The sequence below is a fragment of the Vipera ursinii genome (assembly GCF_947247035.1).
Source record: "Vipera ursinii genome assembly, chromosome: 4".
Classification (NCBI taxonomy): domain Eukaryota; kingdom Metazoa; phylum Chordata; class Lepidosauria; order Squamata; family Viperidae; genus Vipera; species Vipera ursinii.
The window spans coordinates 106,562,066-106,670,701 of NC_139514.1; the positions used below are offsets into that span (position 1 = coordinate 106,562,066).

Here is a 108,636-nt window from a genome sequence, read left to right on the forward strand (position 1 = left end):
TACTGCATCTTAGGGACCCCAGCCGTCCTTTTTATTCTGTGATTCAATGAAGAAAAAAATGCCCTCCTTTCCATTATTCAAAAGATTCAAATGTAAATGTCTAGGCTAGAGAGATTCTTAGCTATCCAGGTCATGGTTGTCCCCAAAGCTGCTTTTTCAGGAGGCAACTGGATTTTCTTGTTGTTGTTTTTTCTTTGAAGATGTTTCGCTTCTTATCCAAAAAGCTTCTTCAGTTCTGACTGAGGGGGAAATGGTGGGGAATGGAAGGATTTATATTCCTTGCAGACAGCTGGCCATTTGCATTCTTTTATGGCCTCAGTGACTCTAAAAGAAGACAAATGACCAGCTGTCTGCAAGGAATATAAATCCTCCCATTCCCCACTATCCAGTCAGAGCTGAAGAAGCTTCTAGGATGAGAAGCGAAACGTCTTCAAGGAAAAAACAAGAAAGTGCAGTTGCCTCCTAAAAAAAAGCACTCTTTGGGATAAGGAGTTTGAATGCAGCCCTAAATTGCTCTTCATGTGGAGCAGTGAGTGGTCCTTTGGTGCTCTCTGAATTTGGCTGTCCTCTTGCAGACGTTAGCCAAACTAGGTAACACCCTCAAGGCTAGTAAGGAGTGGGGTTTGAGCCCTGTTTATATTCAGGTGGCTTTTCTTTATTTGTTTGCCTGTTTGTTAAATTCATTTGCTGTCCATCTCATCACAAGGTAACTCTGGGATGGTTACAACCTAAATGGCCATCACATAAATTGCATGGGCGCTTGGGAAAGTCCCTTTGTTCAGCTCCTGTGTAATTTCTAATGGTCGCTGATTGAATGGTCATTATCTGAGGTCTACCTATAATGACGATCAATTGTAGGAGTAATCTCTGAATACATTGTTCCTAAATATCCTTGATTTTTTATATAGTCAAATAATAGTGCTCCATTAATGGTCACTTTTATTTGAATTGTAATATTTATGCTCTCTGATTTCCCCGTAGTCAATCTTCAGAATCCTCCCTTTTATTTATTTTCAATCAATAAAGGTTTCTCATCAATTTCTTTCTTTCTATCTATCTATCTATCTATCTATATCCATATCTATCAATCTATATATCTATATATCTACATCTATATATCTATACTATACCTATATATATCTATATATATCTATATATCTATATCTTGAAATTAATTGTAAAAAATCATCCCATGAGAAAATTTTATTGATTGAAAATGAATATAAGGGAGGATTCTGAAGATTGACTAGGGGAAAATCAGAGAGCATAAAGATTATAATTCAAGTAAAGATTATAAATCAAGTAAAAGTGACCTTTATTACCATTATTACATATAATAAAATTCTAAACAATCCACAAGATGCATTTCAAGTCCATCTGGCCCCTTATCTTTCTAGAGTCAACATTCTAGTCCCCCTTTTGCTATTTTCCAAAAGTATTTTTTTCCCCTTTATAATCCTTAAATTTACACGAAACTTCTTTCATAAAGAGTAGAAGAAAACTCTCCCGGCACAGTAAACCTTGCCCTTCAGAAGGTTATTAACATCCCAAAAAATCAATTAACCAGCAATTTCCTGAGGTGGTTAAGAGAGGAGGTGGGCAAACCCAGTGCCCAACTGGGTTTATCTTATCTCAGTGGCTTCCAAAGTTCTAAAACTCACCGGATATTGCTATTTTACAGTCTCTTTTGGGGAGGCTTTATATGGAGCAAATTTATGAGTCAACCTTGCCTTCTTGATCTAGAGCGGGTGTCTGATGAACTTATGTCCCCTTCACCAGTTCCTCTTTTTACTGGGGCTGTTGCCATAAAGCTCTCTTCATTCTGCCATTATTTGCCCAGAGGTCCAAAGATTAGTTATTCTTAATGCTGCTATTGTGCTGTGCTGTGAATAATTGTTTATATCATCCTCACACACACCCCCTGTCATATCTGTGAGTCTAATGGAACTGATCTGCTTCTCCATCTAATTTCAGAAATCCTTATTTACACTTAGCAACACCCTGTTTACCATAGTTTCAAAGGCCTATACTCATTACTTTACAGTAACTACTTGAGGTAGGAGGTGATAATTAGGTCACCTGGCAGAGAAAATGGGTTTTTTGCCACCCACTCCACTATCCTACACATTTGCTTTGTTCAAAGCCACAAAGCATATTTAGTTCTTTCTTTGCAATGGCCATTACCGCTACTTGTTTGTGACATTTGAATCACAAGATCTGAGATGTTAAAAAAAAATATCCATATTGCTAGAAGGAACTGATTAAAAGTTTGTTATTGTAGGAAACAACATCACTCCTTTTAATTAGTTAAGCAGATAATGGTGTTCAAAGCTGAAAAAGAGGGGAGGGCTATTTTTACTAGATAGCTCTATGGGGTTATCAATTATGTTTCTAGTTCCTTCACAGTACAAATGAAATTTTCAACCATATACAGGTAGTCCTCGATTTACAATCATTTGTTTTGTGACTATGCAAAGTTAGAACGGCACTGGAAAAAGTTACTTAGGACCATTTTTCACATGTGCGACCGTTACCACATCCCCCTGGTCACTTGATCAAAATTCAGATGCTTGGCAACTGGCATGTATTGTCCCAGGGTCATATGATCACCTTTTGAGACCTCCTGATAAGCCAAGTCAATGGACTTAACAACTGTGTTTCTAACTTAACTCTAGTGATTCACTTTAACAACTGTGGCAAGTAAAGTTGTAAACTGGGTCCAAATTCCTTAACAACTGTCTAGATAAGCAACAAAAATTTGGGGTTCAGTTGTGGTTGTCTAGCTTTATAAAGGACACAGAATATTATAAAACTAATTCAGATATTAACAGTCTGCCATGGTAATCTTTGCATAAAGACTACCGATTACTAATTTAAGTTTATGACTTCCATCGGAAGGCACAAGGTTTACACCCTGACATTTCCAAACAGGACTGAATAAGTTTTTAGTTGAGAACAGTTTTCCTCCTTTTACAAGCGGAGACCTGTTCACGTAATATATTATGTCATGATGAGTGGAACAGAGTGCAATCTGGTCATAGAGCATAGGTTAAGTTATTCAACTTTGTACGGGTGATTGTTTTAAGTTAATTATTATCCAGCAATGCTATCTGAATCTGTACTAATGGCTCTAATTAACAGGGAGAAAGAGGGGAAACAAAAATGGGATTGCAAAGCATTCGTTTCTATAGCTGCATCTCTCTTACCTCCATTGACCTGTGATAAGAAAAAAACAAAAACAAAACAGGTAGTGCTGACCAACTCACCAAAAAATAGAGAAGCGAAGATATGGCTTGGCATGCAAACACATTCTGTAATTAGATGGATGCATCATACTAACCTGTCATTTGGTAATTGGTAAATTGGTAATTATTAGTGACCACGTGCTAAGCCAAAACTAAACACATGTTCCTCACCTTTCCCCAGAGTCATTTGACATGCAGCTAGTCCTCATCTTAATGACCACAACTGAGCCCCAAATTTCTGTTGCTAAGCAAAACAATTGTTGAGTGAGCTTGGGCCCGATTTTATGATCTTTCTTTCTTTCTTTCTTTCTTTCTTTCTTTCTTTCTTTCTTTCTTTCTTTATTCGGTTTATATACCGCCCTATTCCCAAAGGACTCAGGGTGGTTTACAAGGCAAAATTTAAAAACAATCCAATATAAAATTAAAATAAAATTAAATTAAGTCTAGCCGCAAAAAATAAATCACAATTTAAAAACATTAAACCCCTCAGTCCAGACCAGATAGCTCAAAGAGCCAGGTTTTTAGGTCCCAGCGAAATGAACGAAGGTCGGGGGCAGTCCGGAGTTCCGTTGGCAGTTTATTCCATAGGGCAGGCCCGCCCACAGAGAACGCCCTCCCCCTGTGGATCGCCCGTCGGCAATCCTTGACCGGCGGTACCCTGAGGAGGCCCTCCCTGTGGGAGCGCACAGGACGATGGGAAATTGACGCTGGCAGCAGGTGTTCCCTTAGATAATCCGGGCCCATGCCATTTAGGGCTTTATAGGTCATCACCAGCACCTTGAATCTCACCCGGAGGGCAACCGGAAGCCAATGCAGCTCGCGGAGAAGAGGTGTTACATGGGAGTATCAGGAGACTCCCATCACAACTCGCGCGGCTGCATTCTGCACCAGCTGAAGCCTCCGAGTGGTCCTCAGGGGCAGCCCCATGTAGAGAGCATTGCAGTAGTCTAGCCGGGAGGTCACGAGCGCATGGGTGACTGTGCGTAGCGCATCTCGGTCCAGATAGGGCTGTAACTGGCGCACCAGGCGAACCTGGGCAAAAGCCACAGCTTTTCTTGCCACAGCTGTTAAGCGAATCACTGCAGTTTTTAAGTTAGTAATGTAGTTGTTAAGTAAATCTGGCTTCCCCATTGACTTTGCATGTCAGAAGGTTACAAAGGTTACAAAGACACTGCAACTGTCATAAATATGAGTCAGTTGCCGAGCATCTGAATTTTGACCCCATGACCATGGGGCTGCAGATTCTGATCAAATGGGCAGAATTGCACTTCAACAAGGCCACTTACTTGATGCACCTGAATTCAAAAAAATGACCATACCTTTTGTTCATTACCCTACAACATCTTTTACTGATGTCCTCTCCGTGTCAGAAACCAACACAAATGACCAAAGCAATAGAGGCTTTGATGTGGTGCCTCTAGGATTGCATAGCTTGGCCTTATTGCATAGTTACTCTTTCTCAATCTTAATGACCTACTAGAAGTTGAACAAAAAGGGGTTAGGTGAACCAGTCAGTCCTCACAGCCACGAAGTAAGCCAGATGGATGCGTCTCTGACTCAAAAGTATAGAAATATCTAGAAGAAATGGCAACGGCTTTACTGCCCACTTCCTGCCCCACCCTCAAGCCTGAGAAGTTCTCTTTCTCTGTCTTTCTGTCTCTCTCTTTCTCTCTCTCTCACACACACACACATACTCCCACGTGTGTGTGTGTGTGTGTGTGTGTGTGTGTGTGTGTGTGTTCCATTGGTTATGGAAGGATCTCTTCTGAACCACATTGATGCCAAAATAGTGAAATCTACATTGTTACACATGCATGTAATGACTCACGCACAATTCAAGCTCCGGTCTTTCGTTGTGCATGTATCATCGACACATGAGGTAAAACTTGCATTGTGAGAGACTTTTCTCACTCCAAACCCTTCCCCCACAGGAAAGCAACACTGTGGCATTAAGTAATGGGTAAAATATCCTTGAACAACAGAAAAAAGGGGTGGCTGACACTTGTATTAATCTGAATTTGTTTTCTGAGCTTCCATTAACTGATAAAAGGTGCTTTATTAGGGTTGCTGTAGTTTGTGTCTGTATTTAAGAGAAGACATTTTTTGATAGATGAGGTAAAGGTAGCTAAAACCAAAGCATATTCTGAAATGTAATGAGAAACATCATAATGCTCAGATAGGGAAGGAAGCTTTCAGATTTGGCTTCCTACAGTTCCTATTTTTCTAGATAACGAACTAGACAACCGGTGACATGTTGGGTCATCGTTTCAGAGGGATTTCCTTGCCAGATTCCTCCAAATCCTGCTAGCTTCCCACAGGACTGAATACAATTAGACATGTAAGAAAAACTAAAGCAAAGCTTCTCAAGTACCAGGTTCACTGAAAAAGTTCTTAAAAATTCAGGGAGATATCCAGAGATGTAGCTACACTGAAAGTAGGCCATGTTGAAAGGAGCAGTCAAATACCAGGAACTGATCACAGGAAATGTCTTATGATTTTGTATTATGTCGTAATATGTAATGAAAAGGTTGCCTTATGAGTTACCAGGTTAAGTTTGCCCAGCTTGGGATCCAATTTTGCATCCAAGTGCATCCAATTTCGATCGCCACAATATAAAAAAAAAGATGTTGAGACTCTGGAAAGAGTGCAGAGAAGACCAACAAGAATGATTAGGGGGCTGAAGGCTAAAACATACGAAGAACATTTGCAGGAATTGGGTCTAATGAAAAGAAGGACGTGTGTGTGTGTGTGTGTGTGTGTGTGTGTGTGTGTGTGTGATAATAGCAGTCTTCCAATATTTGAGGGACTGCCATAAAGAAGAGAGGGCCAACCTATTTTCCAAAGCACCAGAAGGCAAGACAAGAAGTAATGGATGGAAACTAAACAAAGAGAGAAGCAACCCAGAACTAAGGAGAAACTTCCCTCACTGTAAGAATAATCATCCAGTGGAACAACTTGCTTTCAGAAGTTGTGGGTGCTCCAACACTGGAGGCTTTTAAGAAGGGACTGGACAACCATTTGTTGAAATGGTATACGGTCTCCTGCTTGAGCAAGGGGTTGGACTAGAAGACCTCCAAGGTGTCTTCCAACTCTGTTATTTTGGTATTCAGTTCGAGGCTACAAAACAAATGATTTTGGTAGTATATAGGTAAGCATACTAGTAAACATGTTCTTAAAAGGGACGTGGTGGCTCAGTGGGTTAGGACGCTGAGCTTGTCGATCAGAAGGTCGGCAGTTTGGCGGGTCAAATCCCGAGTGCCGCGTGACAGAGTGAGCGCCTGTTACTCGTCCCAGCTTCTGCCAACCTAGCAGTTCGAAAGCACATAAAAATGCAAGTAGAAAAATAGGGACCACTCCGGTGGGAAGGTAACAGCGTTCTGTGCGCCTTTGGCGTCTAGTCATGCCGGCCACATGACCACAGAGACGTCCTCGGACAAGCGCCGGCTCTTCGGCTTTGAAATGGAGATGAGCACCGGCCCCTAGAGTCGAAACGACTAGCATGCATGTGCGGGGGAACCTTTACCTTTAAACATGTTCTTATTTTAAAAAAATTTTTTTAAAATGTAAATACTTATGAGTGAGTCCATCTTATATTTTGACTACATCACGTCTTTCTGCCTCAGATAATAGCACTAACCTATTCTGCTGGTTGAAACTTTTACTTCCTTTGCTGCCAATACCCAAACTACTAAAGATGTTACCCAAGTAAGGATACGTTATGTTGATGATACTATATATGAACAGGTATATTACACTGGTTTAAATGAGAATCTCTTGCTGCATGTTTATATTGCTTCTGCAATTTGCGTATTCATTGCGATTTTTAAAACAATGAAATCAGATTTTAAAAAATGGATTTCACAGAGGCTCTTTGATATAGTACTTGAACCAAACACTTAAGAATATTTGTTTTGAAGTACCGGTATATGCACAGTAGGATCATGTGATAGGACAAATCAGACACCCTTGGATATAGCAAAACCTTATGGTTGACAGCGGACAGCTGGGTAGGCATCTTATTACCAAGCAGCTCCGTCCTTGAAGCCTGTACATCTGTTTGCATATAAACAGAAAGGTCTTCAGAGCACTACTGAAAATAATTTATGTGGACTTTCCCCCCCCCTAGGATGCAGTTCTCTTGCAAACATTCATATTTTGTCTGTTAATGCTCAACTCCTTCCCCAAGAAGATTAAATATTTGTTCTGAATTGTGCCTTGTTTACAGTACGTTCAAGGTTCTTTCTCTTGAAAATACTGAAGGCAGTCTAATTTTGTTTCTGAAACAAACTTCATCACATCAGTATCACTGTTAATGGAGAAAGCACCAGAAATTTACATATATTCGGGGACGGGGGGGGAAATAAATGCATTGAAATATTAAACTACAGAAAAATGCAACAGTCTTCTGAAAATTTTAGAATTCATGCATACCTAAAAATATGAGGGGTTTTTTTTAAAAAAAGAAGGGATGAAACTGCCATTGAGATAGAAATTTTGAAATCTAACTCTCCTTTCTTGTAATTAAAAAAAATGCTAGTCTTTTTGTGGGATATATTTTGCACATTGCAAAAGAAAAAGATGATATTAAACTGTCAGTTATGGTAGACATTCTATTACATCAGAGGTCCCAAACTTTTTGGGCACCAGGGACCAGTTCCGTGGAGAGAGGTTTTCCGTGGACCGGAGGGGGGGGGGCATGGTTTCATGTACTGTCTGCATCTGGTGGATGGGTCTTTGTTTGCATGGACCGGTTTCTGGCATGCCACGGCCCAGTGCCGGTCCACGGACCGGGGGTTGGGGACCACCGTATTAGATAGTAAATCAACTGACTAACTGAAGAGTGGCATCTTTGTAACAGCATGTGTTTTACATGGAGTTCACATTTCCAAAATCAAGTTCAATTTCTGATGCCTCCAAGGGCAGCTGGGAAATCTCTTTCCTATAATTCTGGGAACTGCATGCAAACAACACTTATGAAATCAAACAAGCCAGTACAGGTATAAGGTGGATTCCTACTTCTCTTTCTGATTCCAAAGTTATAAGACGTTCCCCCAAAAATCAAAGGGCTATTTTGCGAGTTGTTTAAAGTTTCTTGGGATATTGCAGATCAGGTTCTCCTGCTAAAATTTTTCTCAAATCAATGCTGGACTGAATTCTCTCACCTATGAAGAAAACAGGTGACGTTCACTTCCAAAATCTTAAAATATAAAGGACAGTTGAGAGAGGATTTGTCTATAAAGAGCGCAACTAGCCTTCAACATGCTCTTTTGTGTGTGTGTGTGTGTGTGTGTGTGTGTATGCTGTTCCAATTACAAAAGCACTGAATATATCAATTCTTATTGCATTGTTGCATTTTTCTTCCTTTGTTTTGGTCTTCTCTGACATAGAAATCAGTTTATATTTTGAGAATCCTGATATATTGTAAAACTGAGTAAATCAGGTCTGAGTAAATTGGGGCTGTTATGATTGTTATTGTCTTGGTAACTAACATCTGCTGTAAAAAAAGTATTTATTGAAAATGACATGGACATGTCAAAAATGATATTGAGAATTGCTGTTAAGTTACTGGTGAATTCTACTTGATAAATATTAATGAAAGACATCGGAGAAAATGGTGTATCACTAGGAAACACTGAAACACTGAGCCATTGTGATCTACTGTAATGCTCTCTACATGGGGCTGCCCTTGAGGACCACTCGGAGGCTTCAACTGGTGCAGAATGCAGCTGCGCGAGTTGTGATGGGGGCTCCCCGATACTCCCATGTAACACCTCTGCTCCGCGAGCTGCATTGGCTTCCGGTTGCCCTCCGGGTGAGATTCAAGGTGCTGGTGATGACCTATAAAGCCCTACATGGCTTGGGTCCGGGATATCTGAGGGAACACCTGCTGCCGGCATCAAGTTCCCTTCATCCTGTGCGCTCCCACAGGGAGGGCCTTCTCAGGGTGCCGCCGACAAAGGATTGCCGGCGGGCGACACCCAGGTGGAGGGCCTTCTCTATGGGCGCGCCTGCCCTTTGGAACCAGTTACCCGTAGAGCTCAGGACTGCCCGTGATTTTCGTTCATTCCGCCGGGACCTGAAGACCTGGCTCTTTGAGCTTTCTGGCCAGGACTGAGAACTTTTAATTTTTAACCTATTGTAATTGGGTTTTTTAATTAGACTTAAGGGTTTTAGATTTCAATTAAGGATAATTTATTTTATTTTAATTTGTTATTAACTTTTGTATTGTAATACTGTTTTAATCGCCTTGTGAACCGCCCTGGGTCCTACGGGAGAAGGGCGGTATATAAGTTTAATAAATAAATAAATAAATAAATAAATAAATAAATAAATAAATGCAATAAAATAAAAATAAATAAATATTGAACCAACAAGATCTTGAGTAGCAGTAGGCCCCAACTCTAGAAGGATCTTGATTTTGAAGAATTTCAGTGTAGCTTCAAAAATGGAATAATCTTGGGAGCCAGAAGAAATAGGAGGAAGAAAGACTGTGCACATTGGGTGACATTTTATAGGTTTGAGAAATCTTAACTGCTAGAGAAAGAAATTGTAAGCGAAATAAGCTCTAACCAAGAACGTATGCTGTATGTCCCATGGGCCTTTCACAAAGAATTGATGATTTGGCTGGTCCATTGGTCCTTAGGATGGCCAGGTGAGCCCATCATTAGGGGCTTTTATATTATTTTGCATATTTATATGCAAATGGCCTTGGATGACTGATGTGTTTTGTACATTTTTGTTTTAATATTTTTGTGTGTTGTTTTTAATTGATTTTAGCCATCCAAGTTTGCATTTGTAAGTTTGTAGCTATATAAATGGACTGAATTAATAAATCAGTAAATTATTCCAAGTTCTGTTGGAAAACTAATGCATTATCTCCAAAATGCAATTTTAAGTATCTAATTCTGTTCATTTAGAAAAGGTTAAAGAAGTTTGTGAGCAAAGCCGCATGTGAAGATTTTTTTTTTCTTCAGGATTAAAATCAGTACAACAAGAATTTTCATAAATCTTAACCTTTAGCATTTAAACAAAACCCAGGAACCTCGAGCTGGTATAAGCAGAAGAATAAATTATAGTGGACAGATAAGACATTGCTTAAAAAGCATACTTATCTATATATTCCCAAAGATGTCAGCAGCTCCTCACACTGTACAATGCAGTATCTGTATAAAGCTATATTATTATTCTCTAGTGAACTGATTTACTGGGATTTCAAGCGTTTATTCTCTAAGCTATGACTTTTTCTATTTTCTATTTTGTTGAGGGCTTTTCTTAAACCAAAGGAGGAAGACCAATAAAAGAGTACGACATGAAAATACAAGGATGAGGGAAGGAGTTGAAGGCCATTCACATTCTAGTTCTCCCCCCCCCCTCACCACCACCACCACCACCACCACCCCCGCTCCAAAAAACCGCACACAACTTTTGGTCAAGGATTCACTAAGATCATAATTAGGAGAAGGAAAGTTTTGTTAGACTTTCGTTTTCTTTTGCCATTCAGTTCTAAAAACCTTCAAAACATGAATACTTTTTGTTGTTAGCTGCGAAGTCGTGTCCGACCCATCGCGACCCCATGGACAACGTTCCTCCAGGCCTTCCTGTCCTCTACCATCTTCTGGAGTCCATTTAGGCTCATGCCTACTGCTTCAGTGACTCCATCCAGCCACCTCATTCTCTGTCATCCCTTTCTTCTCTTGCCCTCCATCTTTCCCAGCATTAAGCTCTTCTCCAGTGAGTCCTTCCTTCTCATTAGGTGGCCAAAGTATTGGAGTTTCAACTTCTGGATCTGGCCTTCTAAAGAGCAGTCAGGGTTGATCTCCTCTAGGACTGACCGGTTTGATCGCCTTGCAGTCCAAGGGACTCGCAGGAGTCTTCTCCAGCACCATAGTTCAAAGGCTTCAATTCTTTGGCGCTCAGCCTTTCTTGTGGTCCAACTTTCACAGCCATACATTGCAACTGGGAAGACCATAGCCTTGACTATACACACTTTTGTTGGCAGGGTGATGTCTCTGCTTTTTAGTGTGCTGTCTAGATTTGCTATGGCTTTCCTCCCCAGGAGCAAGCGTCTTTTAATTTCTTGGCTGCAGTCCCCATCTGCGGTGATCTTGGAGCTCAGGAAAATAAAATCTGTCACTACCTCCATTTCTTCCCCAGTGAATAATTAACTATGCCCTTTACTTTAAACTGGATTAACAGGTAAAGGAAGTAGCAATGATCTTTGCTGAAGAAGTAACTTTGGACAATTTTGGCTTCCTTATTTAAAATCTTGTGTTTATGATACATACAAAGAAGCCAATGCAAGCAATAATTGGGTAGAGCTGTAGCTTAATAAACAGAAGGGGAACTGCCAGCTCTATCTACATATTACAGCTGGGTAATGCCTTTTTCTGTTAAAAGTGTACATATACCAACATGAGACATAACTTTCAAGATATTTTGAGAGCTAAAAAAGTCTGTAAATTTATACATAAATTCATTATTATTTTCAGCTAGCAAAGAAATATTAAATTCACTTTATCTAAAAAGTAGCAGTTTGATTTGGCTAGCTACTTTGTGACATTTTTTGATAGGTTTACTTGTGTTGGAACCATGGAGTACCTCTAAATGTAATATTATTGCCTCATAGAAACTAAATGCAGTTCTATAATTAGCTGAACTTCATATTTAGTTCACTGTAATCCCAGAGTTCTTATTTCAGATGTGCAGCGCATAAAATTTTTCAATAAGCATTAACTGTTGAGACTGACAATATTGGCTTCTTATGATAATTAAACACACCCTGTCTTCATGCTTGTGTCATCTAAATATATACACAGGATACAACCAGAGGAAAGCGATGCTAACAGATACAGGTTATCCTTGAATTGTGCAGAGACTGAAACAATGTTTAGTTTGCAAATCAAAAAGGTTATTGAAGAACTGAATATTACAGAATATCCAGAGACTTTAAAAGTGGTAGTCAGAAAGGAAAGTGGTAGGATAGCTATTGGGGTTGGGGGGGGGACAGATAAATCAGAATCTGATAAATTCTGAATGAAAATTAAAATCTCCTAAGCAACAGAATTGGGATTCTTTTTTCATAAATATCAATGCAACATTTCCACCTAATCTTTAATCAAATGGTTGCCTAATGAAAAACTAGGCAGATCTGAATACGAAACAAAGGATTGATATCAGAAGTGTGCTGGCAAATGTTTAAGAAAGAACCAGCTCTGTTTCTATATCAGTGCACTGGGTGTAGTGGCTCAATTCTCTCAACCAGCTTGTAAACAAATTCCAGAATATCAAACAATTGCCTCTCACAAGTTCCTGCATACCATTGATTGAGATGAACAAACAAACACAAACAAACAAGGCCAGAAGACCTGAAATTAGAATTCACTGTTCATAATGAAGACCAAAAGCAAAGTACCTATTGTTGCCCCAGTTGTGACAGAGACATATATTCTGATCTTTGTATTGTATATTTGAATTATTCAAACATTTTATGGTGAAATCCTTAGAGCTTAGTCTCCAATGCATCACCCTACAGATACCAATATATCTCCCAACAGTTCTTTCGACACTGTTCTGTACCAGCCTGCTGCCGGCCCTGCAGAAAAGGCAGGGACAACCCCTTTACAAACGGCAAGAGGCTGGAATTACGCCTGCCAAATTTATAGCTACAAAAACAAACAAGACACGAACCAAGAAACAGGAGCTTTAAGAAACATGAACTATCCAAGCAGTTGCCTTCAGCAAACCAGCCCTCCCCACACATTCCCCTTATATAGAGTTCAGGGCGTGGCTTCTCTCTGCCTCCTTCCAAGAAGCCCCATTGCCTTCCTCTATTTACTCCTAATTGACTGCCTCCTGCGTCGGGCGTCCTTGAACAGGGCCAGCTGTGGGTCATCTTCATCCATGCTGTCAGGCTCACACAGCTGGGTCTCTGTGGTGACCAAGTGGGAGGGGCCTGGCTGAGGGCTCTCATCAGCAAGATCTTCAACCCCCTCAGCAAGGTCTTCAACACCCCCCTCCTCCTCCTCTGAGTCGTCCGACCCATCTGCCGAACCCACAGGCTGACCCTGAATCACAACAGACACAAGAAAATCAATTCCCTGCTTGATTAAAAAAAAATTGATGAAAAACAATGTGATAACAGGCTGTACAGCAAAGTTCCAGTCCTGAATCTTTATTTCCAAAAAAGAAAAGAAAAGAAAAGGTGAAATACTCCACCCCCCCAAAAAAGATACAACATTTTGATTTGTTATTGCTTTACAACCATCATCCTAATGGTAAGATTTCAGAATTGGTATTTCTTCACAGATTCTTGAATTAAGATGAACTGGCTTTGGTACATTTTTCATATAGAAGTCATTAGTCATGCACGACACGTACAATTTTCCTTATTTTAAAATAAAGAAGCCTTAATTTTCTGAAACACCCTTTGGCTCCTCCTCTTTACCTCTCTTCCTGTAACCCGGTGTTCATTACGTTCATGTAAAGACAGGGGACGATTTACCTACATATCCAGCCTGGGCCTATTTCTTCCTTATGTTTAATGACTAAGGCAAGTATAATATTACCGCATCTCCTGAGAAGTTGCGCTATTTCCTTGTTGGCTCAGTCATTTTAAACTACATTATTATGAACCTATCGAAAATGTAGGCCAATCATAGTTAAGGCTTACCTTAAACTATGCAAGAAATAATATTTGAGCTCCCTCTTGTGGGACTGACTATAAGAATATAAGGTAAAAAGCACCTCACTTTCTACAGACTATATCTAAACGAGTTTTTGTTTAGATTTTTTTTCATTCTTCTAGACAGCAAACACGCATATATAATATTAAACACCAGTGCTTTTTTTGTAAAAGAAAAAAGTGCCGGAACTCACACATGTCATACAACCTGCTTTGCCTACCCTACGAGGTTCCATCCAAAAAAGGTGCCGGAACTCCGTTCTGAGCGTTCTATGAGAAAAAATGCCCTGTTTAACACACTTTCACCTCCTATTTTCCCTATAACGACCACTCTGAAATGGGTTGGGCTGAACTCACTCTCTCCTGGTTTCTAGGCTAGTGCCTTAACTGGTTAAATCCAAGAGCAAATTTATATACATTTCTAGATTTGTTTCCAATAATAATAATAATAATAATAATAATAATAATAATAATAATAATAATAAATAATAATAATAATAAATAATGATGAAGAAGAAGAAGAAGAAGAAGAAGAAGAAGAAGAAGAAGAAGAAGAAGAAGAAGAAGAAGAAGAAGAAGAAGAAGAAGAAGAAGAAAAAGTTGGAAGGGACCTTGGAGGTCATCTAGTCCAACTCCCCTGCTCAGGCAGGAAACCCTTTACCATTTCAGGCAAATGGCTGTCCAGTCTCCTCTTAAAAACTTCCAATCAAAATGTAATTCAGTCATTAACATTAAAAATTATCACTCTACGCAAACAATGCAACTGAGGATGGTTGAAGGTTATAAATCCTGAGGAGGCCCTCAGAAGCTTACCATGTACAGGTAGTCCTCAGCTTATGACCACAACATTTCTGTTGTTAAGTGAGACATTTGTTCAGTGACATTTTACGACCTTTCTTGCCACAGTTGTTAAGTGAGTCACTGCAACTGTTTACTAACACGGTTGTTAAGTGAATCTGGCTCTCCCCATTGATTTTGCTTGTCAGAAAGTGAACACATGACCTGGAGACACAGCAATGGTCATAAGTATGAACCAGTTGCCAAGCTTCTGAATTTTGAGCACACAATCATGGGGATGCTACAAACGTTGTAAGTGTGAAAAATGATCATAATTCACTTTTTTCAGTGTCATTGTAACTTTGAACAGTTACTAAATCAACTGTTGTAAGTTGAGAACTATCAGTAATCAACAAAATAAATTTATTTATTTATTTATTTGATTTATATACCGCCTTTCTCCTGAAGGACTCAGGGTGGTGTACAGGGCAATAAAATAAGAATACATTAGTTAAATAATTTTAAAACCCAAATTACCTTGCATTCCCCAATAAAATTAGCTTGCTAAAGATATATATTACCAATGAGAATTAAAATCACCTGCCCTCCTGCCAATCAGAGCCTATGTTACCTGTTCAAAGGTAAGAGATAAGTTTACACATTGCATAATAATAATAAAAAAGCCAAGTTAGAATATTTTGCAAACTCAGCCATTGCTGTCTGTAAATCACATTTATGGCTTAGCAAGTTGCACAATATTGAACATATTAATTAGGAAAAGAATCAAATATAAAACTACCAATATCTTGTTAGATTTGTGTAAGCTCATAATAGCATCATACTAGAAATATTATGTAAATTTCGTATCTACCAAACTTTCCCCATAAAATGAAAAAGATGCCAGAGCTTCTCTATTCTATCTACCTATTTCCTGAATTCAGAAAACATAAAAACTATTTTCTTGTCTGACCAAGAATCAATAGCTTTAATTAGTTTACTTCTGGCTACCTATTATAAAATTTAATTAAGGTGCTACTTAAGATTGATTCTGCCTAGCAATTCCTTGTTTCCTCAAAATGTTTTTGGGCAAGCAAACTATTCATTTACATTTAAAGCAAATTCTTTTAAGTTTCACCTGAAGTAACACAATGCAAGTAGAAGATGAAATTCTAAAAATGTCATAAAAAGCAGCATGATAAAATACCAAACCAAGTAAAAAGGAAATAAAAAACATTTGATGCAAAGTCAACCTGATAAAATACTAGTACTTAGAAAAACAAACTAGAACACACTTAGAATAGATCAGACCCAATACATTAGAGACATACATTTTCACTTTTGTCTCTTTTATTTTGAAGTGCTTATTTTGATTGTCCTGTGTAATGTTATTTTATAAATATTAAGCTTTCCATTTGATTCTGAATGTTTAAAGTTAATTTTGGAGAACTCTCTACCTGCCCAGAAATTCAATTATAGTCATGGGGTTAAATGACAGGATGAGCCTTAAGTAGTGATTCAGTTTGGTACCTCCTTACTTTGGAATAAATGTGCAATACATAGTAAAATGTACTTGCTCCTGATTCAGGTAGGAGTAAATAGCAACAGTTGTAAAATTAAAATAAAAAAGTGCCATTAGGCTTACTTGAAAGAGATGATGTTGCCTGGTGTGGTAAGTCAGCCCCCAGAGAAGGAAATATTAAAAGAGCAGAATATATTTCCCTAAAGGATTTTAAAAGCAGAAACCAACCCTGCCCCCAAGTGTCCATTCCCCAAACAGAAACCAAGTCTGAAGAATTGCAGATAATAATCTTGCCAGAATCAGGAATCAGGAAACTGGGATTAGGAAGAAAGTTCCCTACAATCAACACCAAAAATCTAAAGAGTCATCAGCCCCAGCACCAGGGAAGCAGGATATGATCTTTGGGACATAATAGGATTAACCCACAGATAATAAAGGGCACACTCAGACTCAGGTCAAAGTTCATGCCACAGGAACAACTCCAAACAAAAGGCTTCAGAGGGTACAAAAACCCACTCCCTACATGTGCTCGCTCTTTTTTCTTCCAGAGCCATCTTCCTGTCTGGCTCTCCTCTTCAATAAACTGCAACCTTCTTCCTAAAGCAGTCGCCATGTTGTTTATTCCTGGCTTGGACTGAACCATGAAGAAGACCTTTCCTTCAACACTGGCTACTACTCTTGGCTCTGGAATTTGAAAAGGGGGGATTCAACAGGCAGGTCAAGAGCATGTTATGGGTACTCTTAATGAAAAGAATGCCATGAGCTATGGGCTGTGTTAAAATGTTTGTGAGAAAGCCAACAGATGAGGTTGCTACACATCTTTTTCTAGCTAAGATGATTCCTAGTATCTCAGCTTTTCTTTCCTAGTCAGGTAGACACAGTTCAAAAGTTCTGTAGTGCAACTTTCTATAATGTTTACTTCCTAAGAATGCTTCCTGGCTACGTGCAGGGCCCAAAAGCAATCTCTGAAATAAAGATTTGAAGTTTGCTAACTAGTCATTTTTAACTGAAAGTATCTTCAAAACAAACAAACAAACAAAAAAACCCAGATGAGGCATGGAGTTTGATAGGTGCTACTAAAGAGTGCAATGCAGACCATCAGTGATTATTAATCACAGTGATTCGGTTGCACTCGAAGAGAACTGAGTTCACCTATTAAACCAAGTTGTGGTTTAATACAAACTCCAATCCAGCCACTATATTATGGCTTAGCATGTTGTGTGAATCAGGATGGTATGGATATCACTCACAGGAAAACAAAAATGAGAAAGTGATTACTCTTAAGTATAGGGCTTTTTTATAAATTCAGGCACTCTCAAAAACAGGATACTGAATAAAATGTTAAGTTTCTCTCTGACATAGATTTCCTGATATTTTACACACTATACAGCAGTATTATCATTTTTTCCCTATTGTATAACAATTATAAGGTATTTTTTGTGAACCACAGATTTCTATCTAATGTTTAATGTATGATGATGTATTTAGACGTTCAGTATTTTTGTTTCTCCTATTAGTTTTGTGCGTTTACTGTTTATCTTTTGTAATTGTTTTTTTAAAATCTTGTTATACATTAAAATTAAAAAAGAAATTCTGAATTAGCACCCGACTACTGTTCTCATAGATTATGATCTACTGCAATATTTTGTTACAGGATGTTCTTGTACTGGATTATATTTAGTGTGTCTAAGTGTAAGTATTTAATTAAATAAATCAAGATTCAAATCCTCAAAGATATTTTTACTGCTGAAATTATACAACAGTATTGCATTGCGGATCACTGCAATTATCTTTCCAATACCTTCTTTGCTTATGTTAGCAGTGATTCACCAAATCATACCTCAAATTCACAGACCAAGTTAAGAATGTCATTGTGCTATAAGAAAGAAACAGAAGTGAATCAGAAGTAGCCTACAAAAATGCTAGGACAGAAGAAAGCCAGTTTACTCAAGCTCAAAATCTAAGAGAGAACTTTTACAAAATGTTTTATAGATGGCATTTAGATCCCAAAAAGCTTGCAAGTATGTATCCGAAATACCAGCCTAAATGTTGGAGGTGTGGCGATGAAGATGCAACATATTTTCATATATGGTGGACATGTAAAAAGGTTAAGGCTTTTTGGATAAAAGTCTGGTGGAATATGCAGAAGATTTTTAAACGGAGGATAAAGTTTTGTCCGCAATTTTTTTTGTTGGGAATAATTGTTGACGCTACAGTTGTGGACTCTAAGTTGATGTTGAACTTAGTTACGGCAGCAAGACTTTTGATAGGTCAATATTGGAAGAAAGAGGAACTGCCGACCATAGAAGAGTGGACTTTAAAGGTTTCCGACCTGGCAGAGATGGCGAAGATTTCAGCCTATTTGAAAGATCATTCGCAAGAACGTTATATTATGGAATGGAGAAAATGGATTGAGTTTATCCAGAACAAGTATAGGGTTAAGAAGTTTTATGTAGCATTCGAATGAGTCTTCTTTCGTTTCTCCTTCTTTTTTATTCTAGCTTTTTTATATATATTTATCATGGTTAAGGTGTGTTTTATCCTATATAAGCTAGAGAGTGATGGATTTTAGAATCTATAGTTTTTAGTATATGGTTGTTTATGCTTGCTTTTTTATATACATATACCTTGTATTTAGCTCTGGGAAGTCGGGGGGGGAGGGGGGGTGGAGGGAGGAGGGGAGGGAGGGAGGTTGGGGGGAGGTAGGGGGGGTATAGGGAGGGGGAAGGGGGGCTTTTTTTTGGAAAATTGTACTTTAAAACTTTTCAATAAAAAAAAAAAGAAGTAGCCTACAAAAATGCTAGGACAGAAGAAAGCCAGTTTACTCTCTATTTCTAAACAAACATTCAGTCTAGAAGTGCTGAAATAAAAGGAATTTTGTCAAAGGATAACTTGCTAAATTATAAAAACTTAAATTAACATTTAGTATTTGAAAATAAGCAATTTTGTGTTAATACATAAACTGCTATGAAGAGCTGTTTCCAATTTCTGGATTTCAAACATGTCGACCTGATTTCCAATTTAGAAAATCAAAATTAAGGATTTGAAATTTAAACACTGAAATACTTGTTTTACACTTCCCCCAAATTATTAAACTTTATTGAATAAATGTTATTAGATATATTCTTACATATTTCTACTAAAACATGTGGCAAAAGAGATCTTTTGACTAGCATTTTCTCCTAATACCTATAGTTTATACAAGATCTTTTCTGCCTTTTCTTACAATTTTGGGAGTAATGGGCTATGCCTTACCTGCCATCCACTCCGCCTGTATGTTATGCCAGATGTTAATGTTCCTATCTCCATTTCCATGCTTCATGAGCATAAAAAATATCTGGCTAATATAGTGTATTAAATCTTAGTCTTTAACCCCAGCCACCCCATCAGATCCATAGCTGGAGCCTGATGTCACCAAATTCTAAGTTCTGTCACAGTATTCTAAACAATTGTCTAGCAGTTCTTTGTTGTCAAGGATACTGATACATTCCAGAAACATGGAGAATTTCAGCCCGAGATCTTCAGCTCAGGTCCATTCCCGGTATGTCTTTAACTCTCCAAGGACTTGCTTCACCTGATTTTAGTCGCTTCACATACTACCCAACGGGATTCTTTTTATTCCACTTCACCAATTTATTATATTGATTATAGTAATAATGCCTCATAAATGTGTCTAGAAAGCCATGAAAAAGTTGGCATATAGGAAGCAGGCAGCCAAATTGCAAATGATCAAGCACCACCAACAGTTCTCTTCTTAAATACCTCCCTCCAGAGAGAGCTGTTGTTCTTTTTAATTAAGAAGAAAGATTTAATGACACACCAGACAAAGACTAACAAACTCAAGAACTCTCCGTATTATATATTTTGGAAAAAAACACAAATCACATCTTGTAAGCAGGTATACATGCAAAACCACTGAGAAGCAATATTTTTTGGTACTGTACCCATCATGAGTATTTATGCTAGTTTAGGTAAAAGCAAGTTACTTGCTAGAATGACAAATGCTTTACTTGCCTGACTTTAGTGTTACGATCAGGAAGTTAATAATTCCTTCTATAACTCTGATGAGTGTTATTTGGTAGAGATTATCAGAATATTCCTTACCACTTAACACAATTGCCTTTACTACTTTATTATCCCATTCATCAGGTTAAGAGACCTCCAAGCTGTTTATAAACCTATTTTCTAATTTACAACTTAAAATTGCATCACAAAAAAGGAAGTGGAGGGAAAGCAACAGAAAAGCCAACTCAGATACTAGTTCTTAATGTCACAATTGTTTTAGCACAGGCATGTCAAACTCACGACATCATGTGACATTGTGCGATGTATCGCGTCTTTTTCTCTGTTGCCGGCAATGGGGTGGGTGTGGTTTTGGCATGACGCATCCGGCCCGTGGGCCAGCAGTTTGACATGCCTGTTTTAACAGGTAAGAGAAGAAAATGTGGATAATTCAGTACAGCTAGTCCTCAATTTACCACAGTTCATTTTGTTTGAAGTTACAACGCACTGAAAAAGTGACTTATGACCATTTTTCACACTTACAACACTTGCAGCATCCCTGTGGTCATGTGATCCAAATTCAGATGCTTGGCAACTGACTCATATTTATTTATTTATTTTAATTCCATTTATATCCCGCCCTTCTCCGAAGACTCAGGGCGGCTTACAAGCTTAGCAGTAGCCTTCATTCTATGTATATGCCTGCTTATTAGGGCTTTCACACACACCCCAAGCGGCATTATTACAAAGTCAGCTTAATTGCCCCCAACAATCTGGGTCCTCATATTTATGATGGTTGCAGTGTCCCAGGAACATGGATCACCTTTTGCGACCTTCTGACAAGCAAAGACAAGGGGGAAGAGCCAGATTCATTTAACAACTGTGTTACTAACTTAACAACTGCAATGATTCACTTAACAATTGTGGCAATAAAGGTCATAAAAGCAAGCAAAATTCACTTAACAACTGTTTCACTTAGCAACACAAATTTTAGGCTCATTTCTGGTCCCAAGTTGAGGACCATGGTGCCTATAGAATGGATATGCCCTGTGACATGAGAATGGTGCAGTCAAAAGTAGCTGATCTCAATACAGTAGGAGCAATTGAATACACTTGTTTCATCTATGCCCCAGCTTGATAGCATTACTGCTACAAGATGATGATTAAAAAACAGTTAGAAATATTTTGTTGCTTATCAGAACTCCATTTTTCCCTGAAGCCTAACAGAATGACTATTATTATTATTAATAATTTATTGCATTTGTATGCTGCCCAACTCTCAACTGCTCTGGGCCGCTTGCAATCATTAAAATATTTTTAAAAAGAACAGATGAGTTATTGGACTCTTTACAATTTATTATACCTAGTTATAGGGTAGACAAAAATAGCATTTGAGTGGATTTTTCCATTATCTTGAAAGATGTTACATTTTTATATGATTTAAATACAAGATAAATTCAGAGAAGATATTAGTATTAGTATTCTAGAGAGAATCTCCAGACTAAAAAAATAATCTTTTAAATATTACATATAGGTAGTCCTCAATTTAAGACAATTAAGCTCAGAATTTCTATTGTTAAGTGAGACATTTGTTAAGTGAGTTTTGCTTCATTTATGACTTTTCTTGCCACAGTTGTAAAGTGAATCACTGCAGGTGATAAGTTAGTCACCTGGTTGTTAAGTGAATCTGCCTTCTCCATTTGATTTGCTTGTCAGAAGGTCACAAAAGGGGATCACATGATGCCGGGACACTGCAACCGCCATAAATACCTGTCAATTGCCAAGCATCTGAATTTTGATCACATGATAACGAGGATGGTGCAAAGTTCGTAACTGTGAAAAATGGTCATAAGTCACTTTTTTCAGTGCCGTTGTAAATGAAAATTGTCACTAAATGAACTGTTGTAAGTCAAGGACTACCTTTATACATTAGATGTATAAGAAAAGTGGAAGTGGTCAAAAATGGTGACTAGAGTCTTGGCCTGCTACAGTGTTATGTTCCTAAATTATAAAGCAATAATTTCAGTAATTAATTTTTCACTAATTAATAATTACTATCTATCATCTTTCTCTCTCAAATATAATATCATGTATCATATATACTATAATGAAATAAAGGCTGTGAAAATATCTGCAGACCCTTCACATCCTGGACATAAACTGGTTCAAAAAGATGCTATAAAGCATCCCACACAAAAACAACCAGAGTGTTTTTTCCCCCATGCCATCACTCTGTTAAATAACTAATTCCTGTAACTTGTTGTATCTCATGATTTATATTGATTGCTTTGGTTTAGTATCCTATTATAATTTATGTTGTTTTTGTTTAGTATCTTATGATTTGTTGATTGCTTTAGTATCCTATGACTATCACTGAATGTTGTATCTGTGATTTTCGATTGTATTTTACTATTATGATTATCACCTGTTGCATGTATGTACACAGAGAGCTTACGCCCTGGAGACAAATTCCTTGTGTGTCCAATAGCACTTTATTTTATTTTATTTTAATTCCATTTACACCCCGCCCTTCTCCGAAGACTCAGGGCGGCTTACAAGCTTAGCACTTGGGCAATCAATCAACCTTATATCGTAGTTGTGAGATGTCAAGCAATTGAAAGCCAGGAAACGGGACTCATTAGTGCTCGTTCCTGCAGATCCGTGAAGCCTGCGCGTATTTATTTATGCGTTAAGACAGGGGGTCTTCAAACTCGGCCCTTTTATGACTTGTGGACTTCAACTCCCAGAATTCCTCAGCCAGCGTGGCTGGCTGAGGAATTCTGGGAGTTGAAGTCCACAAGTCATAAAAGGGCCGAGTTTGAAGACTCCTGCGTTAAGAGTTACACACGGGGGCGGGGGGGGGAAAAGGTTTTAAAGCAAATGTAGGACTTTTCAGGCGTTCAGTTTCCCCATTCGCCCTTCTTAAGTTAGTCAAGAACAGTATGATTTCTAAAAGGCCACTGTTCGCTCTTCCGGAGCAGCCCGGTGGGGGGACCCTTTATGCGGCTGCACCCTCCCTACAAGAGCAGCCACCAGAAGGGACCGTCGCCCAGCAACGGCCCTCAGACGGCCCTCTCTCCCTTTAGCTCTCTCGCTCTCTCTCTCTCTCCCCCCGCCCGACGCGTCTTCCCCGCTTCCTCCTCCCGCCGGCCTCTCCTCCTCCTGCCCACCCTCCGCCTCTTTCTCGCGAGGTTTTCCCCCAACTCTCGCGACAGCCCCGCGTCGCCATCTTAAGTTATTCTGGCGCGGTGGTCTCCGTAGTCGCTGCCGGGGGAAAAAAGAAGAAGAAGAAGAAGCAAAAAAAAAAAAAAAAAAAAGAGCGCAAGCAGCGGCCTTGGCAAACCGCGTTGCGCGGGCCGAGCTGCGAGAGCGGAGGTTTCTCTCGCTGCCCCGGCCGGGTTGTTTGGGCAGGGGGGGGACGACGACCGAGCTACCCCGTCCCTTGCGGCCGGCCCCGCTTGCGGAGCGGAGTGTCGCGTCAACTGTCGTTGCTGGCCCCGCCCCCTCCCTCTGCTGGGGCCCCGGGCCCTCGCGGCCATTGCTGCTGCTGCTGCTGCTGCTGCTCGGGGAGGCGGGGCTGGGCCCTCTCTTGGATGGTGGTTAAAATGATCATAGAAAACTTCGAGGCGCTGAAATCCTGGCTCAGCAAAACCTTGGAGCCCATGTGAGTAACCGAGCCAGCCACTCCCCTTCAGCCCCTTAGGAGGGCTCGCGTGTGCGCACCCGGACACTGTGTGTGTGTCTGTGTGTGTGTGTGTGTGTGTGTGTGTGTGTGTCTGTGTGTGTGTTGGGGGGGGGTTTTCCATACACGCAGCGTGGCAATCTCTTGCCTCTGGAGAGCTGCCCCTACAGCCCTAAATGGTCCCTGCTTTCCAGTTGAGGAAGTTCCTCCCCCCCACTTTGTATTAAAACATTTATTTATTTATTTATTTATTATTTATTTGATTTATTTATTTGATTTATTTGATTTATTTATTTATTTATTTGATTTATATACCGCCCTTCTCCTGGAGGACTCAGGGCGGTGTACAGAGCAATAAAATAAGAATACATATAATGGAGCCTTCCAGTTGAGGAAGTTCCTCCCCCCCCCCACTTTGTATTAAAACATTTATTTATTTATTTTAATTTATTTATTTTAATTCCATTTATATCCCGCCCTTCTCCGAAGACTCAGGGCGGCTTACAAGCTTAGCAGTAGCCTTCATTCTATGTATATGCCTGCTTGTTAGGGCTTTCACACACACACCCCCAAGCGGCATTATTACAAAGTCAGCTTGTTTGTTTGTTTGTTTGTTTGTTTGTTTATTTATTTATTTATTTGATTTATATACCGCCCTTCTCCTGGAGGACTCAGGGCGGTGTACAGAGCAATAAAATAAGAATACATATAATGGAGCCTTGGTGGAGCAGTGGGCTAATGCCTCCTTAAGTAACACCAGCTGCCTGCAATTAGTGCAGGTTGGCGTCCCACCAGGCTCAACGTTGACTCAGCCTTCCATTCTTCCGAGGTAGGTAAAATGAGGACCCAGATTGTTGGGGGCAATAAGCTGACTTTATAATAATGCCGCTGGGGGGGGGGGCGAAAGCCCTAATAAGCAGGCATATACATAGAATGAAGGCTATTGCTAAGCACATTGATTTGTGCTTTAGATTGTAAGCCACCCTGAGTCTTTGGAGAAGGGTGGGATATAATAATAATAATAATAATAATAATAATAATAATAATAATAATAATAGCAGCCTTGGTGGAGCAGTGGGCTGATGCCTCCTTAAGTAACACCAGCTGCCTGCAATTAGCGCAGGTTCGCATCCCACCAGGCTCAAGGTTGACTCAGCCTTCCATCCTTCCGAGGTAGGTAAAATGAGGACCCAGATTGTTGGGGGCAATTAAGCTGACTTTGTAATAATGCCGCTTGGGGGTGTGTGAAAGCCCTAAGAAGCAGGCATATACATAGAATGAAGCCTACTGCTAAGCTTGTAAGCCGCCCTGAGTCTTCGGAGAAGAGCGGGATATAAATGGAATTAAAATAAAATAAATAAAATAAATACATGGCGATGTGTAACACTTTCCCCCCACCCACCCACCCACCCACCCCCATCTCTCCTTTGAGATCGTGTTTCGTGTGGACACCGCTATACGCGTGTAAAGAAGTGGGGAAGTGGGATGGTATGCAGGGAGGTTTTCGATAACCCACCCCCTCGGTCATCTGTGATAACAATCGTCCAGTTCATTCAAAGCTTGACCTGCCTAGGTCGAAATTCAACTCTTGCCAGATTTAATGCGTGGATTGGGAACCGGGCAAAAGAAATCTCGTAGCACTGCTCTACTTCAGTATGTTTGTCATTGAGTGATTTTTGATGAGGTTCTGAAGTCACCAGGGAGCCAGTAACTCTGCAGGATACACCAAAATGGAATAAAAGGAAGCCAGGTGAAATAAGCAAAACATGCAGATTGAGTTAGGTCACAGGTCTGCAACCCGCGGCTCCGGAGCCGCATGCGTCTCTTTAAGCCGTCTCCTGTGGCTCCCAGTCTTCTGCTACGTGTAGTCCCCCCAAAAAAAGTGGGACTAAAAAAGTTCAACCAATCAATGCAAATATGCAGGGTAGGTGCATATCTTGCCTTGGCTCCACTCTTCAGTCAAACCCTGCTCTGCGCATGTGCGCATGTACATGCATGCGCACACATTTTTTGCGGTTCCCAGTTTTTCCTTTTGTGAGGGAACCGGTTCTGAGTGGCTCTTTCACTGTTTCAGGTTGCTGACCCCTGAGTTAGGTTTTCTCTCAGACTCTTCCCCTATTACCACAGTGCCAGCAAAAAAAACCCAAAACTAATGCAGTTTCACAAATGAAAAGTGGCAAAAACCTAGTTGTAATAGAAATCAAGCAGGACCATGGAGTTAAAACTATAGAAAACATTGGGTAATCTCTTTGAAATAACAGTAAATTATATAATTCCTTTGACCAAGCCTGCTTCTGACGCTTAGATGATCCAGTTGCTTCACTCCTGGATCATCTAAGTCCCTGCTTGATTTCCATTACAACTAGGTTTTTGCTGCTTCTCAGTTGTGCAGCTGAGTTAGTTTGCAAAGATCCATGTTGCTATCAATACATAGAAATAATCTTCAAAATAGCAATAAATGACTTTTTGCCTGATATTTCTTTGATCAAGCCTGCTTCTGACATTTAGATGATCCAGGAGTGAAGCAACTGTCATCCTTTTGGGTTTTTGCTGGCATTGTAGTAATAAGGGAGAAGTTTGAGATAAAACATGAAGTCAATCTGCATGTTTTGCTTTTTCACCTGGTTTTACTAGTGTTTCTTATATTCTATTTTGGTATATCCTGCAGAATTACTGGTTCCCTGGTAACTTCAGATCCTCATAAAACAACTCAATGACAAACATACTGAAGTACCAGCTGTAGATATTTCTTTCTATATGACTAGGAAGTGTGTAAAACTGGTTCTTGTTAAAGTGGAATCTGGATTGATATATGGCTCCAGAGAGGATTTTTTTAAAGAACGATCAAATAGAGCTTAAGTAGGTAATTACCGGTAATTCAATTATTGACTTTCTTTGGTTCTTTAATAAAATTCAGAGCAAAATTTGATTTTGTACAATTATTTGGCATTGTTTTCAACAGCAGCGTTTAACTGACGTTACTATTATCTTGAATAATGCAGGGTCTTTTTGAACCTTGAAGACAATTACTCTATACAATTGTGAGATCAAAATCTAAAATTCATTTCGTCTAAAATATTTTCACAGCATTCAGAAACTCATGCAAGAATACAAGGTGTAATACGCAGTAAAGGATGCTGCAAACTTTTGTTAATGCTAATGGATATTTCTCCTATTTTAATTTAACTGCTGCACAAAAGCTGTGTGGAAAAAAAATGCTGGATTAATATTCTACTGTTTTGGGAAATTGAACTATAGATACTTTTTGATATGCTGTTGTACTTTGTATGGATACAGTTTATGCAAACTCATCAATGAAGTTTAGAAGACTTAATATTCTGCTCAACTTGTGAACTGATTTTTCCTCCATTGCCAAAAATCTTGTTTCAGCACCAGAGAGTAGCTTTCACAGATAAAACATAATACTAAGGATGGGTATTTTTGTTGAGAAAACCATAACTTTACATAAATAGAAGTTATATATGCCCTAGTTGAGCTTGTAAAGATGATATTGAAGTTGGAATCAATATTAGATTATGAGGGTACTAGAAAAACGCCTACCATTTTACCCATTATTGCAGTAGCAAGGTACTAGAATAGGAAAATGCATAAATTTTGGCAGGTGTACACACATGTACACACATTATTTTTCCTTTCAAGAGTCACAGGCCTTATGTGTAGTAGAATTCGCATATAATGGAACTTCAAGCAATGGAGTTGCACATGCAGAATGAGTTATAATCCAACCTATTTTTTATTTCATTGGAAATTTGCATTAGTGTAATGTTAGTATGTACTTTCTTGATAGAGAAACATTCAAAACATGACTTCTCCTCCTTCTCCCTGCATTAATATTGTGATATATATGTAATTTTCGTCTTCTGGCCACAATTGAGCCCAAAATTTCTGTTGCAAAGCCAGATAGTTGTTAAATGAGTTTTGCCTTGTTTTTACGACCTTTCTTGCCACAGTTGTTAAATGAATCACTGCAGTTGTTAAGATATTATTACAGTTGCTAAGTGAATCTTGGTTTCCCACTGACTTTGCTTGGCAGAAGCTCACAAACCCTGATCATTTAACCCTAGGACACTGCTAGATATATGCTGGTTGCCAAACGTACGAATTTGGATCTAATGACCATTGGGGTGCTGCAATGATCATAAGTGTAAAAAACAGTCATTTTTTTCAATGTTGTTGTAACTTCAGTCACTATTGGTTGTAAGTCATGGACTATCTGTACAGCAGTAGTGTCTTCAGAACCCACGTTAGTACATGACTTGATTAGACTTTGGGGGGGTGCATATATGAGAATTTAAGCTTTAATTTGCTTATTACATACTCTCTGTGCATGGGTGTATATGTATATTAAGGTGACTTTTATGTACCACACATGTTGAGATGACTTTTTTTTGTTACCAATCTTTCTTCACAACTCTTTGTGAAGAACAATGGCTGCCCTAATCCCATTTATCTTTCATTAGGCTGCACGATTTCTTCATACAGCAGTAAATCAGCTACACTTACTGCAAAAATAAGTTTTGATGTATCATTCTGAATAACCTTTCCTATTGTTTTCTATCTTTCTCCCAAGCTGGAAATGTCCCAGGAGATATTATCCATGCAGATTGGGCAAACAGTTTTAGTGTTGTTACAAGTGTTGATTTACTGCACTGCTCCTTTGGGGGTGTTTCATTTGTATCTGATTTGAACTTGTTGCTTTACCTTTTCTCAAATTATTTTTTTTTAGGATTTTAAAGTAACTACTTATTTTCGCATTGTGTTCTTTACACGTCATTTGTTAATACTGGATAATTGAACATTTTATCGTTTATTGACATTATGGAAACATAAGCTCATTAAAATACAGTGTTCTTTATGCTTGTTAAATACCCTGGGATTTTGTAAATCATTATAAAGGGAATATGAGTAAGGTGATACTTTAACTGTAACTCCTTGTATCTTCTTTGGCAAATAAGAATGGTACAGTATAAGTGAAATTATAACAAAGAAAGGAAAAGCCAGTAGCCTTGGAATCAAAATTTTGCTGAAAATATGAGAACAGTTAAGAAAAAACAGGGAAACATCAAAGATGAGAGTATGGCACACACAAAAAAGTACTTATGAATAATATCTAGAGGTCTCCCAAAAGATCAGTAACAGAATTGAAATTGAGAATGTGAGGCAAGATTTCAAAATGAAAATCCCATTTTTAGAAAACATTGTATATACTCCCAAGATTGCTGTTAAGATCAAATCCTTTTAGCTTTTAATTATTTGGAGGTTTTAGCAGTGGAGCCCAGCTATTGTTGACTGAAAATTGATATACTATTGCCTGGGATTGTCACCCTCGTACAGCTTCAGGAAAGATGCTCATGGAGCAGTGAGGGAAAAAAAATAGATCAACCAGATCAACTCTAGGGATCAGTGGGGCGACAGATGTTGCTGCCAGATAGTCTTATAACAGCTTTTACGTTTATTTATGAGGAGATTGTACGGTTGATCCATTCAGAAGAATTCTTGGATGCTTTGGGATCCGTGAAATAAGAAGAATAATCAGTCGTTACTAACTGGATTGATTTTTTGATATTGCCAAATTTATACTTACTATTATCAGAAATATAACAAGTGTGCAGGGCATAAAATTGAGTACAACTATGGCAATTACCGTAGAGCCAGGAATTGAAGTGTGCAGCAGCTCTTTATTCATTTTATTAAGATTAACAAGTTGTCAATGAAGAAGTGAGGAAACTTTTCATGTAAATGAATTTTTGCTGTGGATTTATTTTTTTTACCTTAGGAGTAAAGATATTTTCATACATCTCAATTCACAAACATCAGAACTTGTTTCATTTTAAAACATTTCATACAGGTTCATTCATACACATCAGTTCATAAACTTAATAGAGCAACATCCTGTGGTTGCTAAGCTCCAATTGGTTGCAGCTTAGGTGATGGACCTCCAGATCCTGTGAATTACAATGTCCAGTATATTCAAGTTTGGTGTGGTGCTTAAGGCAGTAATGGCAAACCTTTTAGAGACCGAGTGCCCAACTGCAACCCAAACCCCACTTATATATCGTCGGGTACTGGGTGGGCGTGACCCATTGGGTGGGCGTTGCTGTGGTGGTAATGGCAGACTGGGTGGGACTAAAAAGTTCAATCAATCCCAATTTTGCGAGATCTTTTTTTTTTCGTGAGAAGTTGAAATTGATTGGTGCCGGAGGCCTAAAGTGAAAAGGTTTTATAAAACCCAGCTGAAGGCCTAGGACTGGGGCCACGACACGTGTGGCCACAGAGGGGGCTCTGCATGCCACCTGTGGCACGCACGCCATAAGTTTGCCACCACAGGCTTAAGGCATGAAGTTAGAAATAGGGAGACTTGGGAGAGTGTGAGTTGTAGTTCCACTTTAGGCACAAAGCCAACTTGGAGACCTTGGGGTAGTGACTTTCTCGCAGACTTAAGAAAGAGGCAATGCAAGCCACTTCTGAAAACTGCAGGACTTGTCCAAGTAGTTTGTGAGAATTGGACATGATTGAATGAAAGGAGGGGGAAAAAGCCAGTGATACAAAACGTTGGAAGGACTATACGTTTATCAATAATGGTTAGTTAAAATTATATCTGTAACTAAATTTCAAGTTATTTTATGAGGCTTTTTCAAATAGTGTAAGAGTTTAGGTTTGAAAAAAGAAAATTGTCTTTCAAAATTATCCGTACAGTCTAATTACACATGTTGGAATTTATCAAGACACTAACTTTCTTACTTTTGACAGAGTTCATATTAGAAATGTAATAAACTGCAGGTATTAGTTTTAAGGAATAGGTAGTATGACGTCAGAAAATGAAGTCATTTATAAACAAAGTGAACCTTACCTGATATTTTCCTTTATTTTCAGCTGAAATCAGTCTTGTATTCATACACCATGCTATGTTAGCTGTACTTATAGCTTTGCCTGACTCATTTCATTTAAAATTCAATCTGAAAATAAAGAATGTATTAATAATTTATTTGCATTATAATGTGCAAAATATATATCACATAATTTGGACCCATACCAATAAAAGCTTTTACTTCCTTTTTAAAAAAATTAACATAAAAACTTAAAGATCTATAAGCTTCTGTTCTGTGGTTCTTAATTCAACTCCAAATTAAAGGAGAAAAAGCCCTGAAGCATATTTATATCACTTAGATATAGAAGGAATTTATACTAAAACCCTGTGTTAAATGTTTAACATAAATCTTGTGTTAAATATTGCTTCTTTGTTATAACTCTTTTTTGCTGAAAGGATATGCTTCAGGAGATATCACTAAAGTATTGTAAAGTTAATTTTTAATTTAGAAGAACATGCAGTCCTCCAGATCTCTCTGATATATTTGAAAATGCTTCCATTTTTTGGAAATCACCTTTGAAGTCTGCTTTCTCATGACGTTAATGTTAGTGGGTTGATGAAATCCTTGTGTGTAGATTGAGAACATTATGTTACTCAGTTGAAGCATTAATACAAAACAAGATTGTTGAACCTAAACTAAATATTATTGTAATCATTCCATCAACATTTGAAGAAATTTTTGATTAGGAAAAATATCGGAAGATACTATATTCTCAGAAGGCTAAACTTTTCATCGTGATTACAGAAGTTCTGTGCTGCCTTTCAGATTTACATAACTTGGATAAAAAAAAACCCTCTATAATTGAATTGTTCTTTGGTGTGTATTTCTGGGAGGGGCGCTTTTGATGAAATCTTTTACTTTTAGAACTAATGCTATTTTTCTTTCTGCTCCTTTAAATGTTTATTCACTGTAGCTACAGAAATAATTGCTAGATATATAATGATAATACATATTGGTAGAATACATTTTATAATAGTGCTCAATTGAAAGGAATTCATTATTTAAAAAGTGTTTTGCAATGTAAGGGATAGGAAAAAGTAACCTGTCTCTCTATATATTTGGAATAAAATTCAACACAAGTAGGGAAAGGCTAGGAATTATGACTATAAATTAAATCTGGTTTTGTTAGATATAGTATGCATAAAATAAAACATTACATGTGTGGGATATGTTGGACATAATCTATTACCTCAAAGCATGGTTTATACGGTAAATTCCTTTATGAATTAATTGTGTTCTTCATTTATAGATGTGATGCAGATCCATCAGCCCTTGCTAAGTATGTTCTTGCCTTGGTGAAAAAAGACAAAAGTGAGAAAGAACTTAAAGCACTATGTGTGGATCAACTGGATGTATTTCTTCAGAAGGGTAAGTTCTTGTAAATTTAAAGCTTCAGGACCTAATTTCAAATTCTAATCTCATTTAGATTTAATCCATTTGATTTTAATTATAATTTGGAAATGATTTTACCAGTGCCTCCATTCCCCATAAAAATATAAAATTATTGTATGACCTAGAACATAAACTTTGACTGACTGGTGTTTGAATGCTGCTCTTGCAAATAAGTTTACCATAAGGTTTTCTTTTGGATTCTCCAAATAATATGTTTTGAAAAGTTAGATAACTGCCTCAAAGAAAATAATCAAATAACTTTCAGGCAATTAGTATGTGTTCCTTCCTTCCCACTTTCTACCTCTGAGTATTCTAAAAGATAGCTTGGGCTTGAAAACATTGCCTAAGTAGCTGAATGTGTTGTTGTTGTTGTTGTTGTTGTTGTTGTTATTCTGTTATTACCACAAGCATCTAGTGTCTCATTGCAGAACCAACAAAAAATTATGTATGTATTTTTCCAAAGCTCGAAATCCTAGAATTGGTTCTATGGAAATAGAATTGTCCAAATAATGATAAACTACAAAAATGTTAATATTTCAATAATAATAGCCCTTTAGAATGTTTCTTAAGTTGCCAATTATGTACTATATACTGTTTGGGTTTCATTTCAGAGACACAGATATTTGTAGAAAAATTATTTGATGCCGTAAATACCAAGAGCTATCTACCTCCACCCGATCTGCCATCTTCAGGAAGCCTGAAATCAGACTTCTTTCAGCATCAAGAGAAAGAAGGAAAAAAAGAAGAGGTAATAATCAGCCGTATCTTGCCTTAAGCTTATGTCCTACAGGTAGTCCTCGACGTATGACCACAATCGAACCCAGAATTGCTGTTGCTAAGCAAGATAGATGTTAAGTGAGTTTTGCCCCATTTTATGACCTTTGTTGCCACAGTTGCTAAGCGAATCACTGCAGTTGTTAAGTTAGTGACACAGTTGTCAAGTGAATCTGCTCTGTCAGAAGGTTGCAAAAGGTTATCGCATGACCCCGGGACACTGCAACTCTCATAAATACATGCCAGTTGCCAGAGGTCCGAATTTTGATATAGCTAAGGGATGCTGCAATGGCCATTAATTATTTTTTTTCAGTGCCACTGTAACATCAAATGATCACTAAAGAATGGTTGTAAAAGGTCTGTCTTTATCTTGTAATCTGATCTACGTACATATTTCATTGCTGTTCTTTAGCACATATGAATGGCAGCTTGTTAAAACTACGATATTTCTGATGAATGTCTTCTAGACTTCAATCATAGTTTTGACAACTGGTAGCGATATAAAATTTAAAATATATCAGATTATGTAATACTATGAGAAACAGGTGGTAAGGGATTTCTAATAGAGCAGAGTAGCACAAAATATCACTCATACTTTATATATTTAAGTTACTGTTGTGATATGGTATTTTCTGTAGGATAAATAAGATAGGATGTGCAAAGTTTGTGGGCAGACCTTGGAGAACTTTGTAAAGTTCACTCATATTTATACTTTATTTACTTGGGCAAGTGTGGACAGACACACAAGGAATTTATCTCTGGTACTTTCATTTTAACTTTCATTTGGTTGCTAGAAAAACAAGCTATTTCATATTCTTTTTTATCAAGGTAATTAAGGAAGAAGAACGAGAGAAAAAATTCTCTAGAAGGCTTAATCATAGTCCTCCTCAGTCAAGTTCAAGATACCGAGACACCAGGTAACACCTATATTTTTTCATTTTTGAAGTTGATAAATGTTTCTGATTTTTATGACACTCGTACAAATGCTGAGACATATTACGAGGTTTACAGAGGTACAAATGAACAAGTGTCTATGCAGAATGTATTTTAAACAAAATTTAAAAATCAGAATGTTTTGTTTTGGAGTTACTTTCTTAATAGACATGCAAGCAAGTGCATTTCATGAAATATAACGTATTCACAATAGAATAATTGATTTTAGAAAACTGCCAATATCTGGATTTTCCTCTTTTTTGCTTTTGTATAGCTAACAAAATTGGCCAGTACTGTATATGTTAAAGAGCCATTCAAGCACTAAATTTGCACTAAATTTGCACAATAAGTAAAGAAAGTAACATTGTTGCTTTCATTATTTTGTCATAGACAATATATAGTGCTTTTGTCTGTCTGTCTGTCTGTCTATCTGCATTGGACTGGTAATGTGTTAGACTTGAGTGTTTATAACTCATCAACCCGAAAATGGAACTTTGTAAGCAACTTACATGTGGAAGACCTTGAATCACTACTCTTGGTTTGAAGGATTTACTTCCAGAAATTGCCGAATCCTCATTGCTATAGCACGTTCTAGAACTGGAATGAAATATTCTAGAGTTGTCTGGAAAATTCCATTCCCAAATTGATCAATTTTTGCGTTTCTCCCAGTTTTGGTGAAATATTTCTGCTATTGTTGATATAAATAGCCTTTTTATCTATATGAATTTTCCATTTGGAAAATAAAATTTGTCCTTACAAAGTTTTCTTCTCCGCAATATTTAGAAGCAGGGATGAAAGGAAGAAAGACGAGCGTTCTCGCAAGAGAGATTACGATCGGAATCCTCCACGAAGAGAGTCCTACAGAGACCGCTACAATAGAAGAAGGGGAAGGAGCCGAAGCTACAGTAGGAGCCGTAGTCGAAGCTGGAGTAAAGAAAGGTTGCGGGACAGAGATAGAGATAGAAGTAGGAGTCGGACTAGAAGTAGAACAAGAAGCAGAGGTAACCGATGACCCTAAATATTAATGTGCACAGTGTGTGCTTCATTTAAATAAATATAATTATAGAGGCAGCATGCAAGGAGGTTCATTCAGACATTCTTTGCCCTTTCTTTGAGAAATGGACCACATTTCTGATTTTTAGTTTTCCCTTACCTGCTTTTTCTGTATCCTGCAAATGACAAATAGAATGGAATTATCTGAAAGTCGAACATGTGTTTGGTTGCCCCGTCTTCTGGCTCCATTGCCCAGAGCACTGTGTTGGAATGTCGTCTGGATGCAGTCTGTCCCGGGAACCCAGACGAACATTCTGGATTGCAACAGTCGCTCCTTCCCAGAAAAGCAGATAACATTCCATCACAAGCATTCTGTTGCCGTCATTAAAAACATCTGTCTATCTCAGGAGAAAAACGTGTGGTTTTCAAATTAAATTCAAAGCTATGGATGCCCACGGAAAAGAATTTATGCAGATTTTAGAATTTATTATATTATTTGAAATGTTCACTGGCTTATTGTCTTTTTTGTTGTTGTTACACAAATTAGATTTTGAAGGATTTCTTTGGTGAGAATTGATTAGCCTGCATAAGTTATTGATGTCTTGCTTATGTTATCCTGTCACCTTCCACAGTTCTCAAATATTCTTTTATAGAAAGAGATCTGGTGAAGCCGAAGTATGACATGGATAGAACAGAGCCGTTAGAAAATAATTACACTCCAGTTCCTTCTGTAACAAACATTTCATCCGGCCACTATCCTGTCCCTACGCTAAGTAGCACTATAACTGTCATTGCTCCTGCTCATCATGGGAATAGTACCACTGAAAGTTGGTCAGAATTTCATGAAGAACAGTTGGACCACAATTCCTATGGAAGGCCTCCACTACCAAAGAAACGGTGCAGAGACTATGATGGTAAGGCCAGAACGTTTGACCCAAATATTAAAGATTAAGATGCATGTACAGATTGTAGTTCTCGACTTACCACCAGGATTGAGCCCAACATTTGTTAGGTGAGTTTTGTCCCATTTTACGACCTTGCTTGCCACACTTGTTAAGTGAGTCACTGCACTTGTTAAATTAGTAACACCGTTGTTAAAGGAATCTGACTTGACCATGGACTTTGCTTGTCAGAAGATTGCAAAAGGGGATCGCGTGACCCCGTGTCACAGCGACCGTCATAAATATGAGTCAATTAACAAGCATCAGAATTTTGATCACGTGACCACGGGGATGCTGCAACTGTCGTAAGTGTGAGAAAAAGGTCATAGGTCACTTTTTCCAGTGCTGCCGTGAATTCGAACGATCACTGAACTGCTTTAAGCTGAGGACTACCTGTATTACTTTTATATTTGTACATTTTGTTTGTAGTTGAACCCCACAGAAATTAAATGATCAAAGATCTTAAATATTCCCATTAGATGATTTTGTCTTTGGCATTTTATATACTATTGTCTAAACCACAGGTCTGCAACCCGCGGCTCCGGAGCTGCATGTGGCTCTTTCAGCCGTCTCCTGTGGCTCCCAGTCCTCTGCCATGTGCAGTCCAAAAAAAAAAAGTGGGACTAAAAAATTTCAACCAATTAATTCAAATATGCAGGGTAGGTGCATATCTTGCCTTGGCTCCACTCTTCAGTCAAACCCTGTTCTGCGCATGCGTACATGTACGCGCATGCGCACACATTTTTTGCGGCTCCCAGTTTTTCCTTTTGTGAGGGAACCAGTTCCGAGTGGCTCTTTCACTGTTTCAGGTTGCTGATCCCTGGTCTAAACGGTATCAAAGAATAAAAATTCATTTCATTGTAGCGTGTTCAGCTATTGCATGGCTACGTTCTTAATGCTTCTTAAGAACGCTACACAGTTTCAGAATGCTACACGCTTTCCTAATTTTGTTTTGCTTTGGCTTTTCAGAGAAAGGCTTTTGTATGAGAGGCGATATGTGTCCCTTTGATCATGGAAGTGACCCTGTAGTTGTAGAAGATGTGAACCTTCCAGGCATACTGCCTTTTCCAGCGCAGCCTCCAGTGGTTGAAGGACCTCCTCCTCCAGGCCTTCCGCCTCCACCGCCTATTCTTACTCCTCCTCCTGTAAATCTTAGACCACCTGTCCCACCACCAGGCCCTTTACCACCTAGTCTTCCACCTGTTACAGGTAGGTTCTCTGAATTGTAAATCGATGACTGGCTGCAAACATCAGACATTGTGTGTCCAGATAAAGAGTGTACCAGTCAAGGTTGGGTTTTGGTTGAAACGATTCCTAGTCAATTCCGAAAGGTGTGCAATGAGATCTGTTTTCTCTAAAATATGGTAGTGGAGAAGCATGGATCTCACTTGTCTTAACGGAGACTTGCCAAAGCTAGCGTAGCACTTCTGAAATTTACCCATCGGATTTCTGGATGCCCAGCTCTCCTAATGCCATGGTTAGAAAGGAAATATAATAGTTTTTTTTCCCCTTCCTGAGACCAGATGTGTTTGCACACGGATGGGTGAGAGGGTCTATATCTTACATTGTGTCTTAAGGAGAGGACGAGTGATCAGTTCATTTTCTGATTTATATGTTTTTCATTGGTGCTGGACTGCTGTAGAGGCAAGGGACTGATTAAGAACATCAATCCCAGGTACCAGTCTTTAAGCTTTACTTTTCAGGGAAGGTTGAAATAATATCGTTCTGCTGAATCGCCTTCATCAGGACCTGAATGAAGGTAGCATGTTTCTCCAGTCCTCTTAATATTGCAGGCCAACCTGGTTCAGGGAACCTTAACAGCAGCGAACCATCCCCGTGTCCCCTTGTGGTTAGATTTCTACAATAGATTTTTTTTTGTGTGGATCGTGTTTGAAGACAACTGGGAAATGCTTAGTTGGTCAAGAACAGCTAAATTCAGCCCTGTAACACCTGTGGTGCGGTTGTTCCCTGGGTTAATTTGTTACGAGCCCCATTCATAGTGTGTTACTGTCCTTCAAACCTTATGTAGCTTTCCTCTCAGCTGTTTTCTGGACTGTCTCTCCTGGCAAGATTTGTTCTACTCCATGCATTCTTGTAAGGAAGGCTTATGAGGGATCTTATACCACACGAAATGAAGTTGGTGGGGCATCCATAAAACATCTTAAGTTGACGCTTTGCTTCCTGAGTAATAGAATGCCTTGAATGTCCCAGGCTTTTGGAAATTTCTTTACCGGTCCCTGTTTATTATCCTTTTGGAACCTAACGATGTTTCAGCTACTTCACGGAAGATTATTTAAGTACTACTTGCTCCTAGTTTTATGAATGTATTTTTCTTAGGGGTTTTTTTTTGTCTAATTGCCTTATCTGTACAGAATTTGGCAGTCTACAAAGTGTGTGAAATAAATAGATAAATAAATACTCCTACTCTACATTATATAACCATTTTCTCCAAACCGCACACATTTTCATTATGATGATACATGGAGATATCTTTTTTAGATATCCAAGATCCAGACGAAGCTTTAAAGAATTAAAATTGGATTGATTGCAAAGCACACCTCAGCGGTGTTTCCTTTAGTTACAGTTCTAACACTTGTATTATGAGATAGTTGTACAGCTGGCAACAAGTTGGAATTTGCAATGAGAATAATTTGTAGTCAGAACTGCTGCAACTATTTTTTTTTTCCACATTTTACATTAGAAAGAAAATAATTGTTTTATGGCACACTAACATGATACAACAGGTTATTTCCCCTAGTGATTGCAGAGACGTTTTCTTGATAACTGATTTATACCTCTCTTGAAACTGTTGCCATCCCAAAGAAACAAAACATGTTAGCCATCACTTACTTCATACTGCTACCTCATATACTGCTAAAACCTCCATTTCTGATTGTTTGTCACCTTTAATTTGGCAATAGTCAGCATCGTAGGGCAACAATCAAGATACTTCAAATGAGCTAACTTACAAAATGCATCCAAAACCTAGAACCTACGACATTTGTGGAATTGAAATTTGTCAAACCTCTGGTTGCTTCACTGCCGTCATGCCCAGCTGTGTTTGGATAGTAGTTATTAACAATGCCTCCTTGTGAGCCAACAGGGAAGTTGACGGGGAATTCAGAAATTGTTCCCATTCCCACTGCTGTTGGGTCCATTCCTGGTTCATTTGGTTTCTTTGTGTAGGTAAGGAAATAGCCCTGAAATGAAGACCCAGCATGAGTTATCTTAGTCTATTTCTGAAGATGCAGAAAATTTTGAAAGACAAGATGTACAGATCTTTTATTCTGTGCGGTATGTGGTTGCTTTCTTTTTTTTCCATTTTTATAACTCCATTATTATTTTTTTCTTTTTGGTAGGACCACCACCTCCACTGCCACCTTTGCAGCCCTCTGGTATGGATGCCCCTCCAAATTCTGCTACCAGCTCTGTTCCTACAGTTGTAACAACGGGTATTCATCACCAACCACCACCTGCCCCGCCCTCTCTCTTCCCAGGTGTAGTACTGGATTTTTTTATTTTTAACCAACGAAAGGGGAAAAGTGATTTCTACACGTGATGTGTACTGGAGTATTAGAATATTGGAAGGAAAAAAAGTCATGTGAGGAGTATTCCACCCTCATTGGATGGGACTTCCTCAGTGGTCTCTCTCTTCCACAGTCTTCTTTTCCCTGTTGTTTGATCCCAAATTATCCCCAAGCTTTTAGAGATTTTCAATTTATGGAGGGAGGTAAAACATTTGGGACTGATTGCTGTACCTCTCATTGAATGCCATCAGATAGAGTTTACTTTAAAAAAGGCATTTATTAATTTTATTTATTTTTATTTTAATTCCATTTATATCCCGCCCTTCTCCGAAGACTCAGGGCGGCTTACAAGCTTAGCAGTAGCCTTCATTCTATGTATATGCCTGCTTATTAGGGCTTTCATACACCCCCCAAGCGGCATTATTACAAAGTCAGCTTAATTGCCCCCAACAATCTGGGTCCTCATTTTACCTACCTCGGAAGGATGGAAGGCTGAGTCAACCTTGAGCCTGGTGGGACTCGAACCTGCACTAATTTGTGAGTGGCAAAAAGGATAATTCTAGCTAACCAAAATAGTGCACACACTATGTTTTTAATAAGGCTGTGCGTGGGATGTAGTTTTATAGTCACACAATCAAAAGAATTCCAGACTTATTGGAGCATTAAATGTATTTTCCCTCAAAAGGTCAGAACCTTTTGAAATTAAGGAAGCTCCCAAATGAGTTTATTATATGTATTACAAAATTTAAAAAAAAGTGTTTTTTAAAACTTTAGGGGTTAAAAAAGTATGAAAAAAGTTATTTTGAGTTCTAATTCTGATTTGATTCTACATAAATTGTATTGAGCCTATGTCTCTGATTGAGGTTTGAAAAGTTGATTTGTGCACATACTTCTGTTTAGTAGGATAATAATTCACTCTTTCGAAATTAATTCAGTTTAATTCAAAATTATTCAGCTTAGAAATCCAGCTAGTTTTGCCTATGTGAGAAATAACCTTCCCCCCCCCAAATCACACTGGTGATATGAATCATTTAAAGGTTGATTTGCATTCCTGTAGTATATGGTTTAAATTTCTCTATACTTGTATAATTAGATAATATATATATTTTGCCAGAAACATACGACACAGATGGTTACAATCCTGAAGCACCAAGTATAACCAGTACTTCAAGACCCATGTATAGACACAGAGTCCATGCCCAAAGACCAAACTTGATAGGACTTACCTCAGGTGATATGGACCTGCCACCAAGAGGTAATATGAAAATTTTCTTGCTTTAAAATGTAAATGGGTAGTATCACATGATTCTAGAAGACCTTAAGTTTAGTCTGTTTACCAAGGCTTGTACCTCCTACCAAATGCTCACCTTTATGTTATTCCATTTTACTAATCGGGAGTCATGGTAGGAACAGAAACTGCAAGGATCATTTTCTAGTGCTGCCATCCTCCTCCGCGTAATTACGTTTTTCCCAGTCCAGTAAGCACATGCTTGCAAGGTGTAAAGAGTTAATGGAAAAATAATAATCCATTTAACCTGTACGCTCTATTGGAACCGTGCACCTTTTTAATCAGTTGGTGTTGGAAGCTCCTAATCAGTTGAACACTGGGGGGAAATGATGCAATGTACCACAGATTTGTAATTAGCTGTATGAGTGGTTAAAAAGTAATGCGTTTGCCTTAAGTTTAATTCAGGTCTTATTATTTAAACACCCCCACCCCATTTCTTGTCACTTTATCATAAAACATTTAAAATAATACACGTATTTTGCCTCGTTTAAAACAAACTCAGACTAACAGGCACAGTGGTTTCATGAATACCACCTACCTGCTAGGCATTTTTCTCTGTGTTACTTCAGTTCTTCTAAATTATTACAACTAACTATGCTACTCCCAAGAGTTTTCGAGCTGTCTAGAAAATGATTAAAATACCTGCAGTAAATCCAATTAAAAACACCTATTGTCCGATAGAAGAGAAAAGCAAATGCAATAGGTCAGGAACACATGCCAACATATTAAATCATGTATGTGCATGGATGACCACTTTTAAGTTAGAAATACTCTTATGAAGGAGCCTAGTTTTTCACACTTTCCTAATTGCAATCTGATTTTCACTGGATGGCTATTCCAAAAAGTTAATGTTGCTACTGATAAGTTAGAATTTTTTTAGCTGCAGTTCTTCCCAGAAGTGGGGAACTATTTGCCTTTTCTTGTTTGATGATCTTGTAACCAGGAATACATGGGGATTAGGATAGGTGTGAAAGAAAGATTAGCAGAAACTCGTTTCAATTTCTTTGGTGAGTCTAAATCAAGATTCAAAGTGGGGGGGGGGGGAAGGAAAGGAAATGCCCATGCAAATAATTCAGACAGAATGTATGCCCTGAGAGACTCTCCTGATCTTATATTAACTCTTCGCTACTTCCTTTTATGAGACGCAAAGAAACTCCTCTTGGGCTTCAGGTCGCAAGTCATCTGCTAAACGTCTGCAGTTGAAAAGAAATTATATTTTCTAAGCGGTGTAGTCTGTAGTTGTCCTTTGGGGTTACTTGCATTTCCCTTTGAAGCATGTGGTTTTAGTGTATCTTGGACCAACACTGAATCAAAGGGACCTGGATCTAAAGAAACCCTGCCTGCATTCAAATATACTGCGAAAATGTAGTAAGCCGGTTGATGGTAATCAGGAGAGCAAATTCTACTATAAAATGCACAAACACCCTTTAAAAATTAATCTTTCTTCCTCCAGAAAAACCTCCCAATAAAAGCAGTATGAGGATTGTAGTGGATTCGGAGTCCCGGAAGAGAACTATTGGTGCAGGTGATGGACTTGCAGCAAAGAAGAATTGGTTTGACAAGTAAGCTGTTGTTAGCTCTGTTGACAGCAAAGTCAACAGAGTAATGAAGAATCAACTGTCATGCCCTCTGCTGCTCAAAAGACCCTTCCTCTTAATCTCCCTCCCCCATAGTTTGATTTAAAAGTGGAATTTAGATAGTGTACAAAAATATTGTCTATGCCTGATTTAAGGTTTTGACGGGTCAAAAAATGTGAAAATAGCTGCAGCAACAACGTAATCAAAACCTACCCTTTTGTATGTGTTTCTAATATGTATTTGTGTAAAACAGCCAGGCTTTGCAACCATTATATTGCCTTTTTTTTTGATGGATACTGTGGACACTGTAGATTCAGATCAGATAAGCAACGCTTTGAATTATTTTTATATGGGCCCTGTGATAACACTTGTCTGTATACCTGTATTAAGAGATAACCACATTATCGTGTAAAGTATCACTTTTGAGTAATATAGGCATTTCCGTTGCATGAAAGCATGTAAAAATACTGCTTTCCGAATTAGGAACAGTTTTAACAATAACTGACTTGGAAGGGACTTGGAGGTCTTCTAGTCCAACCCCCTCCTCAAGCAGGACACCCTACACCGGTGATGGCGAACTTTTTAGATACTGAGTGCCCAAAAAACGCCATCCCACTCCTGTCCCTGTTCCGCCCTGCCCGGTGGGCCACCACCACCTCCACGGCCCGCCACAGATCACCCAAGCGGCCCAGCAGTGCCATGGCGGCCACGCCCTCCGCCCGTGCCCCGCAGCATCATCTGCATGCAACGGGGCACAAGGACAGAGTCTTGTCCCCGCTGCCTGGCTACCATGTCTTTGGCTTTGCTGCTTCACTTGGGCCGCGCCTGGGGGTGACTCCTCCGGGGGGCTGCTGGTGAGGGGGGCCACAGGTGGAGGCGGGGCTGGGGTGACGGCATGCATGCCCACAGAGAGGGCTCCAAGTGCCACCTCTGGCACACGTGCCATAGGTTTGCCACCACTGCCCTACACCATTTCAGACAAATGGTTGTCCAGTCTCTCCTTGAAAACCTCCAGTGTTGGAGCATCCACAAGTTTTAGAGGCAACTCGTTCCACTGACTACTTGTTCTCAGTGTCAGGAAATTTCTGCTTAGTTCTAGTTGCTTCTCTCCTTGATTAGTTTCTATCTAGTTTTAATATACATGTCAACAACTTCCTCATTCCACGTGGAATTAATATTAGTTATTCAATTTGCAATATACATTAATATACTACAAGGATATCTTTAACAAGATTTTTAAACAAGCACTGTACAGGTTTCTGTAGAGGAAAATTTGGGAATCTAGAGGAATGTTACTCATTTAAGATCATGAATATATTATTTATTTATTTAATTAATTTTATTTATATACCGCCCTTCTCCCGACATATAGACATATAGAGGTTGGCATGTAGTGATGAATTGATCTTTGGTTTTCCGTACTTGGGTAGCTGCGAATACTGATAATATTGAAGTTTTTCTTGTTCCACAATAGTGTTAAAAATAGATGCTGCCTGAAATTTAGATTTAGATTATCATTTAATTCAGGATTTTAATCGTTCTCTTGTGAATTGATTTCTGTTAGTAACTTTAAGCTTTTGATTCTTTTTTTTTCAGACAAAATTTTAATAGAACAAACAGTCCGGCTTTCCAGAAGAAGTTGCAATTTGGGAATGAAAACACAAAACTTGAACTGAGGAGAGTTCCTCCCGAACTTAATAATATTAGCAAACTAAACGAACACTTCAGCAAATTTGGAAATTTAGTGAATTTGCAGGTAGGCAATGTTGTAAACCTTTTACTGTATTATTAAACGAATATATTAGAAATTCTCTGCCAGTTGGAACATGGATCATGATGGTGCCCTGAAAATTTAGCATGAATGTATCAACTGTTTAAACGAGAGCTTTAATCACAAGTTAAATACTGGCATGGAGTTACCCTAAGGCAGGGGTCGGCAACCTTAAATATTCAAAGAGCCACTTGGACCTGTTTCCCAGAGAAAAAAAATACTGGGAGCCACAAAGGCTGCTGTGCATGAGTACTCTCTTTCTCTCTCCCTCTCTTCCCCCCTCTCTCCGATCTTCTGCTCATCTGGCAAGCTGGCTTCTCGCTGTTCTCGGACAAGCTGACATACATTCTTATTGGGCTGGCTCTCCTGCCCTTGAGAGTTGCTGCTTCCTGCGCAGACACAGCAAAGGCAGGAGCTCCACCCAATAAGCTTGTCAGCTTCTCGGAGAACAGCATGAGTTACAGAGAAAGAGAGGGAGAGAAGGGAAGCGCAAGTGCCTCTGTTTGTCTGTCTGTTTGTCTGTCTCTCTCTCTCTCTCTCTCTCTCTCTGCAAACTGGGAGCCGCAGGAGAAGGTTGAAAGAGCCGCATGTGGCTCCAGAGCTGCAGGTTGCTGACCCATGCCCTAAGGCAAGAATAAGCAACGTTGTTCCTTCCAGGTATTCCACATTCCACATTCCTTCCTACCTATTCCACATTTCTTTGCAATTGTCACTACAGTTGCACGCGATTAATGGGAATTTGAATTCCAAACATATGAAAGGCATTAGATTGCCTATCTCTATGTTTGTAAAATGGCAGAGATACTATTTCTCAAATAAAAACAACAACAACAACAATAATATAAGAAGTCGTCTGGATAGTGGATGTGGCAGTGCTTGGAGACAGCAGAATAGACAAGAAAGAACTGGAGAAGATAACAAAATACAAAGAGCTACAAATAGAAGTAGAAAGACTGTGGCAAAGGCAAGCAAGGGTAGTACCAATAGTAATAGGCGCCTTGGGTGCAATCCCAAAACAACTTGAGCACTACTTGGACACCATTGGCATTGACAAATTTGCCATTAGTCAGTTGCAAAAGGCGGCCTTACTAGGAACTGCTTCCATCCTGCTACAATATCTGTAATACCATCAAACATCGACATCTGCTGTCCCAGGTCCTTGACTCGATAGGTAGACAAAAATGCCAAATCCAGTCTGAACATCTGACTGACTGTGCGATGATCAATAATAATAATAAAAATAAATAAAAATAAGAATAAAAATAAATGATGTTGGAAGGGACCTTGGAGGTCATCTAGTCCAACCCCCAGGCAGGAAATTATACCATTTCAGGCAAATGACCGTCCAGTCTTTTCCTAAAAACCTCCAGTGTTGGAGCATTCACAGCTTCTGGAAGCAGGTTGTTCCACTGCTTAATTGTTCTAACTGTCAGGAAGTTTCTCCTTAGTTCTAGGTGGCTTCTCTCCTTGGTTAGTTTCCAGCTGTTGCTTCTTGTCCTGCCTTCAGGTGCTTTGACTCCCTCTTCTTTGTGGCAGCCCCTGAGATATTGTCACCCCTAGTCCTTCTCTTCATTAGCTATAAGGTATACAGGTAGTCCTCAACTTTACAACAATTCATTTCGTGACTGTTAAAACGGCACTGGAAAAACTGACTTAATGGCTGTTTTCACACATCTATTACAGCATCCCCATGGTGACATGATCAACAGTCAAATGCTTGGCAACTGGCATGTATTTATGACGGTTGCAATGTCCTGGGGTTGTCATCACCTTTTGTGACCTTCTGAAGAGCAAAGTCAACCAGATTCACTTAACAACCGTGTTACTAACTTAACAACTGCAGTGATTCACTTAATTGTGGCGAGAAAGGTTGTAAAATGGGGCAAAACTCACTTAACAACTGCCTCACTCATCAACAAAACTTTGGGCTCAATTGTGGTCGTAAGTCGAAGGACTACCTGTATTGCAATTTGCTGTACTGCAGTTCATTTTTTTTAAAAAAGGATCATTTTGCCAGGCCTTCTCCTAAATATTTGTATATTGGGATATTTGGATCAGTTTATAGCCAGTTAAAAGTCTACGATTTGCGGTTGGGTTTCTTTTTAGACTTAAAAAACGTGCAAGAAAATTTGGATTTGTTTATGCCAAAACATGATTAGCAAAATTCACAGAAGTATACATTCTGAATAACTATATTCCTCTGTATGCTTTTCCACTTTCCTGACTAGAAATTACAAATTAGATCAGGTTGTTTTAACAATTGTATTTTATGAGATTTCTAGTAAAATCTACTTGAACTCTGAGAAAAAAGAAAAAGAAAAAACACACAAAATTATAAAAGAAAAGTACTAAAAAAGAAACAAAAATATAAAGGGTGTCTATTCACGTAAATACACATATAATAAAGCATTACAATATTTCAGTGATTGGGAGCCAGATTCTTGAGATCTTTCATAACTCGTATATATTGATTTAACTCTGCAAATGAAGTCTCAATTATTTTGATAAAAAGGTCTTTTAGCAGATTTCAGGCTACTTCAGAACATTTAGAATAGTAGTAATTGTTGAATACAGTTTGTTCATGCAAATAATATTCATTAATTGTGCCAAGGACAGTGATGCTACTGAATGATAATTATAGGTTCACATCCTCTTGTTTCTAATGTGTAAAGGTAAAGGTAAAAGTTTCCCCGCACATGCATGCTAGTCATTTCCGACTCTAGGGGCCGGTGCTCATCTCCGTTTCAAAGCCGAAGAGCCAGCGCTCGTCCGAGGACGTCTCTGTGGTCATGTGGCCGGCATGACTAGATGCCAAAGGCACACGGAACGCTGTTACCTTCCCACCGTACTGGTCCCTATTTTTCTACTTGCATTTTTTACGTGCTTTCGAACTGCTAGATTGGCAGAAGCTGGGACAAGTAACAAGTGCTCACTCTGTTACGCGGCACTCGGGATTCAACCCACCAAACTGCCGATCTTCTGATCGACAAGCTCAGCGTCGTAACCCACTGACCCACCGCGTCCCTTACAGTGATGCTACTGAATGATAATCATAAGTTCACATCCTCTTGTTTCTAATGTGTAGGTTATCATTTTTCACAGATATGATTATAGTTCTATGTCAACCCTTTGAGATAGGCCTGGTCAGGAAATAGACGATGCAATGACTGCTGGAGCTCTCCCTTTATTGCTGTAGGATATAATAACAGAATTCCTTTTGCCACACCTTATTCCAAACAGAATCAAGGTGGGATATTCCTGAGTCTCTTTCTAATTTTCAGGACTGGGTTGTTGTTTATTTTTTTTTCTGAATGACGTTCCTAAAGAGTCTTACGCTCCTTTGAGAAGACACTGCATTTTTTTACATTTTTGTTTGCCTTTCCTTGAAAATCATAGGTTGCCTACCAGGGAGATCCAGAAGGTGCCCTCATCCAGTTTGCTACCCACGAGGAGGCTAAAAAAGCAATATCGAGTACAGAAGCAGTCTTAAATAATCGATTTATCAAAGTCTATTGGCATAGAGAAGGCAGTACTCCTCCAATTACAACTTCAGTGCAGAAGGTAATGAATAAAATTTGGTTAATTTGGATGGCTCTTTTAAGCTAAATTTAGCGGGGGTTTAAGGAAGAAGTTTGAATCTTGAATTTTCCAAATCAGTACTAAGAAATCAAGATTTTTTAATTTTAATTATTTTGCTTATATATCAATATAGAACAGTTAAATATTTCATTTTACATATTTGATTATTTTTTTTTTGCTGTAGGAAAATGAGTCAGTCAGAGCTGATAATACTTGATTGTTCTCTCTGTAAGATGTTCTTTATCTTCCTAGTTTCGTTTTGAAAAATAATACCGTGCACTTTTCAAAAATAATTCAGAGTTCTTCCAGTCTTATACCGAAAACATCTTTGTTATTCATTAAAGAATTCCCCACCCCACGGGCTTATGTATGAGCCTGAAACAGATGATGGGATTGCTTTTTTTTTTTAATGAACGCTAGAAAGATGTTTTCATGAGATTCACCTGCCTCTGTAGAATACGTTTTTTTTAGCATGCATGCCTCTAAAAATAGTATTTTTAAGCTTTGTGATAATCTGCGACACTCATCCCCTGATCCCTCTCTGAAGTATTACACAGAATTATAGAATTACTTATTGGAAAGATCATCTGAAGGATATTAATAAATTCACACAAACATTCTTAGCGTAAATAGGAAAGGTTAAAGAACATTTATTCTTAAACTGTTCAAGTAGCTTGTTTTTAGATGTAAATAATCTGGTAGTTTCGGGACTATGGCCTTATCAATCTTACTGAAACGTATCGTTAGGCCAAAATAATATTCAGATTGGAAAGCACCATGAAAAAAAAGGAATAATGGTAAAGTGTCTAGAAGCCAGGCATGCTCTGAATTGACATATTTATGAACTATTGTGAAGATTGTATTTCTTTTTAAGGTAATACAGCCTTTAGCCCAGCAGCCCATTTTGCCAGCTGTGAAGCAGTCAGTCAAGGAACGATTAGGGCCAGTTCCCGCCAGTAACGTTGAACCTGCTGAACCACAGGGTGCTGGCACAGAAGCCCTTCAGGTAAATGCGGCTCAGTAATTTTCCTGAACTTTCTTCGTCTGTGAAGCCAAGCCACGGTTTCTTCTTTGTCAGAGGCAGACGTTCAGTATATAAATGATGAACGGAACCTTTGGAAATGGTTTTTACATCCAATTGGCATGTTTTGTAAAATGGCACCTTTGAGTTTATAAGGCCACATTGCAGATTCACTACAGTTCTTTCCAATTAGCAGCCAAGGATGTTTCAAATTAAATTAATTCTTCTGCCTCTGAAGAATTAAAAGTGTTCTAATAGGTAACATTTTTAAAAAATTTATCTACTAAAAGGTATCGTCATACTGTTTCCCATTACAAAACAACAACAACAATGTAATGGCATTGTTACAAACTCAATGACAACATAATCAAAACTACTTCATTAGTAAAACAAATGTTACATGAATTTATGGCAGGAGAAGGCCAATGTTCCGTCCCAGCCTACGTATGTTTTTGTTACTTCACAAAGACAAAGCCCTCTTTTAATAAGTAGGGTGTAAAATCAACCCCTTTTATTTGAGTTACAAACCTGCTAATCGTCCCAAAAGCAAAAGCAACAGAACATGTTTTCCAACGGAGAATTGTTCAAAGCAAAATGGAGCATGAGTCAAACAGGAAATAGTTCACCGGCAAAGCAAACAAAACATGATCTCTTAAAACTGGAGTCCTTTGCAAACAGTTGCCTTCAGCAACCAGCCCTGCCCACACATTCCCTTTTTGTTATGCAGCCCAAGACGTGGCTTCTCAATGCTTTCTCCTCCCCTGGAGTCGCCCCATTGCCTCCCTCTGTCCTACTCATGTGGCCTGTCTGCATTTACAAGCATCAAGAATGTCCTCCAGCTGTGCGTCCTCACAGTCTGACTCAGCTTTCCAGCACATCTGAGTCTCATCCTGAGCACGAGTGGAGGGGCCAGGTTCTTCATCAGATTGTAAATCTGGGAGCTCACCAGAGCCTTCCTCCGCCTCTGATGGCTCCCCAGGCCCCTCCTCGTCCTCCTCCTCTGATTTCCCCGGACTCAGCTGCCGGGATCACAGGCTGGCACGGAATCACAACAGCCAATCTAGAAAGTTGGGAATGTAAAAGATTCTTAAAACATTTTAGTTTGGGATATGGCATATCATAAAAGAGAGCAGTCTACAAACTTTAGCACCTTAGCCAAAACAAGGTCTTTGGGTATATCGCATTTATTGACATTAAAAGGCACAAAATATGTTGCATTCAGTATTGCCAAAGCTCTTGTGAGATGATAGACTTCCAACACTGCTTTGAGCAGCAATCGTGAGACTTAATGAACCACTGCTTTTTGCTCGTCTCCTCTTTTCTACGTGGAAAAGGTATGTCTGAATAGGCCTTGTCCCATTATTTATTACGTAGTATGCTCATTAGTTTTTAAATCGGCTTGCAGCTGATTTTTTTCCCCAAGTTGGTCTTTGGGCCAACAGACATTTTGAAATTAAGCGCCCAAATTCTGTAGTTAAAGGGAATAGGTGCAGTTAGTCCTCGACCACAATTGAGCTCAAAATTTCTGTTGCTACTAAGCAAGACAGTTGTTAAATGGAGGTTGCCCAATTTTCTTGCACAGTGGTTAAGTGAATCATTGCAATTGTTAAGTTAGTAGCACAGTTGTTAAGTGAATCTGGTTTCCTCATTGACTCTGCTTGTAAGAAGGATTGCAGAAGGTGGTCACATGAACCTCAGGATACTGCAACCGTCATAAACATGAGTCAGTTGCCAAGCATCTGAATTTTGACCAAGTGACCATGAGGATGCTGAAACAGCCGTAAGTGTGAAAAATGGCCATAAGTTGCTTTTTTCAGTGCCATTGTAACTTCAAATGGTCACTAAATGAACTTCTGCAAGTCAAGGACTACCTGGATTTTACAAAACTCTTCTAAAGTCTTCTATTTATCTTGGCAGAATTGGTTGGGGTTTAGATAGCTACAATAATAATAATAATAATAATAATAATAATAATAATAATAATAATAATAATAATAATAATAATAATAATTTTATTTATATACCACCCTTCTCCCGAAGGACTCAGGGAGGTGAACAGGGCAAACATATAAAAATACAAAGGTACAAAAGTTAAAAAGAATTAAACACAATGCCCAGCTAAAACAATAAATAGATATATTAAAAACAACAGTAAAATCCCAACCCATCCCCCATCAGGCCAGGCCGGCTTGTTCGAATGAGTCTTCAGATCACCTCGGAAGGAGCGAAGGTCAGGCGCCATCCGGAGCTCGATCGGCAACCGATTCCATAAATCCGGGGCGCCCACAGAGAAGGACCTCCCCCTGGGGGCCACCAGACAACATTCTCTGACCGGTGGCACCCTGAGGAGGCCCTCTCTGTGGGAACGCACAGGGCGGAGGGAAGTTGATGCCGGCAGCAGGTGATCCCTGAGGTACGCCGGACCCATGCCATGTAGGGCCTTGAACACCATTACCAGTACCTTGAATCTCACCTGGAAGAGAACTGGGAGCCAATGCAGCTCACGGAGCAGAGGTGTAACATGGGAGTATCAGGAGACTCCCAACACAACTCTCGCGGCTGCATTCTGTACCAGTTGGAGCCTCCGAGTGGTCCTCAAGGGCAGCCCCATGTAGAGAGCATTGCAGTAGTCTAAATGAGAGGTCAGGAGCACATGAGTGACCGTACACAGGGCATCCCGGTCTAGATAGGGCTGCAACCTTAGAAGTGAGACAAAATTTATTTAGGAACACGCATATATAATAGATCCTTTTTCTCTTCACCTAGAATGTAACCAAACTATCTGTAAAGGATAGACTTGGGTTTGTGTCTAAACCCCCAACTCCAACTACAGAAAAGGTAAGAAAACTATAATGCTCAGCAAACTGTTACCTAATTAACCTGAGTCAGCTTCAAAGCAGATGCTCACATGTTATAACTGCAAAATAGCTGTCAGCTTCTATAAAACCATAACGGCTCTTGAAATGAAGGCAGTTGAAATGCTACTAACCATGCTTGTTTTCACATAGGCATCGTCAGTGAAGCCCAAATTGTTGCTGGTTGGGCATGGATTTGCATGGTTAACAGTACTGGATTTGGTGCAGCATCTGTTACTGCAGAGCAAAGAAAATTGCTTGACATTGGTGTGGTAATGCTAGTGGCAGGCAATTGCTATAGTGTGCTGTCACATTCCTAAAGCTCTTGGCAAGAGCAGCCCTTTTGGATTAACATTTTAATAAGCCTCTTGTCAGCATTGCTGGTAGGAAGACGTTATGGGAGTTCTAGCCCAAAGCACCCAGATGATGCCTGCTTGGCTATGCTGTATTTTGCTTTAATGGTTCCGGCTCGTTGCTTGGCTTCTGTGGTTATGTCACTTTCAGTATTGAGATGATACTCCTACTCGGCACAGTTTTATTTTACCTAGTGGAATTTGCATATTGGATAATAGAGGAGGTAGATACCGAACAGTGTGGGTGTATAGTTAGTTATAAATGACAAATTCAAAACTTGCTGCCTTTTATTTGTAAGTTTAGATTGTTTTTTTTCTTGGCGAGTCCAATATGCAAATAGTGATCCAGGATAATTTAAGTTGGATAAAGTGATTAGGGGACGCGGTGGCTCAGTGGGTTAGGACGCTGAGCTTGTCGATCAGAAGGTCGGCAGTTTGGCGGGTTGAATCCTGAGTGCCGCGTAACAGAGTGAGCGCCTGTTACTTGTCCCAGCTTCTGCCAACCTAGCAGTTCGAAAGCACATAAAAATGCAAGTAGAAAAATAGGGACCACTATGGTGGGAAGGTAACAGCATTCCGTGCGCCTTTGGCGTCTAGTCATGCCGGCCACATGACCACGGAGACATCCTCGGACAAGCGCTGGCTCTTCGGCTTTGAAATGGAGATGAGCACCAGCCCCTAGAGTCAGAAACGACTAGCACGCATGTGTGGGGGAACCTTTACCTTTACCTAAAGTGTTGATAAGCTTTTGGGGAAAAAAGAAGCAGGTCAGAGAGAATTAGCATAGGACAAATAAACTAAAGCCTAATCAAAGGAGGCATTTAGGGTCTGTCTTGAAAGTGTTACAGATTATTTTGAAAACTTCTTTTAACTCCCTTAACAAGCCGCAATTCATAATCTTAATATAGCTTTTAATGTACAAAATTCATTAGCTCTTTCTTATTTCTATATTATAATACAGAAGGAGCTGTAAGAAAAATTAGTGAGATGTCCATCTATGTACATTTGATTAATAAATAAATAAGACAACCCCTTTTTTTCTAAATTTCCATTTTTGTATGTTGAGGATACCAGAGGTTGTGAATCTATGAAGATCATATCTTGACTCCATAGCACTCTATAACTGCTGATTTTAGTTTTAAAATTATCCTAAAGACAGTTAAGCTGCCTTTAACTCCCAGTCTTACAATTTTTGAATTCAAAATAGTAATTATAGTAAACACCCATTGACTTCTCAATGTATATTGAGACCATGGAAATGGAATGGAATGGAATAGAATAGAACAGAACAAAACAGAATAGAATATAGAATGCAGAATTGAATTGATTTGAACTGAATTCTTTATTGGCCAAGTGTGGGTGGACATGCAAAGAATTTGTCTCCACTGCATAGGCTCTCACCGTACATACAAGCAATAGTGATAAATTATCATTCATATCATCATCAATCAATTATAAGAGGGAAGATCTAGTCTGTATTAAAATGGAAGACCACTAAGAAATTCCTGGACTGAAGAGTGATCCTAAATATCCTAGAAGGTAGTAGCAAGCTCTTTTATCTTATTGCTAAAAAAACACTTAAATGAGTCTATGTAACATGAGTTTTATTTGAGAATTTTTACTTCATTAGATGGTAATGAAATATTTTTCTACTACAGGTGTTGTCTACTTCTACTGGCTTGACAAAAACAGTATATAATCCAGCTGCTTTGAAGGCAGCTCAGAAAACTTTGCCTGTTGTTAATACTACTCTGATAGATTCCAGTGAAGCACAGAAGAAAAAACAGGTATACTTAATGTCATTGTGGGTAAAGGACACTTTTCTTGTTGGAGCATAATCTTTATGATCATCTAACTATGATTAGGAGATTGAGATCACTTGAAGATTTTCTTCCTATGACTTTCCTTTTATATAAATATATCCTTATTTGAAACATATTTATGTGAAACTTTATATATGTATGTATATTTATGTGGTCTAATGGTAGCATGCAATCATGGCTACAAATAATTTACAAACTGTGGTATCAGTTATCACATAGAATAAAAATCCTGGTGTTGCTTGCCATTTGTTTTTTCCTCGTGGGATACACACACACACACACACACACACACACACACAAACACACACACACACTGCTTTCTGTTTGTTTTTTTCCTCATGCTTTCTTCAGATATGGTGATTGTTAGATAATTATAATATGTATTAATGAAAATATAATAGGCTGGTTTGGGCCTTTTTCCACATATAATGATACTTTTAAATAAAATATATATATTTAATGAATTAAAATTTTAACTGTATTTGTGTGTGCATGTGTACCTATACACACGCACACATGCATACATGGGTGCATATTCACACACATATATACATAGTTGGAGGCATTTTAGTTTTTATAAGGTATTGAGATATTGGGATTTTTATATTTTTAGGAGGCATTAAAACTTCAGCAAGATGTGAGGAAGAAAAAACAAGAGATCCTGGAAAAACATATTGAAACACAAAAGGTAATAGAACGATAACAGTCAAAAAGGGTAGACTTACATCAGAAAAAAATCTATTATAAAAGCAGTTAAATGGGAAAATAAAGAACAAATAGAATCAGTCCCCGTTTAGCAACTGTAATTGGGATGGCAACTCAATCCTTAAGCAAAGAGTTACTAAGTGAAAAATCATGATTGCAACTGTGCTTACTATTTTACTTCAGCTTTCCTTTGCTTCAGAAGGATACAGCCCCAAACAATTGAATGAGCCCAAACAGTATGAAAGATTTCTGGAACTTGACTCACATGGAAGGAGGGTAAAAGGGCGAATCTTCTAGCCCTTTCCCCCCACTCTCTCGCCTTTTGGAATGCTTACCCCAACACTGCGGTTATTAGCAAAAAAAATTTGATCTTTATATTTACATTTATTGGAGAGGAAGGGATTACAAGAGAGGAAGCAGGCGTACAATGGGAAATGCAGATCTAAAGTAATGCGTTACTACCATCTCTTTGCCTAGCATGCTAGTAGCTACAATCCACCAACTGCCTAGAAGGCAAAAAAGCCTTCAGTATAAAATTGAGTCTTGTCAGTGTCAGGCAGCAGCCCAGCTGGATGATTCTAATAACTAACGTCCTAGAATTGAGTTTGTTAACTCGCACTTAGCACTTTTTAGGGACACACTGTGCTGAAGAGAAAAGCAGCTCAGGAAGAGCTAGCTTATTTAGGCAAATCTCTTCTGTCTGTGAATGGAAAAGAAAAATAGGTCAAATACAGGAGAACATTGGAGATTGTATTGACAAATACATGAGGGAAAGATGCCACAAGGATTGTAAATGTGGGCATTAGTTGCAAAGATATTTTTCATCTCTGCCGTAACTGCAAAGTATATTCAATACGGGTCAGGATTTAGCAAAGCTTTATAACTTTGGAAGAATTTTTGTTTCATTTTGTTTCTTGTGAATGAATTTTTCAAACAGTTTTTTTTTTGAGAAAGTTAACCGGTAAAATAGATCTTGGTAGTAAATGGATTTTTCTCTCTCTCTTTTTATTGTTGATCAGTGTGAATTTTACACATTTTTAAAAATTGAATCATGTAATTGGATACAGGATTTCAGTGTGAAAAAGTTAACAGCACATTGGTATTAGAATGAATATCTTCATATGTTTTATGTGTGGGAAAGTATTTGTGAAGAATTCCTGTTACTAAAATGATAATTCCACCAGATGCTGATTTCAAAACTGGAGAAAAATAAAAATATGAAGTTAGAAGACAAAGCTGAAATCATGAAAACTCTGGAGACGTTAACCAACAGCATCACCAAGTTAAAGGATGAATTAAAAGGAGTTTCCTCAACAAGCACCCCGGTAAAAAACTTGAAAACAAAGACGCAGGTATACAGATTTTTTAAAATTTATTTTTTAATTTAGTTATTTGTATCCAGCCTTTTATTATTTTTACAAATAACTCAAGGTGGTGAACATATCCAGCATACCTCCCTTCTTTGATTTTCCTCACAACAACAACCCAGCGAGGCCTGTTGGGCTAAGAGAGAGAGTGCCCAAAGTCACCCAGCCGGCTTTTACAACTAAGACAGGACTTGAACTCACAGTCTTTTGCTTTCTATCCTGGTGCTTTAACCACTAGACCAGGAGTAGGCAATCAAGGAGAAAACATACAACATGATGAATATAAAAGGGCTGGGAGAAAAACTGTCACCTGTAATGCTTTTCGATCTCCATCATAGTCAAGATGAAAGCAACCCAGAACTTGACCCATATAACCCTTTTCTACTATAAGTGTCTGAGTGCTTGAAAGATAAAAGTATTACTCTCTTGTTTACTTACAGCACAAACACTTAAGTACACATTATCTACTGCAGGGGTAGGCAACCTTGGCTCTTTTATGTCTCATGGACTTCAACTCCCAGAATTCCTGAGCCAGCTGGCTCAGGAATTCTGGGAGTTGAAGTCCATGAGACATAAGAGCCGAGGTTGCCTACCCCTGCACTAGACCAAACTGGCTCCCATTTTATTCTCTTCAGAACTCTTTTATCTCTTTTTGTTATTTAATTAGTTTTGTTTTTAACATCTATGATTGCGTGTATATATTTGTGAGTGTTTACAATTTCTTCTTGCCTTCAGAGAAACAATTGAAAAAATATCCCCTCTTTTTTCAATGCAAATAATTGAATGGGGGTTTTAGCCCACTAGTTTTTCCCATACTGGTCGAGGGCTTTATAACCTGATAGATTATTGAATAGCTCTGTACCATAAGATTGCCATAATTTGTTTTTTAACCAGTTTTAAATGAACTAATTTTATTTTTCCAGTTTCTGACTTACGATTTTATGCTGAAAATTAATCTGGAAGAATAAAAGTAGTTCATTCAAAACTGATTAAAAAGCAAATTATGGTTAGTGTTCTGCTAATGTGTGTAATCTCTGTTGGGGTCTTCCAATTCTATCTAGCATCCTTGTTACACGCCATGGGATCTAGTAGATCTGGTATTGCTACACGAGTTAGGAAATGCAAACTAAATTGCTTCCATAACTTTTTAGATGCAGAAAGAGCTACTGGATACAGAGTTGGACCTATATAAGAAAATGCAGGCTGGAGAAGAAGTTACTGAATTAAGGAGAAAGTATACAGAATTGCAGCTTGAAGTAAGTATATTTCACCACTGATGGTTAACAATGCAGATGTTTCACTTCTTGTCTGCGTAATGCAAAAAAAATGTTTTAAACGGAAATCATCTTAAAATTGTTTTTTAATGGTGCTCTTGAACTTAAATATTTCTGTTCACTTGCCTTTCACCAATTTTGTCTTTAACCTGAGTCCCTATCAACAGCAGGTATTTTTTACAGTGTACCCATAGATGGTGCTATTGGTGTTTGGAACTAAAAGTATTGAAACGCCTCTAACCTAATTCCCTTGCTTTTAGGACTCACCACCCCTTTTTCTTACTACTGACACATTAACAGAAATAGTTCCTTTGTTAAATGTAGCTTGATGTGATTTATAAAGGGAATCATTAATTTCGTAAACCATTGTGCAGCAGGCAAGTGTCTAAAAAAAAAAAAACCTAACACTCACACAGAGACTTACCTTTCAGTTGGTTCAGTTGAACTTTGGCTCAGCCTATGGCGTATATATATATATATATATATATATATATATATATATATATATATATATATATATATATATATATATACATATATATATATAAAATATACATATATGTGTGTGTGTGTGTGTGTGTGTATATATATATATATATATATACATATACACATACACACATACATATATATATATATATATATATATTTGTGTAAATTACTAACAAAGAATTAAGGGAGGCTGAGATGCATTTCTAACTCTTTAGTCTTCATCAGTCAGTCATACCCTTCTGAGATGACTGACTGATGAAGACTAAAGAGTTAGAAATGCATCTCAGCCTCCCTTAATTCTTTGTTAGTAATTTACACAAATATATGATCTGTCCGGTGTGACTACAGCCTGTTCGATGGCCTTTGAGATAAGGCTGAAAACAGGAAATAAAGATTTGCCCCATGTTTGGGGCCTAGCAAGGTAATCTAAATAGTTAACAATTCACACACACACACACACACACACACACACACACACACACACACACACACACACACACACACACATATATATATATATATATATATATATATATATATATATATATATATATATATATAAAGGAACAAAACTATTCATAACAAAGCGTAGATTTGAATCCTCTTTTTCCTCCAGGGTGGCATAATTAGCATTTAATTTTTCTCACATCAAGAAACCCCTGGGAAAGTTCAGCTGAGAGGGCACGCGTGACCTAAAGTCACCCAGTGAACGGAGTGACTTTAACTGCTTTAATTTCAAGACGCCAGCTTTGCGGCATCTTTCTGTAAGAACAATTCAAGTGCTATATGCGTCGTGACAAATTATGTTAATACAGAGCGTTGTTCTAAAGCTGAAAATGCAGATAGAGCACATGTCGCACTTGGGTCTCTATGAACCTTTATTATTATTATTATTATTATTATTATTATTATTATTATTATTATTATTATTATTATTATTATTATTATCGCCAGGCAGCCAAGCGAGGAATTCTTTCCACGGGCCGTGGGAGAGGGATGCACACACGAGGCCGAGGTGTATCTCGTGGGAGAGGGAGGGGAGTTCGAAGCCGGGGCCGTGGAAGAGGCCTTTCTGTTCACGCTGTGGTGGATCATCGTCCTCGGGCCCTTGAAATCTCAGCTTTTACGGAGAATGACAGGGAAGATCTCCTCCCTCATTTTGCGGTATGTACCTGTCTGATTGTTCTGATAATTTAAATTTGTCTGTGGGTTGGTTTGGGTGGGTGAGGAGGTGTCATCTTACCTCTCTTGACATTTTCATTCTGACTGATGAAATACTCAGGCCAAGTTAAAATCGGTTGAACTTCTTCAGGTGTTCCTTAGATTAGACAACTGTCGCAGTATTTTCCTGCAGGTGTGGAAAAAGCGCAGGACAGGATAGAAATTGGCAGGTTTGCACAGTGGTCAACAGTGAAGGAAGGGGTGAAAATAAGGAAACACCTGGGTTATTGATTTGTAGTAAAGGAGATTGGATTGGACCAGATTCATACTCCATGATATAAAAGTCTGTGGCTTTGATACATACATCATGACATCATAAATCTGAGAAGTGGACCTTGCATCATGCTTGTTTGATCATTCTGATAAAAGAGGGCATGTATACGTTAGGGTTGAACTTTTGGTGCTCTCTGAGCTTGGTAGCTTGCTTTCAGAAATTTCATTACACAAATAAGGTAGATAATGAACATCAGATAACGTTATCTTGTCAGGTTGGTTTTTTTAAAAAAAAACATGCTTAAACTCTGATATTCAGTTTTCCTTTCAGATCGTTTTAATACTTTTTTTAAAGCACAGTTCTACAGTTGTTTTATATTTGGAATCATTGTCAGCGCAAACTGTTAAACTGCATCTAAATGTTGCTTAAAGTTAGCAGGGAATAAATATGTTGCCTAGATGAGAATTTTTTTCCTCTTTAAAAGCAATATGGTGAAATTGAAGACTGCCAGATAGACGATTCTTCTCTCCATGCAGTGATTACTTTCAAGACACGAGCAGAAGCAGAAGCAGTAAGTATATACCCTTTCCCCCCCCTTATATTTATATTTGAAAGTAAAGTATTTTCAAATGTCCTGTCTTTGGAGCATTGCAATCTTATTAACTCCTATCCTTTTCAGTTTTAGGACAGTTATTAAAACTTTTCAAGAGATTTCTGCAAATATATCTGCTTTGTGTCAATTATCATGGAGGGAGGGAGGGAGGGATAAAATGAAGTAAAGTCTTCATTTCGGGCAGTTGTACTTGCAATATTAGTTCTAGTGAATATTATTCTAGCTGAAATTATTTAATTAAATGCAATAAATCAAATAACACAGTATTTCTGGGAAACAACCTCAGAGTTTGCATCACAATCTTGAGATACCAGCAAAGAGGTATAATGAATGTTGGCTAAGAATATTTTCTGAATATTCTAGCATTTCTAGCATTCATTTAGCTGTTTCCTGGAGCAGTGGCAGAGGGAAACAACCTCTCTGAAGAATACCGTTTCTTTTTCCTTTTCTTTTAATTGAAAATCAAGAATCAGGAGTGTTCAATATGAAACTTAATAATTCTAGGTCAACTTATGTCAGATAATCTTTGTTGCATTCTTCACCATTTGTGAATATTCTAAAATTAGAATGTATTAAAATGTTATTGATTTTAATTGTGTTTAATTACTTATCTTCCAAAAATTAAAGATACTTTGGGGGGAAAAATTCAACTTGGAAAGATTTGTGCCCTAAAGTTGGAGCTATAAAAGCACGGCATAAGTTCATATGAATTTAATAATTTTTTTACTAGTGCCAAATCACAGTTTGCTCAAATGTTGAACGTGTGCAAATTTATTATGCCACAGATATAATCCTGTAGACACGATTAAAAATGAAGGATAATATGTATAAATACAGTATATACAATTCTACTTGTCAGTATATACAGACTCTACTTGTCAATAAACTGAATACTGTACAGTATATTTTTTTGAAAATATAATTTGAAGGTAAAGTAAAATCTTGCACCTAGACACGAAAAACCAGATGAATAGGTATAAGATAGGCAGCACCTGGTGCAACAGTATTACCTATGAGAGATCTAGCTGCACTGGTGGACCATTGCTTAAATATGAATTAGCAGTGTGCTGCAACTGCCAACACAGTCCTGGGCTGCATCAGCAGAGCGATACTATCAAGATCAAGTGAAGTTGTAGTACCACACTATACCGCACTAGTGAGGCCAAGTTTGGAATACTCTCTCCATTTCCATGATGCCAAAAAGGTGCTGAGGCCCTAGAAAATGTGCAGAGAAGAGCAATGAAAATTGTAAGGAGTCTCTAGAGGGTAAATTGTACGATGAACAGCTAATGGAACCAAGTGTATTTAGCTTAAAGACTGAGAAGACAGTTGATATTACTCTTCCAATACTTAAAAGTGCTGTCACAGGGGAAAGGGTGTTGACTTATTCTCCATAGCACCTGAGGGTAGGACAAGAAGCAATGGGTAGATCCAGCTTGGAAATAAGGAATTTCCCGATATTGAGATAACTATTAAGCAGTGGAACTGCTTGTGTCTTGGAATTGTGGATGTTCCATCACTGGAGGTTTTCAAGAAAAGACTGGGCAACTATTTGTCTGGGATTGTGTGAGAATTCCTATCTTGGGAGGTTGGACTAGAAGATTTCCAGGGTTCCTTTCAACCTTATGATTCTAGATTTGAGTCTATGGAAAAACAGATGATAGAAATTCATTTCTCAATAGGTTTCAGCTTCATAAGATTTCTTTGAAGGAACGATAGCGAACATTTTACTGCCTTGAATGAAAAAAAGAGTTGAATTTTATGATCGCATACTTTAGGGATGATTCCCCTAGTCATGAAATGTTACATTTTTATGTTGCTGTAATTTTTTTTCAGAGATTACCATGTTTTTTTAAAAGCTCAAATGTCATATGTACTCAGTCTTTAAAATCCCACTTTGTGATGTTGTGACAAGACCATGTACAAAAAAGCCTCCCGAGTTGCATTTTAATAGGTTTGTGGTATCTTTTAAAATTTATCATAAATTTATATGTACAGATTTAAAATTTATGCCTAGGGACTTTAATATCACACAATTCATGTTCAGATGTCATTGGACATGTAATTGTTTCCACATTTCACATTATGCTGCACTTTCAGATTATGCCATAAATCGTTTTTTGACCATGGCAGTTATTATTTCAGAATGATGCTAACACTGATTTATGCTAGTTCATGTTACTTTAATTTGGAGATACTATTTCCAAAGCAAGCACTTAATGTATCTGATAGTTGAAGGCATGAATATCCCATAGGTTTATTTTTTTTTTAACAATTCAGTTACCAGACTTTTGCCGAAAATAGAATGTTTTACGGCAAGATAAATTAGATTCATGAAGCTTATTTTTTATTTATTTATCAACCCATTGTGTTATCAAGATGCCATGTTTTGGATTGCAGTCTTACTGATATTAATAAATATCGATATTTTGGAGAAAAACACAAATAAGGAAATTATTCAGTAACAGTTGGCAGTCTAATATTGTATGATGCAAGTTTGAGAACTTTGAAGTTCTTTTTTTTAAAAAAATAAATATAGCATTGCAGTATAAGGGAGGGTTGTAAAAATGAAAATACTTTCATATGCTTGATTATAAACGCTGAAATAATTTAATGGACCATTAAGCCAATGTTGCATTTAATGAATCTCTGCAATCAGAGACGGGCTTATTTTATTCTATTAAAAGCTCTAGAAATAGAAATCACAAAGTTAGTAGAAGTATGCCAAAGAATTGCATTTGCTCTCGGCTTTTTTTTATTTACTATTTTTCCTTGGAACAACATCACCCTGTGAGATATCATAGGGATCTTGATATTTCACTTTGTTTAAAATGCCTTGCTAAATGCAATCCTCTAGGCATATAGGGATATTTGTGAGCTGTTCCTGCTCACAGTTCATCTGGCCCTTGGTTCTCTTCCCTTTGTGAATTCTGCACTTGATTATAGCAGGCAGTTGATTATAGCAGGCATGTGTATTTTTTTTCCCCTAAAAATATTTTTGCCTCTAGGCCGCTATCCATGGATCTCGATTTAAAGGGCAAGACCTGAAGTTGGCATGGAACAAGCCAGTAACAAATATGTCAGCCGTGGAAACAGAAGAGACTGAGCCAGATGAAGAAGAAGTAAGTGTACAAGAAGATGAAGGAGAGTGAACTTTTATCACTTTCTTTGTCCTGGGACAGCCTACCTCTTTTCTCAATTATATATGTTTGGGGAAGGCATACCGCTGATTAAGAGACGCACTCACCATTTGACATTTCAGAATGCAGGATCTCTCAAAGGAAATACTATCTTGATAACAGATAGACTAACTAAACGATGAAAACATGGCGTTATACAGGTAGTGCTCGACATATAAGACCACAGTTTGGGCTGGAATTTCCATCACTAAGGGATGCTATCGTAAGGTGTGATGTCACGTGACCATATCACTTAGAGACCGCAATCCCAAGCAGTCTCCGGGGCCGTTGTAACTCCAGACACTTGTTTTCAGAAATGATTGATAACAGAACAAAAAGAAAGTCTCTGAAGTTCATGGTGTTTGTCTTTGTATAACGTGAACATACTTTTTAAAATTGTGGTACGACCTTGCTGCTAGAATTGTTCATGGTGGTGTGTGCATAGCATTAATAATTAAATCTCTGTCCTGCATATTCTTATGCTATGCATATATACATTGTTATACACTGTTGTTAAGTGGGACATTTGTTAAGTGAGTTTTGCCCCATTTTACGACCTTTCTCGCCACAGTTGTTAAGTGAATCCCTGCAGTTGATAAGTTAGTAACCTGGTTGTTAAGTGAATCTGGCTCTCCCATTGATTCTGCTTGTGAAGAAAGTCACAAAAGGTGATCACATGACTCCGGACATTGCAACGGTCATAAGTATGAAACAATTGACAAGCATCCAAATATTGATTGCATGACCACGGGTATGCTACAACTGTGAAAAATGGTCCTAAGTAACATTTTTCAGTACCGTTGTAACTTTGAACAGTCATTAAACAAACTGTCATAAGTCAAAGACTACCTGCCTTGGTTCCTTACAGTCTTGTTAACAAGTTGTGTGAAAATAGTATTTTTTCTTCTCTTCAATAAATTCACATAATAGATTTCCAATCAAAGTTTCTTCAAGCATTTAGCATGATTTTATTGCAAGCTTTTACAAAGGTAAAACATTCACCCCTACTGCTAATAAAGATACATATGAGCATTAAAATATATGTAAAGTCAGATCCTAGAAACATCAGTTGTAAGGTAAATTATGAGTGCAGAAATTAGACTGACTTCACCATAAATTTTATCAGAGTTGCTGTTCCATTGTCAGGTCATTTATTTTATTATTTATGGTCTTAATCTCTGGCCTGTGTATAAGCACCTTCTAAAAGATACATATTTCATCTCTGCGAAATTACTTTTGTAATTTTTTTTCTTTAAAATGAACAATTTCCGATCTAGAGTATTTAATATGAATTGCAGAAAATCTACATGTATTTATTTAAATATTTTTCTAAATTTTATTTTTTGTGGTACAGGACATTTTGATGCATTAATATACCATACAAAATGCAGTTTTCAGTCAATTTAGGTTTTTTTCTGCCTTACCTTTGCCATAGAGCAGGGCTTTTCAACCTTTTCACCCATTGTACCACTTTTAGGTTATGGCAACATCCGAGGACCACCAGTCGCCTAGCAAGGGGTCAAAAAGGGGGGGGGAGGGAAGTGATAAAAGTACAGGTAGTCCTTGACTTACAATAGTTCACTTAGTGACTGTTTGAAGTTACAACGGCACTGAATAATGTGCCCCCCAAGCCACAGCCGAGCAAGACACTGCCTGCCCACCCGGCGGCGCTCTTCCTTCTGTCCGAGGTTTTCATTGTAAGCATTTCTGTTGAGGATTGGCAGCGGGGTTGGGAGGTGTTTGGCTTTTATTCCCTCGTCTGCTGGGTGGTTGCAGCAGGTTTTGGTCACTTCACATGACCCTGGGACACTGTGAACATCATAAATATGAATCAGTTGCCAAGCATCTGAATGTAAATCACAAGACCCTGGAGATGCTACAACATTCTGGCTGATCGGTGCTTCTTCTGGGCTCAGAAGCGCCAGGATCAGTGCCAAGCTCCAGCTGGAGCCTGGTGCTGATCTTGGCACTTCCGCGGAGCCCTGACAGCCCTGCAGCTCCAGCCATCTTTCGCTCAAGCTTGTGCGGTGCTGCCACCGGTTCAGCTCATTCCCCTCCCCTGCTACCATTTTTCTAGGATGGTTGCATACCACTGGCCAGGTGCCAATGTACGACAGGTGGTACCCGCACCACTGGTTGAAAAGCCCTGCCATAGAGCAAGGGTGTCAAACTGCCGGCCCACGGGCCAATTGCATCAAGCTCCGGCAATGCAAAAAAAGTTGCTATACGTCGCGACATGTCGTGTGACACGGTGAGCTTGCCATCCATGCCATAGAATGTGAATTTATTTTCATAGATCAGTCTTTGTATCTCAAACGTATAGTAATGAAACAAAGAGATTGTTAGGCAGCATGACTTTCAAAGATACGCAGCAATGTGAATATGAGGATATAAATGTGGGGAATTGTTTTCCCACATTTCTCATTCATGTTTCCATATACCACACTTGGAAATGAATGAACCTTTATTGTCAAAGTACAACCATGTATACATTGAGATTGGCTGAGCCTCCCTTCGTGCCCCCACCTCCAACTTACAGTGATACAAACCCTCCATCTTATTACACCCTGTGAGCTAATTGCACAACACACCGGCCTCGCAAGTCAATCCTGCATAAAGTTTATAAAATTATTTCCCATTCAAAAGCCTGACAGCCCATGGATAAAAGCTATTCTTCAGCCTGTTGGTACGGCTGGCTATACTCCTATATCTCCTACCCGATGGTAGGAGAGTAAAGAGATACCGTTCAGGGTGCGAGTCATCCCTGAGAATTTTTCTCACTCTTCCAAGGCAGCGAGCCCTGGCGATGTCATCCAGTGGTGTCAGGGGACACCCCACAATGTCTTGTGCTATGCTCACCCCCCTCTGTAATACTTTCCCATCCACAGCTGTGAGACCAGCATACCAAACCACAATACAGTATGAGAGGACGCTCTCTACAGTAGACTGGTAAAAGAGGGTCATTAGCCGTTGTTCTACCCTGTTCTTCCACAAGACCTTGAGAAAGTTACCTCAGGGACCACCTGCTGCCGGCGTCAACTCCCCTCCGCCCTGTGCGTTCCCACAGAGAGGGCCTCCTCAGGGTGCCTCCGGTCAGGGAATGCCGACTGGTGGCCCCCAGGGGGAGGGCCTTCTCTGTGGGCGCTCCGGCATTATGGAACAAACTGCCGGTGGAGCTCCGGACGACATCAGACCTCCGAACCTTCCGTCGCGGGTTGAAGACTCACTTATTTGAATTAGCTGGTCTGGCCTGATGGGGGATTATGGGTTTTAAATTTGGTGTTTTTTGTATTGTATTATTGTTTTTAATTGGGCATTGATTTAATTTCATTTTAACTTTTGTACCGTTATTTATATATGCCCTGTGAACCGCCCTGAGTCCCTAGGGAGAAGGGCGGTATAGAAATCAAATAAACGTAAATGTAAACGTAAAGTGAAGTCTCTGTTGGGCCTTTCTGGCCACCTGGGTTGTATAGTCCCCATGATACAAAAAAGAGATTCTAGAAATGGTGCAGAGAGGAGCAGCAAAGATGATTAGGGGACTGGAGGCTAAAACATACAAAGAACGATTGTAGGAACTGGGTATGACTAGTCTAAGGAAGAGGAAAACTAGAGTGACATGATAGAAACTTATCAAGGAGACATCAAAGAGCTAAGCAGAAATTTCCTAACAGTGAGGATAATTAACCAGTGGAATGGCTCCAGAAGTTATGGTGTTCCACCACAAGGTTTTTAAGAGATTTTACTATTCCATTTGTCTGGAATAGTATTGGGTCTTATGTTTAACCAGAGGGTTGGAGTAGAAGACCTTCAAGTTCCCATCCAAATCTGTTAATTCTGTATTCTAAAAAGAAAAAAAAAGTAGTCTTAGGAATGCTATATTGATTTATGCTATGGATAACTAAACACAGGTGAGACCTCATGGGATTTAAATAATTTAGTTCTATAACCAAGTTTCGTTCTTTGGTGCACCATACAGAAGAAATTGGAAGTTTTAATCCCTTGTCCAACTATGATTTCTTACATACTAAGTTGGAATTATGATAAATATTAACTGGGTTTTCTGAACAAGCCAGGATTGCTAACATGTTTGAAGTAAATTATAGACACATGATGGTTAATAGAGCCATTGGCTATGCTTATAGACAGTGCTGGGATTTAAGGCAGGCTTTCTTTATGCATTTTGCTTCCTTAATGTATCTAACCATTTTGCTAAACAACCCATAAATAAACCCTGGGTTTTTTACTAGTCATTTAAATGACCTTCGTTCATTCCGCCGGGACCTGAAGACCTGGCTCTTTGAGCTTTCCGGCTAGGACTGAGAATTTTAATTTTAATTTTATTTTAATTGGGTTTTAATTGGAGTTTAACAGGGGTTTTATACTTTATTCAAGGACTAAATTTAATTATTTTAATTGTTCTTAACTTTTGTAATTTGTATTGTTATTTTAAATACCTTGTGAACCGCCCTGAGTCCTACGGGAGAAGGGCGGTATATAAGTCCAATAAACATAAACATAAAACATCAGGTCATGATTTACATACAGGTAAAGACCTGGGATTTACTAACTAAAGCTACAGGTAAGGCAGTAGGTAGAATAGTCTTGAAGCTTTACATTTGCTTCTGCGTATTTTGCCTGATGTGCCCTTCTATTTTGCATCATATTTTAGATAGCAAATGTTTGCCTGCAAAAACCTAAATAATTTGGTGATTTGGGTAAATTAAGTGCTAGAAACTGAATTTTTTTTCACATTTCATCATTGCACTTACACCAGCATAAGGGCGTGACAGAAATAATTAAACTCCCACCAAATATTCTTTGATATCCCAAAGATCCTTTTTCAGTTTGGTATGTTTATATTGAATGAAGTAAATACAGGTAGCCCTTGACGTGCAAGCACATTTGAGCCCAAAGTTTGCATTGCTAAGCGAGACAGTTGTTAAATGAGTTTTGCCCCATTTTACAACCTTTCTTGTCACTGCTGTTAAGTGAATCACTCTAGTTGTTAAGTTAGTTAACACGGTTGTTAATTGCATCTGACTTACCCAAAGACCTTGCTTGTCAGAAGACCCCAGGACACTGCAACTGTCACAAATATGAGTCAGTTGCCAAGTGTCTGAATTTTGAACATGTGACCCTGGGGATGCTGCAACAGTTATAAGTGGAAAATGGCCATAAGTGTGAAAAATGGTCATAAGTCATTTTTTTCAGTGTAACTTCGAATAGTCACTTAATGGACTATTATGTTGATGGCTACCTGTACTAATGATGGATGATGATGTAAAAAAAATAGTTGTGTTAGCCAGTCCTCTCGAGGTGCAGATTTGCATGATCTCAGATTCTAATGGATGTATTTCTTCCAGCAGAGTCTTATTAAACATTTCTTTTAGTTTCAGGAAGAGTCCTTGGTAGATGACTCATTGCTTCAAGACGATGATGAAGATGATGATGACAATGAATCTCGTTCGTGGAGAAGATGATTCAACTGCTCAGAGACAGCGCTAGAGATTTAGCCTCATTGCATTAACATTTCCTAATGAACTTTTGAATATTTGTACTACAAGACAATGGGATGAAAAGAGATCGATTTCAGATAAGGAAAAAAGCAGCTGATTGATCCTGTATTTTGAGTGATTGATGTTCAAGTTGCATTTACATTTCAGTAAATGATTGCTACAGACATCGTATTAGGAACGTATGCAATGTTTTTATTCTATGGAAACATTACAGAATTCTTTGGATTCTTTGTAATTTAAAATAATTGGTCATACATCAAAGTGACCAAGTGTTGTTATAACATATAGAATATTCTTTGTTTGTTTGTTTCATTCCAAGTATGGAATGAACATTTGCATTTAAGATCTTTGTGAATGTTTTCAGAAATGATAGATAACAGTACTAAACTGAAGTCTCTAAAGTTATGTATTCATAATATTGCATAGTAGTATGCTTAGGCTTTACTATGTACTAGCCTTTTGTTGGATTTGTGAACGTATTTTACGTATGAGTTTTAACGATACAGTGTATGACTGCTTTGCATATATATCTCTATCACCTTAAGATGTTAAAAAAATAAAGAAATGGAATGGTCTTGGAAAAAAAAAGAAAAAAGCAATAATGAAATTATACCCATGGCCCATGATAATGGAGGAAAAAAATTAAAAAGATTAAAAAAAATGAGACCATTCCAAGTGGCAATCCCAACCCCCCAATCGTCAAGAAAAGAGCTGAATCACTGTCAATTTTTTTCCACTTTATAATGAATAAAACAATATCGAAAACAAGGCATTGAAGCCATATGCTCAGTTTACATATACATATATAAATATATGTATATATATACACAGTGCGCTAAAACCTTTGGAAACACACTTTAAACTGCTAAACTGGCAACATAACGTCAGTTGGAGTTCATGCATTGAAGCAAATCTTCCAACGCCCAGGGAATCGAAGAGAACCTTCTCATGTGAAGACTTGAGCTTAAAGATACATAACAAAATGAGTTACAAAACTGGTATGTATTTTATTAGTTATTAATCACTGAGAATAGTTCAAAGAATCCAAATAGAGTTTCCTCTCAAAACGACGTATAGTTTGAAGCTTTTTAGACCAAGTAGCGTAATGTGTCCTAATTCTGTTAAATGCAGGAAGTTGCTTTCCTTTCTTTGATTTGTACTTTATATTATAATGACCCTGATAAGCAACTTGAGAGTTTTTTGTTATTTGGTCTTTTTTTTTAAAAAAAACTTTCCACTTCCTGTCCCTTTTTTTAACCTTTTTCCCAGAAGGTGCCAAATTATATAGAGTAAAATACAGGAGTAGGAGGGATTATAGCATTTAATATTGAATTGGACTCTAAAACAGATTATAGAAGTGTGTTGAAAAAAGAAGAACCCTGTTTTTCTGTTGCAATTTCCTCTTTCCTGTAGTCCGGGAACATTTCCTGCTTTACAATAGCACTTTTTCTAACGATCATAAGTAACTCAATTGGAAGGAATAAAATATACTTCCATTAATTTCCTTAAATTATTTTACCTAGATTCCAATCCACCAAATGTTTTCCTAGAATAGTATGTTGTATATCCAGAGATGAGAATTTCAAAGTGCTGAAGCTAAACATGTACAGGTCTGAACATTGATTTGACGAGAGATGTAAGAATCTTGCCTCTGCCTCTGCTTTTAAAAAAAAGTTGGCTCATAATAACTAATTACAAAAACATGTATTTCATAGAATACATTGAGTATTTCATTACAAGAGAATGTATTTCTGTTTTCTTTTAGGCAAAAGAAAAAAATGACGCCATGTAATCTTCAGTATTTCAAGATTTACAGTGCAGACTGAAATACAGTACACCATTCTTAATAGAAGTAGGTTCTAGAATCTCTTAATTGATTTTTAATGGAATTTGATCCATAGATTGCCGATAACTAAGGTGTTAATAGGGACGTGGTGGCTCAGTGGGTTAGGAGGCAGAGCTTGTTGATCAGAAGGTCTGCAGTTTGGCGGGTTGAAACCCAAGTGCCGCATAACAGTGAGTGCCTGTTACTCGTCCCAGCTTCTGCCAACCTAGCAGTTCGAAAGCACGTAAAAATGCAAGTAGAAAAATAGGGACCACTACGGTGGGAAGGCAACAGCATTCCGTGCGCCTTTGTCGTTTAGTCATGCTGGCCACATGACCACGGAGACGTCCTTGGACAAATGCTGGCTCTTCGGCTATGAAACGGAGATGAGCACCGGGCCCCTAGAGTTGGAAATGACTAGCACGCATGTGCGGGGGAACCTTTACCTTTACCTTTACTAAGGTGTTAATATTGTTACACAGTTGAGTAGATTCTGACTTACCTCTCAGAAAGTATCTCATTCTGTCAAGAGATTAATTTGATCACTGTAAGAGATATATGGTCTCTTTATGGAGCAGTGAAAAAAACAACCCCATGATAAATGACTACTTGGATTTGAAATGACCCTATGTTTATTACTTGAAATTCTGAATGCTTTTAGATGCCATATTTGTTGCCTTTTATTGCAAACAACACTGAAATAAACGAGACAGCAATAAAGGATGTTTTTGTTCTTCAGGTAATTTCAGCATAGAAGTACTAGAAAGATTCAACTGCAAAAATTTCCCACAATTTGAATCCTTCCTAAGCAATGTTGGGAAAATGGTAGTCAATATTACCATGGATAATTTAGGCTGCATTATCTAAGAAATGCTGAACCAAGTAATTGCTTCAACACTGCAAACAATATTTTTAGATTTCTAAACAAATGGATGGCCATCTTAAAGCCTTGCTTCTGGAAAAAAATCTGAATCAAGGTAGGCTTCATTTTTAATCAGGTATGTATAACTGTATATATTTTGTGGGAAAATGGATTATTTTGAAAGAACAGTGGTACTAAGCAATATTTCTTGACAATTTATTTATGTCCCAGGCAAATGTCACATGTTCAGCATTGCCTTGAAAAGAGTATTGTGAGCTCAAGCATCAGAGGTGATTTGTTCATTTCATAATTTCTTTTTGTGAATCGTTGGTTTAGATCCCAATAGAAGTTTCTCATCCCTTTTCCTTCCTTCAGCGCCCTTCTAGAGGACTATTGTCAAAATCATGCAGGAGATTGCAAATTCCTGATAGAAAAGGGAATAGCCTCAAAATCAGATTTAAATCCCAAAGTCGGTTAAAGGTGTTTGCTGAAAGACGTTTCATGATTTTTCAAGATCCTTGAAGACGGGATAGAAAATTTTACTTTTCATGATTTTCTTTCAGTTCAGCCTCTTAGGAACTACTAAACCAAAGAGTGAGTATGAGTAGTGGACGAATCCCCATTTCATAACTCAAAGCTTGCTTTCTTTTTATTGTTTAGCCTTCTGTGATCAATCAGATTGTAGCAGTTCTAGATCCAAACAATGAAAATGTGTAGCGTGATCTCTGCGAAATTAAGTTGACATCTGACTATTTCACATAACCGTCTAATAGGAGACTGCATATGTTAAAAAAACACTGCTGAGTGGTATCACGGCATTTATAATGCCAGCATTAATTTATATAGGTTTGGATTAACAATTGTAATTGTTTTGAGAGGGAACTTTGATCCAGAAGAGACTTTTCGCTTTGGGGAAAGGATAGGAGGGGTTCTTTTTCCATGATAAATTGCTTGGAATTAATGCTGATTCTTATGTCCTACCAGCTTCTGTTTACTTCAGAGGTTGCACTCTTCACTGCAAAACAAACAGGGAATCAAGAAAATGGCCACACCTTCTATTTTTTTTGCACAGCAAGCAGTTTCTAAAAGTATTCAAACCATTCAGTATTTTTTAAAAAATAAAAGTTTAGTTTTTTCACATATTTGAGTATAGAATGTTATAGCATCACAATTACAAATGAGGAAGAAATGCAGTAGAAGCAGAGCCAATAATCTTCAGGTAAGTCTACTGTGCAGAAACAGGTAAGGAGCAACACCTATAGCTTCTGATATTTATGTGCTAATGCAGATTTAAGCCAGATTTTTTTTTAATTTTCCCCTAATTTTCTAACAGACCTAGGATTTCTTGATAATCTCCTACCTACGTTATATATTAACCGGATACGACTTCACTTGGCTTTTTCAAGAACATTCAAGATTGGCTTGATTCTGCCACCTGCTATGATGGGCCTATAATAAGTATGATTTAGGTCTAGTTTATTCCTCAGTATAAATAGATAAATCGGTATGTTGTCTGTGTAGATTGATAGATTGTAAAATTGAGGCCTAACCTTGAATTCTCCAATATGAGCATAAATAATTGGAGTTCCTGAATAGGATGAAATGAAAGAGTAAGGGAAAGACGACAAAATTCCTTGTCAATATTATCAGTTGACATTAATGTTTGTTAATAATTGTTACTTTCCAAAAGGTCATCATATTATTTATAAAGATTTTTGCTAATATTGTACTCCATTGATACCTTCTATATGGCCAGTTAGCTCTGTTTGATCCCATAACCTTTGCTCTCATTTAGAAAGATGGTTCTAATAATATTTATTGTGTTTTAAATAGATGCAATGAAGAGCATGGGATACATTTCTGAATTTTGGTTTGATGTTTTGCGATAACCTTACAAATGAATAATTTCATAAACTAAAAAAAAACTGAGCAGGAAATAAAATAGCTTTATAGAATGTTACTAATGCTTTTTCTTCTGAGGTTCGTGATAATCCAAGTTAACATCCAAACGCAAACAAATATGCACCCTTAAAAATAGCAATTTATTAAAAGTTGTGAAACTGGATTGGATTTTTTTTTGATCCACTTCAGAAATGTTTCCCATACCTCATTAATTAAATCTCTGGTACCCTCATTAACCAAAACTTTGAACTATTTCTGAATGAATGATTATTAGTTGAGGAATAATAGTAATATTAATAACAACAGCAGCAGCAACAGTAGTAATAAAAACAGCGCCGAGTCTGATCAACTGATCAGGGCTATGCAATGCTTCATAGTTTGAGGAAGAAAATGATTGTTGAGAAAGATTAATTTATTTTTAAATTGGAGGAAGAAAGATCCTTCAGATATACACATATATGTACACATGCAGACAAAAATAAAGTGATACACATCTCTCTCATTTTGAATCAAGAGATTTCTGATCCATCTTTAAAGAGATGAGAAAGACACGATTAATCAAGTTCAGTTATAGTTTATTAGAAAAGGTGTTAGCAGTTTGCTTTTTTTCTTTTGAATCTTGGACACCACATTTTTCATTTGCTTATTTAATGCTAATTTACCTTACTAGGACTTGCTTGTTTTAATTCTAATAATATTTATTGTGTGTTTTTTTCTTTCAAATTACCCAATTCTTGTTCAACACACCAAAGACAACTATCTTTGTCCAGAAAATGGTAAAGTTATTAGAAGTGGTTTTATAAAATTTAAAGTCTGGCATATCTTGTATTGTATTTTACTAGCTTGATATAAAAATGCATGCATTGAATGAAATGCATGGAATTGATCTAACAGTATATAGTTTTGTATTGCTGAAGCAGTTTTTTAAAGAGATGTGTTTATATTTTTAGCTTGCCGCCAAAATTTTGTGTAGCTGGCAGAATATTCAAATGTTTTTAAAAATGCAAATATAAGATGAAGGGTTATCTACTCTTAGTCTATTTATGGGTTGAAGGCATAAGAAAAATTATTTACTTCCAATCTATTTTGAGGCTAAGTGTGTAAAACGATAAGTATCTTGTTTACAGATTTGAGGCTAATATGAAAAAAAGTATGGCATTGTTGCACAGTTACAAATCTGAGAGTTTTACTGTTGATTGATGATTTTACTCTTGGTTTTTTTTACACTGTACTGAGAAATATTGCTAAATGTTACTGACAAGTAAATGGAAAGATCTTAAACTTTTGATTTAAACTGACATATTCAGTTCTCTTTCAAATGATAAACAATTTCAAAAAGAACTCAAATACACTTGAATGATGAAGTCATATTAATGAATCTAGTAGTAGACTTTGATATTAACAATATTTTTCCTAAATGAAAGTTTTAATCACCATGTAGCATAACCTTTTATGCAGGTTATACAAAAATAGAAAAGCAGATAAGGCTTAATTTCAACAATTTTCATCGTTCCATGACTTTTATAATTAGGAAAAAAGCCTTTCTGTTATAACGAAAGTTAATTATTTTTAGTAATATATTTGAGAATGAAATAAAAAGCCTACACTTTATAAAAATGCTGTGTGTTTTTTAAAATAAATTCTGCACGTTGGAGGCTAGGGGGCGCTGTCTACATAACTAAAACTAATTTCATTTTCTTTTATGTATCAGTTTATCATCAGACCTTTGCAATCTTAACAATTGAATGTTTATGTTTTGCTATTCAAAGTAGCGTATATATTCCCCACAAAGAACTCATTTAAAAACTGTTTTTATCTAAGCCGGTATATTCCTCTAAGGGATTCATCATTGCTTAAGATCATAATCACGAAATCATTAATGGAACTCACACTAATATCCCACAGCTAATGCAAGCTTCACCTTTATTATATCGTGTACATTGATATAATGCATGTTAGTGAAAGAAGTTCAGAACACTTCAGTCAGTCGTAGAAAAGCATTTCATTCTGGAGAGAGCCCGCAACTACTTTCCTTCTTTAAAAAAAAATACAATTAATTGTTACAGTTTTATTGTTCCTAATCTCCCTATTACAATAAACCTGGCTTTCTATTTAGCAGCCGCTTCCAGTATTTTTCATGCTTTTTTTCACATAAACCAAATGGACACTTCTTTCCTATTTTTGGATGTTCATATTAACATCTTAGAAAATAGAACGCTTGCCAGCATGGGGATCAAATTGTGATGCAGTCATTGAAATGAAAATAAGGAAAACGGAAAATGAGCATTTTCATGTTTTTGAGGAGAAATGACTCAGATTTAACAATCAAAAGTATTGTTGTCCAATCTGCAAAATTATATGTGATGTTCCATGTGTTTACTGGCTAAATTTACCCTCAGATGTTTTGTTGTTGGGTTGCAATAGACTAATATGGTTAAGTTTCTAACTTGGCGGAAATGGCAAAGATTTCAGCGTATTTGAAAGACCAATCGCAACAGAGATACATTGTGGAATGGAGAAGATGGATTGAATATATTCAGAATAAATATGGGACTAAAAAGTATCATTTAGCATTTGAATAAGTAGCGGATTTTTATGACGTATAATTAGTTAGTAGTTATTTTATTAATATTTTGACTATGGAGAGTTAAGGTGTGATAGAATTTGATGTTTTATTATTGTTGTTAGCATATTTTAGATTATGCTTGTTTGTATTAATATACCCTGTATTCAGCTCTGGGAAGTCGGGGAGGGGGGAGGGTAGGGTAGGGGGGGGGTTGGGGAGAGGAGGGGGAGGAGGGGTTTTTTCTTTTTTCTTTTTGTATTCAAAATGTATTGTAAAACTTTTCAATAAAAATGACTAATATGGTTACCTATCTTCTGGTTAAAAAGATTTGTTTATCCTTACCATTCTCTTTAACAATCTGCATTTTTATTCTAAATAACCATAAGAAATTGCTTACTAGCCAACATTTGGCAATAAAGATTAGTTCTTTATATTGTAATGCTCTTTAAATTTTTTTTTTATTTTAATATAAAATATATTTTTAAAAATGTTATAAAATTTTCTACTTGTTATTGTACAATTTTTGATGCTTTCAACATCCAGCTTTAACAGAACATTTTCATAGTTAGACAATAAGGTTGAAATATAATCTCTGCAGTCTAGGAGATTAAATAGTTAATTAATGTCTCATAGAAAAATATCTTGATTATTTTTGAGGGTAGTTCTTGTGTATACTTCCTAATTTTTGTTTCATTATTCTACTTGTTTTCTCACTATTTCCACTTTCAGTTTTATTCTTTTCCTTTCTTTAAAAAAGTAGGAATCTCTGCTGTAAGTTTCAATTTAAAATAAAGGAAAACTATTTCCAGTATATAATGTATATACAATATATTACTGGCTAGAGCAAGGAACAGTACAACCAATACATTGCAATCATTTCTCTTGAAATTGCATGTGAAAAAATGTGATTAATCTTGAACAAGATCATGGATAATGAACAAAATAGCTATTTTAAGGTGGCACGATATGAGCCAGGGATAGTGTGTTGCTAAGATGGGTGTGCAAACTTCCAACATTATTTGCTGGCATAAGTTTTGTTTAGTTGGAACTTTTACTGGTTCTTCTTTAATTGTTTGCCATATTCTATAGATATTCCATCAATTCCCAGTATTTTCTGGTTTGGCAGTGACCAAAGTGCTGATACAACCTTATTTTTTAATATGACAGGCTTTTATAAATAGGACAGAACTTTTAAGATATCTTATATGTTGCCATCTCTAGTGTAAATCATAGTACCTTTTCCATTTTTATCTTCAAACTTGTTACTCTTTATTCATTGTTTTCGTTTAAGATAATTTGAAGTTACAATGGTCTTTACTCATTTCTCCCAAAGTGAGACATAGCAGGATTTTGGACATGTAATCTCCAAATTGCAGCCTTCTCATGCTTCAGACTTATTCATTTTGTATAGGTATTTTATATGTGTATGTACATTTCTACATGTTAGTTTGATCAAGTAGAATAAGGTCAGTACGTGCAATTTTGCCTAATAAACCAAGGGTTTATTTGAGATATATTTTCTCTCCATCTCTCTCTCTTTCCAGCCATTTCCAATTCAATATCCAAATTCCTGTTGTGTCTGAGAATCAATATATCTGGACATTTATAGTGGAGCAATTGGTGAACTTCAATTTGACACTCTCTAAATTTTTAGCAGGAGTACAATAATTTGCTTGTGCTTGTAATTCTTTTCCTCCTTCCCTGTTCTCTTCTCCTTTCTAATACTGTGACTTTGCCTACCAGTTGCTGCCTAATGGTAAGATTAAATGGCCCCATGTAGTTTGTACAATTTATTTCTCTGTTATCCTCTTTAGGACTTTTTTCTTCATTTCTCCATGTTCCCAGAATTCCCACCTCCCAATTATAACTACAGTAAATTTTATATATATTATATTTTATTTATTTGCGGTCACAGACCAAAGTACAAGTGCAACAAAAGAAAAACATGGGGAAAGTAAAATCATAAGACAAATGGACACCAGAAGCCTTGGTTGAAGGGAATTACAACGTTCTCCTCTAATAGTTACAGCTCTTAAAAGAAATTTAGAAACCTGAGAACTACAGTAAATTATCTATAAGAGACTCCACTTCTGTCCCCTTTCAAATTGTCCCAGTAAGAGGGAGACACCAGTACCATTTAACCCACCAGCCGGCTTTTCACTGTAGACAAGTTTGAACTCTTCAAACCCAATCTTTGGTGACATTTTTATTCCTTACTAAGCAACTAAAAAACACTTTTTTCCCCTTAGCATACTCCAAAACTCCATGGATGTTCAAGAGGAGCCTTTTTCTCCCTTCCCCTGAAACTTCCATTGATAACCAGGATGCTGAAAGATAAGGTGTCACTTAATCTGGTCCTGCAAAGCACATTTACTATAAGAAGAAGAAATTAACTTTTAGCTGATAGCAAAGTTGTCCCATTCATTCTCATGAGACAGATTATCATCTCAGTACTGGGGGAAAAAAAGAAGTATCTGTGGTAGAAAATAAGAGAAAAAGTCAAGAGTTGCAGAAAACTTCCCCAGATTCATTAAAGAAGAATATAGATTAATCAGAGTAGCTAAAAATAACCGTAAATATGCAACAATTTGTTGTTTTGTGTGTTTAATATTTGTTTCTAATGTGTCTTGGATTTTCCTTAGGGATGCATTAAAACCTCCTTTTTCTCCCAGTGAAAGAAATAGCAAGCATCAGAACTTTAATTTGTAGTTTGGTTTGATTTTTGCAATGAAGAAAAACTACTGATCCAGCTTTATGGGCTATTAACGTCGGTTTCACTATATCTTCAAATTATTTTGAATACTTAATAAGCATTCAATAGAACAATATTTTACGTAATTAAAAAAATTAAGATGGGCAGACTATTTTTATTTCTGCCAATAATCCTAGGTTGCATTGACAGAGAGATAGAATGAAGATCATGTTAAGTACCGCTTTATAAAACCTTAGTAAGATCACACTTAGAATACTGCTTCCAGTTTTGGTCACCATATTATAAAAACTATGCTGAATCTCTGGAAAGGGGTGTAGAAAAGAGAAACAAAGATGATTAAGGGGCTGGAGGCTAAAGCAAATGAAAAACAGTTGCAGGAATTGGGTATGTCTAATTTCGTGAAAAAAGAGACCAGGGGTGACATGAGAGCAGTGTTCCAATAATTGAGGGGCTGCCATAAAGAAGAGAGGATCAACCTATTTTCCAAAGCACCAAAAGGCAAAACAAGAAGCATATTAACCAAGGAGAGAAGCAACCCAGTACTAAGAAATTTCCTAACAGTGAGAACAATAACTAGTGGGACAGGTTGCCTTCAGAAACTGGGTGTTGCATCACTGGAGCTTTTAAGAAGAGACTGGACAGCTGTTTATCTGGAATGGTATAGGTTAGGGGTAGGCAACCTCGGCTCTTTTATGACTCATGGACTTCAACTCCCAGAATTCCTGAGTCAGCATAGCTGACTCAGGAATTCTGGGAGTTGAAGTCCATGAGTCATAAAAGAGCCGAGGTTGCCTACCCCTGGTATAGGTTCTCCTGCTCGAGCAGACAGTTGGACTAGAAGACCAAGGTTCCTTCCAACTCTTGTTATTCTTTTCTGTTCTGTTCTCTAGCTCCTAAAATTGCTCTGTCTTTGTGTTTGGCTTATTTGGCTATCAAAACCACTGGAAACATCTCATCTGAAAATTTTCATTGTTTCCCTTACTTTTCCAGTTATTGGAAAGCTAGATTATTACTGAATTACTAGTAGATTGTTACTGGTCATCTATTATTTAATATCCAGTTAAGTTAAGAAGAAAAGGTTCACAGTAGCAAGAGTAAGACCACGATGTCTTTCAATTGTCATACTGTTGATTTCTCAAGTATAATACAGTCTGCTTGTTTTCTGTGCAAACTGCTCAAAGTCTGTCCTAAACTTTTTAGCATAAGCATTAGATCCTCCCATGCTATGTAGCATATCGGGCAGTAATTTCAGTTTGGGGGAAGTACATCAGCATCTTCCCTTGTGATGTTTAAAATGCTCATGTTGTCTACGAATATTCTTCGCCATGTATTTCAAGCATATAATCCTCTTGGTAATTTGGCATTGGGGGCATACATATCACTGTCATCTTGGGAATTAAATTCTCCATACGGAGTATATGACCTGCAAGTTGACGTCTCCTGTGTGTGACTATTCTATATACCGTAATTTTCAGGAGAAACTCTTTTGGAGCACTTCATAGTCAAAATAGTGAATCATTAGGATTCAACGAAGGCATCTTTGCTGGAAGATGTTAAGTATTTTGTTAATACTCGCTGATGCCTTCTAGGTCTCACTGGCATGAATAGCTGTCAGGATCACTGTAAAGGTAAAGGTTCCCCCGCACATCCGTGCTAGTCGTTTCCAACTCTAGGGGCCGGTGCTCATCTCCGTTTCAAAGCCGAAGAGCCAGCGCTTGTCTGAGGACGTCTCCGTGGTCATGTGGCCGGCATGGCTAGATGCCAAAGGCGCACGGAGCACTGTTACCTTCCCACCGTAGTGGTCCCTATTTTTCTACTTGCATTTTTACGTGCTTTCGAACTGCTAGGTTGGCAGAAGCTGGGACGAGTAACAGGCTCACTCTGTCACGCGGCACTCGGGATTCGACCCGCCAAACTGCCGACCTGATCGACAAGCTCAGCGTCTTAACCCACTGAGCCGTGTCCCTCCTTCAGGATCACTATAGAGGCAAGCAAATGGAATTTGTATCATTTTTATGGTCTTAGAAATGGCTCAACAATGTTAAGTACAGAAATGTTTAAATTAATTTTATATTATTTCATAAAGCCGCTCTACTGGTAATCTTTGTGGCATATGCAAACAAACCCAACATCCACAACTGGAGAAAGAGAAAGACTTCATTGGTATTATATAAGTTATCATAGCAAATGTTTTCCAGTGGATTATTAAAAACAACACTAAATTAAATCCATACTTGGCTACGTTGTCCTAATTTGGATTTTGTAATTACTCTTAAGGCAACCTCAGGGTCAGTAAACACTGTGCAAGGTTTTGAATTGTGGCGTTCAAAACAACTGTCTTCTTCTCCAGACAGTTCTCAAGAGATGACGAACAAACCAAAATGTTTGAAAAGAGATGGAAGACAAAAATGGTTGTTGGAATTCAAGTCAATATCTTGACAATGAATCAGAGAGCAGTCTTGGGTTAGATTCAGGATGCAGCTAGAATTCCCAAAGCTGGTGAAACAGGCAGTGATTGTTCACCCATTTTTGAAGATGTATCTGCCCAGTAAAATTGCACCATCTCAAACTCACTTCCTTGCTTTGGAACCCATTTGATTTGGCAGCCACACAGAAAGCTCATGTAAGTTGATACTTTACAAGTAGACCTTTTTTCTGCATTCCCAAAGAGAATTTTTTTTGTTAAATAAAAGAATACAAGTAATAAGCCTATAATTTTCAAACAAAATTACACCAGCTTTTCTAAGTAAATTTTTTACAAATCTATAACACTGCAGTTCTTAGCTAAATTTCTGAGCAGAGAGGTTTTAGATTGGAAGCATAATTCCCAGCTTAATTGGATCTTGTAGCAATTGTGTTCTCTTGAGTGCTGTTGAGATTTATTTGGCAAATTCTATTTGTGTATACATAGAGGAAAGTTTTAAATCTTAGGGTGAATTGCTCTGCAAGTTACAGTGTAGTAAATCTTGAGTTAACATGTTTTTCTTTGCAATCTTTCTCTTTCATTCATCTGTTTCTTTAAACACTGATACATAACGCCACTCTTAAAGCAAAGCATAACCGATTATAACTTAATACAATATACTGAGTTTAATGAAGAACACTTGGATTGATTTTCACTTGTTTCTTACATTTGTGTGTTTGATGTACGAATGTGAAGGATTGTAACTGTAAGTTATATGTCTTTTTTTTATATAAAGAAGAAGAAGTTTTAAATGAGTTCATAAGATTTCCAGGACTGTTTCTTGTCACTTCTCCATCAGCTCTCAGTCCATTTAATCCAAGCTTCTCAGCTCTATGACTCCAGCTCCTGTTGTGAGTGATCGGCCTGCTTGAGTGCTCTCAGCTTCTCCTGTCACATCACATTTGCATAAAAGAGGACAGATAACCAAATTTGAGTGCACAAATGAAAATGCTAAGCGCCAAACCTGTCACAGTTGTTGTTCAACTAATTGTGAAAAATTTGATTTGCTAGCTTTCTGCTGTTCATCATGCAGGCCCCCATCTCAAATTTGCTGAAGCTTTCTGCTACTGTGCACGTACCTTTTAAACTATATGCACAAGCTGGTCGCCCAAGGGATTACTTACCTCTCCAACTAGCTTTTAATGTTGCCTCATCTACTTGACTAAATTAGGCCACCATGGCAAACAAACACATAATTAAAAACCTGGTAAGACAACTGCAGACACGTCCTCTTAAATTGATTTCTCCCCCCCCCCACTTTTGTAGTTGTTTGCTGAAATCCAGTTGCTTCTCTTCTTCCACCCCTCACTCCTCTATCTTATATTATTTTTGATATAAATGGCTTGTTTTCCCTCTGTGAATTTATTTTGAATTCAAATTGGCTTGACTTTATAGATTATTTTCTATAGAAGTGTGACAGATCTCTTTAAAGCTTTTAAATCTCTCATCTCCAAAATGTTTTCTATAAAAAATACAGCATAAAATTGTCATGAGTCTGCAAATTTCCACGTGGTGGTACTATTTTATTGATATATTAGTGCTACCTTCACTCATAGTAAGCTAAAAGAAACCACTACCAATCTGCTTCTTTGAGCAAATTTTAAGGAATGCTGTTTTCACATTGCCATATTCTATAGTCAGAGTCTTCTTTACGTCTTCCTCAAGAAATATAATAAAACACAAGCCGAAGAAGGCTTAGAAGTATGTTCAGAAGAATGCAACTCTTTCACTTGGTTATATCACATTTTAATTGACCTAGTTATGTGAACTGAATCTATTGGACATGTATGTATGAAACATGTATGAATAATATTCTATCTGTAATTGCTGATTATTCACACGTGCAAGTTATCACTTCTAAAAATGCTTGGTTAGTAATAGAATGTATACTAGATATATGAAACAGGTTACATCTTGCCCCTTATTTAACTTGATAGCCTACTCATCTTATTTATTTTTTTTCTCAATTATTCTGGACTTTGTTTCTCTCTTTACACAAACATCTACATTATATAATCAAGGTATCTCCCCAGCCGTATAGGTATTGTATAATTTTTTAAAAATACTTCAGTATACTATTTAATAATTATTTAATTAAATTCACCCTTTTTCCATCAGTGGCTTGTTTGTATTATATTATGCAACAAAGCTCTTGACAAAACTAGCAATAAAAATAATTTTAAAAGCATAATGTTAATTAGACAGTGTCAATAAATACATATTCAGAAAAAATCCATGCAGCATCAAGTAAACCAATGTAAATAAACTGCCGTAATCTAATAGTTTAAGCAGAATAAATCTGAGTACTGAATATTGAAATATAAATATATCACATTGAGACTAAATTAATCTCAATTCCTTCAAGGCATTATTAGGGTTTCCACAATTAACCTGGAAACAGATTTGCAACTACATTTCTTACAGAAACCTTCATTTTACTATTCACTTTGACTTGATTTATCAATGAAATGAGAGAAATTGCTGCTTATTTTTGATCATCTCAAATATGTATTAACAATCTTAAAATATTTCTGATCTATTGCACATGACCAGAAAATTCAAACAATTTTTCTCACAGCTTTAGCTGCTTTTTGTGATTATATTTTTAAAGGAAAAAGATCACTGGATCTTAATCTCTGGTTTCAGTAACAACAGATACTGGCATGCTTTTATTTGAAAATCTTATATGGAGAAATTTTATAATTACCATCTATCACATAATGATTCAGAAGGTAGAAGTACTGCTTACAGTGAATCACAGTGACTGAGAATAACATCTTAGCAAATAAATGACAAATCAGTTTTATTAGAAGATCCTAATTTGTTTTGTCTTTCTCTGCAGTCATCTGCAATTATAAAAGCATCCCCAATCTAATTTTGCATTCAAATGCATATTTTGATAGATGTTAATATGAAGAAAATATAGAACCCATTGGAAAGTTAAGCTTCTTGCCTTCAGAAGACATGGATTATGTGTGTTTTGATTTCCCAGAAAAAGATTGCTTTAATCACATTATCTCCTATTTTGACTGATATTGGCAGTATCTGCGTGTAGGTTTTAATAAAGCAAAACAGTATGTATTAAATGAAATGGATGGTAAATCTCCAGTTTTCTCTCTACTGAATTTTTGGGGCTTCTCGTATATTTTGACAAAATGAAGTTTATTGGGGGGTATTTAAATAAAATAAATATAGATGAATGATTTTATTATTATTGATTAGATTTCTATCTCATCTTTATAAGTTAGTCAAGGCAGCGAACATACTGTACATAATTTCTGTTTTAATTGTTTTTACTGTTTTTAGAGTGCTTTTTCTTGTTTACATATTTTTGGAATTGTAAGCGACCCAGAGTCATTGATTTGGATAGGCCTCTATAGGAACTGAGTAACTAAATAAATACTATTCCTTCCTCTTTATCTTTTTCCCCATAACAACAGCCCTGTGAAGTCAGTGTTGAGAGAGAGGGACTGGCTCAAAGTCACCCAGCTGGCTTCCATGGTTAAGGTGGGACTAGTTAAAACTGAAGAATTTTTTAAAAAATATTTATTTTACTTTGAAAGGGTCTTGAGGGATCACCAAGAGCTGCCAGACCATACTTTTTAAGTACGATGCTATAGAGAATATACAGTGTTAGAGAAAAACATGTCTCTTCCCTTTTGGTTCAAAACCCATAGTTAAATGAAAGAACTTAATTAAAATAGAGATATTATTCCTATAAGGACTGGATTTTTAATTGTCTTTCAGAGAATTTGAGTTGCACGGGCACCCATTTTTCCAGCTCGGGTAGTAGGTTTTTGGTTTCCATAATGAACTGAGTTTCTGAAGGCTAATGAATCAGGTGTACCTCTAGACGGACTCTATTTTTTTCTTGTCCAGAGTATGAAATTGTCTCTCAGAGTGTTTGTACAGAAGTGACATAAGATATGTACCACGTCTAGCAATCTATTTAATTTTTGAACAAATATTAGTGGGAAACTGTTTTGTTCCGTTCCCTTAGGTCCCAAGCCAGCGGCTTCCTCTTACCCTCCTATTAGACAACTGTTGACATTTGATTAACAGCAGTCCTTTCTCTCGCTTCCATTAGTACCTCTGTGCGTTGTGCTGGGATTTTTCTCATTTGCCCCTGTCCACTTGCGCAAATATTCTCCTCCCCGATGCTTACTCTCTCTGACTGTGTATGAAAACAGAAAGCTTCCACACACATGCAGCTTGATTGCTACGAACTATGATGGATTCTTTGTTAGAAATCTACTCACTGTTGAAACTCTTTACTGGTTAAAAACTTGGAAGTTCCACCAAATTACACTGAAGTTTTGCTTGCTTGCTTGCTTGCTTGCAACTAGCTCCTAGTCAAGCTGATCAGAAAGTTGGTCCAACCGACTAGATAAAAAATGGTGACAGGTAATCCTTGACTTCAGTTCGTTTAATAGTGATTCAAAGTTACAGTGGCACTGGAAAAAAGTGACTTACAATCGTATTTCACACTTACGACTGTTGCAGCATCCCCGTGATCATGTGATCAAAATTTGGCTGCTTGGCAACTGGCCTGTATGTATGACGATTGCAGTGTCCCAAGATCATGTGACTACTTTTTGCGACCTTCTAACAGTGGGGAAGCCAGATTCTCCATTGGTGAATCTGGTGAATCACCACCATGTTACCAACTTAACAACTGTAGTGATTCATTTAACAAAATTTGTATGGAAATTTGTATGAATGGTCGCTGACCAGAATGCATCAGAATGTCATTGTGCTGGTGTTCTACTTGTAGAATAAAGCTTTTATCATTTCTCTCCTGCTATAACTGTGTGCTTAAATGTGCTGTTATGATGGGTGTTGTAACTTGGGGGAAGCAATTGGTGGAAAAACAAAAAGTGGAAGTAATTTTGCTTACACTAAAGCACCGATAAATCCATAATCTGGCATGCTCAATATTAATTACAACATAAATGTTTGGCCAACCATAGACTGGATTCCAAGGATTGGTCAGCTAACACTGAGTTAGTTGACCTAAATTGGAATTAACAACGCACGTGAATTAATAACTCGTTATTTCAAAGGCATCCATATTCAAATAACTTAAACTACACATAGTCCTCGACTTACAAACATTCATATAGCGACTATTCAGGCACTGAAAAGTTACTTATGACCATTTTTCCACACAAGGGTTGTTGCATGATCAACATTTGGTTGCTTGGTAACTGGCATGTATTTATGACGGTTGCAGTGTCCTGGGGTCATGTGATCACTTTTTGCGACCTGACAAAGTCAATGGGGAAGCCAAGTTCACTTTAAGTTTTGTTACTAACTTAACAACTGAAGTGATGAAGGTCTTAAAAGGGGGCAAAATTCACTTAACAACTATCCCGCTTAGCAGTGGAAATTTTGGGCTCAACTGTGGTCACGTTGAGGACTGTACCAGAGAGGTTTTATTGACATGCTATCATGAATTAACACTAACTCAAAGATTTTTCTGAAAAAGCAGAGGGGCTTCTACAGACAACCCCATTCCCATTAGAAGTTCTTCCACTTCAGGAAGTCTTACTGGGTCTTACTAATTTTCTTAATAATTCTTCAGACTCCGTTGACTGGATAGTTTTCATTCCTCCTACTGCAATTCTCCTGATGGCAGTGGATCTGATGGGAATTTGCTGTCGTAGGAACAACCAGTTGGTTGCTAGAAAATCTTTTGGGAAGTACACACACATGGTAAAGAATCTATTAAAAAAAACACGAAGAGACTTAGCTACAAACAGTAAGCCATCCCCACCCAAAATAATAAGAATAATGGAAGGGATGTTGCATCTTCTGCGTTATTTTGAGAACATAACAATGCTAACTCATTAGCTCATGTGGGTTGATGTGGACTTTAAAAATATGGCATAACTCAGATACCAAAATTATGAAGTGATAATCCAGTTATTGGATAAGTCACAAAACCTTTACATTTTTAATTTAGTACACATATTCATAGAGGCTGCTGTCACAAAGATTTATATAAAAACTTATACAGTGATCTGGGCTTACACTGTGAATTTGATTTGAAGAGAGAATTTTATTAAGCATCCTGTTTGAAGGGATATAAAACCTGTATGAATACCAAAGATTGCGTTCATAACAAGTTTTTTTGTAAAAGTTTAACTTTGCAAGTTTCTTTGTTTCAAGTTTTGCTAAATTTGCCAAATTCCCACTTTTTTAATAGTATCTTTAAAAAACTTGAACTAACTTCATGATTCCCTTGTTAATCACAGCTGTCGATTAAATGCTACACTGTAAGTAAGGATAGTAAAATCAATTTCTCTTTATTTAAACCTGTCCCATTTTTGCCATTTGAGAGAGCTAAATAATAGGCCATAGACGCAAAGTTTGATTCTCAAACTAAAAAAAGTAAAATAAATAAATGCATTTGTGCTCTTCTTAATTGAGGCAAATGCATCCATTTCTCAGAGTTACTGTAATATATACATAGATTGGGGTGAATTCTGACCAACAGGATCTCAGGATGATTTGGAAGAATTCAAGCTTTTTGCAGTGGACGTGGTTGGATCACAGAGACACTCGGCAACAAAATAATAGCAATAGCAATAGCACTTAGACTTATATATTGCCCCATAGTGGTTTACAGCATGCCCGGGACTGTTTACAGCAGGGGTGTCAAACTCAATTTCATTGAGGGCCACATCACCATTGTGGTTGCCCTTGGGTGGGCGTGGCTGGCATGGGCATGGCCTACTGGTGATCACAGCCAGCTGGACGTCACTTGTGTCAGGGATGCCTGTGCTGGCCTGGGCCGGATCCGAGGATCTCTGGCAGAGGGGGGTGGTGGGACTGGGATGAGCACCAGGAGATGGTCCACTGGAAGAGCCTCACCGTCCCTCTTAGGATGTGCAGGGGGGGGCTGGACAGTGGCATGGACTGCCAGTTGTCTTCCGGGTGAGGTTCAAGGTTTTGGTAATGGTTTTTAAAGCCCTATATGGCATGGGTCTGGAGTACCTCGGGGACCACCTGCTGCTGGCATCAACTCCCCTCCGCCCTGTGCGTTCCCACAGAGAGGGCCTCCTCAGGGTGCCACCGGTCAGAGAATGTCGGCTGGTGGCCCCCAGGGGGAGGGCCTTCTCTGTGGGCGCCCCGGCTTTATGGAATCAGCTGCCGGTTGAGCTCCGGATGGCACCTGACCTTCGCTCCTTCCGACGCGACTTGAAGACCTACCTATTTGAACAAGCCAGCCTGGCCTGATGGGGGATGCGTTGGGGTTTTTATTGGGGATTTTTTACTTTTTTCTACTGTTTTTAGTTTGGGCTCGTATTTAATTCTCTTTTTAATTTTTGTAATTTGTATTTTTATATATATGCCCTGTTCACCGCCCTGAGTCCTTCGGGAGAAGGGCGGTATACAAATATAATAAACTTAAACTTAACTGCCCGGAGCCCTGGGCAGAGGAGGTCAAGTGCCCAGCTCGGCCCTTGAGCTCCCATGGCACCGGGACCCCACAGCCCTGCCTAGCCCAGCTACACTTCCCCGAGGAAGCGCCCAGCTGCACTTCACTCCTCGAGGCTGCTGCTGCTGTGCTTGCTGTTCTTGGCCAGGTTGGTCATGGTGGGTACAGGAGGGCAAAGTGCATGGGTCAGAGGGAGGCCCACTGCCTCTTCATGCGAGGAGACCTGGCTTTGTAACCAAAGCATCCTCAGCAATAGGATGGGAGACCACCAGGGGATGGTGAAAGGGAACAGGGCTGCTGGTGGCCAAGTGCTAAGGTAGGACTTCCCTCAGGCCCTCCCTCTCATTCCAATATCCTTCCTTCCTTCCCTCTTTCCCTGCCTCCCTCCCTTTCATTCCCATCTCTTTCCTTCCCTTTCTTCCTGTTTCCCTCCCCTCCTTCCTCCCCTCCCTCCTTCTCTCTGTGCCCAGGAAGGGACGAGGGAAGGGGGAGAGGTTGGCAGCGCTTCTCTCAAAGAATAACAGAGTTGGAAGAGACCTTTGAGGTCTTCTAGTCCAACCCCCTGCTGAAGCATACCATTCCAGACAATGGAATATCTAATCTCTTCTTAAAAGCCTCCGTTGATGGAGCATCCACAACTTCTGAAGGCAAGCCTTTCCACTGGTTAGTTGTTTTCACAAGTCCTTAGTTCTAAGCTGGTTTTCTTCTTGATTAGTTTTCATCTATTATTGCCTTCTGGTGCTTTGGAAAATACGTTGACCCCTTCTTCTCTGTGGCAGCCCATCAAATATTGGAACGCTGCTATCATGTCACCACCCCTAGTCCTTTTCATTAAGCTAGACATACCCAATTCCCACAAACATTTGTCATATGTTTTAGCCTTCAGCCCCCTAATCATCTTTGTTTACTATCCATTTAGACCAGATGGTCCCCCTGGTTTATAGAGCAGGGCCTTCTCATAGACAGCACCCCAATTACAGAACTTTCTCCCAAGGAAAATATGAACAGTGTATTCCTCACCCATTTAGAGGCAACTCCACACACTGTTCAGCCAGGCATATGTAAAACAATAACACATTTTATGGTCAAACAGCACTAAGTAAATTACTACTAATACTTTTCTTTCTTAAAATACACACTTAATATTGTTTTAAGCAGTGCTGGTGATGCTTTGCAATAGCTGTCTTTGAGAGCTTTCTTGTAAACCACCCTGGATTTCTCTGAAACATTTAATTTCGAATTAGACATTGATTTAATAAATTAGGCAGAAGAAAGAAATGTTTAAATACATCTAAATCCCACAGACCTACTGCCTCCTAGGTGCATGCTGCAAAGAAAATAAGGCATTCCATTTCTAGCCAGCCTAGCCACAGGATGATGGGAACTGTGGTCCATGCCAGCCAAAAGACTTAGTTTGGGTAAGGCTAGATTAAATTATAAAAGAGCAAATGAGAAGAAGTAGAAGCAAAAAACACTTCCCACGTCTCTCTCTCTTTCACTCACACACAGAGACACAGACATTCTCAAGTTTGTAGTGCAAGCTTCTCTTTGCAATTAGTAGTGCAGTTCCTCAAGGACTTTATTGTATTGTTCAAATAGAGACAGTGTTCTCTTCTCAAGCAATCCAATGGACGATTGATTGATGGACCCTGTCTGAAGTAGCAGTCTGGTTTGAATCCAGCAATGCCAAAGGGCAAACAAGCTCCAGTACTCTGCTTAGGTTTGCGCCACAGGACAAGGCCAGAAAAGCAGGAGCTGAGTGTGTTAAGTAGTGGGCTCCGGACCTCATGGCCAAGATGGACGACTCAGGACACCAGGTTTCAGCATTCCAATGCTTTATTGATGTCTCACAAACTGCGCAAATAAAGGGGCAACTGCCCCACTTATATACCTAGCCAGGTATACTTGGAACCAATCCCATTATCTGGATTTCTCGCCAAAGACTACCCTGCCAATCCAGACAGGGCACCCTGCCACCTGGTGGTGTCAGTGGCTTATATCTGTGTAACATCTCCTATATACATAACAGAGGGACCCTCAAGTTACCACCTTCTGAACCATCGTATGGAACTGGCTTGGTCCCCTCAATCCCCCACATGATTTGCAGACCTGGGTAACCTCAACAACATTGGCAACTCCTTCACAGGAACCTCTCCAAAGAGAGAGGGCTTCATACTATCATAATATGAACTGTCAAAAGGAACTAATATTCTGTCACACAGAAGGAAGCAAAGCTTTCTCCCTGTTTGAGGAAAGATGCCAGGTTGGTCTTCCATCTGACATCATGTTCCTGAGGGTGAGAAGTTATAACCTTTCTTATTTCTTTGGCCAGAATGTAAGTTTGGTGAGCTTTAAGGCTTTCTTTTAAAAGCTAGCCAGTTACAATGGAGGTGGCATGTGAAGAGGGATAAAGAGACCAATTAACCAATTTTTCTTGTCTATTCTCACAAACCCAGACATGTTCTGTACAATCCCCAGTTTTGATGTATTATTTTAATTAATCCAAGTCTCTGATTTCTGGGGGGAGAAAAAGCAGGTTAGCAAATGTAACAATGCTCGGGAGTTTCTTCATCGTAAAAGACACATAATTTCAACCATTTAATAAGGTAGATTTATTCTGGGTAGTTTAGTTTGCCCATGCACTCAAACAACCCTCCCCAAAGACAACATTAAAAATGTGATTAGTTAGCTGCCATCAATAACACAAAATAGAAAAACACTCTCTGAAGGGACACCTTTGTGGAGGGCACTGCACAGTGTGTAGTAAAAATATATGGCCTAATAAGTTTACATTTGCAGGCTCATTTGTTAAAACTCTTGAATTTCTAATTTGTGTCGGAAAGATAAATGGATGGCGCCTCGGTAAAGTGTGAGATTAATACTGATAGATGGGGATTCGGTTTGTTTGCTAGGCTCCATGCAACCCAGTAGGCAGTTTAAGGGGAGAACCAGATGTAAATAAAAAGGATGGGCATTATTTACATTGGTCAAGACCAATTACTTGGGAAATTTTCTTTGCAACTTTATAACAGCAATGGAAATCATTTTAGAGCATTTGATAATCAAACATTTGGCCAGCAATGAACTCCACTAAAAGGATTGACAATTCTTCTTCTTCTTCTACTTCTTCTTCTTCTTCTTCTTCTTCTTCTTCTTCTTCTTCTTCTTCTTCTTCTTCTTCTTCTTCTTCTTCTTCTTCTTCTTCTTCTTCTTCTTCTTCTTCTTCTCCTCCTCCTCCTCCTCCTCCTCCTCCTCCTCCTGCTCCTCCTCCTCCTTCTTTCTCTTGTCCTTCTCAAGAACCTGAGGTAGGAAGGTGTTCTAGTGTTGATGGTGTTAAAAATATTGTTACAAGATATAAGCTGTTCCAGCAAAGCTGCCTTTCAAAATTGACTGATGGTGATTTTGTTAATACCAATGGTGTTCAAGTGGTGCTTCTAGTGTTTTGGAATTGTACTCAAAATGGTTATTACTATTGATATTATTAGCATTATTTTTTTTTATTTGGCACAGTCGTTCTTTATATTTTGTGATTTTCTCCACTTTGTCTTCTCCTTTGATGTTGCCAGGTATTGTAACATCTACACTCTAGACACTTGTCTTTCCTATAAACAATTGTTACATTTGGGGCATTGTTATTATTTTGAGGGTTAAATGCTCTTTTGGAATATTTTTGTAGGGAAAATATAGAGCAGGACCAGAAACATATTTAAAATAATGTTTATGTTTAATCTCTTGATCAGTGGATGTAACTAAAAAGAATACATGAATCTTAAGCCCACATGTTGCCTTTTAAATACAGTGAATTATAGGAAATACACTAAATGAAGGACTACACTTTTTATAGAATTTTTTGGTCATACTACTACTACTACTACTACTACTACTACTACTATCCTAATCTTTTTCTGCTGGGTTCAGGAAGCTATCTTCCTACCACTGAATATACATTAAACTGAGAACAATTATTCATCAAGATCAATAATAATGTGAATTCATGTCTTTCCAGTCTAAAGCCAATGTCCTGTGTTATATTGATTTACTACAGAAAACTATGGAAAGGAAACTTAACGTCTAGCTTAATGAAGTGAAGGACTAGGTGTGACATAATAGCTGTGTTCCAATATCTCAGGGGTTGCCACAAACAAGAGGGGGTCAAGCTATTCTCCAAAGCACCTGAAAGCAGGACAAGAAGCAACGGATGAAAACTAGTCAAGGAGAGAAGCAACCTAGAACTAAGGAGAAACTTCCTGACAGTTAGAACAATTAACCAGTGGAACAACCTGCCTCCAGAAGCGGTGAATGCTTCAACACTGGAAGTTTTTAAGAAGAGATTGGACAATTATTCGTCTGAAATGGTGTAGGGTTTCCTGCCTGAGCAGAGGGTTGGACTAGAAGAAATCCAAGATCCTTTCCAACTCTGTTGTTGTTGTTGTTGTTGTTGTTGACCGATGGCAATTACGCAAAAGACAGAATGAAGTAAATTTATTTCATTTCTTGAACCTGCTTATGGATTTCTGATAGCTGCATTACTCAACAAGAGAGTTTTGGTTAAGTACTTTCTGTGCTTTCAGGGAAGCCATTTTTTTATAATGTACTCTACTTCTTTCACATAATGTTATCTATGGTCCAGTTAATACTTTATGTTGATGATCCCTATGACAATCTTATATTTGTATTTCTTTTAATTTTCTTTCAGAGAAGAAGACAGTAATGCAGTATGTGGAAGTACTCATTTTTCTGTATAAGAAATCCACTACTTTTAGGTCAAAGCTGGCAAAACAAAATTCTACGGCTATTTTTATTTAAATGCATCCAATCAAAGTATCAGGAAGCATTGTGCAAATATGTATGCCATCCATGTTTCAGAATAAAATATTTGAGTGTGGTAGAAGGGGGACTAATTTTTAGAGTTTAGATTATAAAGGAAGATTTATTCCCAATGTAACTAGAAGTTTGTCCATTTAAAACAGATGGTATAAAATCCTTTTGTCTGGTGCACCTATGCAAAAGCATACTTAATTTTTATCTTAAAAAAGATAGGAGGGGCTGAAGGCTAAAACGTCCAAAGAATGGTTGCTGGAATTGGGTATGTCTAGTTTCATGGAGAGAAGGACCAGGGGTGATATGATAGCAGTGTTCCAATATCTCAGGGGCTACCACAAAGAAGAGGGAGTCAAGCTATTCTCCAAAGCACCTGAAGGCAGGACAAGAAGCAACAGATGGGAACTAATCAAGGAGAATCTAGAACTAAGGATAAATTTCCTGACAGTGAGAAGAAATAATCAGTGGAACGACTTGCCTCCAAAAGTTGTGGATGATCCAACACTGGAGGTTTTTAAGAAGAGATTGGACAATCATTTGTCTGAAATGGTATAGGGTTTCCTGGCTGACCAGGGGGTTGGACCAGAAGACCTCTAAGGTCCCTTCCAACTCTGTTATTCTGTTATTTTTGCAAATTGCTTTGTAAAACAAAATATGTATTATTGTTGAAATATGATGGGGTTTGGGATTTTGGGGGGTTGTTCTAAAGCCTTGGTGGAGCAGTGGGCTGATGCCTCCTTAAGTAACACCAGCTGCCTGCAATTAGTGCAGGTTCGCATCCCACCAGGCTCAAGGTTGACTCAGCCTTCCATCCTTCCGAGGTAGGTAACAACAACAACTTTTATTGATTAGCCCTTGGGCCATATCAAAGTACAAAGTTCCAGCAACAAACCGTCACCAAAACTAGATAAAAGCAATCCGAAATGGAATTTGATAAAATACAATTTAAAATGGAATTAAAATACAATTTAAGTTAAAATAGTAATAAAATGCAAATTTAAGATATAGATAAAATATGGAAATATTATATTTCGGAGTCGCCCTTACAATCTACCCCAATCAGTCCCACATATGCAGATCTTAACTGGATCATTTTGTTCAAATACTGTGCTACATTGGATGTTATTTTCAAGTTCTGGCCGGACATAAGGTAAGTTATTTTGATATGGGGATCCCAATGGGTCATTCGTTTGGTATATAGACCAAGATACCTGTCTCTCACCCTCTTATACAAACAACAGTTTAAATAGGATGTGAGCCAGGTCCTCTACCTCTGCCGCTCCGCAAATGCAGAGACGCTCATTGTACGGTATAGCATGAAATCTCCCATATCTGACCATTGTGTCAAGCTGTTCAAATCTTGCTCTCGTAAATATCTCCCTAAGATGTTTTGGGAGTTGTGACTTCAAATAACTGTCCACTTGAAAAGTACATTTGTATTTACTCAGCCATTTCAAGTTACCCACCTTACTAAGGATAGCTATATCAGTTTGTGCTTCTATATCCTTAATTCTTTGGGCAACTCTTTTTTTAGATTGTTCTCCTGTTACGCAAGAAACAGGAAGGCCACAGCTTCTTACAAAATTTGTTAGTTTGGTGATCCAGGAGATTTGTGATTGTAGTTTTATTTGCTCTAGTAGGCATAATTTGGGGAGTCTATCAGTCTCCATTTCATTAACTTTGCACCAGTAGTTATAAGCTCTAATTTTAGATAATGCCTGAATTGTATGAATTCCCAATTCAGCTCTAACTGCTGCAGCAGATGTTCTTGGATCTACACCCAAAATGCATCTCAGATGCTGGGACTGTGTTCGTTCTAAAGCTGTGGTTGAATAAAGACCCCAAATTTCTGCTCCATACAAGAGCATTGTCGTAACCTTAGCCTTATAAACTTTGAGTAGTGGAGCTAGGGACCCTGGGTAACTATGATTCTTTAGTTTGAGCAATAAATTCAAACGGGCTTTTGCTCTAAATGTACTTCGTTGATGATGGCAGGCCCAAGATCCAGTCTTGGAAAAAGTTACTCCCAAATATACAAAGGTATTAACCTGTTCAATTGGTTCACCGTCTAATTGCCACTTATGTCTCTGATGGTTTCTTCCAAACACCATTATTTTCGATTTGGATTTGCTAATAATTAGGGAGTTATCCTGGCAATAAGAGCTGAATCTTCTTAATAGCCTACGTAATCCTACTTGTGAGTATGATAATAAAATCATATCATCAGCATAAAGCAAGCTGTTACAGTAAGTATTTAGGATCATCGGCATGTGTACCATGGTATCCTTCATTAACCCTGGCAAATCATTGATGTATAAATTAAATAATAATGGGGCCAGGATACACCCTTGCCTTATCCCTTTATTTGTGTGAATCCTATTAGTCAGGGCCCCATTAACCCCATACCGCACCCTCAAACAGGTACTTGTGTAAAGGGCTTTAATCAAAGCCAGAAGTCTGGGTTCTATTTTAAGAGATGTCAATTTGCTCCATAGTACGTCTCTACCATATCAAATGCTGCTGTAAGGTCTATAAAAGCAGCAAACAGGGGTCTCCTCTTATAGGCATATTTGGCAATTAGATGGTTCAAAACAAAGCAGTTATCAATAGTAGATCTGTTCTGTCTAAAACCTGCTTGTTCTTCTGTGAGGATGTTGTTTTCCTCTACCCAGATTTCAATTCTGTTCAAAAGGTACCTAGCATATATTTTTGCTACAATGTCAATCAGGCTGATGGGCCTATAATTACTAGGATCCTTTTTATTCCCTTTTTTATATATAGGGACAACTATTGCCATCTTCCACCCGTCTGGTATATGGCAGGTGTTATTTATGTGTGTAAAAAGACCTGCTAATACAGGGCCCCACCAGTTGGGAAATTTCTTAAATAATTCTGCTGGTAAAAAATCCTCGCCTGGGGCTTTATTGCTCTTTAAGCTTTTAATGATGGACTGTATCTCCTTTTCTGAAACTGGTGGCCAAGGGGGGAGGGTTCTCGGATTTACCAAATCACTGTTTAAAAATAATTTCTTTACCGGTTCGGTGGGGGCAAACAAGCACTGATAATAATTCTCCCAGTCCGCAGCAGAGATTGGTATGTCAAATGCAAATCTCCGTTCCTTCAGAATACCTGCTACTGAGTGCCAAAATAATACTGAATTATGACTTCTGGCAGCCAACTCAAGTTCTGACCAGATTGAAATGGCAAAACGTTTTTTCTTTAATGTTATAGTTTTTTTATATTCCCTTCTTGTGTGCAGCATCTTAGCTTGTATATGGGCAGTAGGATTCCTCTGGGAAAGCCTCATGGCTGCCTTCAATTTCTTTTTCTGTCGCTGGCAATCAGGATCAAACCAGCGAGGTCTACCCACTTGGGCTCTTTTTAGGTAGGTAAAATGAGGACCCATATTGTTGGGGGCAATTATGCTGACTTTGTAATAATGCCGCTTGGGGTGTGTGTGAAAGCCCTAATAAGCAGGCATATACATAGAATGAAGGCTACTGCTAAGCTTGTAAGCCGCCCTGAGTCTTCGGAGAAGGGCGGGATATAAATGTAATAAAAATAAATATAAATAAATAAATAAAGGAATACATCAGGATTTTTTCCCTCAAACTAAAATTGATACAAGGAATAGTTTATAGCAAAGTTTCCTGAATTCATCATATTTTGCCTCAAACCCGCCCCGCCCCCGGGGTTATAGCTTACTACAGGTAGTCCTTGACTTATGAATACAACTGAGCCCCAAATTTCTATTGCTAAGTGAGACATTTTTTGAGTGAGTTTTGCCCCATTTTATGACCTTTCTTGCCACAGTTGTTAAGCGAATCACTGCAGTTGTAAAATTAGTAACACGGTTGTTAAGTGAATCTGGCTTCCTCATTGGTTTTGCTTGTCAGAAGGTCGCAAAAGGGGATCACATGACTCCGGAACACAGAAACTGTCATAAATGTGAGTCAGTTGCCAAGCATCTGAATTTTGATCATGTGACCACGGGGTTGCTGTCATGATCATCAGCGTGAAAAATGGTCATAAGTCACTTTTTTTAGTGTTGTTGTAACTTCAAATAGTCACTAAGTGAACTGTTGTAAGTTGGAGGACTAACTCTGTAGCAATGTTTTGGATTATCAGGGAACACAGTTTCAGCAGCATGAACTGTACGTCATATTATTTTTTTAAAAAAAAAAGAAGTATTTTTTCCTTCAACTTACTGACTTTTGTTTTAAAATTAAATTGGCTAAATACTTCAGTAAATTAAACATTGGGATTCTGTTCTATGGATGACACTCAACTGGATCAAATCCTAATTTAACTATCTTAAATGGATGTACAAATCAGAATTTTTCACCCACATTTTTTCATGTATTTTTAATAGAATATGTAATTTCTGTGCCTCCATCTGTTGCAAGGCAATGTGATATCTGGTTACAAAACACAATATACCGTGAAGGATGCTTAGGCGTTGGTGATGGGCCCAAATGAGAAGAACATCCTTGTAATGGAAAGGACAAACTGACTCCATAATTGACCACTGGATCAAGAGCCAGTTGATAATTCTGTAGCACAACTTTCCATCTAGCTAAGAAAGAAGGAACACTCTGATCTCAATCAGGACCCAAAGCATCTCTTCATCTTCTACTTTCGTCTTCAGTTTACTTTGTCTGTTTGCATATGTGTGAGTTATAAGCCTAGGAACAAAGCTTCCATTTATATCTTGAATTATGTATAGCACTTAGTCCATTTAAATGCTCTAGCAAAAAAAGAAAAAAAAAGATCTGCCTTTGTTTAATACTGTGCTAATGACACAGAATGGGATGCGGTGGCTCAGTGGGTTAGGACGCTGAGCTTGTCGATCAGAAGGTCGGCAGTTTGGCAGGTCGAATCTCGAGTGCCGCGTAGCAGAGTGAGCGCCTGTTACTCGTCCCAGCTTCTGCCAACCTAGCAGTTCGAAAGCACGTAAAAATGCAAGTAGAAAAATAGGGACCACTACGGTGGGAAGGTAACAGCGTTCCGTGCGCCTTTGGTGTCTAGTCATGCCGGCCACATGACCACGGAGACGTCCTCGGACAAGCGCTGGCTCTTTTGGCTTTGAAACGGAGATGAGCACCGGCCCCTAGTGTCGGAAACGACTAGCATGCATGTGTGGGGGAACCTTTACCTTTACCTAATGATACAGAATCAGAGATATAGGCTCAGATCTATCAGTGTCAACCTTTTATATACCCGATGCCCCCTGACTTTTGACACATCCTCTTATCTAAAAATTAGCAGTAATAAATATTGGGTGACTTGCCAATAAAAGAGAATATTTGTAACTCACGGTTGAAATGAAGGGTCTTTGGTGCTCTCTGAGCTTGGTTGTTTTCTTGCAGACATTATTTCATTATTACGCAACTAGGTAACATCATCAGCTCCAGTACTGTGGTGATTTGGGTAAGGAAACGTCTGCAAGAAAACAGCTAAGCTTGGATGGTTTACTTCAAGGAAAAGGCAAATATTTCAGATCTACATATGTAAGAGGTCCAAGTTGGCCAGTTTTTGTGATGCAATAGCAGAAACAGAAAATAGGTATTTCAAGGGGCAGATTCTAGCATGTCTCTTTTGCTGCAACATTGTAGGTGGATTGACTCATTTGCCTTGGTGATTTTCGAGTCCGTACTAGAAAGCAAGAAATTTAAAACACTTAAGAAGTACCTTCTAAAAATACATATAAAAAACAAAAAATCCTTATACTGTAGGCTTATTGGCTGCTATCTATAAACGGATCTTGCAGTCTATAGATAATTAAAGTGGGATTAACATGCCATATCATATAAATTTCCATCTGAAGTTATCCTTGAATTCCATTCTGAAAAGAAAATTAGTCATCAGTTCTTCCTTTTGTGATGCTCTTCTGCAATAAGTCTGAACAACTTTGCCTGGTAATCAATAAAACAATTAGTAAGCAAATAAAGGCCCATTCATAATATTGCTACCTCCAGTATGAATTTGGAAAAGCGCTACTATTAGGATTTTATTCTTAAGAATGCTGAATGGAGATGTTGCTACCCTCCAGGCAATGGTCACATTTGCCAGTATGCATGACTGCTCCTTAAAGAGTCTTTAAGAAACTTCCCTAAAATATTCTTCAGCTGCTTGACCACAAACTGGGATATCAGCCATAAAGTTGAAACACTTTACAAAGAGAAGCATCCAGCATTTGTAAATTTAGAAGCCTTAAGGAGTAACCTGAAGTTCTATATAATCTGAGTCCCATGCCTACCTGTTGGCTCACTGACACCAATCTTTCCATTTAAGACCAACTAATAGATTGCCAGACTGTCCAATATTTGAGGGGCTATCCCAAAAAAGAGGACAACCTATTCTCCAAAGCACCTGAAGCAGGACAAATGCTTGGAGCAAATGATGGAAACTAACCAAGGAGAGATCCAACCTAGATTTAAGGAGAAATTTCCTGACAGAGATCAATTTATCAGTGGAACAAGCTTGCTTTCAGAAGTTGTGGGTGCTCTATCACACGAGTTATTTAAAGAAGAGAGATTGGACAGCCATTTGTCCAGAATCATATAGGGTCTTCGGCTTGAAGGTCTCTTTCAACTCTGCTACTCTGTTCTGTTTTTTTGTTCAACTTTCAAGTACTTGGATAGAGAGTTCTACCAAATCATGTCATCCTGAAAGAATCAGTCTGCAGGGCACCCATTGTCACTCATGTGTCCTGTAGCAGATTACTGCCTTCATCAGAGTGCATAGAATTTTTAAAAAGTGGGAGGAAACTAAAATTTCGGAATTTCTGAGGGTGGTATGGCAATAATAGTGATCTCTCGAGGACAATGAAATTAATGTTTTAAATGTTAATGTCTCAGAAAGAAGGACAGAAAGTCATAAATACTGTGAAAGTGTTAGAAGACGTAAGGCTGAAGTTGTAAAGTGGAGAAATATTAAACTGGAGTAACTGAAATAATTGAAAAAAAAGTCATCATTGTTCCCTTTTCTAGTGGAGAAGATAGCAAGAAACTCTGAAAGGATCGCTTTAAATGTATATGGGAAGGTATATTGCAAAATTCATGTCTGATTGAAATGAATGAGAATTGAGGACACTGAGGAAAATTTGGGAGGAACAATCTGGCTTTTTAGAGAGGGTACAGACAAGATCATTGAAATCCAAAAAAAGAATGTTTATTATATACTTATTGATCTAGAGATAGCATATGGTAAGGCAAGTAGATCTGAATTATGGAATATTTTCCATGGTTATAAAATGTGATGAGCGTGTGTGTGAATAAATGGAATGTTTAACAAGTGTTTAAATCATAGGCAGAGAGTTGGCAAGAATATGTGATGTCCCCTTGATTATTTATTGTGTTTATGGTTAAATGTTCTGTATAAGGAGTGCTTGTGGTAATGCTAAAGTTATGTTGATTGGGACAATCAACAGTCCAGCTGATGCTAAGAACCCCCAAGATTTCTAAAAATGTTAAGTAGATTGTATGCAAGTGATAGCGAATACACTGAGAATTAATGGATCAAAGAGCCAGGTTGATGTGTTAGGGAAACTGGAGAGAACAAATGCAAATCATACTGTATTTTATTGGTGAAAAATGTGGACAAAGAGATGGATTTGTTTACTTTGATAGTGGGTATGTTTGTAAACATGGATGAAAACATTTTAAGGACATGTAAATGATAGAAAAGAATCTGTTTCGAGGAATGGCTCATTATGTACGCTTCTATCTCTATATAGAGTGGGTATGCCAAGATAGACATAAAAACATAGTATAATCAGTAATATAATTAATAATCAATATTCATAAAAGTGGGACCTGACTATTTAAGTAATATAAACAAAATAGATAGCATCAAGAATATATACTAAAGGAATATGGACTAAATAAAAAATGATTGTCCAGTGTGGGCAGTATAATACATGGTGTATATAGAGAGAAGGAATTATGATTAAATTTTTAAAAGGATGAAACTAACAAGATCCCCCAAATAGAACAAAATAAAATATATAAAGAAGTGCTGTATATGGGTTTCAAATAAGCATGGTTTGTAAGACTAGAAAGGAAGATAAAAGTTGTGATGGATATTTTTGGTATAAATTATTGTTTACTATTTTTCCTTTTCTTTACTCATATCTTTAAATTACTTTGCCTTACTATTTCTTATACTTCCCAGCATATCAAATAATAATATGGACCTCCACAAAAGAAATAATGTGTTTGCTATGTATGTATGCAACATGTTTAAAGAAACTGATACATGTGTACATTATCACCATTGGAATACAGAATTCTATCTATTCTATAAAAAAATAATGCAGCATTGAATATGAGCCAGTCTGCTGAGTGGGTAGGCTAGAAATGAGAGACTGGAGTTCTAGTCCTGCCTTTGGCATGAAGTCAGATGCGTGACCTTGGGCCACTCACTCTGTCTCAGTCCTAAGAAGAAGGTTGTGACAAGCCACTTCTGAAAAGTCTTCCCAAGACAGTCTCCAAGAATTGGACATGACTGAATGGGGGAAAAAACATTTTACACACATTCTAACCCACTCATTCTAGAGTAGTACTCGATTAGTATCACACAATAGAGGAGTAATTTATTTTGAAAAGTGAAAATTAGGAGAATTAAAGGCAGGGGCGGGATGAAAATGGGAATTCAAAGAACTGAGATTTGACAAGGAGATACTAAATAGATGAGAACAGACAAGTAGAAGCATTTCAATTATGGAGAGAGAGAGAGAGAGAGAGAGAGAGAGAGAGACAGAGACAGAGACAGAGACAGAGAGACAGAGAGAGAGAGAACGAGAGAGAACGAGAGAGAACGAGAACAAGCCAAGATGAAATAGAAAAACAAAAGAATTTCCCATGCCAAAAGAGCTATGGTAGATGACCACTTTAATGAGCTGCAATATACTGGGAAGCAGCTGCCAAACAGTGTGAACAGCACTTGGCTCTGGGGATAAATAACCTAATATGGCATTAAGAAGCCTCCTACTTAAATTGTTCAAAATAGTAGTCCATTATCGGGACCATCCAAGAAAGGCATCTCTGTGGAGATAACTAGCTTTTATAAAAGCATGCCATCTTGTGAAATCTCTTTGCCTCCCTTTTGATGATGATGATGATGATGATGATGATGATCTTCCCAAGCATAGTTTATTTTACCTGGTAACGTACAGTAGTAATATTAGAGGCAGTTTGGTGGTGTAGTTAAGGGATGAGCCTAGAAACCAGAACTTGAGTTCTACTCCCATGTTAGGCATAGAGCCAACTGGGTGATATATAAGATACAGAATACAGAATAGCAGAGCTGGAAGGGACCTTGGAGGTCTCCTAGTCCAATGCCCTGCTCAAGCAGGAGACCCTATGCCCTTCCAGAGAAGTTGCTGTCCAGTCTCTTCTTAAAAGCCTGCAGTGATGGAGCACCCCTAACTTCTGAAGGCAAGCCATTCCACTGGATAATTGTTCTCACTGTTAGGAAATTTCTCCCTAATTCTAGGTTGCTCTCTCCTTGATTAGTTTCCATCCATGGTTTCTTGTCTTGTCTTCTGGTGCTTTAGCAAATAGGTTGGCCCTTTCCTCTTTGTGGAAGCCCCTCAAATATTGGAACACTGCTGTAATGTTACTCCTAGTCCTTTTTTTCCCTCTAGACTAGCCATACCCAAATCCTGCAACCATTCTTCATATGTTTTAGCATCCAGGCCCTTAATCATCTTATTAGCTCTTCTATGCATGGACTGACTTGAAGTCTTCCCCAACCCACATTGCCCAAAATGTAGTAATGCAGCTAGTGTAGAACTTGGGGAAAGATTTCTCCAATAAGTTCAGAAGGAAGCATGTTGCTTCTTCAACTATGATTGAAGCTGGGATACGTAACTCCATAATCAGGATAACATGCCTTGTACAACTTTATGTGCAGCATTATTCCTGATCGCTACAAATTATGTGCAAATGCATGATATGCTGTAGAAATAACTCAGCACTGGGATGTATATCTTTGAGTATGATACAGATTCTAAATTAAATACATCCACAAATGTATAAATGATTCTATTTTTCTTTCTTGTGTCTACTAACCTATGCCTTCCAATGGCTATGGAGATTCTCAGTCATCTGGGTCATGGTTGCCCCAAAGGTACTTTTTTCAAAAGGCAACTGGATTTCTTTTGTTTTTCCTTGAAGACATTTCACTTCTCATCCAAGAAGCTTCTTGGATAAGAAGCGAAACGTCTTCAAGGAAAAACAAAGAAAGTCCAGTTGCCTTTTGAAAAAGCACCTTTGGGACATGCCTCCAGTCCTTTTTGGTGAGTTAAGCAGCTTTTGAAGAATATGGAGAATGTACGTAATATAAAATGTGACAAAGAAGAAAAAACCTCCCAGCAACGAAATTTCTCAAACGAATACATCCTAAAACGTGTATCCAATTTTGATTGATCTCCCACCTTATATTAGTGTTAAATCTCTGTCTTATGCCAGGAAGGATTCCTGATCTTCTATTGGTACTTTTGGAGGAAAGCACAAATACCTGCAAAAAAGGAAAGAAATCTCAAAGCATGTACGTAATTTGAGAAACGCTCCCTTGGTCTCTTCAAAATAAATGCCACACATTTTTCATCATATTAAAACCTGCTGAATATAAATTATGTAAGGAAACATATCAGAAATTAATCATACCTGAAAAATAAGAACACCACAATAAAAATAAGAAAACCCAATAAGATTGTGAAGTCTCATGAATGAACCAAGTACATGAATTTCCATTTGAAACTTTACATTTGGAGTCCCAGTAGGGAATCAAAGGCATTCTTTAGTTAGACGTAAAGCTTTGGTACCAATGAATCTTTTATCCACAAGATAATGGTTACTAATTAAAGAGTTTTATTTTAAGCTGCCTCCAAAAATAGTTCACTTTATCATCTCGAGACACAATTACTTCCAGTAAATATATATCGTCACCCGTTAGTACAGTGGGAATGTTGCTTTCTAATTGACTCCTCAACTTTGGAGGAGTTATAAATTCTGGTTTGTTTCTTGCTTAGTAATTATGCTTCAGCCTATTCATATTTCAACAAAGCAGGGTAGGACCAAAAACAAGTCAAAGCATGCTGAATGGAATGGAATGTTGATACTACTGTAAAAAAACACAGGGAATATTGGTGGCTAGCTCTTCTATATTTACAAAACACCAGGCATAGTGATATAAACCTCTTCCCCTCATTCCTGTAGCACAGACATGTCAAACACAAGGCCCGGGGGCCGGATCTGGCCCGCAAAGTGGTTTCATGTGGCCCGCGAATCCATCCTGGAAACAGTGAGGGAACGGCCCCCACTGCCTTGGCCCTGGCCCAGAGACCCTCCTTCTGCCAGAGACCCTCAGATCTGTCCCACTCCTGCTCAGGCCCCCATAGGCACCCTTGATGCGAACGATGTAGAGCTGGCCACGCCCACCCAGTAGGCCATGCGCACTCTAGCCACGCCCACCCAGTAGGCCACGCCCCCCCAGGCCATACCCCCCTCCCCCCCCCCGAGGGCAACCTCAATGCTGATGTGGCCCTCAATGAAATTGAGTTTGACACTCCTGCTGTAGCACATCAGGAATGGGTTTTAACCTTTTGTCCCTATCAGGTTTTTCTAACTGAAATCACAATTTTACTGCAGTACACAGGGCAAAAATACAGATGCATTATGGAGCAGGAGACAGGGACATCTGTTTTAATACAGTTCACTTTTTCTATAGTTCTTACACTTACATATATAAAACATAGGCAGAAGCATAAATGAAGTAAGAGGTTGACAATGTACTTCGGATAAACTTAATTGATTTTTAATTTTTTTTAAGATTGATTAATAAGATTGGACCTTATGTTCACTGACCAACATTTTCTGCAATTATTACTGTATAAGTTGTTTATAAAGCATAGATTAAAAAAAGTGTAGATGTTTTCTAAAATCAGTAAGTGAAACCATGGTATGCTACGAAAGCAAATAATTACATAAAATAATTAGATACAATAATTAGATTACAATAATTAGATAACTGTGAGAGGGATCTCGGAGTCCTAGTAGACAATCACTTCAGTATGAGCCAGCAGTGTGCTGCAGCTGCCAAAAAAGCCAACACAGTGTTAGGCTGCATTAACAGAGGGATAGAATCAAGATCAAGTGAAGTACTAATACCACTTTACAATGCTTTGGTAAGGCCACACCTGGAATACTGCATCCAGTTTTGGTCACCACGATGTAAAAAAGATGTCAAGACTCTAGAAAGGGTACAGAGAAGAGCAACAAAGATGATTGGGGGACTGGAGGCTAAAACATATAGGGAACGGTTGCTGGAATTGGGTATGTGTAGTTTAACGAAGAGAAGGGTGAGGGGTGACATGATAGCAGTGTTCCAATATCTCAGGGGCTGCCACAAAGAAGAGGGAGTTCAAGCTATTCTCTAAAACATCTGAAGGCAGGACAAGAAGCAATGGATGGAAACTAGTCAAGGAGAGAAGCAAACCTAGAACTAAGGAGAAATTTTCGGAGAGTTAGAACAATTAACCAGTGGAACAACCTGCCTCCAGAAGTGGTGAATGCTCCAACACTGGAAGGTTTTTAATGAAGAGACTGGACAGCCATTTGCCTGAAATGGTAATAGGGTTTCCTGCCTGAGCAGGGGGTTGGACTAGATGACCTCCAAGGTCCCGTCCAACTTCTTCTTTCTTCTTCTTTCTTCTTCTTCTTCTTCTTCTTCTTCTTCTTCTTCTTCTTCTTCTTCTTCTTCTTCTTCTTCTTCTTCTTCTTCTTCTTCTTCTTCTTCTTCTTCTTCTTATTATTATTTATTATTATTATTATTATTATTATTATTATTGTAAATGTAAATGTAAATGTAAATGTTAAAACTAATTAACAGGACTATATTAGCAGGCAATAAAAAACTAAAATGCTTATGTCTAAATAGTAAAGTGCAGCATGTACAGTATGTGCCTATCTATATATCTATATCTATATAACTATATCTATATCTACCTACCTACATATATATTAATTATATGCCTATTATCTATATATCTAGATATATCTATATCTATATAGATATGGATATATATAGATATAGATGTTAGCAGTAGAAAAGTCATCGACCTCCAGTTTAAATATAACCAAACAACTGTTTATTTGCTAAGTTTTCGTTGGTCCCGTGCCGACGTCATCAGAGTCTTTTCTACTGCTAATATGAGTATACCCGGGATTTGTATTTTTATAGTAATTAGGGACAATCTCTCTCTCTCTCTCTCTCTCTCTCCTCTCTCTCTCTCCTCTCTCTCTCCTCTCTCCTCTCTCTCTCTCTCTCTCTCTCTCTCTCTCTCTCTCTCTCTCTTTAGTCAATCAATCAGTTGTTCCAAATGATGATTTGTTTCTCAGCCAAGAAGCTTCTCAGAACTGAACTGAAGAAGCTTCTTGGATCCGATGCAAAACATCTGCAAGGAAAAATGAAGTCCAATTGCCTTTTGAAAAAGCACCTTTGGGACAACCATGACCTGGATGATTGAGAATCTCCACAGATAGTCAGTTAGTTGTTTGCTTGCTTGCCTGATATGCCACCTTGCTTAAATTCACTTTTGCTTTAGGCAAATCAATGTCATAACCCATCTGATCTGGATTTACAACAATATCTTTATAGATACACTCAACTGATATTGCCATCATGTAAATATAGATAGATTTTATATCTTATATGGCTTCATTTCTTCCAAAATCTAGAGTGGATTTAGATTGCTTCCAATGCCCACAAAAGCCACACAGCTTGAGCTGGTATTAATTAGGATTGGTGATTTTTTCCAGTTTTAGGTACATGATCAGATCCTGGTTGCTTAACAAATAAATAGTAAAAAGATGCATTAATAAAAATTAAGCATTTTATGTCATTGACCCCAAATAGATTGCAATATTATACACACAATGGGAGATAGGTATGAATTTGCAAAACAGTTCTCTAATTAAACACACAAAACACACACAGGACAGAAATGAGTATCGGTGAAAATAAAATACCATAAATCTATTATTTGCTCTATGTTGGAAGCAGTATACTGTATATACGTAAAACATTTACAACAAAATGTTTCTGCAGATACTTTTTAAAGTCTGATTCACTCATAGAAAAAGATTAGGTCTCAAATTAAAGATTGAGAAATGGAGAAGTGCAGACAAAATAAAAGAAACGTATTTGGTGAATAAATTCTACCCACTGGAATGGTCAAGGCTACAAACAAAGCACAGAATATACTTTTATGGTTCCATTTTGAGTATTAACATTTATTTATTTATTAACATCTGTTTAAATTTTCTTACCATTTTACCATTTTATCATCTCTTCCCCTCCCTTTCTTTGTTTGCAATATTGCATCCAGTTTTGGTCACCATATTATAAAAAATATGTTGAGACTCTAGAACAGGGATCTTCAAAGTTGGCCCCCTTTATGACTTGTGGACTTCAACTCCCAGGAATTCCTCAGCCAGCATGCCTGGCTGAGGAATTCTGGGAGTTGAAGTCCACAAGTCATAAAAGGGCCAAGTTTGAAGACCCCTGCTCTAGAAAGAACAAGAAGGATTAGAGGGTGGAGGCTAAAACATACAAATAACGGTTACAGGAATTGGGTATGTCTAGACTAGTGAAAAAAGGGACTACGTGTGACATGATAGTAGTGTTCCAGAATTGAGGCCCTGCCAAAAAGAAGAGGGAATCAACTTATTTTCCAAAGCACCAGAAGGCAAGACAAGAAACAATGGATGGAAACTAATCAAGAAGAGAAGGCAACCTAGAACTAAGGAGAAAATTTCTGACAGATCAATCATGCAGTGGAGCAGCTTGCCATCAGAAGCTGTGGGTGCTCCATCACTGGAGGCTTTTAAGAAAGGAGTGGACAACCCTTTGTCTAAAATGGTATAAGGTGTCGTGCTTGAGCAGAGCTTTGAACTAGAAGACCACAAGGGCCCTTCCTACTCTGATATCCTGTAATTCTAAAGACAGGAGTCATGTGTAAGCTAAATGTAAGAATGTTAAACCTCTATTATTTCATCTCCTATATGTGCCTACTCTTGTGTTATTCGGTTTTGTTTGCCCAGTTGGCTGCTTGACTAACTTTTGCCAGCGACAATTTGGACAGCACTTTTAAACTTTTCCTATTGTTGTGCACAGTTTAATCAGGAGCTATAAAATCCCCCCAATTAAGCTTTCTGAATAAAATATAAACATCTAAAAGCAGCTCTCATGGAGCGCTAGTGAAACAAAGCACACTGGAGACCTTAACGATGCCTTACCTCGCCTGTTGACAGTGCTTCGCTACTCACTCGGTGGGGTTATGTGGAGGAAGTGGGGCCAAGGAAGGATATTAAAAAGAGCCACTGCAAACATTCCTTCCAAATTCTGTTTACCTCCAACCAATTTCTGAACCAGCCTCAGCATTTGTTCTGAATTCTTCCTGCCCAACTCTACGTGCCTGCTTGTACTGGCCTGTCCCGACATTTTCTAACTTATACTTTCTCGCCCGTGTCCTGCAAACCTCGTTGGTCATCTGTCAAAACGCACCTCTCTTCCCCAACCACCAACCCGGTCAAGGAGAGAGATTGGGAGATGTTTCTCTGACAGCTGCTGACATTTGGCAGGACAGGAGGACAACAAAACCATCTCTTTCCTTAATTTTCTCCGCGCACCATAAATAAGGACGCCACCATCTGACCACTTGCTTCCTGTGGGAGGACCGACATTGGCAGCGGAGGCAGCAAAATTTGTATCAGTTTAATTTTCTGCTAGCTGCAGGACTGATGGGAAGACTAGCTCAGCTGTC

General features: G+C 38.0%; 1 protein-coding gene across 9 annotated transcripts; it reads left to right on the top strand.

Moving 5' to 3' along the window:
- The first annotated feature begins 23,412 nt into the window (after positions 1-23,412).
- RBM26 (RNA binding motif protein 26) lies at positions 23,413-93,501 on the top strand. 9 transcript variants are annotated; one of them, XM_083362303.1, is made up of 26 exons: positions 23,414-23,888; positions 32,046-32,164; positions 32,800-32,936; positions 33,791-33,879; positions 34,679-34,896; positions 35,542-35,802; positions 36,799-37,038; positions 39,189-39,326; positions 40,471-40,611; positions 42,098-42,206; positions 43,818-43,977; positions 47,389-47,553; positions 48,446-48,577; positions 51,359-51,430; positions 53,459-53,587; positions 54,237-54,311; positions 55,513-55,680; positions 56,847-56,951; positions 58,416-58,625; positions 59,381-59,467; positions 62,518-62,631; positions 68,082-69,205; positions 69,973-70,059; positions 70,772-72,398; positions 73,549-73,572; positions 92,680-93,501. In XM_083362303.1, the coding sequence occupies exons 1-22, from the start codon at positions 23,818-23,820 to the stop codon at positions 68,169-68,171; spliced, it is 3,030 nt and encodes a 1,009-aa protein (XP_083218429.1). In that variant the 5' UTR covers positions 23,414-23,817; the 3' UTR covers positions 68,172-69,205; positions 69,973-70,059; positions 70,772-72,398; positions 73,549-73,572; positions 92,680-93,501. The 9 variants fall into 9 exon arrangements, with proteins under 9 accessions (XP_083218436.1, XP_083218429.1, XP_083218432.1 ...); XM_083362306.1 differs by lacking the exon at positions 92,680-93,501 and adding an exon at positions 69,731-69,880 and having other exon boundaries at positions 70,772-75,983; XM_083362304.1 differs by lacking the exon at positions 92,680-93,501 and having other exon boundaries at positions 70,772-72,113; positions 72,228-75,982.
- The last annotated feature ends 15,135 nt before the right edge of the window (positions 93,502-108,636 follow it).

Bases quoted from the DNA above. Each gene is read 5' to 3' on its own strand.
- RBM26 (XM_083362303.1), top strand. From the start codon at position 23,818: ATGGTGGTTAAAATGATCATAGAAAACTTCGAGGCGCTGAAATCCTGG. The intron at 32,165-32,799 runs GTAAGTTCTTGT...GTTTCATTTCAG, and splicing joins GGATGTATTTCTTCAGAAGG to AGACACAGATATTTGTAGAA. The intron at 59,468-62,517 runs GTAAGTATATAC...TTTTGCCTCTAG, and splicing joins CACGAGCAGAAGCAGAAGCA to GCCGCTATCCATGGATCTCG.